Genomic DNA, 113,986 nt, shown 5'->3' with positions numbered 1-113,986 from the left:
CATGAGGTCTTTGAGATAAGATGGGGCCTGATTATTCAAGACCTTGTATGTGTGGAGAAGGATTTTAAATTCTATTCTAGATTTAACAGGGAGCCAATGAAGAGAAGCCAATATGGGAGAAATATGCTCTCTCTTTCTAGTCCCTGTCAGTACTCTAGCTACATCAAGCAGTGTCTCACTCAACAACTCAGCCTGCACTACAGCCAGCGTCTGGTCCACCTGGCAGCACTGGGGCCACAGCTGGTGTTAACCTTTCAAGGGCCGGACAGCAGCTCCTATACCTTAAAGTGCTTCAACCTGCTCACTCAGAGCCAAACAGATTACCAGCCTAAGGAAGGACATTCAGACCACTTAACAGGTCACAGGTTTTATTGCTAATAAATGTCTGTATGTGTATGTTTGCTTGTTTCTTGCAGGACTGTGTGTGCTTCCCCATCTGAGGGTGTTTGTTTCCAGCAGTCTGGATAAGACAGTGCCTATGTGGAATGAAGAGAATCACCTCCTCAGGTTGGTGATTATTACACATGTGAGGAGCAGCTTTTCAGTTTGAACCTTTGGGTGTATTTCAGACAGTTACGGCTACATGTTGCAACCTTTCTGTGGCTGTGACTGCTCCAGGAAGCTCCAGTTGAATGTGGTGCCTGAGTGCCTGGCATGCAGCGGGATTGGAGGAGAAGTGTTCCTAGGGAACCTGTACAAGATGAGCTGTACTAAGTTCCTGCCACCCAACTACCAGCAAACAGTAAGACATTCACTTGGACAGCTCCCCATGTGGCTGTGGCTATAATGGGGTATAATTTGGACTTTTTCATACCTAAACCTAAAAATAAAAACAATAACTATTTTTTATTTTCTTTAAATTTTACAGCTCCTTTATACTTGTGCTGACCATCTTCCTGACTTGCTTATCCCTAAGTGTCAGGAAATATTTAGCCAAATAAAGTAAGACTTGGGGCAGCACGGTGGCGCAGTGGTTAGCACTGCTGCCTCACAGGTAGAATACCATCTGGAAGGCCTGGGTTCGATTCCACCTTGGCCCAGGCCTCTCCCTCTCTCTGTGTGGAGTTTGCATGTTCTCCCTGTGCTTGCGTGGGTTTCCTCCGGGTACTCCGGTTTCCTCCCACATTCCAAAGACATGCACTTACTGGGGTTAGGTTAACTGGCTACACTAAATTGCCCATAGGTGTGAATGAGAGCATGAATGTGAGTGTGAAAGGTTGTTCGTCTTTCTGTGTTGGCCCTGTGACAGGCTGGCGACCTGTTCAGGGTGTACCCTGCCTCTCGCCCTATGACAGCTGGGATAGGCTCCAGCCCCCCCGCGACCCTTAACAGGATAAGCGGAAGCGAATGGATGGATGGCTGGATGGAAAGTAAGACTTAACAAACTGTATATTAACAAACTTCATATTAAAGATAATGCAAAACAGTGACCTTGTTAGCTATGAGCAGTGTTGGTACAAACAGGACTCCTAGCAGATCCAGAGATAAGGATGAGGAAGCAGTGAGCATCTGTGGTTTACTGACTGGAGACATGCAGCAACAGGTGTGGGTAAATGGTAGAATTTGAATAGATGTTGTGTCTAACAGTTTCATTCCGGTACCTCAACTGTTTTCTTTTCACCAGTTTTAGCGCAGCTTAGTGACTTCAGAGAATGACCCGGAAGCACTTCTGCAAGGTGCAGTAAAAAGCAAAAAAGGGAAGCCTCCAAGCACAGAGCAAACCAGGATAGAGGCATTTCAGCGCTACATGAACCTAATATATGGCCTGCCACTAAATATTTAGGTTTTTTCCTTGCTTATCTAGTACTTGAAAACAAATGCAAACCTTTACATTTAAATCAACTTCAAGCTTTCCTGTTACATGCTTTATGTCCAGGAGTTAAAGGATAATGTAGGACACTCATTTCTAGATATGCAAATAAAAAAACTAAATATTTGTCTAAAACCTTCATTTAATATTATGCATATTGTTGGTCTAATACTCTGTTTGCAGGTGAAATTAGAAGACACCTTAGATTAAGATGATTTTTCATTTCATCCTGAGCTAAAATACTTCTGGCCCCAACACTTTCATAGGATAAAAATAGACCGCAGCCCTGAACCTCAGCAGAACATTCCCAAGATTGTGATGCATTAGTTTTTGAAATGTTGGACAATTTGTTTGATGGTATATGCAGTCTGTTAAGTATGCTCCACCTGCTGGAGAAAAAGGCTCCAGCAACATTCATGAAAGTGTGGCCAGTAGAGAAAGTCATACCCCAGAAACCCGTCATAGTTGAGGACAAAGAGGTAAGAGAACAAATTGTCTTAATTCCATTACTACTCTGTCTTATGCCTCGTAAGACAGAGTATTAACTGTTATTTGTTCCTACAGCCAGAGGTAATTGCTCCAGTTGAGCAACCTAAATCAAGATCAACTCCATTTCGTGATCGATTCAGAACCCCAAAACCACTTCCACCGCGGGAACCCTCGCCTGAACTGCCAATGTTCCTCAAGCAGTTTGTAAAGATGTAATGGTTAAGTGATTTGTACCGTGATAAAATGTAGTGTAATGCAAAGGCATCCAAAATGCACTGCCGTGTAGTGATAAAGTTTTCACATTGAGAGAATGCAGAGAATCCCAAGCACACTGTCTCCAGAGGACTTCTCCTTAGACCTGCTCAACTATCTGCAAATCTGCAACATCCCATTCAAGACTTCGATCCTTGTGTCAATGAAGGCCCTGCACAGCCAGGAACTCTTGAAGAACACAGACAAGCTTTACAAAGGCCTCAGTGATAGGGTGCAAACATTTGTGAGGCCTCATATGGTACAGTAAGATCCAGATTGTACAGTTTATAAGTAGAGGATTATGAGGTTGTGATTAACTGTTTTTCAGTCAGCTGTAGAGCAGACTGTGCTTACAGAAATATTTCTATGTATATTTTTGTATTTGATAACACTTTTTGAAAGGACTGACGATTGGATTTATACTCTGCTTTTAATATAGGCAGCCAGTAATGCACATAATGATAGAATTAGGTGTGGAGGAGGCTGAGCAGTGGCTGTGGCCTGAGTTGGTAACTTGGGATTCAGAGTTGGAGGATCAGTGTGACATCTGGAAGAGTCTCCACAGCAGTGTTGGCTGGATGTATGGATCTCGAAATACAAAGTAAGACTTATTGATTTGAAATCTTTATGTCCTTGCGTTAGATCTGACGTATTGGCCGTTCACTCTCACCATCCATTAAAGTATTTTTCAGTGTGACAAAAGATCAGAACAGTTCTGAGGTCCGTTACTGTGACCTCAAGTCCTTTACTGTTGCTGACTGCTACTGTAAGTACTCCCTTCCTCCTTTAATTTCTATGCCACCAGGAGCATAACAGGTATCTGTATCTGTGCAGTACTGCCAAGTGGACACCCCCAGCATTCAACGTGGTCTGTGCAAAAAGAAGGGGATGTTAAGCGCACAAACGCTGCACCTGCTGGTCGCAAATATGCAGTGCTTTTGCCTCTTTTTAACAGGTATGTGAAAGTCATGCACATATTAGTTTCATTTCTTCACTATAGGCTAAAATGTTGTATCCACTGTTTTTAGTAGTAGTTTCCAACCAGTTCTTTGTCTAGGAGAGACATACAGCATGGCCAGGAAACGGAGGCCTCCAGGTGAGATGTTACGTAACTTTAACAATGACTTCTGATTAAATGGAGTGGTTCACATTCAGAAAATAGCTCTCATGTTGCTCTTGTTATTCAGGTGTAATTCTGCCTCCTGTGTGACACCGTCCCTTCCTCATGCATTTCCCCAATTTCATCACTTTGCCATTACCTCGAGTGACTCTCGGCCCATTTCACGTCTATTCAGAAGAAGACTGGCTGAAGGCCTCAACTTGGCACTACTTCATTCAACTGCAGTCTTGGGTAGAGTACTACAGATGATGCCCTTCAGTCTGTAATGGCCTGTAACAATCCCATAAGGCTCAGTAACCCACCCTGTTTTGAAACAATTTCCAAAAATTAAATAAAACCTTGGTGATTTATTCTGTGACTTTCAGCGTATACGTCCATTTCTGTAATACACATAAGGCTGATTCGGCACAGTTATTTCTTAATGCTGGTGACTGTAAAAACTAACATTCAAAAAACACAGTACAGCAGATATGTGACTTAGAATTGCAGAGACACAAGAGAGCATTACTTAGTGACTTAAAAAAAAGGTACAAACATGATCATATAACCATATAATAAGCAGTTACATTCATTCTCAGAGGAAATCACTAACTTGTGGTTTTGGTTGTTGGCATGCAATCATGCACATGTATCAGCTGATCACTGTATGCGAATGAACTGTCCGTTTACACAAAGTATTCTAATGTATCCCAACTGTGACCTGATTATCCATCCATTTTCTTCCACTTATACAATTCAGGCTCACAGGGAGGCTGGAGCCTATTCCATCCGTCATAGGGCGAGAGGCAGGGTGCCCTGTGGACAGGTCGCCAGTCTGTTGAAGGGCCGATTATTAAAAGGCTAATCATCATCAGTACAAATCTTGTACTGACTTATGTCGTACTTATAGTTATAAAGTCAACAAGCAAATTTATTAAAGTAATGCAGCATGTTCTGATTGAATGACAGCATCTACCACCTTTCAGCAGAGGTTATCGCCTCAGAAACAGAAATCTCATCTGCAGCAGTGTCAGACCAACCTTTCCACTGATGCATGTCACCTTTTGCTGTAGGGTTGCAATCACTTGTTGATTTGGTGGCCCAGGAATCTGGAAAACCATTGGCTAACCTGCTGACTTAGGGGGCCACATCTCATTTTCTGGTGTAACCAGCAAATACCTGAGCCAAGATTAACATTTCAGTCAGATGGTCATTGATTATGAGTGAAGCTAAGTGTTTTAAAAACTTTAACAAAAAGCTAAGTTGTCAGACAAACAGCACACTGTCTTTGGATGCATTTAAAAAAAATAGTCCCTTTTTTGCTCTCCACATGGACTCTTTACCTGGACACAACCAAACACTGCTCAAATGTGTTTGGTCAACAGCATTCAGTCTACAAATGGAAAGAAGAAATCTACTGATACCAAAAATGTTGACCCTTGCCTAGACATTTAACATTTTCATATCCAGAATCTATTAGAAAAATTAGTGGCCAAGATTATTGGGCCTTTGTGGATATCTGTGTATTACTGAGTAATGTCTTGCTACCTTTATTTGCCTGTTTTTGACTGAAAAAGCTTAAATGCATTAAAATTTTCACAAGACAAATAGTGACAGAGAAAAGGCTAAACATTTTTTTTTTTTTTGGAAAAAGAATAAATGATTTCTCAGGTGACAATTTGATTGTTAGGCTTCTGTACATTGCTATGGTATGTTGGTGAACGTGCTTAAAAAGCACCTCTGCTCTAGTCTATCAAGTCTTTATCATAGTTGAGCAGGTCACAGGTCAGGAAGAGGTCAGAACGCCCGCTGTCTATCAGAACCCTGTTGAGCTGGCTGCTGGTCAGGTTGATGTCTGTGGTTTCATCTAGAGGCCAGTCTAGGAGCTGAGCACTGGAGGGCAGTTCAGGAAGGCCTGGCTGGTAGTCCTCGAGGGGGTTGGGGTACAGCAGCTGTCGTAGGGAGGGCATTCTTACAGCCATCCTCACCAAGTCCATGAGGCCAGCCACGGACAGTGGGTTTAAGGCCAGAGCTAAGCTCTTGAGGGCCGAGCAACCCTCGAGTGAGGGCAGCAAGAGCCCCAACAGGCCATCAGTCAGCCCACAACCACTTAAAGAGAGGTGCTGCAGGCTGCTTGAAGCCTGGGAGAGGAGGCGGCGAATGGAAGGCAGTGTGTTTTCATCCAGACGGTTTTCACTTAAATCCAGCTGCTGCAGCACAGAAGCGTGATGGCTGCAGGACAGATAGGCAAGGTCAGCTGGACTCAGGCACAAATAGGGCAGCTCCAGTATCTCTAGAGGTTGAGGAAGCGAGCTGTAACAATAGGATGAAGAACAAAACATTTAAATAATGTTTATTATTTTAGGTTTCACTGTTTATGTTCTATAAACTGATCAAATGAGCACAGCGGCAGATCGTCTTTCAGTTTTGAGAAGGAAGCACTAACATCTCAAGTCATTATTACAGTGAGTGCAGAAGAACTCTAAGAGCAGTGCTCAATTTTCCTGGAGTGTGAGGAGAATATCTGTCACTGTTGGCCCTGCGACAGGCTGGCGACCTGTACAGGGTGTACCCTGCCTCTCGCCCTATGATAGCTGGGATAGGCTCCAGCCCCTCCATGACCTTGAACAGGATAAGTGGAAAAGAATGGATGGATGGACGGATGTTTATGTTCTAGCTTTAATGCCATCATTTTAAAGATGGTGGCTAATTTGCTTTAAAATAATGACCTATTACCTGGGCAGATGATAAATATTGGTTAAAATGCTGATCTTGAATAACTTAAGTTTTTAAAAAGTCATGAAATCTTGAAAAATGCCAATAGCATATTGAAAAAATGTGCTTGTCAAGGGGTAAAGTTAAAAATAATCTAAGGAGGTAAACAGACCATACCTGAGCAGCACACGAAGCTGACCAGGCAGGCGCAGTGCAGTGAGGCTAAGGCGTCGCAGTTCCTGTAGGCGCGCCAGACCCTGTGACAGCTCCCTCAATGCCTCTGACTGGCCGGGATGGTCTCTGCGAAAATCCAGATTACAGTAGTGCAGGCGAAGAGATTTCAGTGCAGGAAACGTGGAGAGCAGAGGCAGCAGTTCAGCCAAACCAGCCACCCCAAGGCTGCTGTAGCGAATGTCGATACCCAGAAGACCCCTGCGAGGCAGCAGGTCTAGCAGGGTCCTGATACTTGACACTGAAATCTCTTCCACGCGCAGGTATCTGCACTGAAGCTTTAGGGGTCCTGATGTACTCAGAGCTGTACGAACACGCTCCCAAGAGCGTCCATTAACAAAAAGGTCAGCTCTCACATGCACCAACACATCACTATCCACCGCTTTTTCTTCAGCCTCCCTCTCACTGCCCCCTAAACCTGATACTGTCCTCTCTCTTTTCCTCTCCATCTCCATCTTTCTCCTTACTCCTTTACTCACCTCCTCTTCACCCATGTGCCCTGAAGACTCAATCCTCTCACTGACATTGCTTGAATGATCACTCTTTAGTCCCTCCTCCCTCTTCCTCTGCCCCCTCTCTCTTTTTAAGTCACTCTCTCTTTCCAGAGCTGAGATCCGTTTTCTCTCCCGGTCTCCTTCTTTCCTGTGCGCCCTTTGTGCCCCAGCTCTGGCCTGAACGACCATGGTGCAGAGAGCTACTGTCAGAGACCAGCCTCCCATCGGGTCCCCCATCCCTCCTTCATCTCCTTGCAGTCCACAGAGGTCCAAGACTCGCAGCGAACACCTAGATGACAAGTTTTATATGTCATTCCCTGAAACAAGGCTGATATTAGAGATAATACTCCAAACTACTACTCACCTTTGGTCTGACAGTCCTCTAACGACAGCAAGCAACATAGACTGAATACAGAGTCGATTTGGCGCAGTTTGCCCCGGTTTCCTCCGTCCTCCGACCCGCAAAGTGCGCTCAGGCCACCGCTGTACCAGCTCACCCACAGCCAGCGGTCTACAGCTGGAGAAGGCGGCCTCCAGCAGTGCTCTGTAAAGCTCTCTGGGCACCCACTTTAGCCAGCAGGGCGACGAGCTATGGTCACTAACCACCTCCCTGGCACAAAGGCTCACCAAGGAAAGCACCATTTCAGCACAGAGCAGCTTTAAGCTTCAGAGACGTAAGAGGTAAGCGGTGCGAAGCAGAGTTGCATCTCAGACTCAGCTAGCTTATTTAGCTCCAACGCTAGGATTAGTTTTATGACAGCAATTTGACGCCGTCTAATAAAGCCTCAAAAAAGATTTTATAACATCACCTGATAGCCACCGGTATCATTACTGACGGTAAAAACTTGCAGCGACGACTGAAAGGTCTCCGCAGCTGACACGTTAAACACTTGGATGTAACGCTAGCTAAAAGTGCTGCTGGAGGGGGAGTGTTTACAAACACGGTTCCGACTGACGTCCCGCCTGTGACGTAGCACGCACAACCGCGACGTCAGCACAGAGTCATACGACGGCGTACGAGGGGAAATTGTTAGTAATAAATAAATGATAATTGAGGTAAAAACAAACAAACAAACAAATAAAAATAAATAAAACCCAGATTAAAGTTGTGATTTTACTGGAGAAAAATTTAAACCAAAAAAAAAAAAATCCTGAACTAAAAGTGATGATCTAAGAATAAACTGAATATGAATAAAGGAAATGAAAGAGCTAGTATGTGTGGTTTGCTTGTTTGCGATTTGTCATAGAACACTATTGCACATAATGTAGCGCAGATGTGTTACAAGACTGTAATAAGACTGTGTTTGATGTAGAAAAATGACAGCAAATCCAGCATTTATCAGTTTGCTTTCTTCTGAACAGGCCCATTTCATGGCATTTTTTTTTCTTTAAAGTCCGGATGCTTGTGATAATATGGTAATTTAGGTTTTATCACAAGTATTTACTTATTGCTAAATTTAAGTGCAGAATAATAATCCACTGCAGGCATAATACACTGTAAGTCGCAGCACGTACTGTATGGTATTATATGTGGTATAATGCGGTTAAATTTACCTTGCATATTGAAGAACTAGTTTTGTTTTACTAGGAATGAATTCATTTAACCTAACTCAAAGTTCTAGTATCTGTCCATAAGCGATCATAGTAGGAAACTCTTTTGACTCAAGCATAGGGCTGAGTTTTAGTTAGGCTCCTTATGAGATACTAACAAAACACCATCATTGCTGCTAAATTTAGTCCTTCAGCTCTAACTTTCAGCTCAGCAGGAATACACTGTGCTTTGAAAACAGTTGGTGTCAGCAGGGACTTGTAAATTTTAGCCTACTAAACACAGGAGGAAAAATATTTGTATCACAAATACAATTTATGATCATTTTAGTTGCAGACCCTCAAAGTGCAAAAGGGTTGGTTTGGTATTTTTTTAAGTCAAATTTTCAAGCATTTTTCATCCCTCATAACATTGTCAGTACAGGAGACAGAGCGAGTCTTTTAGCTGCTCCTTGTTTTTTTTTTTTTTTTTTACAAGGGGTCACCACAGCAGATGGGCCCACATATTTTGTTTTGGCACAGAATTTTACAGCAGATACCTTCCTGACACAACCCTCCCAGGGATTTGTGTCTCCTTCTGGTCTCAAACTAGGGAGCTTTCACATGTTAGGATTCATGACTAGAAACCACTACACTATGGAGCCACCAAGTACAGGAGATAGAAAGGTCAATTTTCAGGCTGAAAGGCAAATTTAAGCTCTCTTAAAAAAAAAAACTGCAATCAAATCAGTTGTAGTCTTCCTGGGTTTTTTTTCCAGGTTTCTCCTGCAGTCCAAAGACATGCATGTTTTGTTATTGTTTTTGGGTTAGACAATCTTTTGTGTCTAAGTTTGGCTCTTTTGGTAATATTAAAGTTGTCATTTATTATATCCACCTTTTATAGTTTCTGTTTATATTCGAGTTCATCTTCTTGGTTAGGTAATGTTTAGTTATCATCTTTTATGATTCCTTTCTTTTTCCACTGTAATGTCCCCATGTCTGTCTTGTCTCTTTGTGTCCTGTTCCTGTGGTTGTCTGGCTTCCCAGTTTTGTTGTGTCAAGTTTATCTTTTCTCCCCATTCAGCCATGTCTCTCTTTCTGTTTCTGTCTGTTTCTGTTTGAGCTGATAGGTTGTTAATTCCCTTTTGTATTTCCATTCTGTCCTAGTCCCATCTCTGTGTTTTGTCCTTAGTATTTCCTGTGTTAAGTCTCCATATTGTTTTACTTCTGTCTCTGCGTAAAGTTTGTATGTCTTAGTCCTGGTCTCAGTCTTAGTTATATCTTAGTTATATCTTATTTTGATAGTCTCTCATGTTTTGCATTTTGTTCTACTTCCTTTGTCTCGGCTTCGGTGATTAGTCCCAGCTGTGCTTCCACCTGTTTCCTCTCCACTCATTACCTCATGTGTATATATTGTCTGAGGCTTCCTCTGTTCTTTGTTGTGTCCTCCCTTGATGCTGTGCGTGCCAGGTCTCCTCCTTGTTTACTAGATCATGTATTTCTGTAGTCCAGCCCTGTTTGTATTTAGCATGTTTTTCCATGTGAGCTCCAGCAAATAAAGCTGAATTTAAGTTTGCTCCCTGTCCTCTGAGTCCTGCATTTGGGTCGTACTCTGCCTGCCACACAGCTGTTTCCTGACAATCAGTGCCATAAGATATGTCATAGTGTCAATAGCAAAACAATATAACAAAAATGAGAACTGGTACCTTGGATGTTTAATCAGCTTTCTGATAATTCACTGGAGAAGTGATTTTGGGTCACATCCAAGGGTCACATCACCATGTGAGACAGGCATCTGGTCAAATCAAGCAAAAGAATGGGCTTATTTTCTAGTCTTGAATCCTTTTGTATCAAAATATTTTTTTTGCTTTGTTTACATTTTAACACTTGTGAATGTAGCACATGTCTGTGAAATAAAACAAACAAACTGCTGTTTAGACAATTTTAAATCTGGAAGACGCATACAACGCCTTCAATCACAATCCATTATACTGATGAAAAAAGGATGTAAATAAATGATAGGATGCATTATTCCATTCTGAAATCTAGGGAAGGTGAAGTACAAAGTAGTATAACACAGAAAAAAATACTGATGTATTGACCATTTCTTTATCTTTTAATCTGGCATTTCTGTCACTTAAACATGACAAATCCCAGATTGTTTTGTCTTTCACTGGATATGAGCTACAAACCACGTTCCTTTGATTTACTGTCCAGAGTTGCAGATGTTATTTATCTTGTTTTGAGTGCTTTTTGCCTTCCAGCAGAGATGTCCAAAAATGTCTACAAACATGAAAAACAGTTTTCAGGCCAGTGATGAAAGAGGCCTGGATTGAATCACTGTATGGCGCTGCTGCAGCTGCTGCTGTTCGGGCCACTGGTGATGCATCACAGGGTCTGTGCTTCAGTAACTTCCAGTACACTACAGTCCACACTCTACTCAAACAGATTCAGTGAAATAAGGCAACAGGAGACAAGCCAGTAAAAACTAGTGCAAACAAAAGCTAAATGGATCTTGATTGTAAATTTTTATGGGCCAGAGTTACCAAATAAATACATTTTTTTTGGTGCACTGTAAAGGTTCCAATAAAACTTAAAAGCAGCTCTTATGGATTTAAATGCATAATGCACTTTTGGGCATCATGCTCTACTTTCTCAGTGTATAATCCCATCTTACTTTAAAGCAGCCTGCTTTGTATCCAATACAGAGCAACACAGAGTGCATTCAGGATCTATATAGTTTGAATAATCACAGGTTTATCATGCATCACGGATCTTTGCCAAGCGACACCTGCCTGTGCTTTTTCTTCTAGAGTCATTGCATCACCTTTCACTGATTAAAACCAAAACACAGGATGAGAAAGAAAATAAAACTCATTTAAACATTTCAATTAAAAAAAAATTAATTTAGCGCAGAGTGAGGACAGACACTGTACAGTTGTCCATGAAGGTGGAAGATTACAAGTATTCACATTAAAACAATTCACATCCACTCTAAATCTGCACAAGGGATTGTGTAAAATATGTGCAGCACCTTGAAAAGTGAGATAAAGCACACATAAACCAAAATACACAACTCCCATTTAATTTGTGCTCAAAAAGAAAAGAGGACAAACCAGTAGATGGCGCTAAATGACCGTGGAAGATGAGTGCTCTTGATTTCAACAGGAAATAGGCGTCCGTAGACAGTATAGTCCTCATGCCCAGTAATATAAAACAAGACACATCTTTAGTACGAATGTTGAGGAATTCATTAAATTTAACAGCAATCGAGTGCGTCTAATTTGTCTTTCACACATGCTCATTTATCCTAATGTTCTCACTAAGTTTGGCTTGTTGCAAATCTTTACTGAATCGTTGTCACGTTACTGTGACCACACAGCTCTGTGGAGCTGATGCCACCACTGCAGAGATGCTTCTGCTGTTGATTAAATGCACTTTAAGCTGCTGCTGGTCCAGGTGAATCTATAAACCTCAGCAGTGCTTGTGTTTGGTACTGTTAATCCTGATTAGGATGATGAGGAAGATGAATATTGTGCCAGTGGTTTTATGGAGCATGCGAGGAGCTCAGATTTTGTTCTGCTCACTCAGGCTTTAAATGCATGTCTCTGCAGTAATTGATGCTTTGTTTGTCAAAGTAATCATTCTGCTTTGTTTAGAAAGGGCATGAGTATGCACAGCTATTAATACACCTGCATATCACACACACAAACACAAAGAAAGCTTAAATCTTTTCAGACGACAGCAGGGATCTTTGTCCGTCTCATTACTCCTGCCTTTGATATAAAACAGCTCCTTCATCAAATTTTTAAAACTTTGTGAAATAAAATGGATGGTGGCTGGATGGATGTTGCCTCTTCACATGTAAGAATACCACAATTTCCAAAATTTAAACCTCCTCAGCTAATGTTACGACTTGAACTAAATACAGTTGTTGTGTTCAAAAAGTATTGGACAACACGTTTTAATGGCACACAAAAATAGAGGCCATTTCACAAATGAGCATTAGATTAAAAGCATTGTTAAAGTGTCAACACCTATAAGAGAGGATTCAAAAAACAGTGAATTACACACAAAGTCCTCACATACATCACAGGATTCAGCTTTAATTGCCATTATTATTTATACTTTGTCAAAATGTCTTCAGTGAAAAATGTCTGCTGTTACTCACATTTACTTTGACACCATTATACACCTCCACTGGCTCTTTGGTGTAATTTGTTCTCATTTATTTGAAATATGTTGTGTTCAATACATGCGTGGCCTCTTATTTTCACATGAGTAGACCGTTAAGTGTTACACAAGAGGAGTTTTTTTTGGATTGTTTTCTCCTCTCCATAAACAGTGGATCAGTCAACAGAAAGTATTAAAAATGGTGAAATAAACACAATATGGTCAACAGACTGCCAGCAGGGAAGCCAGAATGAAACAAACACATTCCTTTGTTCTTCTTTTGCATTAAAAAAAAAAAACACTTTGCTTGTTAATCTAACAGCGCCTCAGAGAAATCTGCCCACAAGACTGAAAGCTTGTAAAAAAAAAAAATAGAAAAAAATCTCCCTAAAAAACCTGTCTTATGCAGCATGATCTGAGTGCTGTGCAACCTTGATTTATCAGTGAGTACACAGCCGTAGATTCTGTGGTAGGTCAGAGACCTTCTGCTTGGCCTCTCCTCTCAGCATTTTCATTCACTCCTGGACTTTTCTGGTGCTGACTGAAGACATTTTGATCCTTGCTGTTTTCGTTGTTAATCTCATGTAATTTAATTTGTCTTGAAATTCCTCCTGCAGTTTTTAAACCCTCAAATATCCACACATATCTCCCTGACACCTCACGCCACTCAGTCAGAATGCATTTCTCTTAATACTATTGGCCTTTGCTCCGAGATAATTACACTTCCTGGGCTGCTTATTAATTTACGAAAAATATAATTTCCTAGATCAGTCGTGCAGGCACTGCTCTCTTCACATTTCCCTTGTCACTTGAGTGTCAGTTTAAGCCTGTCGGCTTATACATTTGGCAGTTTAATTTGCATTTTGCAAAGAGGCTTCATTGATTACATACAGTTTATAACCAGCAGAAGATGCTTCAGACATATTGAATAATACAATTATTTAACAATATAAGATGATAAACTCTTTACCGCCTCCCAGAATGGTAAAATTCACGTATTTAAAACTAAAAATAAAGCTTTTGCAGATGTGTATATAGCTGTGGTCAGAAATTTACATGCACTCATTATGGGCATGAATATCGTGGCCATTTGGGGCTTTTAATGATTTCCTTGAACTGTTCTTTTTCCAGGTTGGAATGATTGTACAGCATACATATTTAATGACTTTAAAAAACAAGATTTGGGTGCACAAGTTTGAACTTATTTTGGATTTTCGCTGATCCACACGAGGTCAGAAGACCATTATTGCTTGGATTTACTTCTTGCTGTTACAGCCAAAGTCCTCATCCATTTGTATTTTGTTTTCAGGTTGTACTTGTGTGCAACATTTCTCATGCAGCCAATAAAAAATAAATTACTGATGGCTGTGAAGAGCGAGTGCTTCTGCTCTGTTATTCACTGATAAAGACATTCCTGCAAATAACAACTGATAACGGTCCATAGATTTCATGTTACACTTCCCTGCGTAGCTGTTACGAAAATGTCAAATTACATACTGAACAGAAAATGTCACTAAATGTCATTTTTTTTTTGTTTGTTTGCTTGTTTGAAGGAATGAAAATGAAAAATCTATTTTCTCTGTCTTTAAAAAAAGATTTTTTTTAAACCCTTGTAAAGTAAAAGTAAAGCTTTTTTTTTTTACTTCTCCAAAACTTTATGCAGACACCTAAACTATTAGAAGTATGTTTCCCTGCTTTACATTCAGAAATTTATTCTGTATATGAGTGCAAAGTTATAAACTGACAGTCAGATATCACAGTAAATCTTGTGCTGTTATATCATCACTAAAGGTATCCAATAAAGGAGCGAAAAGGGTAGCTGGAAAACAGGAGATTTTTCAGAACAAATTTAACAGGATTTGTTTTTTGTTTTTGTATTTGCCTCACCGGTGGCAGGAAATTTGAAACATAGGGCAGTCTGACAGCACTGATGACTAGATAAGCTGAAAGGAGAGCATGTTCCTGCACATGACTCAAGAGTCTGTAGAAGCATGACTGGATTAACTCATTAGGTGTGGTTAACCCCCACAGCTGGCATGACATGGCATGTGAGACCCCCAAAAATGTGCAGTTAAATTTCTTGTTTCAAGAGTAATTCTAAGATTAAACTATAGTGAAAGAAATTATTCCCATAGATATGATGGTTTTTAGTTTTTCTCCAGCCAGGCTGACTTAACCTTGATGAACTCAAATATTCTACCCCACACTGAAACTCTATACAACTGCAGAGTTTTTAAAACTATGACAGTTAATAACCCAAATTGTACAATGTTAAATTAATAATCCTTCAACCTTTCTACCTCATGTCAAATATGTCCATTAGTTTTATATTTGTGAACAGTGCCCTTGGAATGAGCCATTAACAAAAGTGATATATTGACTCTGACAAGTTAAAAGCAGCTTCCTCCTGTCAAGTACAGCAAGAATGTCCTGGAGAAGAAGTATGCACCAGAACCTGCGTGAAACTCCTTGAACTTATCCCGTGAACTTCATACATAAGAGACAGCTTCCTGCCAAATGTTCTGAACCATTTAAACTCTTTATCCACATCAGACTTTCCAGTGCATCCTCCTGTGATTCATCAAAGCAGTGGAGCAAAAACACATCTAATGATGCAGAGACATTTTGATGTAGTTTGTCCAAACTGTGCTCTGCATGATGAGCAATGTGTTTCCACATTTTCTCTGAGACTTGAGTGGGGAAACAATTTATTATACATCTAAAATACTCTGAGCAGATTTCATGCATATAAATCATTAATGCTAGTGCATCAAGAAATAACTAGTGTGCTATGACCTGGCTGAATGGCCGCAATACAAAGTGGGAACTGACACCAGAGTTTGCAAAGACATTACTTTCTGAGCTCAGCTAAAAATGACAACCAAGAGAGCATAATGAGATCTGGCAAGAAGTGGTGTCTCCCCTCCAAGCTGACCTCAGGCATGCCTTTATCCACACCTCATGAGGTGTGGACAATCAGCCAAAGATTCTTACACTGCCACTGCAATGAGAATAGGGACTGCAGAGGAGCAGAGTTAGTAAGTAGTGTTTAAAGTCTCTTTGTTACGTGTTTTATGGTGTAAGCGAGAAGGAGCAAAATAAAATAGGTTCTGATTAGTACAGCTAATAAAAAAATGTACTTCATTAATACCATAAAGATGGCGGTTTTCACTTCTTCAGGTATCAAAAGAAGCTTCAGGTATGAAAAAAAAATTATGAATGGTTCCTATTAGTGGTATTATATTATAGTACTGGATCATATGTTAATATATAATATATTATTAGTAGTAATGGTAAGCCTAATAAAGTTAATCTGTAACAATGAACATCATATGAAAACTGCATATATGTTAATCTGTAAATTAACTACTAACTACAAGTAACAGATACTTGTAGTCTAACAGGGTAGACCCTTGAGTTTCACATGAGCTGTGAGCCAGTGGCTGTGCTTGGGTGTTAATTAAAAGCAGGTGTGAGGATTGTACCACTCTGGTTTATAGATGACACACACTGCATACACTCATTTTCCCGTTTCGGTATGCAGGCCAACATCTGCTACAAGCGTTACAGCCTGCAGGCAGAGTTGGGCTTGCTAAAGCTAAAGTGGTTGCGCATCCACCTCATGCAAGGTGATGAGTCAAAGAGGTTGTTCATCAAGTGAGCTGCAGCACAGCGATCCCTGCCTCTGAACTGTACTGTAGGCACCACTTCATTTGGGAGTAGACCACTTGACCACATCAGCTAAGGAATCCCTCTTCTGACAACAAGCTCGCTGTGGAAATTTGAAATAAACTGAGGTGCACACAGTTTATTTCAGATCAGCCAGAGTACAGCAGCAGTCTGCATAGCGTTTAACCAAAAAGAAACACAAGCATAGAATTATTTATAGAGACAGGTCCTCTATTTGCCATGGTCACAGAACACAGAATATTGTATAATAAAAGATAACTTGTACATTAATATGTGGTTACATGAAGACAGAATAAGACAATATGGAGCATTTCATTCAATAAGGTCAGCTTCACACAGTTAAGTATCAAAATCTAAAAATTTTCCATTACATTGTTTCCCCCTTATTTTTTTTAAATTGATGAATAAATGACACTGTACATGATTTTCCGTTAATTTTCCTGTTTATATGTAATGATCTAGACTCTATAAAAGCAGCCTGTGGTGACTTTTACAGGAAGGCAAACAGAGACTAAAATAATAAGAATAAAATAAAATAAATCTTCTTTCAGTCTTGGACCACATTAAAACAAACCACTCTAACCTCTTTTCACACTGCATTCCTTTAATCAGCTCAGAAACACAGGCCTACATCTTGATTTTAAAAACTATATCAACCAAGTGATTTATTTGAGATATTAATTTGAAGATGTTGGTGGAGCCTGCATCAGTTTGCCATTTCCCTGTTTTATTAAACCAGATATTGCAGGGGTTCCCCTCTCTATCATTTAAGCTTTCATTGCTAACATGCTAAAAAGTTATTAAAAGTTTGTCACATGTGTTGGTCAAGTTTGTCAGAAAGAGAAAACTCTGTTATGATGATAAGAGTGCTTGTTTACTTGCTAATTCTAACTCTGTTTCTATACAACTGATCTCAGAGCAGTGAAAGCAGAGCCAGTGCACTGTGTCTAGCATGCTAATCTCCCAAAAGTCTCCCATCGGACCAGAGATTTAATTTGCATTAGTTTGCATTTGCAAACAACCAACTGAAAGCTGCTGGCCTCTCCGCTTGAAAAGCTCCAGGCACTGTTAACAGGACATGGACAGGCCAATGAAAACACCTAAACCTTGAAGATTTCAGCAGCTTTGTGATCGAGCAGCGTTAATTCTGCTTCCAGAGACCATAGCCTATTGTGGCCAGGACGGCAGTGATGTAAATGATTGAGATAAATGGACATGAAAAAGCTTTATGACCAAATGCTGTTTGAGATGAAAGGAGAGAGATCCCTTTACTTATGGTATATTTTAGCTGATGTCTGTTGTTAGATTTCACTAGACAAGCACTGCTTGCCTTGCTTGCCCTGATTGAACACCATTGCTTTGTACAATAATCAAGTACAAAATTAGCCTATAAAATGTTGTAAAGCATGAAGAATCATAATTTAGAAATACCAAAATTGCACTCATTTAGTCACATTTAGTCAGTTTTCACCATCTGTCATGTGACATTTCCAGGGTGGTATTCCTCAATTCACTTTCAAATGTGTTCACAGTTGTAGAATTACTGGCCTGACCCTCTGAAGTCTAACCCATCATAGTTGTTAACCCTAATCCTACCCTGTTTTCTTTGTTTCCCGATTGCCAAAACTTGAGAGAACAATTTGCCTAGGGTTAGAGTTAGGGTTGGGATTGTGACTGATGATGATCATCTCAGACAGCTGGCTAAAGTAAGGCCCATTCTCCTTGAGCAACATTTTGAAACTTTAATTCATGCTTTTATTATTTCTCGTTTAGATTATTGTAATGCTCTTTATTTTGGAATTAGCCAGTTGTCCATAAAGCATCTCCAGCTGATTCAGAATGCCACTGCTCGGTTACTAACCAGAGTGAAAAAGAGAGAACATATTACCCCCGTACTGGCTTCCCTGCACTGGCTGCCAGTACATTTTTAATTCAATATAAGATCCTTTTACTTGTTTTTAAATGTCTACATGGCTCTGCTCCTTTTTATCTCTCTGAGCTACTTGACCCATATACTCCGACTCGTTCACTCAGGTCAGCTGACCAACTACTCCTGAGAGTACCTAGGTCAAAGCTTAAACTCAGAGGAGAGAGAGAGCCTTCAGTATTGCTGCTCCTAAACTGTGGAATGACCTTCCATCATTTATTAGGAATCCTCCTTTATTATCTACTTTTAAGACTCTTCTTAAGACCCATTTTTACCATTTGGCTTTTCACCCAGAGTTAAGCCTGTTGCTTTTAGCTTGTTCTTATTGCTATGTGTTTTGTGTTTTATGTGAAAGTGTAAGTGTATTGACTGTACAGCACTTTGTTACAGTTCCTGTGTTTAAAGTGCTCTAAAAATGTAATAAAGTAAAGTTAAAGGTGATTAATGCAGTACTGTACATGTAGTCATCAACAGTGAAGTAACAAAATAAATAATGGCTTTTAGATTATTACATAATGCAAATCCTAATTAATCATACTCTTTCACACCATAGCTCATCCCATAGATCTTCAGAAATGTAAAAGTAGGACTCAGACTTGAAGTGTTTTTATGATGGTAGTGACTATTGTACCGTCCTAACGTAGACAAATTCAATGTAACATCTTATACAGATCTTTTCATACCTTTCACAGACTAAATTAGCTTAATGGAGAAGTCTCTGCCATTTGCCAGACAAGTAGAATATATACTATAGTTCTTTTCTTGTACTCTGTGTGAGATCCCACTCAGATTCATAAATGAGGTTTTTCTAACATTTGCAACTCCTTTCATTTATCCTGTGTTATTTTGTTAGTCACCCTTGTTCACCTCCTCCCTGCACTCCTGCATGATTGCCTCCTCTGCCCTAATACTTTGCACCTGTGTCTAATTGTCTCCCCTGTGTATTTAAGCAGCATGTTTTCCCTCACCGCTCTGCCAGATTGCCTAATATGTACTTAGTGATCCAGCAATCTCCTATCTTTCTTGCTTTTTTTTTTTTTCCTGGTTCAGTCTTTTCCTCCTGACTTTGTCTGCATGGTTAGATTTCCTTATGCCAAACCTATCTTTACCTCAGTAAAGTGTTTAACCCTTAGGTACTGTTTGTGTTTCATGCCTTCACAGTAAGGCCTGTTTTGACATGGGTCATAATACGTTTATGCATGTGAGACTTGCACATGTGTTTCCCACCATTATAATTTTACAAACCCTCCAACCCCTATTTTGATTTCTGTTTTATTCTCAATTTAATCAGAGTTATCTCATAATAAATGGATTCTAATTAGCTTTTTTTCAGATTATTTACTTATATTGCAGGTGCTTGTGCTTGCAAGTGCAGATCTCATGTCTGTGTCAAAGCACCCTTTGACCTCTGTATGACCTGTGTTCCTTATGTACACCATACATGATCAGTCCCATGCTGTTTTACTATTTCAGTGTTCCAAAGACTAGCAGATGCCTGTCTCTGAGGAAACCTGGGCAAATGTTTCCTCAGAGTTCATGACAATGTCAGATTTGCACTTGAACTCTGTCACCACTTTCAAAACGCACACAGACATGGCATGTACAGTTTTATAGGTTCAAGATTCTGTAAAACCACTATCGTCTTTGATGTAACCAACTTTGTGAAATACATCTGAATACTAACAGGTCAAATTTGGCCTAAAACAACTTCAGTGCACAAAAATTTGTAGCATCTGTATAATGTTATAAAATTATTTAAATTTTTTGTGTATTTTGGGTCACTTTAGGAAAATCCATCAAATGTTAGGCTAAAATAACTGATGCTGGACGAGAAGGCCTGGCTCACAGTCTCCACTCTAATTCATCCCAAAGGTGTTCTATCAGGTTGGGGTCAGGACTCTGTGCAGGCCAGTCAAGCTCTTCCACACCAAACTTGCTCATCCATGTCTTTATGGACCTGCTTTGTGCACTGGTGCTCAGTCATGTTGGACCAGGAATGGTCCATCCCGAAACTGTTCCCACAAAGTTGGAAGCATGAAATTGTCCAAAATGTCTTCGTATGCTGAAGCATTAAGAGTTCTTTTCACTGGAACTAGGGGGCCGAGCCCAACTCCTGCAAAATCACCCCACATCATAATCCCCCCTCCACCAAACTTTACACTTGGCACAGTGCAGTCAGATAAGTACTGTTCTCCTGGCAAGCACAAAAACCCAGACTCATCCATCAGATTGCCAGACAGATAAATGTGATTTGTCAATCCAGAGAACACGTCTCCACTGCTCTAGAGTCCAGTGGCTGCGTGCTTTACACCACTGCATCTGACGCTTTGATTTGCACTTGGTGATGTAAGGCTTGGATGCGGCTGCTCGGCCATGGAAACCAATTGTGTGAAGCTCTCTATGCACTGCTCTTGAGCTAATCTGAAGGCCACGTGAAGTTTAGAGGTCTGTAGTGATTACAGAAAGTTGGTGACCTCTGTGCACTATGCACCTCAGCATTCCCTGCCCCCGGTCTGGGATTTTACGTGGCCTACCACTGAGTTGCTGTCGCTCCCAATCGCTTCCACTTTGTTATAATACCACTAACAGCTGACGGTGGAATATTTAGTAGTGAGGGAATTTCACAACTGGACTTGTTGCACAGGTGGCATCTTATTGCTGGAACTCACTGAGCTCCTGGGAGCAACTCATTCTTTCACAAATGTTTGTATAAGTAGTCTCCTAGGTGCTTGGTTTATACACCTGCGGGCATGGAAGTGATTGAAATACCCGAATTCAATGATTTGGATGGGTGAATGAATACTTTTAGCATTATAGTGTATCTGTACCAAGTTTTACTGTGTATACCACACATAGCAATTGTCATTGAAACAAATGATACATTTTTGGACAAGATTCAGCCTCCTGTGTCTTGACCAGCAAATATTTACAATCACAGAGACTCACAGCTTCTCTGCTCTCATGAATGCATGTAAATGCTTCAATTATAGCAACTGCCCCATGAATGTGAGGCCTAGTGTCAGCTCATTATTCATATACATATACATGGCTGTGGAGGTCAAGGAGTCTGCCAATTTCCGCTTATAATTTCTACTCTGCAGCACTTGAATATTAAGAAGGTTCAAGCTTTCATATTCCTTTAAGTTCTGATCTTTAGAATTAAATGTTCCAACCAAAAAGACTGGCTGTAAATCCATTTAATCTTCTGTTTAAAGGTTGAATTTGCAGTGGAAGAAAGCTCTGTTAATTCAGGTTAGATTTTAATCTTTTTGTTATAAAACATCCCCTGCTGCCAAAGAAAAGTGTCTCTATTATTCATTAATCAAGCTGAAATTATTCAGGTGATTTACTTTGAGAGTTTATCACCACAGGGAGAAAAGCACAATCTTAGCGACATGCATTATTTACAGACGCTGCCATCTGAAGATGTCAACTTGCAACAAGTTAATGAGCATGCTGAAAGGGCAGATATATTACTTTTATTGCAATGTTAGGATGTAACTAAGAATTACATCTCAATGCTGATTTTTAAATGAAAACATCTAAGATCATCTAAGTTTACCAAATAATGAGCAATGGAATAAGACTATATATTATATAAATGAAGCTTAAGCATAAATAAAGAAACTCTGTGTTTACTCCTCTGTCGGCTTTCCTGGGTGTTTGGCTGCTAGTTACAGTACTACTTTTCCAGCTACTTTTCCATGCTGTGAAACTCAAAGCTGACATCATTGCTCTAGTCCAATCATCTTTCTGCTGGGCTTCTTCAATCTAATCAGCCTCCACTCTGCATACTTTAAATCTCACTACTTACCTGTCATTCTCCCTTGCAGACTCATTCGTGCAACCCACTTCCTCCCCATCTCCACCTCACTGAAGTCACTCAGTGCTCCATCCAAACCTCCAACTTAATCTTCACCACCACCAGCTTCTAGACTCCAGGGGGTCCTTCCATAATTCTTATTACTGCTGGGATTCTGTTCTGCTTCGATGGACCATCAGAGTCTCATCCCCAAATAGCTTAATTGAATTCTGTATATCAATATATCATGTTCAATTGCTCCTAATGATCTCTCCTTATTGAAGTATTTATTATACATTGTATGGTTTAGGCAGAATGCATAGCAACTTTATTAAAGTGGTGTGACTGCATAGTAAAGTCAGTAGAAAGATCCAAACAAAGAGATATTTCAAAATACGTCCAAATGACTGGCTGCTTGGGATGAATAGAGAGTAAGTCATGAGATCTGTGCCACTGGATCCTTAAACATCTGACTTGGTGGAAAAGACATATCATAGTGTTGAGGTTTCATTCTCAGACATGCAAAGTCAGTAAGTCAATAGAGGTTTTCTTCTTCTTTTTAAAAATTTGTTTATTTGTTTATCAATTTTAAATACTTGTAACTGGAACCCATGTGGATTTGTCTAGTTTGTCAATTAATGTTCACGGGCCAATGAATAATAATAATAATAAATAATAATAATAATAATAATAATAATATTTAACAATTCAAGTGATAACAATGCTAGATTTCTTTGTAAAGAACTACCGCCCTTTCATAAACATATGAAGTGAGTTCTGTGTCTATGTCACTGCTTTAATGTCAGTGTTTAGAAGTAATGTTTGGCTTTTGTTTACAGTAGTTTTTAACGTTTGTTTAATACAGTATGTTTTGTGGTTATGTGGTTATCGTTTAATACTTAAATGCTAAATATATATAAAAAAAATGTATATATGTATTTTTTTTCAAGTGTTTGTATTGCCATAATTTACTAAATCTTACCCCTGACAAATATTCCCATATTATACATGAAGTACATGTTAGAAAAAAAAAATAGAAAAACTAGTGCTGAATCTAATAAAGCTGAAAGAAAAATTAAATAAAAACTCATTTAAAATCCAAAGCTATAAAAAGGTTCCTGGAAGTTGTGGTTTGACGTCAGCACTCTGTGAAACACCAAAGCTCCTGCTGCAGAAGTGTTCAAATGTATGTATCTGTTTGGATGTGTGTATATGAGAAGTCACAGGGCTATTTTTTGTGTTTATTTTTGGTTTTGTGCTTCAGATAAATAGCATGACTAATGGCAACCATAGCAGAGCTAACAGGTTTCCTTCAACTTCCCTTGAGTAGTCTGGCAGGGTGCCTCTTATATACTGACAGGTGGCAGCATTATTGCAGGACAAGGATCTGCCAGTTAGGATGCATAAGACTCAGGTGCTGAATGCTGTCTGGTTCTCTGGCTCACTTTGCCCTTATTGAGCTCATTTGTCAATACTTTGCTGGCTGCTTTGTGCACAACAGCACGTCACAGAGCTCTGCAGGATGTTCGTCCTCACGCTGTGTTGATTGGAAGTGCTGAGTGATCCATCTCCTACAGGTACACTGTTAAGATTAAACCCCAGCTGTTATGATCACTTCACTCTGCAGTGAATCACTCGATTCAGGTCTGAGGAAAATTAGCAGGTGCTTCACATCGCCGCAGCTTGAGTGAGATTGTGAAAGCAGATTGGCTGCATTCAAAATGCAAATGCAAATGTTCTCTGCTGTCAATATGTCCTAATTAACAAAGTGTCGAAAGGCGGCAGGATGGGAGAAAAACGATTATGAAGACGAATGATGAGACACCACGACTTAATTTTGCTTTCTTTTCTCTTAGAGAGGAAGACTTCCTTCTAAAAATGCAGAATATAGTTGCTGAATAGGAATACTGAGTGTCTGCAAATGTAAAAGTTTGCACCTCATTGAAATTCTAGGAGATTTTACTTATTGTATTCCCTTTTTTCCTGTCTGTGTCTTCGTTATTGTATCAGCTCTGCTTAAAAAAATTATACAACAGATCTGCATATCAACTTTCTCTTCAGTGCAATCACCAGTTTTCATGTAAATGCTGTGAAATAATGGGTTTTGCAACTTAATTTTCCAATTGGAGTTCAGTGCTGGTGTGTGAAAGTAACCTCCCACCCGCCATTACCCAAATGAAAAATAAAAAAATATGATGCCAAGGATAATCATTCTGCTTACAAATAGGAGCAGCATTTAATCACAGCTTTGTATTAATATGTAAAAGACTATGTGGAACAGATTATTTAATCTTTGACAAATGGCTGCACCAATCCCACCAGGACAAGCAGCCTCAACGATAAATTTGTCTCATTTAAGTCACGTACAGGGAGCCTTTGCTTTGACCTCTGTTTTGCCAGGGAAGGTGAACTGAATCCCAGGAGTTTAAGAATTCATTAGTTCCAAGAGACAGAGCTGGACAGGTTTGTGTGGAGGTAAATTTTTGTGAAAATATGCCACATCTCTATTTCCAGTAAAGCTGTTGATGTGACTCTGTGGACGACAGTAATCAGTGTTGTCTTCAGCTCTCAATTATTTTGACATCCTGCTTACGCCTGGCTGTTTGTGTTCTTGGTTCTTTGTTGTTGTTTTTTTTAATATTTTTAGACTTTATTTTGGACTGGTCATTTTAGTCATTTGCTCCCGTATATAGGTCCACGCCTCTGAGCTACTTCTGGAAATTCTAACTCATTTCGAGATTTTAGAATTAATTCCAGAAATTCATTCCTGCAGCATGAAAGGAAGTGATGTGAAATTAACAGAAATTAAAAGAATAAATTGTAGCCAGGTGCTGCTAATCAAATACATTTAATTAACTGATCATCAGCAAATTGTGACCACCTCTATAAATGCAAAATTTTTGGCAGTTGGCTGATCTGGAGCATGTGTGTGAATATAATGCCACAATCTTCCCAGGAGTGAATGTCCCAGCAGGTTTCCCTCCCAGGTAAGGCTGTGCAATGCTCAGAGAAACTACAAAAGCCCAAACATCTACATCTCAGACTCTACAGGCCTCAGTTAGCATGTTGAATATCAAAGTTAATGACAGTATAATTATAAAAAGACTGAACAAGTATGACTTATTTGGAGAGGTTGCCTCTTTCTCACAGCTTATGTTTGCAAAGTTGTATCTGAACAAACCGTAAGCCTCTGGAACAATGTCCTTTGGACAGGTGAGACCAAAGTGGAAATTTATCTCAAGGAAATGTTGTGAAAACAAAACTCAGCACAAACACCTCATACCAACTGTCAAGCATGGTGGTGCTGCCAAGGGGCGATGATTTGGACTTCTTTTGCAGACACAGGACCTGGGCAGCTTGCAGTCATTGAGTGGGCCATGAACTCCTTTGTATACCAAAGTATTCTTGAGTCAAATGTGAGACCATCCGTCCAACAGTTAAAGCTTGAACCAAATTGGGTCATGACACAGGACGGCAGGAAAAGGTGTTGCAATGGCCCAGTCAAAGTCCAGACCTCAATGTGACTGAAATGCTGTGGCAGGACCATAAGAGAGATATGCATAAACGAATTCCCGTAAATCTCAATGAACTGAAGCGACACTGGAAAGAGTAATGGGGCAAAATTCATTTGCAATGATGTGAGAGACTGATAAAGTCAAAGAAAACAATCACTTCAAGTTCTTGCTGCTTAAGGTGTTTCTACAAGGTCTTGAATCATGGGGTATTCTTAGTTTACATCTGATTTGGACTCATGAAATTTGTATCAAATTACAAGTGAGGACAGGTAAAACTTGTAAATGGACTGGTATTTATGGAGGACTTTTCAACTGTTACTGAACACTCGAAGGGATTATACATCCTCCCACACATTCATACAGGGCTTTATTCGATGCATTAATCTATCACACAGTTACATTCCAGTGGGAGTATCACGGGCAATTTGGAGTTCAGTATTTTTTGCAAGGATACTTTGACGTGCAGACTGGAGGAGTCAGGGATCAAAACACTTACATTCTGCTAACTAGGCTACTCTTTCTTATTAAATGTTAGCATGTTAACATTGTGAAGAACAATTTCCCCTTGTAGCCCACGCCTGCGACGCGGAGACTGGACCAGTGACTAAGTTCGGGAAGGGAGAACCAGAAAATGCGGGACTCTCAAGGAAACAGCTGGAGATTTGAGAGGGTTTGATAACTTTGTTGGAAAACACACAATTAACAGGCAACTACAAATAGAATAAAATAAAATACTTAACGGATTTACCACAGTGGTAATTTCAATACACTCTACCCCGGGGTCTCAAAACAGTGTTCATAAAAAACATCATAATCCAAGGATAAGAAAAGAAAACAAAGAAGTCACAACCATGTAGGCATGTCTTCACAATCAGTGTGAGAAATGAAACGATATCAATAACAACAAGTCTTTCCTTATAGCTCACTGTGGACCTGAGTCTCATCAAATTCAGTCACGATTCCCCAGTCACGTGATCAGGCACCCACGCAGTGAGCGATAACAGTCACGTGATCACTTCCGTCTCCAATCCGAAGAATAGTGAGTTAAGTCTGGAATCTCCTCTTGCACTCACCCAGCACAGTTGGTGTGCAATAGTCAATGACTGTGTGTGTTTATATCAATCCTACCACAGGCGACAGGTTCACTTGTACCAGGGGAGGAATGAGTGAAGTTCTCTATCGACATCCAAAACCAACGGGTCCTTGGGTAGCTCGCCACCTCCGCGTCACGGAGGAAATCCTGAGTCCAGGTTCAGCTGTCAAAAGGGATCCACGGAAAAAAACCCAGCCTGCGTAACAATAAATCCTTATTGCACACAGTTCTGGCATTACAATTGTGGGTAGCCATATTTTGATGCAAACCACAACTACATCTTCCTACTATGCAACTTTTCTCACAATGGGTTATGCATAAAGGGTTCTCACAAAACACTGAATAACTTATCATTGAACTACTTTACAAACAACAATTACGCACACTACAGTACTTAATTGCATAAAACAAAACATTCGCAGACTCAATTCACTGGGCAACATGAAATACACTCACTTTTAAGTACACAGCACTAAAACACGATTAACTTTAATACCGCCAATTAGCATCAATCAAGAATACCCGTCCCCTGTTAGCACCACTCTCGGCGACACACCCCACTGACCGACGTGCTAATGCTAGGTTTGCTATCTTAGCTTAGCTACAGCTCCTGTTGCGTCTACTCACCAAGACGACTAGCGAACGGTCAAGCTGTATTAACTTGTCGCTCGCCGTTTCAATCGGCCTTACTTTCTCCCACAACCACTTCAGAGAAATGGGAAAAGCACATCTCTTCACTTCGTTCCTTTCTGAAACTTCGCTCTCGTCTCGCTCACGTCACTTGGGGTGTCCGCTCTAGCTGCACCGTGCCTGCTCGGTGAGGGGAGGGCAGGGCACATTTTCTCCCTCCAATAGGATTTTAGAAATCTCATGTAACTAGGGAAGTTAGAACTTTTCAAAATAAAATCGGAAATGTGTATTAAAGCGAATAACCTCTCTTTTTTTTCTTTTTACCCTTCCCCACACAAATATAATACTGAACATTGAATAAACAGTTTGGGAAAATGTAGCTTTCTTTTCACCGGGCTACACTCTCCCCTTTTAAATACAATGCACGTCCCGTTGCATGTAAACACTATCCTCAAGGGAAGTTATCACTTCACTTACTCACTTGTGTAGCTAATAACGTTTTCTTTAGTCAGAGAGTCTGCCAAAGCTGTGGTCAAGCCTTGGAATAACGCCTTAACCACTGTGACTAAGGGATTCCCTAACTCAGGGTAATCAAGCCTTCGGGGTGGTTGTCGGCTTCTCTCTGATCTCCTCAGTGGTTGAGTGGTAACCACATCATTAGTCTCGAGCTTATCCAGTTGCTCATTCAGCAAGGTGCCAGTCTCTGCTTCAGAGCAACCAGGTACCGCGCTTAAGGAAGACTCATCATGAGTATTATTCTCTGGTTGTGTGGGAATAACATCGCCGTCTGAATCACCGAAAACTGAGTGATCGCAGTCTGGTTCCCTCCCATCAGTGCTAATCTCTATGTCATTAAGATCGACATCTTGCTTCGTAGGGTCTGAAGCTTGAAGTGAGTGAGATTCCGGCACTGTTCGATCAAGTGAAACCTCTCCCAACGGAAAGTCAGAATTGGTAAGAACTGGATCAGAATGAGGTTGAACATCAATATCACACCTTGCTTCAGGTAAAGGAAAGTCATGAACAGTAGTAAACCTCAAAGTGCTCTGGCAAGGGGGCTCTTCAGGTACTGAGATCAAAAACTCTTCCTCAAATTCATCTGAGTCAACAACATCAGTATCATCAGCTCCCGCTGTCTGACGGGTGCATGGTCGACTGACCGGTTTTGGTGAGGGAGGCACCGCCTCTAATGGTGCAGGTAAAAACCCACAGGGAAGCAGGAGATCGCGATGTAAGGTGCGGGCGGGACCCTCACGACTTTCTGGTTTGACAGTGTAAACAGGGAGATCCCCAGCACGCTTAACTACAACATGGATCTCGTTTTCCCACTTGTCAGCCAATTTGTGTTTGCCACGTAATCGTACATTTCGCACTAAGACTCTGTCTCCAGGTTCAAGACCTGAAACAGTCACCCTCCTGTCAAATTGGGCCTTGTTTTTGTCTGCCAGTTTTTGAGCATTTTGAGAAGCTAGTTTGTAGCTCTCCTCTAAGGTGGATCTAAGGTTTTGTATGTACTGAGAGTGTGATTTCTGTTGGTCACCTGTAAGTGGCAATCCAAAAGCTAAGTCTACAGGTAATCTGGGCTTGCGTCCGAACATCAGCTCGTACGGAGAGAATCCTGTGACCTCACTGCGTGTGCAGTTGTAGGCGTGCACTAGAGGCTTCACAAAGTCTCGCCAGTGAGACTTCTGTTTGTCCTCCAGTGTCCCCAGCATGCTCAATAGCGTCCTGTTGAACCTCTCCACAGGGTTACCCCTTGGGTGGTATGGAGTGGTTCGAATTTTTTGAATGCCTGAGACCTCACATAGGTCTTTAATCAACCTTGACTCAAAATCAGGCCCTTGATCACTGTGTAGACGTTCTGGTATGCCATAATGGACAATAAAATTGTCCCACAAGCACTTAGCAACGGTTTTAGCTTTCTGGTTGGGTGTGGGCATAGCGATCGCAAATTTAGTAAAATGGTCCGTCATTACCAGGATGTCCTTTGTGTTACTATGATCTGGTTCTAGACTAAGAAAGTCCATGCAGACCAATTCCAATGGTCGAGAAGTCTTAATATTTACCAGGGCAGCTGCTCTCTCAGGAGGGCTCTTCCTGCGTATGCAGCGCCCACAAGTTTTTACTTTACGCTCTACCTCTGCAGCCATCCTTGGCCAGTAGAACCTAGTTCTGATGAGATCTAGGGTCCGGTCAATACCAGGATGACCCATATCATTATGCAAGCTGTGTAGCACCGAAGCTCTTAGTTCTTCAGGGAGGACCAACTGATAGGTCACCTGGTCTGACTCTTGTCTCCTTCTATATAGCACCTCGTTGTGGAGCTCTAAGCGATTCAACTCCCGTAGCAAAAAGGGAAGATCGGGGAGCTCTTTGCGGGATGTGGGGGAAGGCGTTTCCCCCAACTCAATTTGTGCTATGACTTCTCTGATAGCTAGATCGTATCTTTGCTTGTCCCTGATCTCTGCTCGAGATAACGAAGGAATCGGGGGTAAGCCATATCTGTCCTCTGAAATGTAGCTTTCAGGAATGGCTTCAGCAGAGATTGCCAGAGACTCAACGAGAGTGATATCACAGCCACTGGAACAGGCACCATCCGCCACCTTAGCAAGTTGGTTCTGACAGATTGCTTGGACGGCGTCCTGGTCAACCACCTCAGTGGCTCCAGTTTCGGCCAAGTGGTGTTGCATGAATCGACTGATGCGTTCTTGCTCCTTCTTTGAATGAGCATCCATGAACAGTTCCCCATGAGGCCTTCTGGAAAGCCCATCAGCATCCAGATTCTGCTTGCCAGCTCTGTACTGGAGCTTGAAGGAGTAGTTCGACAGGGCGGCAAGCCACCTATAGCTCGTGGCATCCAACTTTGCTGAGGTGAGTATATAGGTCAGAGGGTTACTATCTGTAACCACAGTAAATTGGCCTCCATACAGATAATCATGGAACTTCTCTGTAACTGACCATTTCAAAGCAAGGAACTCCAGCTTATGGGCTGGATACCGGGATTCACTTCTGGAAAGTCCCCGACTAGCAAAAGCAATAGCCCTGAGCTGGCCCTCCTGCTCTTGGTATAATGCCGCACCAAGGCCAGTGGTACTGGCATCCGTATGCAGAATGTAGGGCTGCTTTGGGTCTGCAAAACCAAGAACAGGGGCTGAGGTAAGTTTACCTATGATGGTTTCAAATGCTTTTTGGCAACGGGGGGTCCACCGACCCTCAAAGGGTTGTCTGGGGTCAAGATATTCAGAACTCACCTTGACTTTGGAACCCTTGCGGAGAGGTGGGTACCCGCGAGTCAACTCATTTAGAGGCTGGACAATGGCTGAATAGTCCTTAACAAAACGGCGATAGTAGCCTGCAAATCCTAAGAAGGACTTTAGCTCTCTCAGGTTCTTGGGTCTTGGCCAGGTTTTTAAAGCCTCAATCTTTTCTGAGTCTGTTTCAACTCCCCTTTCAGACACAACATGTCCCAGATAACGGACGGTGGTCTGAAAGAACTTACACTTTTCCGGTGACAGCTTGAGCCCATACTCCCTGAGCCTGCTGAGTACACGCATAAGCCGGCTTTCATGTTCATCCAGAGTCTTTGAAAAGATGATCAAGTCATCCAAGAAGACTAAAACTTCTTTTAAGTTCATGTCTCCTACACACTTTTCCATGAGCCTCTGGAAGGTGCTAGGGGCATTAGTTATGCCTTGTGGCATGCGATTAAACTCCCAGAAACCTAATGGAGTGACAAATGCTGTCTTAGGTTTATCAGCCTCATCGACCTCAATCTGGTAGTACCCAGATTTGAGATCGAGCACGGTAAACCATTTGGATCCTGTTAAGGCTGAAAACGTCTCTTCCAGGTTTGGCAGTGCGTAAGCATCTTTTATCGTATGAAGGTTGAGCTTCCGATAATCTATGCATAGACGCACGTCATTGTTCTTCTTCCTCACAACAACGATAGGTGATGAATAGGGCGATTGAGACTCCCTGATCACACCTGCAGCGAGCAACTCCTGCAGATGTTTCCTGACTGCCTCAAGGTCCTGTGGATGTATTGGACGAGCTCGGTGTTTAAAGGGAGTCTCATCGTGAAGCTTGATGTGATGCTTCACTTTATCCGTACACCCAAAATCTAGGTCGTGCTGAGCAAAAACCTCAGGAATCTCATTCAACTTTTTGGAGATTCGCTCTTCCCATTCAGGTGGGATGGGAGAGTCACTGAAGTTAAAGCTCAACTCTGTTCCTGGGGATTTGTCTGAGTTATTGGTGCTGCTTACACTGTGCTGGGAGATGACACAGTGGAAAGCGCCAAGTTCTGCAATTACACAGGTAGGTGGGATGGTAACATCCTGATCTGATTCATTTGTGACAATGACAGGAACTTTGTAGGGGGCACATGCAGGAAGAGTGATCAAACAGCTCTTAACACAAATGCCGCCAGGTAAAGAGGACTGTGCAGGGTGCTCAACTATGGCACATTTGTCTGTTAGAGAACAGTGGACAGTTGCAGACCCTTCAAGAACAACAGTGTGCCCTGCGGGAATAACAACGGCCATCTTATCCTGCAAGGTGACTAAGCCTACTTTACCATCTTTATTTTGTCTGTGTCTCAGTTTAAGTGTGTTTAAGACTGCCCTGTACCCGTAGGTATCAGGTTGGTAATCAACACTGTTGCTGCCCAAGTACCTCTCATAGAGGACATCCAATGTATTGGTCCCTATTAATACTGGTGTTTGGTTTTCAGGGTGGATGGTTGGGACAACAAGAGCAAGAGTTTGTATTTCAATGTCAGTTTGGAGAAAGTCTTTTGGAAATGTGACGCACATTTCTATGTAGCCTAGGTAAGGGACAGACTGTCCAGCTGCACCTTCCACCTCCAAAAGGTCATGGAGGGGTTTAAGGCTTTTGTCTGGAAAGTGGCGTTTGTAAAATGTTTCCGAGACGGTGGTCACTTGGGAACCGGTGTCCAGGAGACAGTTGAAGTCTGCACCAGCTATGCTTACAGAAGCAGTACATTTGGACCCCACTAATCCTTTGGGCAACTTGTGGGCTAGTCCCCTAGGGAAGAACTGCTTAAGATTAGCATATTTCTTGTGCTTAGGTTTAGCGGGACATTGTTCGCCAGCTAGAGTCCCCATTCGCCCCGTAATAGAGACTGGTTCTAGTTTAAATGTTCAACTGCAGAGGTGGGGTTTTCTGTCTCCCATTTTCTTTGTCTCTCCTTTAGCAATTTCCTTTTTTCAGTGACCAAGCCTGGGTTTGCGTGGTTTCCGCAATTGGATTTAATGTGTCCGTCTTCCCCACAATGAAAACAATACCATGGTTTCGGTTTGGGGCTCTGACTTTTAGCAACTTGGTTTGCCAGCTGTTTGACTGGCTGCCCCGACTTCTGTTTCCACTGCGGCCTCTCACCGCAAACTCTTTTAGCATGGGAAGGTTTCCCTTTGGGCTGCGCAGTAGTCAGGGTCGCTAATTGACTTTGGATCTCAGCCACCTGCTTAGTCAATTCTTGGGTGAGTGTGCTTAAAGCAGTATACCCATCCTGTTTCCCTTCACAGCTGTGTACAGATTGCACCTGTGTTACCACTTTCTGTTTGGTAGTGCCAAGGTGTTGTCGCATTCGGTCAGCTTTAGCTGCATGTTGATTTTCTTCTGTGCGTAGTAGCAGAAGCAACTCTGGGAATGTTGGTGGACTTGCCCTCTTTTGCTTTAACTGCAGATCAGAAATGAGGGAATTATCCCAACATCCTCTGCAGAACTGTGTGAGGAGGTGTCTGTCTGCTTCTTCGCTAGAGGCACCACCTCTTCTGACAGCTAAATTCAAGGTCACTTGAAGTCGCTGCAAATATGTAGACGGCTTCTCACCTACATCCTGTAGTGTGTTAAGAAACTTGGCATACAATTCACTGCCATCTTGGACAGACCCGTAAGCAGAATCGAGTAAGTGAAGATACTCGGCAGGTAAGCAGTTGGAGTTTAGATGTCTGACCACATCAGCTGCTGGAGGTAAGAGACTTTCAAGGATTCTCCTAGATCTTTGCAGCTCTGACATGGAGGGGTCGCTCATAAGCAGTTCAACACTGGAGCGCCAGGTGTCATAGTCGGGTTCATGACTGGGTCTGGGAATTTTACCAGAGAATGCACGAAGTCTCAGTGAAGACTGCATCTGCAGCATACTGTCATCTCTTTTAACGATGTGCTCTACTACTACACGCTGCACTTCTGGGGGATTGAGGTCATGTGTAGTCAGGGCTGGAGCAATCTGTGTCCCACCACCTTCAACTGGAAGTGGTGCTGTACTTACTTTCATGGCGGTACTCCTAACAGGAGGTGCAACTGTAGCATGCTCTGTCTCAGTTAACTGAGGGGGGCTGTCTAGTTCCTCAGTTGTGGGGGTCTCCGTTATTTGGGGTATTCTATCTAGTCTCTCAGTTGTAGAACGCACAAGATCTGTGATAGATTCGCTGATTTGGGACATCATGTCCTTGAGAACATCAGCATAGTCTCTCCCACTTACCTTAGCTAAGTTTTTAAGCTCAGTGAGGTAGGACTGGGTGGTACTATTCCCAACTGCTTGTGTATAAACACTAGCAAGGGATTGGACATGATAGCTAATGCCACTATCATGAGCTCTGTGAATGAAAGGCAGTAATGGTGCTAATGCCTCCACAGCAGTCCCTGTGTTGTACTCTACGATTAGGCTTGGGTAGAGATCAGAGGTTTGCTCATCTACATGTATGATCCTATTAATGGAACCATATTGTTTTAGATAATCTGTAATTTCTTCAACCTTCTCGTCTCCAGCTATTCCACTGATGATCACAGCATTAGGGACCTTTATAGAGTGTTTCTGAACAATATCCATTTTTTTTTTTTTTTATCAAAGTCAGTACTCATTTGCAGGGAAAAATTATTTAACCCTCTGGTTCTCCTGGCTGTGCTCGCCAAGAATTCTGTAGCCCACGCCTGCGACGCGGAGACTGGACCAGTGACTAAGTTCGGGAAGGGAGAACCAGAAAATGCGGGACTCTCAAGGAAACAGCTGGAGATTTGAGAGGGTTTGATAACTTTGTTGGAAAACACACAATTAACAGGCAACTACAAATAGAATAAAATAAAATACTTAACGGATTTACCACAGTGGTAATTTCAATACACTCTACCCCGGGGTCTCAAAACAGTGTTCATAAAAAACATCATAATCCAAGGATAAGAAAAGAAAACAAAGAAGTCACAACCATGTAGGCATGTCTTCACAATCAGTGTGAGAAATGAAACGATATCAATAACAACAAGTCTTTCCTTATAGCTCACTGTGGACCTGAGTCTCATCAAATTCAGTCACGATTCCCCAGTCACGTGATCAGGCACCCACGCAGTGAGCGATAACAGTCACGTGATCACTTCCGTCTCCAATCCGAAGAATAGTGAGTTAAGTCTGGAATCTCCTCTTGCACTCACCCAGCACAGTTGGTGTGCAATAGTCAATGACTGTGTGTGTTTATATCAATCCTACCACAGGCGACAGGTTCACTTGTACCAGGGGAGGAATGAGTGAAGTTCTCTATCGACATCCAAAACCAACGGGTCCTTGGGTAGCTCGCCACCTCCGCGTCACGGAGGAAATCCTGAGTCCAGGTTCAGCTGTCAAAAGGGATCCACGGAAAAAAACCCAGCCTGCGTAACAATAAATCCTTATTGCACACAGTTCTGGCATTACAATTGTGGGTAGCCATATTTTGATGCAAACCACAACTACATCTTCCTACTATGCAACTTTTCTCACAATGGGTTATGCATAAAGGGTTCTCACAAAACACTGAATAACTTATCATTGAACTACTTTACAAACAACAATTACGCACACTACAGTACTTAATTGCATAAAACAAAACATTCGCAGACTCAATTCACTGGGCAACATGAAATACACTCACTTTTAAGTACACAGCACTAAAACACGATTAACTTTAATACCGCCAATTAGCATCAATCAAGAATACCCGTCCCCTGTTAGCACCACTCTCGGCGACACACCCCACTGACCGACGTGCTAATGCTAGGTTTGCTATCTTAGCTTAGCTACAGCTCCTGTTGCGTCTACTCACCAAGACGACTAGCGAACGGTCAAGCTGTATTAACTTGTCGCTCGCCGTTTCAATCGGCCTTACTTTCTCCCACAACCACTTCAGAGAAATGGGAAAAGCACATCTCTTCACTTCGTTCCTTTCTGAAACTTCGCTCTCGTCTCGCTCACGTCACTTGGGGTGTCCGCTCTAGCTGCACCGTGCCTGCTCGGTGAGGGGAGGGCAGGGCACATTTTCTCCCTCCAATAGGATTTTAGAAATCTCATGTAACTAGGGAAGTTAGAACTTTTCAAAATAAAATCGGAAATGTGTATTAAAGCGAATAACCTCTCTTTTTTTTCTTTTTACCCTTCCCCACACAAATATAATACTGAACATTGAATAAACAGTTTGGGAAAATGTAGCTTTCTTTTCACCGGGCTACACCCTTCTATTCATTTTGTGAGGTTAAATTTAATTGAGCAGTATCACCATTTCGGTAACAGACTACTTTTATGTCCAGCTGCTCTGAATATTATGCTCCTTGTGAAATTTTTAAAATTTTTTTAATGACTTCCTACTTTGAGTTACAGAGCAGTGAAGTTTTGTGCGTGGTTCTTTGCTGGCAGATATTAATCACAGATTCTTGTTGAAATCAGCTAATTGTGGTTGTGAATCACCATGATTGACCACATTGTTGCTCTTGTTCCTTCCTACCACATGTAAAAACTGGAATAAAATGACAATCATCCTCACCGCAAAATGCTTTCCACTTCTACATCCTGAAACTGTTAAAATGATTGACTGCTGTTTGCTATTAGAAACAACATCCTGCGGGTCTCGGTATTGCATGTGGCACGCTCGCTGCCAATAGGGGTCAATCCAGACGTGATATTTTCCTTGTTCTGCTGGTTCCTCATCCCCCACTGGGGCCGTCAAGCTTGCCTTTTCTCTCAAGGTTAATTTCATTTGAACCACACCAACTCTTGTCCTGGCTTGCTGCTTGTCTGTGTTAAGGCGCTGTCTTTATTGATTGCTCTGAAATAAAATTATGCCTCACTGTAAAGAAGAGTTGAGCCCTGTTTGACACAGTTAATGATCCTCTTAAAGCAGCTCATATATTCCCCATCTCACCTAACTGATTAGAACTAATGTATTATATCTTGAGTAAATATATTTCTTTGCAGGTTTTTCTATAAGTCTTGTTAGCATTTGTTTATTAAAGCTACCTGCTCAACATAACTGGATACTTGTATGCATACAGTAACTGTATCCCGTAGACTCAATATTCTGCTTACCCAAAGCACTGGAATTGCCTACTTGCTTAGGTAAGCTTGATAAGGCAGGGTTTTTACCTGCAAAGAAGAATTTTTGGCACCCCCTCACAATGATGTTTGGCCAGAGTGCCATCATAGCTTTATATTTACCATACAGACAGGACAGTGAGTTAAGTTTTTAACAGCCTCAAAAGTGGAGCTTGTATTGTTTTCACCTTGTGAGTCAGTCTGCTATGATTTTTTTTTTTTTTAGCTCTGAGGATTTGGCATAATCAGCATTGAATAGTCAAACCTTGTGTGTGTGTGTGCATGTCTGTGTGTGTGTGTGTGTGTGATTGTGTGCGTGTGTGTGTGTGTGTGTGTGTGTGTGTGTGTGTGTGGTGGGATACCCCCCATGCAGAGTCTGCATGCTCTCCCTGTTCCTGGGGTTTTCGTGGAGTACACCAGCTTCCTTCCCACAGCCCAAAAACATGCATGTTAGGTTAACTGGTGATTATAAATTGGCCGTAGGTGTGAATGTGAGCATGAAAGTTTGTCTGTTGCTGTGTTAGCCCTGGGTGCATATCCTGGCTGTATCCTCCATCTCGCAGCCCTTCAGCTGGGATAGGCTGCAGCCCCCAGATGACTCAGTATTGGATAAGCCCTTCCAAAAATGGATGAATTGATTTCTTTTTTGAAAGAAAGTCTCTAAAGGGCTATGAGTAGCTTAACCTTGTGACAAAACTGCTGAACTTGTAAAAATGAAATGAACTGGAGTGTGACTATCACTGTTGAGAGTAAGAGAGCTGTCATACACCCAAGCTGAGATGGTAGATATTTTTCTCATTAAAAGTCAAGGAAAGTCAGTAGAAGCAAGACAGAAATATCCAAATTAAACTAATGCCATCAGTGACAGCTGAATATTCATTTACAGCCCAAAGGTCTTCGTGACAAAATTTGGTCCTGGAGGCAACTGCTTTCATCAGAAACAACACAAAGTTGGTATTGAGTACCTAGTCTGTTCCTTTGAACACATTTTGTTAACACAGAAAGTATGGAAATGTCTAGGAGAGAGGGAAGTAGACTTTTTAACTAGATTCAAGGATTCTTTATTGTCATTCGCATCACATTTGCATGCAATGGAATGAAATCCTGTCCTCAGTGTTGCCCATGTAATATTTATGACAGTTTCAGTGATGAAAGAAGAATAAATATAAATACAAAAAAACTAACAATAATTTAAAGGAAATATATACATATAAACACATATACATGTATGCATACATAAAAAATAAATATGAACTACAGTATAAAATTGACAGCAGCAGTAATTGTGGGTGTAAATGTCCATGTTGGTGGAGAAGCTGACTCCGACAGTCCTCTGTGCAGCCTTCACCACCCTCTGCAGAGCAGCGTCTGTGCCACACAGTGATGTAGGAGCACAGTCCTGGTGGTGGCAACATCCCCAGCACTCAGATTGTTTAACACTGTCTTGGAGAGTAGGAGGGGTGATGGGCAGAGCTGTGGTAACTACAGAAGGATAAAGCTGATCAGCCATACCATGAAGATATAGGAAAGAGCAGTATGGCCTCATGCCAAGAAAGCACAGCACAGAGGTGATTTTTGCTTTGAGAGTGTTGATGGAGACGTATGGAGAAGGTCAGAATGAGCTTCACTGTGTCTTTGTGGATCTGGAGAGAGCATATGATATGGTGGCAAGAGAGGAACTGTGGTACTGCATGAGGAAGTCAGGAGTGTCCCAGTGCAGTAGAAGTGACAGATGGGTCCAAGGTGGTGGTGGGATTAGATCAGGGTGCTCTGAGCCCCTTCTAGTTTGCAATGGTGATGGACAAGTTGACAGATGAGATCAGGCAGAAGTCTGTGATAAGTAATGATAGTAGGGAGCAGGTGGAAGAGAGCCCGGAGAGGTGGAGGTATGCTGTGGAGAGAAGATGAATGAAAAGTTAGTTGAAGCAAGACAGAATACATGTGTGAATGAGAGGGTGACAGGGTTAAGAGTGAAGATGCAAGGAGCAGTGGCAGTGAAGGTGAATGAGTTTAAATACCTGGGGCCAATCATCCAAAGCAGGCAGGGTGGAGTGGGTGGAGATGAGTGCCAGGGATGATTTATAACAAAAGGATAGCAGCAAGGGTAAAGGGAAGGTTTGCAAGATGGTAGTGAGACCTGCTACGATGCAAGTTTTAGAGACGGTGGCACTGACAAAAAGACAGGAGGCATAGGTGGAGGTGGCAGAATTGAAGATGGTAAAATTTTCATTGGGAGTGACCAGAATGGACAGGATTAGAAATGAGTATATCAGAGGGACAGCTCAGACTGAGAGACAAATTTGGAGAGATAAAGCTGAGATGGTTTAGACATGTGCAGAGGAGGGATAGTGGATATATTGGACAAAGGATATTGAAAATAGAGCTGTCAGGCAGGAGGAAAAGAGAAGATTTAAGGATGTAGTGAAGGAAGACATGCTGAGGATTGGTGTGACAGAAGAAAAAACAGTTTCACAATTATGCAAGATAGTGACAAAACACTGCAGGTGGGTGTGTGCACAGGTACTGAGTAAAGGATGCCAGAAGTAGCATTCATTGCCCCTTTAAATAATCATTAAATTAATAAAGCCTAAGCTAAAAATAGGTGTCATTTCACCCATAGTTACTAAGTAAAAGGTGCCAGATGTATGGTGTTCAAGGGGCCCATAGCCATGTCCCGAGTTACACCCCTGATATGTATTATTTTCATTTTATGTATTTGTGACTCATCACAGGATCTGTCTTCATATAGTGTATAAAACATATATTATTTTCCACTTGCTATAGCCTAACTGGTATTGTTTCCATCTTTCTATCTTCCAAAAGTGATTCTGTATAGTAATACCCCAAATGTTAAACTTTAACCTTTAACCCTCTCCAAAATTCATCTCTGTATCTAAGGTCAAGTCAAAAGCCATTTCAAAAAGATAAAGGCACCAAAATGTGGACTTGGAAACACATGAGCTGTGATATTGGGTTGAGTAACAGCAATAAAAGACATTTATTGCTCTTTACAACACGCAGCTTGAACACACGTACAGTATTAATCTGTGATCCAAGTAAACTGTACACAGTGAGGAAAAGCTGCTCCACACCTGGAATTCTTCCTCATGTCCTGACAGCAACATGCTTCGTTTGGACGTTAAAATAAGGTATTTTAGTTGACGGGCAAACAATAACCTGCTGATGGCGTCACCGTTGCGCCTGGTGTGGCTGGCGTTGGCCTTCACTTTGGTGTTCAACCCAGTGGCTGTCAGCACCTGTTCGACCCAGGAGTTTTCCTGCTCTCAGGGACTGTGTGTGGCTGAGGACTGTGTGTGTGACTTCACAGACGACTGTGGAGATGGCAGCGATGAAAACAACTGTGAGTAAAATGTGAACCATAATTCTGAAGGAATTGCATGAAGGAGAATCTATAAGGAGCAGACGGTATTAAAAATCTGCTTTGGATGAGAGTAAAATCAAATTTTATCCATAAGCAGGTTGCAGTTCACAGAGTTTGTAAGTGTACAAGTGAATTAAACATTTTCTTGGTATTGTAAATGCAGTGGAGAATAGCTTCCATCCCTTTGAGAAAACTCGGATGAACATGTGCATAATGTGCCATAAGATATAGAAAACGTACTGTACACACATTTATCACCTAAGTAGAAGTATTGTGTTAAAAAATAGTCTGGTAAAAGTAAAATACAGATTCAACTTACTCAAGTAAAACTGAAAAAGTACAGGCTCCGACATGTACTCCAAGTATAAATGTAGCTCTTTGGAGGATGTTTCTACCAGCTATTTTTTGCAAAGTTAATTGATGTCATGTTAATATAATAATATTACTATATTAATATTAATATTATTAATATTAATCATGGGCAGCACAGTGGCATGGTGGTTAGCACTGCTGCCTCATGGCAGGCTTCCATCATCTGGGTACTCATTTATCAATGTAAACTCCATTAGAGGCCCAAAAACAAGAGAAGCAGTGCGTTTTAGGTGTTTCTGTTTTCTGCTGCAGGTTCCTCATACAAGAGGTGTGACTTTGAGAAGGGATTCTGTGACCTGATCCAAAGCTCAGGAATAAGGCCTCATTGGACCAGGACAACTGAGGTCGCTGGACTCAAACATGACCACACAAACAGCATGTCAGGTTGGAGCAGCTGGCATTTCCACCTGGGAACAAACACCTATTATGAAAGTTTTCTTTAAATTTTCTTCATCTCTCCCTCAGCACATTTTCTGTCCCTGTCACCTGTCAGAGGAAATAGAACCATAGCAGACCTGAGAAGTCCAGTCTTCCTACCCAGCCACACCTGCCAGGTAACAGAATCTGCAATAAACCAGCGCCATCACAACAATCAATTGATGACCTTCTTTACATTTCTGCTCATCAGATGAGTTTTTATTATTATGTTGGAGCAACACATGGAGATCTTCAGGTCACAGTTCAGACTCATCCAACGAGTCAGAGCGCTGTGGTGTGGAAACCCTTGAGTCAACTACAGAAGGATACATGGGTGCGGGAAGTCATATGGTTTTCCAGGAATCACAGTTTTCAGGTCTGTAACAATCTAATTACGTCGAACATTGTAACACTAACGGCGTGTGGCATATCAGCTCAAGATACCACAAATGGTCTCAGTTATATTAGTATTTAATTGTCTAATTCATACAAATTAAATCAGTCATTAAATACCCCAGACTCCACTTTTTTAGCGCTTAATCAAATGTATTATTACCTTAGGCCCCAGCAGTGCTACTACTCTCTCCTTTCCCATTCCTTGTACAGTATTCTTTGTGCAGTATTTTAAGAGGCTTTTTTAATTCTAGTTTTAATATTTTAAAATATGAGTTTTTAGCAAATGCACCAAATCATACTGATCCTTTCATAGTGTAGCTCAGTATCACTGTAGCTGTGTCTCGTACTCTGCACTGCTTCTGAGCAGAACTGCAAAAGGAAAGAGTCAGTACTCAGTTAATTTGCAGCTCATTCGTGCCCACAATGAAAACAAATGATCAGCAAAACCTGAGAACAGATGATGGAGGCACAAGAAAAGAAAAATATACGCATTAAATCCTTTGATCGATGCTCACTAGTGCGTTTACTGAATGAAAACAAGTACTACAAGCAGTTATTTAAGTAGTGTTTTCAACTTGACACTATACACTATCTTTAATTTAATTTAAATGATCTTAAAGCTGCTATTAATATTTTTTTTTCTTAAATAAAACTGCAGAGAATCATCACCTGATAGCATTTAGCCTCAACTTTGTGGATCCCATTGCTTTGGATTTGCAGCCAAACATCTTTGCTTTCTCGACTTACTCTCTTATCTGAGTCATTTTTCAACCACAGCACGCAGGTGTTTTTGGTGAAAAAAAAAGAAAAAAATGAGCCAGGTAGCACACACATACAAAGTTAGCAACAAAAAGGATGGTGCATTTAGCAGCTAAGAAGCTGAGCATTTACATAGGAGCTCAGGATCATCTTGTGGAGGGCATCCTTGGGTAAAAACAAACACATCCACCTACAGTACCATCGTTGATTATGAACTCTGATGCCATCAAGTTCCCATTAAGCCTTGCAACCAATGTGATAAACAAACCAACTTTATCTGTGAAACATTGTGCATAGGAACATATAAACTAAAATAATTTATGTCCTGAAGCCATATTGTGGCCTGAGGTCCCTCCTACGGATGACGCCAGATAATTAGCTAATGACTCAGGACCCACTTTAGTGATGCCTTTGGTATATAGCATTACAAATACAGTATAGAGTTTCTCGAAACTAGCAAAGTCATCACAGAAGAAGTAAGCTGCACTACGGAAGCTTTTTATGTCCACTGAGAGCGTATTGACCTAATCTTAAGAGGCCATCTGGAAGCCTGCTGTTGTGTCCTTTCAGTGTCCTGAGACAATGTCAGTGTGTCACCTTCCCCTCTTCTCTGCCTTCACCATCTGTCACTGATGAGTGCCAGCTCAGTTCTGTGATGTAGGGGGTTAAAGGGAGGTCACCTCGCTGCTAACATTCACTTTCCCCTCCATTAATCTACTTCCTGTTTCAAAGGCAGTTTAGTTAATTGGGTTTTTATTTGCCATGATTTCTGTTTCAGTCTGTTTGCTTTATGGGCTGCACTTTGAGATTTGGTTTGCAATTTTACTGTGTCACTGAAGAACTTTTCCTTTGGTCAGCTTGAAGCTTGTTAGATGAACGACAAATATAACACCCATATAACTGTTATGGCAGAAGCTGGAGCCTGAAAAATCTAATCTGTGATATGATTAAGGAGTATTTTGTTGAGCTGCTTCTATTGAATCTGTGGATAAAAACACTCGAGATTTTGAGAAAGCGAGAGCACGTTGTCTGGATCAGATAAACACTCTGGTTCAGCTGTGAAATCCTAAATAAACAGTTATGCAAACTCATCGCTCCAGATTGTATTACTTTCATGACCTCAATTTTCACTTGTGGGAGGTAAAAAAAACATCTGAGATGTGTGACTGATAGAAATTCTATTTTTCTGAGCAGCCATTATGACACAGTCTACTGCTTGTTTAGATCAGTCGTAAATGACAGGCTGTAAAGCTGCACTGATGTAGATAACACTGTTCTGTGGACTTTGATCAGTGTATCTATGATATTATTCTGATAGCACTCTGACTAAAGCTTCATTTACACTGCACATCTTTGTGCTCAATTCTGTTCATTTACGTAGCCTGATTTTTGTTATTTTTTATATTTGTATTTTTATACCTTTTTTTTTTAAATATCAGAGTTAATGTACTAAGCTGACTAAAACAACGGCACATTTACAGTGCTGTGCAAAAGTCTTGAGCCACCCCTCATTATATGTATCTAAGAAAATGGGAAATATATGCAAACATACATGGAAATACAGTATATAAGGGAAAAAAAAGAGTTTGTACCATTCTAACCACCTTTTTTATTCAACACAGCCTGAACTCTCTAAGGGAAGCTTTCTAATAATTTCATTAAGTACTCTTCAGGAATATTTCTCCAGGCTTCTTGAAGGACATCCCAGCTGTAATAGGGCAAGAGGCAGGGTGCACCCTGTACAGGTTACCAGCCTGTCGCAGGGCTAACACAGAGCTACAGACAACCATACACACTCACATTCACACCTATGGGCAATTTAGAATCACCAGTTAACCTAACCCCAGTAACTGCATGTCTTTGGTCTGTGGGAGGAGACTGGAGTACCCGGAGGAAACCCACGCAGACACGGGGAGACAATGCAGACACCACACAGAAATCCAGACCTTCTAGCTGTGAGGTGCAGTCCTAACCACCACGCCACTGTGCTGCTGCTGACAGGAACAGTGTCACTGGAAAATAATTTATCCAAAATATTAGAATGCAACGGACCATTTTGGAGTTTATCTGTCAGCTCCTCTCAACAAAACCCTCACTGTAAGAGACTCAGGTCAGATAAGTGACTTTAAAGCTTCCTTCACACTGAATAAATAAATAAGACCTTTATCTGGTAAAGGACCATATATTAAACTGGCACAAATCAAAAGTAGAAAAGATCAGTTTCTGTCATTCTTTTCTACTTTTGATTTGTGACAGTTTCATATATGGTCCTTCACCAGGTAAAGGTCTTATTTATTTATTCAGTGTGAAGGAAGCTTGAAAGTCACATATCTGACCTGAGTCTCTTACAGTGAGTCAAATTGTGAACAGTGAGTCAAATTGAACTACAGAGATAATGACATTCACATCAGCCTTAAGCTGTGTGTTTATGCTTAGTGCAAGTAAGTAAATGTGAGCATTCTAACACACTGAACTGGGGTGACTACACGTTAACCATATCTTTATCATCTTTTCTTTTTCATCTTTTAGATGACTTTCTAAAACTGTTATGAATAACTTCTGTCAGTCTTATTTTTGTCATATTTCTGTCTTGGTGATTTTATTCTTTGACTTTATTCTTGGTAATTTTATTCTTTGTTTTAATTGTCTTTTCTTCCTACTAATTGCCCACTAACATGTCCATAGGCTCACAGACTCTTAGTTTACAAGGAGAGTTGTCAGCTTCAGACATGTACACAGTAAACATTACATGTGGAGATGCACTACACATACTGCATGTACACATGATAACCAAAGCAAACTGATGGTGTAAATTAAAAGTGGTGGCTGAGTATTATCTTATCTCTTTTTTCCTACTTTATCTACCAGGTGGTGATTCGAGGGGAATTTTCAGCTGACAGCGAGGCCTCTGAGGTCCTGGCCATCGATGACTTATCCTTCAGCCCTGGCTGCGGGACTGTGTCTGGTACGGCTACCATTAATAACATCACACTGCACAGAAGGCACAAGTTCACACCCTGACATTTTGAAATATCGCCGCACATAAACAGACCCCCACAAACTTGTTTTGAATACCGATGCCAGGGAGGGAGGGTGCTAAAACACCCAGGACGGCATTCATAACAGAATAACTGGATCGTTAAAAAAGTGCTTGGCGCACCTTTTCTTGCACTGAATATGGAGCGGTTGGTGCTACAATGTACAGGGTTATTTGTGTCAGCTGTAGCGTACTGCCTGCAGCTTCGTGATGAATATGATGTGGTTCAATATCTTGGCTGGGAGCGTTCAATAAAGCACTGTCCAGTTGGCATTTCGGACAGAATCTGAACATGTCGCTTCACAATATATTATTTTATTTAGCTGCAGGCACAAAGCATAGCATCTCCACAACCCCATTATTCATCCAGTATAGTATGTTGTTCATGCTCTCTGACCATAAAATAAACAGCAGTTAAACCTTTTTATTGATTGTCTTGTTTAGAGTACAGCCTTGGACTTGCATTAGGCCTCTTTAGCTTCCTCTGGAGACTAAACTGATGTCCTTAGTTACAGTTTTCCAAGAGTGTCTGAGGGACCTTTACTTTGTGTGCACTTATCTAAACCAGATCATTTATCCTGGAGGATAGAGCTCGATGTTTGTTGTGTTGTGTGAACCCTGATGCTAAAAATTGTGGTTCTGAGTGAACTCTCTCTATAAATGTTTTTTGGATTTTCTTAAAGTTTAACCACATCCCCCTTCAGGAATTTGTAAATAATATTTGAAAAAACAACAACATTCCTGTGAGCCTCTGATTTACTTTGTACATTCCACTTCTTCTTTCATTGAACTTCTTACTGTAAATACTTAATCCAGTTTCTCCCCCCATGGTGCTTAAGGACAGGACGAATTGCCTATGTTTGATCATCCTTGGCAACTTTGTATGTTGAGTAACTTTCCTGTAGACAAATATTTCAGTCAGTAGAGACTCAAAAGAAAGAAGGCTTACTGAGCGATTACATGTTTGACATGTTGTGCATAAGAAGGAAAAGTTAAAGAAGTATGTGAGGTGTTGGTGGTGATTAGACTTCGTTGTGACGTTGTGTCTTTAAGAGGTTACTAATGCCACAAGCTGTAAAATAATAACCCCTGATGATGGGACTTTGGTGTGGGAGGATGCAATGTGGGGCAGAGCAGCTCAGTGGAAGGACTCATGGACATTGAATGCGAATAGGTTAACAGGAAAAAAAACGAACTCCCAGTCAGAGGTTTTGTATGTTAAAAGCAGGAAGAAAATACACAATGTAAAGCACCAGAGAGCCTTACTAAGTAAGCTTCATTTCTGTGACTAAAAAAATCCTCAAATATTTATTTATTTTTTTTAATATAAACAGTGGATAAAGTGGCAATCTGTATGCGAAGAGTTGCTCTCAGCATTTTCAGCTCATTGTTTTTGGTCAATCCCAGTAGGCCTATATATTACCTGCACCAGGGCAGCAGCTAATGGGACATTATTTTTTTCAGGAGACAGTGAAGATTTAAACAGTGCTCAGGGGAGGAGTGAATGCTGGAGTGCTGTATAAACAGGGAACTGTGTGCAATATGCTTTCTGTATAATATCAAGGTTGTTAGTTTTGTGTTTACAGCCTTTTTTTTTTTTTTTGCTGCTCCCAAATGGGGAAGAAGTGGCAAAAAGTATTTAATAAATGCAAAACATCTTGTCACTACTGTTGCAAACTTGAGTGTGATGAAGCGTCACCAAGCCTAGTTTGGCATGTCTAAGTAGATGAGACAGTTCAGTGTCACCTTGGCTCATGGTCCCTTTGCTTCCATCTGTCTTCTGCACTCACGGTGGATTTATTAAACGCTTCCAAAAAGAGTGGTTGTTGTCCCTCTAATTACATAAAATGCATTACACCAAATGCTGAATAGTGCACAATGGACAGAGCCCATTAGAGTCAAATTGTAAACTAAAGTTAATGTGATTTTTTTTTTATTTTTTACAGTCAAAACTCCAGTTCTGGAGAGAAAAAAGGTAATGGGTTTCACATTAAAATACGGACCTGAGCTGTGCACTTTATGGAAGGCATTGTTTTAATAAGTGGCTCACATCTAAACTTGCTAACCTCAAACCTATAGACAATTTTTTAAATATCATTTATTATTCATCCCAGGTGTCCAAACCTTTGATTGGTACTGTACTTTTGACTGGTACTCAGTGATGGCTTCATAACATCAGCAATTTCACATTAAGTGCACTGTCAAAATTAATCAAAACACAGCCACTGCATTTGACCTGTAATCGTGTGGATGCAGCTTTGGAAATAAGTTGCTGTAACTTAAGCTGGTGTAACTATTTGTTGTGTTATGTTGCAGTTGTTATTACCCCACCCCCAGAGGAGGGAACGGTGTATTATTTTTGGTATGTTTGTCTGTCTGTTTGTTAACAATATTGCAGCAAAACTAGCAGTCTGATTCATTCCAAATTTGCACAAAAGATGGCCAGTGACTCCCGGAACACCTGATTAAATTCTTGTCATAACTGGGTCAAGGTCAGAGGTGAAGTTTTCTAAAAACAATGTCACCTAGGATGTTCAAATTCACACCACCAGTTTGAATCTCGGTGATCTTGACCTCAAGGTAAAGGTCAAAGGAAAATTATGAGCATGTTATCTCAGAGAGTGACACATTTGTGAGACTGATGGTCATATCAGCTAAAACATCTGCCAAGGGCAGTGTTTGTGGTGCGTGGCACTGCTTGTTTTTCATTTATGTGCTGCACAGGAGTTCATATTCACAGTTCTCAAACTGAATGTGCAAGCTTGCAGACAGAACCCTTTTTTCAAGCATGCTATTTCTGATGATATAATATTCCACTGTGTTCGGAGTGAATGATTGTGAAGAGTTTGCATCATGACTCATACCTCTGGTTAAGTTTAGGCTTCAGAAGTGCTTGGTTAAAATTTGCACAAGATTGTAGTTTTAGTTAAATGTTAGTAGGCCAATCATTTTTTTGGGTGGGGTGGTATGGGGGCTTTCTGTATTTCTTGGATAGTGCGACAGTGAAGAGAAGACAGGAAAGTAGAGAAAAACATGCAGCAAAAGGCCACAGGTTGGACTCAAACCCCAGCTGCTGAATTTCAGTCTTAAGGTATATGACGGCCTGCTGACACCATGAGCTAATCTGACATCCACTGAGTGTTTCATTTAACCAAGTGCTTAAATATCCTGATATGTTCAGGATGCTTAGTGCAAGTAAGTAAATGTCTGCCTAAGCAGAGAAACCCAGACCTCCTTCTCCGCCTCTTCTGGGTGAACAGTGAGACATTCCCAGACCAGCCGAGAGATGCAATCTCTCCAGCATGTTCTGGGTCTACCCTGGGGGCCTCGCCCCAGTAAGACATGCCTGGAACACTTAACCCAGGAGGCATCCCAGTCAGATGCCCGGACCACTTCAGCTGGCTCTACTCTGAGTCCCTCCTGAATGACCGAACTCCTCATCCTATCTCTAAGAGAGAGGCCAGGAACCAGTTCTGCTGCTTGTACCTGCGATGCCATTCTTCACATTGCAAATAGTTGTATGTAACAATAATTTGTAAGCAGCTGTAATGTGCAGTTTAGAATGTGGACACACAGTGGACTGGGAGACATAATAAAAAAAGGAAACTGCTGCTGAGTGAAGGCAAGATTAGCCAAATTGAATTCAACAAAAAAGACAATCCAACAGAAAAAAAAATGCACCAGCAGGAATCCAAAGCTCTGGAAACAGCAGGGACTAATAAACAGGCATAGAACAGACATGCTGACCAACCCCCTTTCTCATTTCCCAAATTGCCTTTCCTTGCTTCCTCTCCTCGTGTCTTATTCCATCTCACAAAAGATGAGAGCAGATGAGGCGAGGAAGAAACAAGAGGAGAGAGGAGTCGAGATAGCAGGCATTTAACAAAATCAAATCCTCACCTCTGACCCTCATTTTAAAGAGGTTTCAGTTAAACACGATATTCGTCACAACTGCATAAATTACTGCTGCATTTCATGATTTCTGATGCAACAGTGCTTGGGACATGATTTATATTTAGGACCACAAAGGGGCTTAATGTGACAGGACATCATATACAGAAACAATTCAGCACGCCTGTGCATCCTCATTTATATCTCCTCTGGCAAGCCTTGTCTCTTCTCTGTCCTGTGTTAGGACTTAAGACTTCCTTCAACCTGGCCTGTTGAGACTGATTTCTGGGACATGGTTCAGGAAGACAGAGGAGCGGAAGAGCCCCAAAGCTCTGGAAAGGGGGGGTGAATGATAAACAGGAAGAGAAATGACAAACTGACACAGACAGTGGGAGAAATAAGACTGACAGGGCTGATTGGACACAGGTGAAAACAATCAGGGTGGGGCCACACATTAAAAAACCCCAACAAAAACAAGGGAGATGCACAAAGTATTTATTGTATATTTTCAAAGTATGAAATACTTTAAAAATATAAACGGGAAGCAAAGATGAACTAAACTCAAATTCTTAACAAAACCTGACGGACTAGTTTCACCATTTAATGCTACATTAATCCAAATCCTTCTCAGTTTTAATCCTTTTCAGTGTATATTTATTGCTTATCTCTTTTCAAAGGCAAACATTAAAACTTGGCTACAACAGGAAAACAGCCTTTGAAAGACTTCATTTTAGTAGCCAGCCAGAAGCCATTTATAAATTAGGTAATTCTGCAAATGTTTCCAATACTCTTAATAAGAGGAATGAAACTGAGTTCATTTCAGTGATAAGGTCTTAGATGATATTGATCAAACTTCAGACACTACTTAACAGTTGAATCTAATCTTCCATAACACAGCTAATGTACTCTTCTCTTGGCACAGTAAAGCTCATCTTTATTAATAACCTGGATCTCTCAAGAGACTTTTTTAATGCTTAAACTGGGAGTCAGTGCTAGCAACTGTAACTCTTTATATGTGCATGTACTAAAGGTACTAATGTCTTGTTTGTTGCTCCCCGCTATAGGTGGAAGTGTGTCCCCTCTTCCTGCTTGCCCTCCCTCGTGGTTTGTCTGTGGTGATGGGGAGTGCATCGAGGAGAGCAAAGTGTGTGACTTCACCACACATTGTCCCTCTGGAGAGGATGAAGCCGGCTGCCGTAAGAATCTTATTACAAAATTAACAAATAAAAATTAACCAAATCACACTGAAAGACATTTGATGATTTTTATTCATCTGGCATTATGATTCCTGGTTTATTTATTATGAACTGTATTTTATGCTTCCTCTTATTTTTAAATATGGTTGGACTGGATGGGCAGCATCCATGGGAGGAGACCCCGTGGTAGACCCAGGACACGCTGGAGGGATTATATCTCTCGGCTGGCGTGGGTTTCCTCCGGGTACTCCGGTTTCCTCCCACATTCCAAAGACGTGCACTTACTGGGGTTAGGTTAACTGGCTACTCTAAATTGCCCATAGGTGTGAATGTGAGTGTGAAAGGTTGTTTGTCTCTCTGTGTTAGCCCTGTGACAGGCTGGCAACCTGTTCAGGGTGTACCCTGCCTCTCGCCCTATGACAGCTGGGATAGGCTCAAGCCCCCCCGCGACCCTTAACAGGATAAGCGGAAGCGGATGGATGGACTGGATGTAAATATTTTATTTAATCATCTTATACCACATTCACACTTTAAGATTTATAGTTCTGCACTATGAGTTAGTCTATTTGTCTTTACACGATAATTTCCTTGTTATTCAATGAAAAAAAAAAAAAAGAAGAAAAACACAAGAATCACCTAAAATTGCATCTTTAGACACTTTTTTGTTTTTTGTGTTTGTTGCAAAAACACAATTTGTTCCCATTACTCCCATTACAAAAAATTCCACAAAACACAGTTTGACAGGAATACATTAGGATGTTTGTACCAACAAGGTGATTCCGAATGAGCTATTAGCAAAGACATGACGCAGGAGCTGAGAGATGCATCTGGCTAGCTGATTAGTTGATCCATCTATTATTCACTGAAGCCTCATAAGAAATGGTCAATTTAAGGGTCGCTGTCAAGCAGCCATTCTTAAGGAAGGGAAACATGGAGAAAAAGGCTGAGCTATGCCAAATTACACATAAACTGGACTGAAAATCAATGGTAACAACTTGAAACTTTTGGTTCAAATTATCACAGTGAATACAACAGTCAGTGTCTACAGCCATCTGTAAAACACAGTGGAGGCTCCTTCATGGTTTATGGCTTTATTTCAGCCAGTGGTGTTGTGGATCTTGTCAAAACTGATGGAATTGTGAAAAGTATCATGTGAAAAGTATAATGATCCAGCATGCAATACCAAAGGAAAGGGTCTGATTGGCAACGACTTTATCTTCCAGTATGATAATGATCCCAAACACACTGCCAATGCTGTAAAAGCATACCTGGATAGAAAAAGACAATGGAATAATGTCTGTCATGAATTAGCTTCTCCAGAGCCCAGACATCAATATTATTGAAGTTGTGTGGGATCATCTTGACAGAGAACAGAACAAAACAGGCCAACCTTCACAACAGAGCTTTCAAGAAGCCTGGAGAACTCTTCCTGAAAACTACAAAGTAATTACAAGGAAGTTCAGGTTGTGTTGAAAAATAAAGAAGGTTATATATATATACTTGGACACACCCATTCATATGAATAGTTAAGTGTATAAAAGTATTAAAAAAAATATATAAAAAATACAACAACCTTGTGTAATGGTACCAACAGGAGACCCTGGAAACTGGATGCTAGAAGCAAAACAAGAAAACAGAGGGAGAGAACAGCTTTGCAATGGCTTACAACATGGCTCACAAGACATACAATTGAATGATTGAATGGGGAACAGCAGGGATTATATGGGAAGACATATTAGTGACAGGTGGTTCACAAAATGTGGGGAAAAAAATTAAAAATGAGGAGAACTAAAATGCATCAGAACTTCAGGTTTTATATTGTGGCCTCTAGTTTTGATACTTTAAGCCTTATCTTTGAGAAATCATGCTTTTTAATCAAGGAACCAGATTTTTAAAAAAGTTGTAAATTATTTGGATTGGTCATTGATTTGGGCATTGCAAAATCTTCCTCAGCAGTAAAACCTGGGATTAAAATTTTATTACTGACCTATTCATAATTTGACAAAACATGCTTTTTACGAGGCTCATTAGGGTCACTAGAAGACTAAACTCTAAACTCTAAACTGAACTCTTCCAAGCTTCACTTTTATTTAATTATTTCCATTGTCTCAACATATTTAGCCTCTGAGTGTGACTTTGAGAATGGTTCTTGTGGCTGGTATGAGCTCACCTTCGGCGATGGTTTTGACTGGGTCAGGGGCTCATCACTGGAGGTACCTCCAGACTACTATGGTCGCCCACCACCACTGGACCACTCTAGAAACAGCACTGAAGGTAAGGAAAACAAACACATGGCTAATCTGCTACAATAATGCCACCATGTGAGACATGCAGCCAGTGAAACAGAGAATGGAAATGTGGTAAGCTGATAAAGTGATTTCATTGGATTCTGACCAGAAAGAAAATGGGAAAAGATAATATTATCTACTGATTAAATTGAGGTTTTGTGGAAGAAGATTCCCTGTCTGTGTCTTTTGTGAGATAAGCGCTTCATGGCAAAATGCTTTCTCAGCCATCTGAATAATAGAAAGGACATATGCCATACCCATTATGCATATTAACATTATTCACGGAAATAAAGAAGAGTCTGCAGTAGTCTCTTCTAGGTTTATGTACCACAACATGCAACTGTATTTTATGCTTCATCACATCTTTTTCTCTGAAGAGAATTAACTCTTCTGGGGATGGATTTAACAAGTAGTCTGCTTGCAGTTTGACTCCATGCAGGCACCATCTGTTGTTGTTGTTATGTCGATTGTGTGAAGATGCTGTGAAAAAATGGTCTGTAAGGTGGCTATGCAGACTCTAAATTGAAGCTTTGTGAAATAATGACACACAGCCTGGTGGGAGCATCTGTTTGAAGATGTAGGTGTCTGTGACCGCTCAAAGACTTATCTCATTCGTGACAATGCGCAGGTATGTGGTGTGTTCAAAGAGTGATTATTTGGCAGTGAGACACTTTATATCAGCCAAGAAAACATTTCAACTTCATCACGCCACCACTTCATACTGTACAGCATTAGACAGAATGATTTCACCAGCCTATTCAAGCTGTTTGTGCCTTTTCATACATTTTAAACATGAGAACCGCCAACGCACTGCTCAACAAAGTCGAACAGCATCTCTTATTCCACTCTTCCTTCCTTCAATGCATCCATCCAGTACAAAAAATGGACTTAGCCACCATGACATCACCGAGGGACATCATCATGGCCATTGTGGTGTTTTTCATGTTTATGCTGAGTTCTCTCATAATTTTAAGACCATCTCCCAGCACCTTCACATTTTGCTATTCCTCCTGGGAAACTTCCGTAATTTGCATGACCTTAAAAGTTCAATATGAATGACTGTAATTCATGATTCCATCCATGCCATGAACACACCAATTACAATTTCAACCCATCTGTCCCCGCAACCTGGCAAGCCATAACCTGGCAACCACAACCTGGCAAAACATAAAACCATAAGGTTTTCATATTTGAATGTACAAAGAAAAACATAGTAAGCACAGAAACCGAACTAGTGTTCCATTTAATCTCTGCAAAAACTGCCTACAATGTTAGTTACAGCCAGTATTGAAGGAATTTCTTAGAGTTTGGTGTTTAAGGTTATAAAGTCACTTGGCCATAATGTATAAGAATTACTCAAATTTTTGCAACATTTCACACAAATGTTTAAGAGAATAAAATGACAAAGTGAGGAAATTTTCTATTCAAATGGTCAAAGGTCAACTTCACCGTTCTGCAATTTTTTTTTTACCTCCATGGAGAGATTGTGATGCTTTCACAGTTGGTCTGTTGCAGACCAACTAAATGACAATAATCTTTGGTGCCCACCTATTAAATACCTGTTGTATTATAATCACTGTAATGTGGCATTTTTTGTTGCATCATTGGTAAGAAAGAAAAACAGCTGAAAACATGGACCTCCTTTTTTTTCTCAGCTTTGTTACTTGAACAGTTTTATACTGCTGGCAGAACAGCATAATTTGATGATATGTGTGAAATGAAATAGCTTTCTGCACAACTGCTCCACTGAGCTGTTATTTCTATATTTGCCTCCTGGCTGTTGGCCAGCAAACAGTGTGTTGACCTGTGTGATCAATAACATCTTGCTCCATGCTGCAACTTCAGTAGAGAGGATATGTATATGTATGTCCTAGATTCTTATACACTAGGCATTGTATTTCACAAAGATCCCAGAGGAAGCACAGATAAAACAGACCCGAAAGGCAGCAACAACAATGTGGGAAGATGTTAAGTTAAAGAGCCTCTTAATTGTGTGCTTCCATAAGGGTTTCTGGTCAGTGACTCACCGACTGTCTGTGAAGCAAGTTGTTTACAGAACTTTAAAAAAGTAGATTTTGAATATGATTTGAATATTAATTGTCGTCTCTCATTGCAGGTCACTTCATGTTTATATTCAAAAACAGCAGCAGTCTGTTTCCAAAAGCTGTTCTTCGAGGACCGTGGTTCCAGCAGTCGGCATCTGCATGCACAATGACCTTCTGGTTAGAGTCACACTGCTGTAAAGCCTGCCCTCCACTACCAGCCTTCATTTCTTTTGAAAGTCCACAAAGTTATTCAACATGATTAATTATCATCATCAAAATATTTATATCAGTTGATTCATTGACAGTTTTCCACTTGATGTCATGCTGTCTCTCTACTTTCAACTGCTTTCTTAATCTTTCTCTCTTACATCCACTCATCATTTGGCCTGTTGCTCTATAAGCATATCTTTCATTTTAAAATCACACACAAAAAGAAGCATTTGAATCTGTCATGTTTTGACAGTTTTGTAACAATAATAATAACAAATTGCATTTTTTCCCATGAGTGATTGGAGAGGTTCTCCAGGCAGAGAGAGCTTTATAAATGTTCATTTTTTTCTTCAGAGTGGCCTTGAATATAATGTCCAATGAATATTTACTTTATTACAAGAGGAATCTGGGTTTTACAGTATCTGGATGGAGGAAATAGTTTCAATTATAGCACAAGGGAATGCATACATTCAAAATTCAAATTTTGGCTTCCATCTCTCTCTTATTCCTTTCAGGCATTATAATTCAGGCATATCTGTGGGAGCTGCTGAGATATCGCTTCGAATCAAAGGACTTCAAAACAGCAGTGTCATATGGAGAATACTGTATGACCAGGGACCCTGCTGGAAACCTGTCACCATACAGCTGGGACGCATCACTCAGCCGTTCCAGATCGCCGTGGCTAAAATCAGCCTTGGCGTATTCGATGGAGTCACTGCTTTGGACGATATCAATTTCAAGAACTGCTCTATGCCTCCAGCGGTGGCTGAGTGCCCTCCGCACACACATTTCCACTGCATGCACACAAAGGCATGTGTGGAGCACCTGCGGCTCTGTGACCTTGTGGATGACTGTGGGGACGGATCGGATGAGGAAGGATGCTGTGAGTGTCTTTGATGTCCGTTCTGGATCAAAAGTAAAAGCATTCATTATAGTGTTGCCTCAGTGTCTACAGGGCATTCCCCCTGTTGTAGCTTGTTGAGATGTAGCTCCTTTATTTAATTTCATACAGTTTAGTTAGACTTGCAACAGTCCTCATTTATAAATACATAAATAATGAACAAGTGAAATCTGAGGCTTCTAGGTCATAAAAATATCTACTCATCCTTTCCAGATGACCATATTGGTTGGTGGAGGAAATGTTCAGATCAAAAAAAGTTGTATCAAGCATTCTGAAGTGCCTCTGCTTAATGCTACATTAGCTACTGCTTTTAAGGCAATAGATCTGAGATGGCAGTATCTGTGGTGAATTGTGGCTAACATAGGCATGCATGAAATGGTTTTCATAAAAAGAGCCCTTCTCCGATTCTGCTCATAGGCTGTATATCAAAATATTTATTATTTTTATGTGTGACCGGTAGGTTATGCTGCACTGATTTTGGTATGTTTGTGTGTGTTGATAGTGTCAATCTGGCTAATTATAGTTGCCTTTAGGATTGCCAAATACAGTCAGGTCCATAATTTGTTGGAAATTATAAAATGTTTGTTGTTTTGCCTCTGTACACCACCAAAGTGGATTTTAAATTAAACAGTCATTATGTGATTGAAATACAGACTTTCAGCTTTAATTCAGCACATTTTTTCAAAATTTTGCATTAACTTTTTAGGAATTACAGCCATATTTATACACAGCTGCCCATTTTTAGAGGCTCAAAATTAATTGGACAACTGACTGACAAGCAGTTTCATGGCCAGATGAAGCCTGTTCCCTTGTCAGTTTATAAGAAATGAAGCAGACATGATATCTGAAGATGATTTAAAGTGCTGGAGCCTATCCCAGCTGACAAGGCAGTAAGATGCAGGGTACACCCCATACAGGTCACCAGCCTGTTGTAGGGCTAACACAGAGAAAGGGAGACAACCATTCACACCTGTGAGCAATTAACCTAACCCCAGTATCCGCATGTCTTCAGATTGTGAGAGGAAACCCACGCAGACACAGGGAGAACTCGCAAACTCCACACAGCAAGAGGCCTTGGCCAAGGTGGAATCGAACCCAGATTATTTGCAGTACTAACCACCACACGAGCATGCTGCTCAGTAACAAAAATATTTCTTACAATGTTGAATTGTGTCTGTTTAAATTTGGTAAATAAACAAACATGATAAAACTCAGCCCTGCTGAACACTGGTACATTAACATTTACAAGTAGCATTTGTCCATGGAACAATAAAAAAAACTGTACAAGTAGAGAACCAGAGGGTGAACAAAAACAAACAAAAATACCAAATATCTATTCTTTCAAACTCCACACAGCAAGAGGCTTGGGCCAAGGTGGAAAAAAACCCAGACCTTCTAGATGGCATTCTAGCTGTGAGGCAGCAGTGCTAACCACTACGCCACCGTGCTGCTGCGTTTTAGTCCAGTCTGTTAAAACCGATATGAACTAGATTTTTAAGCAGGTGCAAAACCTGCTGATATTAAGTTGTTTGAACTAAAACACTTAATTACAATAAGATAGACCATCAAAAAGTACAGTCTACTCAGCATTAACAAGTAATGTTCACATTCTAGGCAATTTTAAGTCAACATGTTTAAGTCGAATCAAAATCTGGGTTTACAGTGCAGATGTAACGGGACTTAAACCATCCAAAAAATTCTGCTTTTGTCTTTTCAGTCCAGAGAATATTTTCTCAGAAGTCTTGGGGATCATCAAGATGTCTTTTTGGCAAATGTGAGACTAAGATAAGATAAAACTTTAATGATCCCACGACGGGGAAATTTGGGCATTACAGCAGCTCAGTATAGAGAAAAATGAAAAGGATGAGTAAAAAACAAATGAACTAAAATAGAGTAGAATAAAATAAAAATAAAATAGAATAGAAAAAACTATACACATATACATAAGCACTATATACGTAAAATATATATATCAATGTCAATACACATATGTACATATACACACATATACACACACATCAAAACACTATATACAGATATCAAAACTAGCCTTTATGTGCTTTTTGGTCAGCAGTGGTTTTCACCTTTGAACTTTCCTGTGGATGCCATTTTTTTCCGAGTCTCTTTCTTAATCTTGAATCTTAAACTCTGACCTTAACTGAGGCAAGTGAGGCCTGCAGGGTGGAGTTTTTGTTGCCTTCTGTGTCGATATGTTCTTGGAACAATTTTGGTAGGCCAGCCACTCCTGGGAAGGTTCACCACTATTCCAAGATTTTTCCATTTGTGCATAATGGCTCTCACCGTGGTTCACTGGACTCCTTAGAAACCACTTTGCAAACCTTTCCAGAATAACAGATTTTGTTTCTCAGCTGTTCTTTAGCTTCTTTAGATTGTGGCATGATGTGTTCCTTTTTGAGATCTTTTAGCCTACTTCACTTTCAGGTTTTCTTTATTCAGCAGGTCTGGCAAAAATCAGGCCTGGGTGTGGCTCCATGAAATTGAACTTAGCTTTCTAAAAAATGTGGTTAATCTCAGCTATTTCATGAGTAAACAAACAGGACAATTAGTTTTTCATACATGGTCCGGTAGGTTTGGATAGCTTTATTCCCTTAATAAATGAAATCATCATTTAAAAACTGCATTTTATATTTACTCTTGTTATCTCATATTCAAATTTGTTTGATGATGTAAGTGTGACAAACATGCAAAAAACTAAGAAATCAGGAGGGGGCAAATACTTTTTCACGGCACTGTAACAGTAGTTGTAGATTACAAGAATAAAGTTTTAGAAAATGGAAATACTCAGAAGAATTTTTATACTTTATTTTGGTTGACTATATTGGTTTCTGTTTCTGATTGAGAAGCATGAATGTGTAACTCAATCAGCTGTAGCTGTCAATGTCATTTTATGTTGTTGTTTTGTCGCTAGTTAATTTTGCTCTGTCATGTGTCACAGCCCCAGAGCTGCAGTGCAACTTTGAGCACGGGCTGTGTAACTGGAAACAGGAACAGAGTGGAGATGTTTTTGACTGGACCCTCATCCAAGGCCCAACTCCATCCTTTAACACAGGCCCACTGAAGGATCACACACTGGGCACCAACTATGGCCACTACCTCTACATCGAGTCCTCTGCCCCTCAGGAATTCAAAGACACGGCGGTGTTACTGAGCCAAGTCTTCAGTCCCACCTACAAGCGCAGCAAGGCCCACCACTGTGTTTTCCGCTTCCATTACCACATGTTTGGATCACACGTGTTCTGTCTGGCAGTGTACTTGAGGACCACTGCTACAGGCCGTGGCCATATGCTGTGGGTGCGATATGGAAATCAAGGAGACCTCTGGCACAGGAAGACTCTTTACCTCAGCAGTGCTCAGCCTTTCCAGGTAGCTAATCACATGTAATCTGTGACAGTTGTTTAAACAAAAAACTGACTATTGACTTTCAGACAGTAGTATAGTACACTCGAAATATCATAAAAATGAAAATACACAAATAAGGAGCAAAAATCTCAAAGTTCTGCTTGCACAGTATATAGCTACTTTGCCCACTGACTAAGATAAAACTCTTAGGTAAATCCCACAATATCACTCCCAATCTCTTGACATCCCACTGTGAATCATTTGCATTTGGCCCCTTTGTGTAATCAAAGCAGATATGCACACATGAGCTCTAGGTAAACACAGTTCCCTTTACAGACAACACTGAAACACTAGTGAAGCAAAGACTGTATTTAAGAGTGCACTCCACCATTGCGTGATGAAGATCTATTTAATAGCTTCACTGCTCAACATCGATCCCTCAAGATGGATGTTCTGTTGTCATTACTCATGAGTGAGTATAACTTGACAGGCAGTTAAAGACATTTGCTCTGCTATGACATTGAAAACAGGAGCTCTTTGTGTCAAGTTAATTGACTGCAGAAAGGATAAAAGTGGGGAAAAAACAGACACTGATGAATTAAATTCAAACTCAGAACGATCCCTTTGCTCCCAATGCAGGCAAAGTGCCATTAAATGACAAAGTCTAATATCTGGACATCTGATTAATGAGTTGCACATTTTCATTAAGATTTAATGTGGCCAATGTAACAACAATGAAGACATGTATTCCTACATTTGATGTGTGAATCGTGCTAATGTGATAATCTGAAAACCTGAAAACTGAAAACACTTGTAGATAAATACACCTTATTTTGCACATACTGTATGTACTACCTTATGTACAATGGCAAAATTATCTGCAAAAACATTTCCTCATTTTCAGGATAAAACTCTCTTCTTTTTAAAACTTAATAAGACTTTCTGTTCCGTATTTTTTAATCCCTTTCTTGGCGCTCACAAGCACATTGGCTGTGCGACTGCTGACATGACATATTTGAGGGAATATTAAAAACAAAAAGGGGATACTCACATAGAACTTGGTTAACTGAATTCTTTCTATAAGTGAATAATTAAACTATAGCAATCAAATGAAGAGGATTACATCTAATACATCAAATTTATTGACATTTCAAGTTTTAGGTAAAGGAGGCTTTTGCTAAGTATTGATAACTTTAATTAGTATTACTGAGCCACTAATACATCAAATCAAGTTGTCAGTTCTAAGTGCCAACTGTTAGCAGAGGGTGCACTAACCACCCCCCGTGACAAACTAGTTGAGAGCATGTAGTTGTTTGCTTTGAAAATGATTAACTTCTTCATCACAGCTGCCCCTGGGGTGTGGGTGCCCGTGGGTCCCGGGGTGTGTGGCCGGATGTCTCGGCGTGGTTTTTGACCTGCTCCCTTGGCCTGTGGCCTGGGGGTGGCTTGAGCCTGTTTGGCGTGGGGGGGGGGCTCTGCTGGGTGTCGGGCTGCTCTCGGGCGCTTGGGTTCGTGCTGGGGGTGCTGGCCTGCCGGGGGGGGGGCTGCTCGTCGACTGACTGGCGCCATCCTGTCTCTAAGGAAAAACGTATGTTTCCTGACCAGTTGGTGAAGGGTTGCTGGAGGTTGTGGCCTGTTGCTAGGTGTAATCGGTGGTGAAGAGGCCGCTGTGTCAAAGACCTCCTTGTAATTGCTGTGGTTGCTAGCAGATTGCAGTGGTCATCTGTAGTTTGCATGAAAGATGGCAACCTTGCTGCAAATACTCGCCAACTACTTGCCGAGCTGTAATGAAACTTGAGAATTAGTATCTTACCACTACAACCAACACATTTCAAAAGGTCCAGCTTTTACTTTGAAGGCGGATGGCCCCCATTTCCAGTTTGTGTCACACTTTTCACAGATTCACTGTCAATTGGTGAATGGTTGGTGAGTGTTTGCAGACAAGCTGGCACCATCTATGCAAACTGCAGGTGACTGCAACAGTCTGCTCGTGACCAACGCAATCACAATGAGTTTCTGGTCCACCACCATATTTCTATTTACATTTCACCTATCTTCTGCCAATAACAACTTGCCAACCAATTCCCAGAAGCTTGCCAACAAGTCTCTAGGCTTGTGTGACTGAGGCCTAGTCAGTGTACTAAATACTAAAATCCTGAGATCACTTTTAAATGGTTCCTGAATTGATGCTTACACAGTTAACAGTTATTACTATTAAAAACTTTAGGTGGACACACAAACTTGTCAACTGAATTTGTTGTGTGTTTCCTTGTTTCCCAGATTTTGATTGAAGGTACAGTTGGAGATGATTTAAATGGAGACATTGCCATTGACGACCTTTCCTTCCTCAACTGTGAGCCTTATGAAGGTAAATGATTACAGCATAAAACTGTATAGTGAAATGATGCTTCCACTGTTAGTTATTTTCTTCTGTTTCTTGCTCTAGGAGAGCTCCCCACACCAAATACCACAACCCCAGTAGTGACCACTCCAGCCCCCACAGTTCAGCCCCACAGCTGCCCTGAAGGGCAGTTTGCTTGTGATACATATAGGGAGTGTGTTCCCTTCAGTCAAGTGTGTAACTTTAGACATGACTGCTCTGATGGATCAGATGAAATAAACTGCGGTAAAACAGCGATAACATTCGCTATTGCATTATCAGTCTTGTCACATTTTTTGTAGTGTTTTACATTTTTCTTTAAAAAATTTCTCACATTTTTCTGTGTTCATTTACTCTCTACTTTCTCCAGTGAAGGAAAGCTGTGATTTTGAAGGTGGTAACACTTGTGGCTGGAAGATTGTCAAACCCTCTTTGATCCAAATTCATGCATTTCAGTGGACATCTGACCAAGGAGAGAGCATTCATCATGGAGAGGAGTACCACCGTCCTACTAATGACCACACCCTGTAAGCCCCAACCAGTTTATGTTATGTCAGATCTTTTTTTTATTTAAAAAAATTGAAAATGTTCTCTCATTCAGCTTCTATAATTATGAATGTTTGATACAAGTAAATAAAATAAACACTATCCACAAATTTGTTAGAGGCTATGGCAATATTCTAATGTATTGTGATGGTAGTCTGGTATGGTATAATATAGCAAATGGTATAATGTTATAAATGACAACCAAGAAATATATGAGAGAGGGGGAAAAAACAGATTTTTGTCATTTATTTTAACATTTCTTTTTAAATGCACTCTTGTGAAAACCATTTTACAACAAAAATTACTTTGTGTATTGCCCGTATTTAGGAACTAAACAGTTGCTGGTCCTTTAATGAGTGATCAGTGACAGCAGAAAAAAAAACCAACCTGCACACTTTGAGTGTCATTTCATCCCTCAGCCCAAACTGCAGACCTTATCTTTTTTCACAACCTCTCCATCTGCCAGAAACTCTCTGCCTCAATCCTACAGCTCTCAGTCGATAAGGAATGAGTGAAATGGAGAAGCAAAACTGTGTTATTATTTAACACAAATGGTGTCAGTCCTCTTCCGGGAATTTAGTAAAGTAAAGCAGTAAGGGTTTGAGGAGATATAAGTATGGTCCTGATGATACAGAGATGATCAGTGAAGTAATTTATAGCACTGCTCATTGTACTGTTCCAACAGTTTTTAAATTAAAATCAAATCCATTTTTTCTATAGACGGCAAATTTTAAAAACAGTCTGATTTGACAAGAGTGTTGTAATACAAGAGGCTGGCAACATCAAAAGCAAGACAGAAAAGAGAATAAAACCCCAAAATATATCCTGAGAGGTGTGAGGATCAGTTGGTAGTTAAATGTGCATTTATTTTCCATTATTGTGAAACGTAATTAAATACCATTCAGAAATTGTCACCATTTGTCTTTTGCAATGTGAAGTTTGTTTTTTTTTTTATTAATGTGGGCTCATATATTAATCTTTACAGGATGGCTTGAACTTGTTTATATTTTAATTAGCCAGTATTCTACTTTTTTTGAGATATCTGTCCCAAATTATAGATCGTGATTTATTTTAAATGGTAAGAAAGACCAGTGAAAATTTCAAGTTTTCATCTTTAAATGTCTTTTGAGCTATTCATGTTCAAACACTGAAACTGAAAATGCATATTTCCCAACCTGCAAAACTTGCTTGGAAATCACAAATGGGCTGTTTCCTTAAAAAACAATTATTTCTGTTGAAAAAACACAGGTCTATATTTTTGCATGGTACAACATTACAATACAACAATCAGTTCCAGTGCAGAGCCCCTTCTCAGTATATGCATGACACTCAAGTTCAAGTCATTATTAACCACGACTTAACTCCTATTTCCATCTCAAATCTGCAGCTAAATTTGAGATCTTATTCTGTATTCCCGATGTTCCTCTGATAGCAACAGCCCCGAGGGGTGGTATATGTATGCAGACAGTTCAAATGGTGGATACGGTCAGACCACTGACCTCCAGACTCCTGTCATCTCCTCCACTGGGCCACAGTGCACCCTGGTCTTCTGGTACCACATGAGTGGATTCACTGTGGGAACACTGCAGGTAAAAAGAAACACTCAGCTGGAGAAGACAGATCATTTCAGTGTATGGGGTCTCATCAGAGTTGAATCATAGAAATATTGTTGGTTTTATGATATCTGCAGGTGCTGCTGAAGCAAAGAAACATCACTCATGAGGTTTGGTCTCAGACGGGTAACCAAGGCAACAAATGGAGACGAGGACAAGTGTTTTTGGGGTTGCTGAATAATGTCCAGGTCTGTAAATTAATTTATCCCTAAGAAATACTTTCAAATGAGTTATCTGACTAGATTCAATACAATGAAATGGTTCATATCATTTTTTAAATCTCTGTTATCCCTGTTGCATTATATTATTGTCTCACACAGCCACACTTTTTTTTTTTCAACAGTAGGGATACTTTATACAGTGACATTTTTATTATGATCTGAAATGTGTCATGGTCATAAAGATATGCAGTAATTGCATAAAATGACAGAAGGATAGCAGCAAAAGTGAAAGGGAAGGTTTACAAGATGGCAGTGAGACCTGCTATGATGTATAGCTTGAAGACGGTGGCACTGACAAAAAGACAGAAGCTGTTAAGATTTTCACTGGGCGTGATCTGGATTAGAAATGAGAGCATCAGAGGGACAGCTCAGGTTAAGTGGTTTGAAGACAAAGTTAAATAAGGCTGAGATGGTTTGGACATGGGCAAAAGAGGAATAGCAGATATGTTGGACAAAGAATGTTGAACATGGAGCTGCCAGGCAGGAAGAAAGCAAGAAGACCACAGAGAAGATTCATGGATGCAGTGAAGGAGGATATGAAGAAGGTTGGTGTGACAGATGAAGATACTAGGGATAGGGTAAGAAGGAGGCAGATGATCCGCTGTGGCGACCCTTAAAAGAAGTAGCCAAAAGAAGTATATACATAAAACTTGTGTGTATGTCCACTACTTAAGCTCTTTTTGTTATTATGTCTTTATGCACTGACACATTGTCCAATAGTGTTTTGTTTAATTTTGTTGCTAATAAATCCATATATAATATGACAAACATCCCAGGTTTAGGTTGAGGTTACTGTTGTGTGTCCCTGAGAGTAGACTTGGCTTGCATTAGAAGGTTCATCCAGCGTGACACACATTTTACAAATATCACAGATACCAAATACCAATAAATAAACAAATCTTGCTTCTAAATGATCTGTACTTTCTTGCTATGACACGTTCATCTGAAGGAGCACCTGAGTGTATGACATTCTTAAAAATTGTGACCCTACTCTTTAATCCATCTAAATCTGACAGACAACAAATATGGACTTTAAGTTAAGACCCTTAAAGATCATGGCTGGCTGATAAATGTTTGCATATACCTTAAAAAATAACAAAAAAAAAACAAGAAAGTGTACAGGGCACATCTTTGTTTATCATCTCCCTCAGATAAACAGGTAAAACCAGAGACCTATGATGTGTGGCCTGTTGACTCTTTTGTCATTGGTTTGTTTGTGGACCAGCATCTGTGACCATTTTGGTGTGGATGTACTTTTTTTTGTCATTTTTATAATTAGAAATGTGGAATTAGATCATTTACTTGAGCTATGAAATTGTCAGTGTTACTGTACAAATGTCAGTTACTACAGGCTAAACTGTTTGTGCTTTCATGAGGATCGGTGAAGAGCTACAGTAAGTATAATTTGAGGGCAACAGCCAGTTTTGGGCGGTCTTGGGAGTCACACAGGGGCAAGAATCCTGATCCACTGGTCACTGATTCTGAATCCAGATAGATTTTAGAAATCTAATTGAAAAGTTAAATTGTTGTTCAACAATAGCCAACTGTTATTTGGTGCATTACAGCAAATGCCATCCCCTCTTGCTCTTTATTCATATTATTACCATGCACTTCAGTTTAGCAGTGGATGAAAACATGAAACAAGAAAACTTTATTACCAAAAATTTCCCTTCACTGCAACTTCTGCATATGCAAATACAGAATCTAGATAGGCACTAAAGATTTCCATGTAATTTTCCTCTGTGTGATCAAACATTAGGGTGACCAGACAATAATGAACTAAAGAGTATGTTTGGGTTTTTGTTGCCAATGCTGAGAGGAGGTCTGACATGTTGATATATGTAGCTTAAAAAAACACACAAACTATTCACTGATATAATGCAACTTTTACCAAATCCCCTGATGATTAAATAGAATAAGCACAGAAGCATTTTTTTTTCTTTGTGGGTTTTTTTCCCCATTGTATTCCACAGACACCCCATAGTTTGCGACTCTGAGGTCACCAGTAATTTTCCCCATTTGTTATAGCGTAGGCAGGTTAACCTGCACTTGACCTATAATGTGACAGCCTTCCATGCTTTCTTTCCAGCCACTGGACAAAAGACAAACTGTGGAAATGTGCGTGTCCTTAAAAAAACAAACAAACAAAAAAAAATGTCTTCATTTGTGGGAGAAGTCAACCACACCCAAATAAAAATATAGTGCCAGCTCTGGTGGCTTGCACCAGAGAAGTCATCCCACTGATACGCATTAACCTTTGTCAGAACAGAGAGTCGGATCAGAGCTGATGGTACAATCAGCAGCTGAAAGGCCTTTTCACACTAAACCGTCAGAATCTTTTTTGAGACTGCAAGTGCCCTTTTTCTTTCCCTCCAAGCTCTTCATCAACTGATTGCTGTTAGGCGGAGAATAACAAAACTCATTAGAACAGTGACTATCGGCTCTTTTGTTTCTGTGGTTTGCCTGATGATATTAAGCATCAACCTTACTCTCTAAAAACGGTGAAGACTGAGAGTTGATCCCAGGTCTGCTATCCTTTTTCAGGTGGTATTCTCTGCTAAACGAGGGATCAGCTACATGGGTGATGTGGTAATAGATGATGTCAGCTTCCTGGATTGCTCCCCTCCTCTTCCTTCAGACCAGCCGTGCACACCTGAGCAGTACGCCTGTGCAAACGGCCACTGCATCCCTCATGACAACTTGTGTGACTTCATCAACCACTGTGGGGACAACTCAGACGAGGACCCTTACATCTGCCGTGAGGCTTCTTTCTAATATCTGACTGAGGACTTTTAGTGGAAGATTAATTTCCAGATAAATGAACAGCCATGATTGATTTATTTTTTATTGCTATCTTTCAGAGGGTTTTATTGGACGCTGCAGTTTTGAGTTTGACCTCTGTTTCTGGAGCCAGTGCCAAGAGGATGACTTTGATTGGATGATCAAAGCTAGCAGCAGTCCAACGATTAGAACTGGGCCATCAACTGACCACACCCTGAGAAACTCCTCAGGACACTACCTCTACTTGGAAAGTTCATTTCCTCAGGCAGTTGACAACACCGCCCGTATATTAGGACCGCTACTGAGCAGCAGGAGTTCACAGTGCAAGGTCAGGTCAAGGTTGAGGTCAAAGAGCCTTGAGCTCCCACTCATTTCTTTTGCTTTCAAGAAGCCAGACTTTCTTGTAGTTTAAGTGATCTTAAGCAATCGTTCTCCAAACTTTCTGAAGGTCTTTGAAAGTTTTTCTTTGGACATTGGCTGCTCTTTCACTTTATGAACTTTGTTACTAGCACCCTATAAATTAAAAATTGCCATATTGCAGCGTAGTGTGGAGTGTGTCCTTAAAAAACTTGAGGAAACTGGAGAAGATGAAGACTGAAGAAGAAGTGGCAGCCCTAAAAAAACACTATCTACAGCAGTTTTAGTTGATCCATCTACTATTCACTGAAGCCTCATCAGAAATGGTTTCAGTGAAAGGGAAACAGGGAGAAAAGACTGAGATATGCCAAGTTACACAAGAACTGGACTGAAAACTAGTGGTACCACGTCTTATGGAGTGGGGAATCCAAATTTTGAAATTTGGATCAAATTCCCATCAATATGCATGGAGAGGTGTTTACAGCCATCTGTAAAATACAGTGGAGGGTCTGTGATGGTTTGAGACTGCATTTCAGTCCGTTGTGTTGGAGATCTTGTCAAAATTGATGTAATTATGAAGGGAGAAAAGTACTGTCAGATTTTGATCCACCCTGGAATACCAAGCAACTGATTGACAACAGCTTTATTTTTCAGCATGAAAATGATCCAAACACACTTCTAGTGCAGTAAAAGCATACCTGGATACAAAAAACATATAATGTAACTAGGGCTGCATAAAACGATTATTTTAGTAATCGAGTATTCTATCGATTATTCCAGCGATTAATCGAGTAATCGGATAAGAAATACTTTTTTTTAACAGTTTATCTGCATATTTTAACTTCCGTACTGCAGTTTTTCGCCTGTGAACAAACAGCGGTGAATGGAGCAGCTACAAAGTTCTCTTTTCTTCACCTTAACACTTGCTGATCAGGTGCTTGATGAAGGACCTCCAGCTGTTTCACAGATTTAATGGTGGTTACTAAAAGAAAAAGCTGCTGTTTTGGACGCTGGAAAAACGTTTCCTTTTTCACTACTTGAGCTCACAGTCACAGCTTCGCCTCTTTGCGCTTGCGCAGTTAAAACCGCTGCCTGCTATGAGTGTTTTGAAAAACTAGTGGCTGCGGGAGCCATGGCGCATGTGTGAGTAATGGTGTAATGCTTTGTATTCACAAGCATTCTCGAAAATACGTTTCTACTGCAGGTCTATATTTAGTCACTAATAAGGGATTAAAGTATAAAAAATATTTTGAAGGAGCCCCTCGGTCCTGGGGGGCGGGCCTTCCGGTACCGAACCATCGCTAGTGCTAATGGCCCGCGCTCGCTAGCAAACCAGTTCTGGTAGCTACAGCTGAAGTAAAGACAAAAATAGCAGCTGAAATTCTCAGCGAGCACAACACACACAGACACACAGAGAGCAGTGGAGGCGTGGAAATGCATGTCAGCGACAGTTGCCACCCGTCCCGTAAAGTACGGAACACGGCATGTTACGGAGCCGTATTCCACGGAGTCCCGTAACATACGGGGTTCTGTATTTTACGAGACAGGTGGCAACTCTAGTGATGATCCACTCTGTGTTAAATGAAATCCATCGCAGCGACGGAGAGCTTTTTAGAATGTGTGCTTGTGTATACGTGAGTGATTCACACTCCAGTCCAGTAGGTGGCGGTAAGGCAGTTCTATGTTGGTTTGCCAGCCCCCAATAAACCCACAAAAAAACGTCAGCACTAATGCTGCTAATGCTAGTGAGGAGCGCCGCTTACACCGAGACAGCTGAGCGCTGCAGAGTTTAAACGAAGCATCGACACAGTAAATTTGTGTCGATAAATTTTTAGAATCGATTTAATCGAGTTAATCGATGAATCGTTGCAGCCCTAAATGTAACATCATCAGTCATGGCTTGGCCTCCCCAGAACCCAGACCTCAGCATTATTGAAGCAGTGTGGGATCATCTTGACAGAGAACAGAAAAAAAGCAGCCAACATCCAAAGAAGAGCTTTGAATGTCCTTCAAGAAGCCTGGAGAACTATTCCTGAAGACTACTTAAAGAAATAACAAGAAAGCTGCCTAAGAGAGTTCAGGCTATGTGGAAAAATAAAGGTGGTCATACCAAATATTGACTTCCAAGCTTGCTAGAGTTGTGCAAACTCTTTTTTTGTCTTGTATTCTGTATTCACGTGTGTGTTTGCATGTGTCAATGAATTGCTGCACCTATTTTCCCTTTTTCTTTCAAAATCTAAAGAAATGAAGGGTGGCTCAAGACTTTTTCACAGCATTGTATAATGACTGAAGCTGTAAACCTCATAGATGCAATATGTATGTTTGACTTTCAACACTGACTAGCTTAAAACTCTCTCCTTTGTAAAAAAACAAAACAAAACAAAAACAAAATATGCAGAACTGAATTCAGTTCATTTGGTATATTCACAACAAGATTTAGAATAAAAGTTCAAGTTTTAGGGAAAAACACTCATTTGCTTCTGAAAGATAGCTGATAAACTCAGTAACTAGTAAATCTAAAGCAAACGGTTAGCTTAGCTTAGCATAAAGAGGGGGTAGAGGTGGAAACAACAAGCATAGCTTAGTTTGAAGGTGACAAAATCAGCTTGTCAGCACCTCTGAATACCACTAATTAATACGCTATCTTTTTCTGGTCCACAATCAAGTGTAAAGATAAAATGTACTCTTTATGCAAAGCTAACCAGCTGCTGATTTTAGCTTCATATTTATAGATATGCATGGTAAAAGTGCAGAGAAACCATACATGCATAAAGTGCATGAAAGTACTTATTAAAATTAAGAAATTCCTGTTAGCGTGTAAGTCTTAGACTTAAGAAATACATTTTAAATATATGACCTTCTTGTTCTTACAATTACAAGTAAAAATGTGATGTAGCTAAAAAGGCAATTAGAATCTGAGTGTGCATGCTTGGTAGTGTGTGTGTCCGTGTGTGTGTCCGTGTGTGTGTGTGTGTGTGTGTGTGTGTCCTCCCAGCTGTCAGCCTGATGCTCTATTGGGAAATGATTTCTTGATTGACTGCCTGGTTTGCTCTGTGTGTCGTGTCTGTCTTATCCCACTCCTGACCTGTCAATCAATCATGCAGTTAGCAAAAAGGCTCCAATTAAAGTGAAGGGAGGGCTGTGCCATGGGGAAATGAGAAATGCTTTCTCCGTCTCTCTGAAAGCGAGAGGGAATTGTGCTGCTGCAGCTCCCGAACATGCCTCCATTTGGAGAGAAAGCCTATAAAACATATGGCTACCTCAGTGATATGTGATGGAGAAACACAATTTCTCTCTGTGCCTTAATAATGGCAAGGACTGAAGGGGAAAGTGCATCGATCCTGTGACAGACTGAGTGGATTAAAACTTAATCACCTTAGCATGCCCATACTTTTTGTTTCTTTCCACAGTAGGCCAAGAAAAAGGAAAGCAGAGAAGAACGTGGTATCAGTGTGCCAAGCAAGGAGTTTCAAAAGAGCCAAACCTGTGATTTAGAAATAGTACTGCTGTAGATATAGTAGTAATTGAATTAACTGCCTTTTTTTTTTTTTTACAGTAGGGATACTAGTTATTAGTGACATTTTTCAATATTTCCCAACAGAACCTTAATAGCTACAAAATTAGAGTTAATAGTTACTAAACTGTTGATGTGCTGATTTTTAACACATTTCTCATTTTCTTCCTGTGCCTAGATGCGTTTCTACTTCCACATGTCTGGAGATGGTATTGGGACCCTTAGTGTGTTCATCAAAAGTGAAGGTCATCTTCATCTCCTTCTGACCCTGATGGGAGATCAGGGCAACTACTGGCAGATGAAGGAGATCCCGCTGAGCAGCTCCAGAGACTTCCAGGTCATGTTTGAGGGCAAGGTAGGCCGAAATCCGAAGGTTGATATCTGCCTGGATGATATTACCTTCTCTCCAGGCTGCCTTCTCGCTTCCTCAGCTACATCACCAGATAACACTTCTCCACCTCCTTCAGGTACACAATTTACTTTTATTTGATGTATATTTCATTTCATTCAATTCAATTCAATTTATATAATTATATATAATTGGGAGTTATAAATTATATGTAATATCATTTATATATAATTTATATAATGCCAAATCACAACAGTCACCTCGAGGCGCTTTATATTGTAAGGTAAAGACCATACAGCAGAACCAGGCTCAGGGAGGGGCAGTCATCTGCCACGACTGGTTGGGGACAAGGGGAGGGGTCCAGGTCAAAAGACAAACTGTGGAGGAGAGCCAGAGTTTAATAATAACTAATGTTTAAATACAGAGTGGAGAATAAACAGTGTGAAAAATTGGTGAATGAAAAAAAACAAAAAAACACCCGCAACAGCCTAGGCCTATTGCAACATAACTGAGAGACAGCTTATATTATACAAACTGGAGTTTCCTATAAATTTGCCCCCTCTTGCACATGTTTTTTGAAAGTATAGAGGTTTCTCATGTGACATCATGCACACATTGCTTGAGCGTTGTCCGCCTTATTGTACGTGCTACACCCAACAGTCACGAGGGAAAAATGTATATTCCCCGAATGGTTTGCGAGTGGTTCCTGGAGGTTGCAAAGAGCAATAGTAAAATTTGAAAATGTGCATCGCAAATGGAAAATGTTCAAAACTTCCTTGCAAGTGCTTTGGTCAGTAGCAAACTGCATGGAACACCGACTTGTGTATGAGTGACACAACCTGGAAACAGAGGTCGTTTACCTTCAAAGTAAAAGTTGCACCTTTTTATATGTGTTGGCTGCAGTGGTAAGGTACAACTTTTACTGAATCTTAGTTAGTTTGCTGATTCCCTGAATTTTCCTACAGGAATAAAGTTTCATCTATCCAGTGAAAGGTCTAAAAATCTGCAAAATACAACCAAACTGGACATCTTCATGTGCTCCTCAGGGTGAAGTGTAGTATCTGTGGAAATCCTCTCACTTTTTATCACTCACCATCATTGGAGTAAAAATGCTGACCACTTATAAAAATCTATTGACAGAGCATCATCTGTTCTTTGTTCTTAGTATTCATCAGCAAATATTAATACAGCATACTATACTGCAAATTTGGTTAACATACTACCTGCTTACAATGAGAACTACTGTGTCCGATTCAGGATTACTGTAGTTTAGACTGTTTCATAATTGAAGGAGGAGAGGAGAATCTCTTTTTGAATTGTTTCATCCAATTTTTTTTCCCTTGTCTTTGGAAGGATGTTAGACTGGGCCAGAACACATAAATCTCTTTCAAAGCAGGCATTTTGGCATGCCATCGAAGGTGATTCCACATTTTGGTGCCAGCTGGTTCACTGTTATAAGTCACGCCAAAGTCCTTCTAGCGAAAAGTGTCAGCATTTTGTAACCATCTTGGTAACATCTTCATGCAGGTCTTTGGACAGTTATTTTGAAGCCCCAGCCTAAATGAAATGGGCAAGAGCCAGATGTTTAATTTTTATGGTCACTGGACATAAAAGCTGCATGTGTACAGTAATAGTATAAAGTATGATCAATGAAACCTGATTAAAAAAACACTTTGGTTTAATAGTTTGGTGAAAAAAGCGTTTGATTCCCCCCCAAGTTATACTTCTGCAGCTTAGTCCTGGGTCTCAACATGGTCATTTCAGCATGTCTGTGGCCCACCGGGCAAACATCATACAGATGCATGTTATGGATAAGCTAAGAAAACCAATTAATAAGCTTATCTACATATTTGCTACAATATTTGCTACGATAGATATTCCTGCCATCACACAGTTAAAACCACTCTTCTAAAAATCCTCTGCCGTGCATGTACCAGTACAACACAACTGGCTCCTGTTTTGCTCTTGATTGGCTCTTTGGGGATAGAAGTGGGATGTCCACCATCTTTGAGGTCATGGAATTCTCTCATAGACAAGTCATATGCCTGCTGTGAACAAGGCATTAATATAGGCCTTAAAAATCCAGTGAGGCACTGCATGTGTGTCTTCTTACTAGATAAAAGTGATGACCTTTGGGAGCTTCAATACAATATTAACTCAGGGGCCAGATCTCACAGTTGCAAACACTTAAATTCAACAAGGCTTATTTTTTCTGCAGCTGAAATGAAATGACAGTGTGTTTCTGCAAAAGGCTGGATGACCAGATGAAGGCCAGAGTGTAGCAGTAACATATTGGTTTTTATTATTGCTTCTAAAAGACCCGGCCATTATAATTATGACTTTTTAATTCCACTGTGGCAGGGCAAATTCTAGGACTGTAGTCATTTTCTGTAAAAAGCTGTTCAAATGTTTCCCTCTAGGGCTGTTTTATATGAGAATTTTATCATAAAAGCTTAAAGATCGCTGTCATTGAGGGAGAACGGAACAGCAGAGCCTCAAGTTCCCAATTAAATTATTTGGCGGATTTTCAGAAAGATATTACTAAGATGTAGATAACTATAGTTTTGATTACTTTCACCTTGATAGTTTGCTCATACAGGCAATCAGAGAATTAATAATGGCTGCTGGGATATTACGACACCGCCTACACTTGGGAGGTGAAAACTGGAATTGATGAGAAATTGATTAAAATGAGTCTAAAGCTCAACCAATCCAGATTGCAAGGTCAAAGAGGTTAGAGCACAGCCATAGTTATGGCTTTCAGTTTTACATTAGAGACTAGTCTTAATTAAAAATACATTCATAAAACACTGAATTAAATTATTTTCTCTTTTTTTTGTTGAGCAATTGAGCAATAATATCCAGTTTAAACTGAAGCTTTGTTGATATCTTAAAAAAAAATGTTTTGAAGTAAAACACAAAATCAGAAAATATGCTCTGAAACACGGTGTTGAAGCTCTGACCAAAGAAAACTCATCATAGTTTGTATTTTAGACTAGGGAGATGTTCAGCTAGTAGAAGTTCCTCTGCATCCCTTACATTTTTTATGAGGCAACTCTTTAAAAGGCAAGAGACAATGACAAGAGCTGATTTATTGGCATTGTCACTGTGGCTATAATTGGCCTACTAAACGTATTGCCTTTCCATTGTAGCTGATATCGGGAGAGAAGAAGAAATCTGATTGCCTGTGCACCGAAAGGAATAAAAACTGTGAAGCTCCTTGTCATTTTGAGCTGGAGACGGCTTGTATTCAGCTGCAGTGTGATATGTAGGATTGTCCTTACAGCTGTCTCTTTCTCTTACCTCTCTCCCCGATTCACTGTCAGTTTGCATTTGTCTGTTTTGGCACCTATAGTGAATAGCTATGCTCTAATATTAATCAGCAGTTATTAGAGAAGTCGTGTGGTGCTGGTAAGATCCACTGCAGGTTTGCATGCTAATGATGCTTCCATTATTCTTACTCCCCTGCTCTGTTTGGTGACTTTGCTGATACTGTTGAGATTCAGAGGGATCTTCAAGTGTTGTATCCATCTTGAGGCTGGTCACAGCCAAGTTGGTTTGTGAAACAAATGCAGCTTGTGATTTCCTCTAACTATAATGGTTAAAAAAATGTGCATGCATTTAGGTTTTATACATTTAGGTTGTCTAAAATTATTTCCTTTGAATGACCTTGAGAAGGTCACTCATACTTTCACACTGGATGTCTTTATATCTGTATGTGCTGGAATGAGGACCTATTATGCTTTTTATTATTTTCTGTCAGAGATATGCAGTTACACTGGTAGATGATGATATTTAATGCTTGGCATCAGACAGTGTTTTTTTTTTTCCTACTTTTTCTACTCTTGGTTCCCAGCACATAGTCTGGCTGTTCAAACCTCCTGTTTGTGAGGGGCAGCCAATCAGAAGGAAGTTGACTTAAAAGAAAGGGTGGTCTTAAAGGGGAAAGGAGAGAGAGAGGATGAACTGAGCAGCACAAAGGCCCAATATAAGATAATATCTATATGGAGCTGAAAATGAGCAGAATAGGTTCAATTTATTCCAATTTAATGGATGGATTTACTTTGCACTATACATTATGTGCTAAGGACTCAAATGTAAGATATGAAGAGCTTGCTATAGCAGGCAGAAATCCACTGTATAGAACTACCAGTTTGAGAAATACCCGACAGAAGAAATAAAGTCAGGGTAAAAAAGGGCAGAAGGTGTTTTTCTTCTTTAAACACGACAGGATCATTTTCTGAAAGAGTAAAGAAGGAGCAAATAAAGCAGGGTGAAAACAGGAAAGAGAGAGAGTCTAAAGAATATAGTGATATGAAGTGTTTCTTGAAGGTGAAGTCAGGGAGTAACACCGCTGCCCTGACAGCAAGGCGAAGAGTCCACGTGGCCATTAAAGAGACAAGAGGGAGAAGAACTGTGATGAAACAGAAATCTTTCCTCTTTGTGTCTCAGAAGCTGGAGGCTGTGAAGATGTGCGGTAATACTGATGAGAGCAGAGACAGAAGAAAGTGTAATTATATACTGCGGCCCCTCAGGGACTTTTTCTTCCCACAGCTTCGATCTATATAATACCGTCACATGACAGAGCAGAAAGACCGACTGCATTTACCCTCAACATGCACTTGTTTTGTGGCTGTGCCTGAAAAAATATCTGAACTTGCAGAACAATACACGCAAATAGTGATAATGTAGAGTTATGTTATGCGTCTGTACAGTAGACTGCATATGAATGTGTGTGTAAAGGAGAAAAAACAAATTCTCTCAGATTTAAGCAGATCGGCTAAATTAATGTTTTCTCGTTCTTTGTTTGAGTCACTGTTGAGCTTTTTAAAATAGGCAGCAAAAATTTGCCGGCAGCTCAAAACATTTATTACTTTTGACTTTTATTAGACCTGGGAAACATACAAATTCTAATGAAATAGGTTTTCCATTAAAAACTTTAATAATGCAGTGAAAGAAAATATTTTTTTTTATCCTTTTTTGTGGCTCTTTCTAGAAATGAAAAAAGCTATAAGCTGGAAAATTTAGGGTCATATTTTAAAACTTAGCAATCCATTCACGCCCAGTCAATGGCTTTGACATAACAGCTTCAAGATAATAGTTTTCAATTTTGGGGGATATTGTCAGCTGTATGTAAATTCAGTGATAAAGATCCAAGTTTTACTGTAAGGTGTTTCTAATTAATTCTGAATAATGTGCAAATTAATGAAAACAGTAAAATGTGTTAGATAAAAATAGGACCATGTTCCAGTGGATTATCTAACACGTGTTAATGGCATGACTGGGTGACCTGCTATATTTTACCCATTAAACTTCATATCCTGAAATAAATCACTGTGATTGAAACTTTAATATTCATCTTGAGCAACATTCCTGCACCAGGGGGCAGTATGCCACCCAGGGTGCCTGCCACAGACTGTATGCGAGGACATCAGGCCCCTGGTGAGAAGGTGACATTGCCAGCAGCCTTCAAGCTCTATAGTTATCCATGTAACAAGATATAAGCTGGAATTAATGAGGACAAATGAATGAATGTGCATTCAAAGGAGCAGAGAGATAGCCACTCTTGTGGGTTTAGCGGTATGCCTTTAGCTGTTCTTTGAAATGAATCCACCTCCAGCCCCACTATGTACCAAAGCAGCCAGGAGCTGTGGCTTCCTGGCTTCCTATGTGCCTTTGTGGGGCACATTGCTTCTGGTCCTGTGCATCTGAAGAGGAACAAAGGATTAGGAAGGACTTATACCCCTTTCTCTCCTTTAATTACAAGGACCACCCCTCTTCATCACGCCTCATCTCCCTTTCTAACACTCCCTAAAGCCAAGCACTGACCCCACTGGAATGTTTGGCGCCAAGAGCAGCAGATTCCAGCCTTCTCCAGCACAGCCATCCAATGATACAGTGTTTCGGGCTTATAGCCCCATGCCCTTTTGTCTTCCTAAGCCTCTTAAAGACCCCCTGATACTGCATGCAAATGGTCCCCCACCTTTGAGTTGACTACTTAGGCCCTGAAGTTAATGCTCAACTCATGTGGTGCTGTTTAATCTGGTGAAGCACACAGTAGTTATTTTGCTGAAAAAAAAGTCCTTTATGCACAGAATTGTTATTGCACTTTGTAGTTCTTAAAAGAATAGCTTGGTGTTTTAGGAAGTGTACAAACTGGTTCACTTTAAATATTAACTTACAGTACAGCATCAGCCTGTTAGCTTTGCACAAAATCTCCCTACCATTTCCTGTAAAACTCATAATTAACATATAGTTTCTGGAAAACAGTTTGTAGTTTTGCATGCTATACTATTTCTTGGCCTGAAGCAATGACTTCCTGAAATCTGGTTCTTATATCTCTTTTGTATGGGTAAAACAACAAGCATATTCACTTCATATATTTGTGAAAGCAATACAGGCAAGTGGAGAGATATGGAGATAAAGCTGAACCCTTGACCTCCACAGTGAATGGAGCCAAAGACTGTGTTATGTTGTGGGAGCCTTAATAATAATAGCAATAGCAATACATTGTATTTGTTGTCTCTTTTCAAAACACTCAAGGTAGTCTTGCATCACAAAATTAACAAGGACCCCCCCCCCCCCCCCCCCCCCCCCCAAAAAAAAACAAAACAAAAAAAAAAAAAAACTCAAAACAAAACACAACAAAGCACATAATGTTATAGTTGATATACTGATGGTAACAAGTGGCTGGGTCTAAAAAAAGAGCAGTCAGGAGAGCAGCTGAGGCTGAGCAAAGAGCATGAGAAGGGATGTGAGGATGAAGGAAATGCATTGGAGAACGGAGAGCCAGAGAAGATGGATGAGGAGAGGTGTAATGCAATTGGTGCAGGCGATAATCCCCGCTGCACAGTTCCATACAATTTGGAGCTGATTAATACATTTTTTGGGAAGACTAGCAAGAATAGGATTACAGTAATCCAAACGAGAGGTGACCAGGGCATGAAGCACAGTTTGTGAGCTTTGCTGAGAAAGAAAATGACTGGCATCATTTGAATCCATCTGTCCTTTTTGGGGGAAGTGTCACTGCATATACAAAGTAATTCTGAGATGTCACTCTTATCCTGCAATAGTTCAATACTGATAACAATGAGACCAACCATAGGGGTCACTGAATAGTTAAAGTAGATGACAGTGATGTGAACAATGTGCTATGACCATCACAGTAAAGAGATCTCAGCCCAGCTTTGCATCACTCCACTCCTGACACAGGAAGATTGGCAACCTGTCACATGCTTTACAAAAAAAAAAAATAAATGTTTCTGTACATTTAAGAACATATACGTCCACCGAGTTAGATTTCATATGTGTGTTTTATTTCCAGGGTCCTGTCCTTCAGGCCTCCTCCCTTGTGAAAATGGCAGGTGTTTCACTCCAGGGCAGAGCTGTGATTTCAAAGATGATTGTGGTGATGGAACCGATGAAAAGGATTGTGGGACTTCCTGCAACTTTGAGAACGGACACTGTGGCTGGAAGAGCTCCCTAGCTGATCATTTTGATTGGGTGCTGGGTACTGGATCTGTCCAAAGCATACGGCCTCCATATGATCATACACTGATGGATGAGAATGGTATGTGTTTGCATTTTCTCAGTACACTAAAAGAATCTAAACTCTGTGCAAATTTAAAGTTGTAGAATATTTTTTAACCGCTGTTTATCGCTAAAAGGAAAGATTCTCTAGCCCCCTCCTTGAATTACCATTGCATAATTGAGCAGGTGCATCTGTGCTTGTGAGTGGCTTTGTGTAATCAGACTGAATGATTTTTCAAATTTTACCTGTTAAGGCCAAATGGGTCTCTACAATGTTTAATTCATGCTTTTGTAACTTCAGAGACAAAATCAATGAGCTACTTCTCAGTATGTGAAAGTGCACCAGGTGATTTATTCAAGGCTAAAATTCCCCTTTCCTTTTTGCATGATAAAAAAAAAAGCAATGTACATGAATTAATTATCACATGCTTATAATGCAGCCTCTTACATGTATTACCTACCTTAATATTGTTGCAAACATAGCAGCCTATCTACCAACACCTCATATAGCAACAGAGCAAACTTGGTTGATATTATTTCCCCAGTAAAAACTGGATGGATTCTGATTTGTTTTTCCAAATACGATAGTGGTCCAGTCAGAGCTTCTTTTAAAGAGCAAGGACTACTGTTCATGTGGTTAAAACAGAATAACAAATGCATGTGTCTTTGCTTTATAATGTGACATTCCATTGTCATCTTATATGTTTGGTAGCCTGTTTTCTAAACAATGCAATTATGCCATTTAAGTTCAAATTAGCTGTCATTTGCTGCATGGTGAACTGTACTGTCATGGCCATCACTTCTCTGCTTCCAGTGTTCCCATTATAACCCTGAGGTGAAGCTAACTTGGTGTCAGTTGGTTTGTTTAGTTGTTTAAGAAACAGCCTTCAAAGCAGAAGATTCTTTTATTTTGTTCTAATCATTAGTTAATACTTTCGCTTTGCAAGCAAAAGATCGCTGGTTCACTTCCAGACAGAGACACAAATCCCCTTTGGGGTTGCATCAGAAGGGCATCCAGCATAAAACTCTGCCAAATCTAAACATTCAGAGCTACCCACTGTGGCAACCCCTTGTGACAAGGGAGCAGCTGAAAGTAGCTTTTTATTAAAAGGATAATTTAAAGCAGTTCTTGCACACAAACTTCCCTTTGCTAAAAAGTCCAAGAAGCCCGCTAGATGTGAACTTGCATTTCAGATCTATTTTTCAAAAACAAAATGTTTGCTGGGAATGCATACCCTGGATGATTGCAGCCTTTCCAGCCACCACAATAACTGGAACAGCTCAAGGAATGCAACAAAAAGGCAGATGTGTTGACCCAGCCTCCATGCTTCCCAGATCCTTATCTTATCAAGCATATGTGTAACCTGATTAATCCACGGAGGCTGCATCCAAACAAACTTAGCCCAAAAGATGTACTGCAAACATTTTATTTGCAGCGCTGCCAAAATTGCAGTCGCAGACACCACAGGACACTCCCCAGAGGTCCCGTGTCCACACCCCTCGCTCTTAAGGAGGTGCAAAAGATTTCAGTTGTGGTTGATTTAGTGGTACTTCTGGTTGATGGAGCAAAGCCTGCGAACTAGTTCAGGGAGACTGCTGTGTGTACTGTGTCATGCACACGCAACACGCTCCTCACGTTATATACCAAACACACACTCCATAACTGCCAATTTCCCATCTCACCACCCCAGCATCCTCCTGGGGGAGGGGGTTGGGGGTGGGGTTACCCATCACTCCCCAATTTTTGGCTTTACACATATACATTTTATATTTAAGATATGTGCAGGGGGTGATAAGCTCAGAGCCTATTCGGCTGCTTTAATAAATCATTCCAAACATTGCCTGGTGGAGCATCTGTAACACACTAAAGGACACACTCACTAAACAGCATCTTTGTGATAAAACAACCAAGAAGCTTTTGCTGAGCCTGTTTACTGTGCCGTCAGACAACTATTGTTCTACTAAAGAAGTCAGTCAGCAATAACAGCTGTAACTAGACAACAACAGGGCAGAGAAAAGGAAGTTTGTTACAGAGGAGGAGGAGGAGGAGGAGGAGGAGGAGGAGGAGAAGAATAGCCTGCTGTGGCTTCTTCTTCCATTACTTTATCTGCAAAAAAACACCAAGATTGAGGATGTCTTGCAGAGGCATTCGTGTTTATTGCAAATTGTAGTGAGAAATATATTATGTTGCCACTAAGTGTTTCACAGTAAAAGTCTTAATGCAGTTCTGATATAGCTGTGGGGATGCTGGATTACATGCTGCATCATTTCTTGAAAAGGCAACTTAAATCCAGGGTGGTTGAGTGAATGTTAATATTCTGCTGAAAGATGTAGACCATAAAAACCGAGTTTGATTTCATGAAAAAACTAAAATTCAGTCATAACAATAAAAAAGCTGAATATTTCTCTAAGATTATTATTATTAATATTGGTGATGCTGGGTGTAATTTGCTATATCTGCAGAAGCAAAGACATATACTTTATTTTTCTGTTAATTCCTTTTCCTGCTTTCTCCCTTCTCGACTTTACTGAGAAATGTTGAGTGTTCCCCTGTGCCAAAAGGCAGTGAGACATTGGAAGATGTGTCAGAGATTACTGCATGACTCTTGGCCCTCATTCCCCCAACACATTTTGTGACCTTCCTGTGATTTGTCAGAGCTGCCCGTGCAGAGATAGTTATCAACCTCTCTGTTCGCTTGCTGGCTCAGTGCCCTTCTCCTTCACCACTTTTCCTCTATTCTCTCCCTTTAGGGCATTTTGTCTATATGGAAGCAACACCAGTGGGACTGAAAGGCGATAAAGCCCATATTAGAACCTCTGTGTGGAAAGAGTCAAGTGCCTTCTGCAAGCTCTCCTTCTGGTACTACATTTCCCACAAGGCATCAGGAACCATCCGGCTTCTGATCAAGGTAAAGCATGTGCAGGAGTGCATGTAGATTCAGATATGGGCTAACTCAGCACACAGTCAGGATAAGTCAAGCTATGATTATGCTCACTCAGAGTTAGGCATGATTATATTAAATATACAGAAAGAAATGACATCATATTAGCACTGACTACTTGACTTGACTATTTTGACGGAGTTCTTCTTCCTGGTTAGGCATTCAGTTGTATATGCATGGCTGATTCTGAGGGGATTAAATTTTCTTCTTGAACCTTTTTGCTTTATAAACTCTGCTGGGATTGGCCTCCATCCTGCAGTTTGTGTACCCTCAACTTCATTTAACCTTATCAGGCATGACTCAAGCATAAGGTGCTGGTGTTGCACTTGAGAAGACTCATTCCGCTGTAGGAATGTGTAGTTGAACATTTTCCTTCATGTGCAGCATTTGTAAGATTTTCAGTACATGCTTGTGTGTGCTTCAAAAACTTTTTATGCAATTTACAAAAATGTTCAGTTTTTTTTTTTCTTTTTGTCCTTACAGCAGGAAGTACCATAGTACTCCTTTAAATATTTACATATCATTACTCGTGCAAAATAAATGACTGTTCAAGTTCAGTTGATAGAGGCTCCAAATTCAAACACACATGGCAGACAGATTTTGGCAACAAAAGAAAGCTGACTAGTGACAGAATAAGTTGGGGGTGGGGGGTGGAACTAAAAATGAAGGAAGCTGAAAGATTTAGGAGGTCAAACATCCAAAATACTAATAAAAAAAACCCAACTACAAACAAAACATCCAAAGAGAAAAGGCATCTAGTGGGTGCAATAACTGAAACACAGCTACTAAGATGACCTGAGAAACTACACACACCAGAAGCTGGCAATCACAAAAGCACAAAATAAAGGGAAATAAAACACCCAACTACGCACAAGGGACATGATTACCAAATAAAACGGGAAATGACTGCCAAAAAATGGCACAATACTGGAATGCACACTTAGAGGAAACAATTAGAGACTCAGACGGGGGTAAACAACATAGCAATGGGAAAAACAAGAAACATGAAGCAAGAAACAGAAGAAAAGCAAGCTGTAGCTTGTTCCTCTTTGCCACAGAGTTACACAATTTCAATATCTAAGTAAAAACTGCATGGTCCTGCTACTGTAACCTTTTAACAATGAAAATATGAACATATAAATATGTTTGAGATCTCCAATAAAGCCATTGGTTGGATCCTTTGGGCTTGTGGTGAAATTAAATGTACTGCAAACAGGACTGATTTGGGGATTTGTGAACAAAACTAAACTGAATGATTGCAACTGCATATTAAATTAAAACGTGTTCACTGCTCATATGCTTATCTTGGAAGCCCTGGATGGAAAAATTATACTTATTAATGCCATTTTCCTTTCAATCATTTGACAAATAGCCTGTGCTATTGATTCTCCATTAAAGCCAGCTGTAGATTGGATACTGCTATTGTGATGGGATTTGCCCAGTCTTCCAGTCATCCAGCTGGCCCTTGGATTGATTATGTGGCTCTCTGAGAGGCAGGAGATGATAAATGCATGTGGTCTATTTTTACATGTCCACCTGCTTTCACATATGGATTGAAAATGTAAAATTTGCCCTTTTAAAGAAGGTCATCTCTCTACTTTAAAATGAGGCGCTGGACTCATTTACACTTAGAGACACAGACATAGTGGGTGGAGAGTTCAGAGGCCACCCTGTATGATTTTAGGCAGTCAGTGAAGAGAGAGAGAGAGAGAGAGTGTGTGTGTGTGTGTGTGTGTGTGTGTGTGTGTGTGTGTGTGTGTGTGTGTGTGTGTGTGTGTGTGTGTGTGTGTGTACATGCGCCTGACAGAGAGAGACAGGGAGATAAAACCAATAGGCTCCCAGCATTACGTGGCTATAGCTTCCCATGACACATAAATGATGATAAGTGCATGTATGACCTAGAAGGTTCAAAGACAGAAGCACTCTCAGATGATTTCTTTGTGTTATAATTTACATCATTAGAGCACGTTTATAGCCTGGATGTTGCAGCTACATAAATACAAACATACACACATTTGCACAGTCAAGGATACAAATACGCACACACTCTGTAAGCCTCATAGTGTAAATACAGTGCAAGCCATGCATCCTTAAAGGGTGGCTGAAGAACGAAGAGAGTTATGATAATGAGAGTGAGAGGGAGGGGATTATATTTACCTGGCAAGTTCACAAGGGGCTCAATAGGCTGGTCTATTTATATCAGCAGTCCTGTGAACAGCTTCTTTAGTCATTAGTCATCACACTAATGAAGTGTCTGTCCTCAGCAGCAGAGCAAACTGAATAAAGATGGGGGTCTTGGAGTGAATTAAGTAGTATTAATGTACCTGCCAATCTTTAAACTTCCAGCAACGCTGCTTGTAATGTGTCTACATGCACGTCCTGTGGTTGAAGGTATACATGTATTAAGAGGTAATTAGAAGAATGCCTTGTGAAATGGGCATGACATCTAAAACTACCAGGAAAAAAATTAAACAAATAAACATTAATGGGACAAGAGCACAAAGTGGATGCTTGTTCATATGAGAGTGGCTACTGGGAACTGGGAAATGCTGGTTTAATTAGCCCCAATATAAAATATCTAGTATTTTCAGAATAATAATTCATTTTCCACAGAAATAATAACAGGTTCAACATAACTGGGATATGTTTCCATTATCTGGCTTCTCTTAACCTAACACTGGCAATCAGGTTAAGCAGTCACACAGGGGTGGTGATCAACTCAGTAAGTCAACCCAGTGTTTATCAATCTGGCTACAAGCATATCCATGTTGAAGAGATGATGCAGGCAGCATCAGACCAATCACTAACATGGATAAATTTAATATTAGAGTAAAGAATGAATTAAAAACAGAATTCAAACACAGGTTTAGTCTACTTGAAAAATGTTGTAAAAAGTTTTATATAAGGTCCACAAGTGCCTTATTTCAGGATCACATATTAAAGCATACAAAACAATAAATTTGTTGTAAAAAATGATAAAGGAATAAAGTTGCACCTAAGAATCTATATTCCTTACTGATACTCATCAAGGAAAGACAAAGACTTTAGATGCTATTAAAAACTTTAGACCACCGTACAGAAGTCTGAGGGATCCTCCTGGAATTGTTCTAGAGAACTAATTGAGTAGCAGGCAATGATTTTGAACCTATTCATCTCTAATCTAGAACATAACCTGCTCTGGAGCAGGAAGGTCTGGTGGTGATGGTGGTGATACATACCAGTAAGAAACAAACTGCCTTCGTAATGCTGAAAATCTAAGCTTAACCCTGTTTTTACCTGGAGAAGCCCAAATCTTACTTTATAGTATGGTCTTCTGGTCTTCTGGGAGAAGCTGAAGTGAGTAAAAATGCATTAAAGTGATTAAAAAATAATGTCTGGAAAAAAAAAATTGGTCAAAACAGAAAGTGCTTATGGTAACAAAGCACCATGCAAACATAAATATAATAACTCTGCCAAAATGTTGGCTTATTTAGTTATGGAGCAGAAATCCTGTTTTTTTCTTCTTTTTTTTTTTTTTTTAGGAACACACTTTCAGCATCTACATGAAAATACTGTATTGTACTGAACTGTATTTTTATATCAAACTGCTTCCCCATTTTCTTGGCTGTTTCAACAGTAAACAAATTTCATCTCGGAAAGATCCATTCTTTCCCCTTTTCGTGCAAGAAATATTTTACTTTCCTTGTCATATATTTTTCATAATAGGCTGTTTGTTTGCCTTACTGACTGATGCATTTTGAATCAGCCTACCATAACGATGACAGCAAAATTACTACATAGCTAGCTATTTGCTCATTAATATAGTTATATATGGTGTTGTGGGTTCAAATGTAGCCTGCCATTATGGTGAGCCAAACATCTCACAGTCAGCCACAGAGAGGATGATCTCCCTGAGTAAAATATACCATGAAGAGGCTAATCATTTGTGCATGTTTCTAGACATGAAAATAAAACGCAGATTTGTCCCCAGTGAAACATTAAAATGTTTTTTAAGTAAGCAAAGAGTGAGTAGAAAACGTGAATGTGCTTTGAATAAAAGGTAAGTTGACAGAAAACAGCAGCCAGCAGTTTTATAAAATGAAAAAGCCATGAATACAAATTGGATTTCAGCTTTGTGGAACATTCAGTATATGGTTAAGACATCGAGGATTTCACAGTTTCAATAAAATAAGCATTTTGTTGTGAGCACAACTTTGTTTCTTTGTTCTTTTTCTCACCCTCCTGACTTTTACTGAGGGATAATAAAAAGAAATTATGCAAATATATATCATCTCCTCACTTTGAGCAAACCAAATTGGTGGCCACACTGCCTTGACTGCAAGCTCAGGAAATGAAGCTTCAAATTGATCGAATAAATGCCTCGACTGATATGCCACCCAGGCATCAAATGTGAGCTACGCATGCCTGTGTCGTGCACTTGTCGCTCTCTCTCTGGCTGCCTTCATGGATTGAGCCTTTATTCTGTGGCATAAATCTGGATAAGTCCTGCTGTAACGCTGCCTATTAATGTATGCTCTACTCTCACAGTAACAAGATTATTTCAAGCCAGGGGTCCACTGGCATAAAGAGAGAAGACAGTCTGTGCAAGCCTCACCCAAGGGTGCATTTTAATAGGCTTTCAAACTGCAGAGTAGAAAGTGACATTGCTTGTCCTCTGCTTTTGAGTATATTACACCAGGTTCCTTTTCACTGCAGCCAACCCTCTGGTCACATATTGCAACCTCAAGTGCAGCATGTTTGTTGCCTTATTTTGTTAGAGCTAATGTTTACTTGTTCACCTGACATGTCCAGGATGTTTCACTCACCTGCGATTGATTCCCTGCAGCACTGCCCTTAAAACTGAATTAATTATGTGAAGCTATAGACCTGCAGTCTTTTCTGTCACCTTTACAAAGACCAGGGGATGGAGAAGGTGTCATAAATTATTAGAATTACAGCAGTATTAATATCAGACTCATGAGCTTCAGCAGGATAGGTAGTTAAATCTATATGTTCCACCATTAAAAACCCTGTGCAAACATACAGAGAGGTACAGTATATAGGCCAAAAACAGTCTGTACAATTCGAACCAGCTTGAAAATGAAATATTTGGTATGACAACCTTTATTTTTCAGTACAGCCTAAACTGTCTTAGGCAGCTTTTACTGCAATTTCTTTAAGTAGTCTTCAGGAATAGTTCTCCAGGCTTCTTGAAGGACATTCAAAGCTCTTCTTTGGATGTCTGTTGCCTTTTGTTCTATTCTCTGCCAAGATGATCCCACTCCGTTTTAATAATGATGAGGTCCGGGCTCTGAGAAGACCAATCCATGAATCATAGTGTTCCACTGTGTGTTTTTCCTGTACAGCCATGCTTTTACTGCATTGGCAGATTTTTATTATTTTTTTTGTGTGATCAAATTTTTATTGCCTTTACACAAACATAACATGTAAGCATTACCATCAAAAAGTACAATTAAAGGTAGCCCAAAGAGAAGGAACCCACAAAACAAAATGCCAAAATAAAAAAACAACAACAACAAAACTGGTCCAGAAGGAGGCAAGAGAGGAGAAACAAGAAAAGAAAGGCGGAGATGAACAGCCAGATACCAAAGGATAAGGATTCTCCACTACTTGGGCCCAAAGTTTAACTGCCTCTTCTTTAGCTCCATGGATTCAGGCTGTGGACAGTTCGAGATAAACAGCATCCATGTGCGTGAGCAGCCACTGCCGCCAAGTGAACAAGTGAAGTTTTCACCTTGTGGCAATCAGCTTTTTAGCAGCTGTCAAATGGAAAGTGTGTTCCTCTCAAAATATAGCAATATAATTTGGAAACGGTCCTCGAGTCCCACACAAAACCTCAAGTAACCGGAGATTGCTAAGTGGAGCCTGCCATGGGACACCATAGGTCTTCAGTCTGCAGCTGAAGATAAAAGAAGAAGGTAGAGCTCTGCAAATTAAACTGCACAGAGAGTTCCTCAAACACATCGCCACGAGAATGAATGCAGATTGCTTGAAAAACCTTCAGAAAGCCTAGAGAACTACTGTTCAAGTTAAAAAATAAAAAACCTGAGGGTTGGCTCAAGACTTTTATTCAGTACCTGTTTGGGTGTTTTTGGGAAAGTTGTAAAAAGGCAGTTTTGATCCACATTGGCTCTGCTGGCCAACAATTAGCTGACATTTTTTACACTTCATTCTTATTCTTGGCATAATGCTTTTGCAGATCTAACCCCATCAGGTTCTGTCTCTTCAACTGCACTAACCACAAATGGTTCCACATGCTTTCAAAAGAAAAGTTAAGAAAAGCGGCTGCTTTTCATTGTTTGTGGGTGAGTTATTCAGACGTACTGTTGCCAAGCTAAACACCATATCCCAGGTGACTTTTCACAGTTTGGAAACTTTTCTGATAAACCAGGGATGTCACTTTTGTCTCACTTGTCCACAGAAGGGTTCTGTTAAGCTCTGTTTTGCTTCATTCTGGTCCCGTTACTATAATGGCAGAAAATGCTTCAACTACAATCAAGTGAGGCTGGTTAGACATGCAGTCAGGGATTAGTTTGCCATCCCCCTCGGCCAAAGAATAATGTAACCATTCATTCATGTACTCAAAAAAAAAAAAAAAAAAATCCTCTACAGGTGACAAATAGATGCAGATGTCTTATGGAAAGCAGTTTCAGGTTTGAGAAAAGACGAGGATCGCACCGGGAGGTTGTTCAACCTGAAAACAATCTGCAGTATTTTACTGATGTGCGTATAATATGGACCAACTGCCATAAGTACAACATGTCATAATATAACAAGATGTCCCATGCACCGCCGCTTCTATTTAAGTAAACATTTTGTCGTGGTTGAACAGCCGTGAATAAGTTCCACACATTCTCTTCCTTAAACCACACAGGACTGTCGCCCACACAGTAAATGAGACCAAAGTTTCAGGTTTCATTTGTGAGATTTGAACTTCTGAACTACAGTACTGTTAAAATCTAATATTAGGACATTTTCTACTATCTTCACCATCAGCTCTCTAGTTTTTGTTACCCTTACGCCAAAAGTATTTGATTTTAATATCAAGTGATACAACTTTATAAAAGTCCTATTGATGCTTTTGACATGACAATAAAAACCAGCGATGAGATGCCGGCTCATAAAGACGCACATCCACTAAACCCTTTTCAAAGTCACATTTGCTGTTTCAAAGCTGTATTAGTCATGATTTAGTGCCTGGCAAGTACCATGGGAAAAGGCATAGTGGGCTTACGGAGGAATACACATCAGTTTGTCTTTTAATAGGTTCCATATGTGACATGAGAGAAACCCATTGCCATAACTCAGAAAGCGGGGTTTCCATCTGAGCAGCAGGTCTCAAGGCAGGGAACTAATTACTCCTATGTTATGCTAACGCTAATAAGACTTTATGATTTCTTTTAGGAGTCTCTGTCTGTGGCTCAAAGTTTGAAAAATTATTTTCTGACAACAATCACTGGTGTAACTCTTTGAAATGATATTCCAGCTCCAGAGTAGTACGTGAAATGCTACCACATGATCCTCTTTTTTTCATCGCTGCTCTTCTCCACAGATGGAGAACAGTTTAATGGAGGTGTGGAATAAAACAGGACATCAGGGCAATAAGTGGAACCGAGCAGAAATCCCCCTGAGGAAGCTCAGGAACTTTGAGGTCATATTCGAGGGAGTACGCTTAAGGGACGTGAGCGGTGGAGCAGCCTTGGATGACCTGCAGTTCATAGACTGTTCCCCAAGTAGGTAACATGCACAAACAGTAAACGCTTTTCTTTAAGAGTGTTTTGTTCCAGAACATCGTTTGGTTAATTGTTTTATGATTAAATGTAATTTTTTAAGTGTCTTTTTATTTATGTTTGTATTGGTACATTGTGACAGGGGAGTGGAACTCCCGGCAGTACCACAGACTTTTTCTAATTTCTTAATCATTTGAGTTCTGGGGATGGCATTATAACTCTGTCCTTCTTCCATTGTGGGGCATGAAATATGACAATAGCTGAATGGACTACCATGAAAACTTGTGCAGACATTCATGATCCTTAGAAAATAAATTGTGACTTTTTAAGTAAACTGTCTCAGTAAGTATTGAACTAATTGCCATGATATTTTATAAATATATTTACTGCATCAATTTTTGTGGCCCTATACATTTTTATCTAGCAACATCAGGCATCATCGATTTTTAAATCACCTGATAATGTATAATACACTGCTTGAAAAAAATTTAAGAAACACTTAATCAGAGAATGGCATCAAGTCAATTAAACTGGGATACTGATCTGGCCAGTTAAGCAGCAGTCATCTTTTCTGAGTGTTTTTTCACTAGTTTTGCATTTGGTTAGGGTCAGTGTTAGTACTGGTAGCACGAAGCGATACCTGGATCCTACAGAAGTTGTACAGGTAGTCCAACTCCTCCAGGATGGCACATTAATACCATCAATATATGTCATTGCCAGAAGGTTTGCTGTGTCTCCCAGCAGAGTTTCCAGAGCACAGAGGAGATTCCAGGAGACAGTTACTCTGTAAAAGCTGGACAGGGCCATAGAAGGTCCGTAACCCATCAGCAGGACTGGTATCTGCTCCTTTGTGCATAGAGGAACAGGATGAGCACTACACTCCCACAAAATGACCTCCAGCAGCTACTGGTGTGAATGTTTCTGACCAAACAATCAGAAACAGACATCATGAGGGTGGCCTGACGTCCTCTAGTGGGCCTTGTGCTCACTGCCCAGCACCATGGACTGGCATTTGCCATAGAATACCAGAATTGGCAGGTCCACCACTGGCACCCTGTACTTTTCACAGATAAGAGCAGGTTCACCCTGAGCACATCAGACAGACATTAAAGAGTCTGGAGAAGCCATGGAAAATGTTATGCTGCCTGTAACATTGTTCAGCATGACCGGTTTAGTGGTGGGTCAGTGATGGTCTGGATAGGGTTATCCACAGAGGGTCGCACAGACCTCTACAGGTAGGGCAACGGCACCCTCACTGCCATTATGTATCAGGATGATTTCCTTGGACCCATTAAGACCCTATGCTGGTGCAGTGGGTCCTGAGTTCCTCCTGGTGCACAAGTATGGGCAAGAGTATGCAGGCAGTTCCTGGAGGATGAAGGAATTGATACCACTGACTGGCCCCCACGCTCGCCTGAGCAATCCAATAGAACACCTCTGGGACATAATGTTTCAGCCCTGGTCCACATCTGGGAGGAGATCCCCCAGGACACCATCCGTCATCTCATTAGGTGCCTGCTCCAACATTGTCAGCCATGCATACAAGTTCATGAGGCCATACAAATTACTGAGTACCATTTTGTGTTGCTGCAATGAGATTTCAGCAAATTGGACCAGCCTGCTGCATCATTTTTTCACTTTGATTTTCAGGGTGTCTTTGAAATCAGCCCTCTGTAGGCTGATCATTTTCATTTCTATCAAACAACGATGCATCCTTTTCTTACTAACACATAACCCAGTTCATATCAGTATAGATATCCAGCATGATTTTAACCAGCATTAAAACATTTCAGGACTTCAGTGAGGTAAATAAAATCAGACAATAAAATCTGAGTGAAGAGGTAAAAATGTAATGACAAGAGACATGTTTAGAAATAATTTATAAAAACATCTTTAAAAAAAAAAGAGAAATGTATTTGGATATTTCAAAGATGTCATTGATTTGCCAGATATATAGAAATCGAATGATAAGCAGCAAATTCAGGCATGCTAACATAATAAATTATGGCAAATATGGCAGACATCAGTCATCACAGACCATCTGTATGTTTATACTGTATTGTGATTGCAAGCATGCTGGTATTTAGCTTAAAATGAGGGTGCTGAGTAATTAATTTGGGTATTTCATTTTTGTTATTGCAGTCACAATTTTAAAAACTGAAGTTAAACACAAGAAACATAACAGATTAAATATATAATGACATATAGGTAAATAAAAGAAATTCACTATAGCAAAACAAATACCTTAATAAGGAAAAATTGAAATAAACACAATTAAATAAAATGTAATTTGAATACAAGTAATAATATAATAAACAACAAGTAAACTATTTCAAAATCAGCAAAGCAAAAACAGAATTTAAAATGACTTACCAAACACAAACACATGGAGAGATTAGCAGCAATGAAATTGAACAACTTGTACCAATGACAAAAAAGAAAAGAAAATACAATTTTTTTTACTTATAACAGGGAGAGGAATAAAGAGCCAGACCCTCGAACAAAGCAACAGGCAGAGACAGAATTAATTTATACACTGTGCAGCTCAAAAAAAGTAACACACTAATACTTTTTTGGGTGGCTCTTAGCTTTGATGATGACACACATTCGATAAGCGTATGTGATGCCACATTTATTCCTATCCAGAGTTGCATTCATTTTTCACCAAGATCTTGTATTTATAATGAAAGAGTAATGCATAAAGCCTTCTCCAGCATATTCCAAAGATTCTCAGTGGGGTTCAGGTCTGAACCGTGCGGTGGCCAATCCATGTGTGAAAATGACGTCTCACGCTCCCTGAACCACTCTCTCACAGTTTGAGCCCAATGAATCCTGGCATTGACATCTTGGAATATGCTCCTGTCATCAAGGAAGAAAAAAAATCATGGCTGGAAAAACCTGGTCATTCAATATATTCATGTATTCGGCTGACCTCTTTTTTTTTTTTGAGGGGGTGGGGGCACAAAACATTCCTGAATCTAAATCTCAAATCTCATGGAATGCTCTTACCTATTTGCTTAGTTAGATCCAGATGGTGACTTTTTAAAAGTTGTATTGCATTATAAATACATATATTGTACTGGATGGTAGAGTGTACGAGTAATTCACTAAATAAGTATGAATTGCAGAATCTGTGTTGAAAGTCATCCTTTTTATCTCTGCAACAAAGACTGTCAGGTAGATGAAAGCCAACCAACAAAAGTAAATGATAAATAATGCAAAAAAGCACCTTCACACACTATCTGAAGTTTTTTTTTCTTTAAACTGAATGAAACTGCAGGCAGTATTGTAGGTGAGCAGAGCAGATAGGAAAGGTTGTTAAATTTCATTGTCCAAAAAAGGAGCAGTAGAGTGGAAAGGTTTTAAACGCCAGAAATCTCACCACCTGGCAAAGTAATCACAGACTCGCTGGCTCTCGGCGAACCTCTGCACGTATATTACTGTCGCTTTGTGCACAGTGGCAGTACAAATCTTTCTTATTGCTTCTTAAATTTAAAAAGCAGCTTTAATTCAACTAAACTTTTAAAAGTAGGGGGGGAAGTATCTATTATTAACTTTGCATTCATACCAGCTCATGTCTGATGAAGTTTGGAGAATATCCTTAATCTTGTCTTTGAAAGTAGCCGAACCCCTGAACCAATCTCTTTGTAAATGTAAGATTAAAGTATAGCAGTGCACAATGTAAACGCTTACCAGTTTACTGCAACTAAATAATTACAGCAGCTGCAGTGACCCATAAAATAAAAACTCAAAAAAGAGTTCAGCCCGCACTTTATAATGTCAATTAAATGACTTGAAACATCTCCCTTGCTTTCCTCTGTGCTTTCTTTATCAAAGTATTCTTCCAATAAGCTTCATAAGCGAGATATAACTATACTGTGAAATTATTTTATGATCTTTCCAGCTGATAGTTTGTGGTATGAAATTGATTCTGTTGCTGGCACACACTGAGAGAGAGAGAGAGAGAGAGAGAGAGAGAGAGAGAGAGAGAGAGAGAGAGAGAGAGAGAGAGAGAGAGAGAGAGAGAGAGAGAGGCAGAACTGGTAGGTTTGATTTTCTGTGGGATGACAGTCGCTGACAGACGCCGTTTGATATTTATGTCCGAGACAGATGTTCCACATTAAAGAGGACCTGGCACAAGGCTGGACACCATGTGGGATGTGCCCTGCTCTGCCAAGGCCCTCTCCATCTCCAGTGTACACATGTTAACAGACATATCCAGGAGAACACAAATACTGACCTACAGACAAGTGGAGCCATAGATCAAAACAAACTACAGACACACACAGGCAGCAGGCAGTTTGTCTGTCCAAAACCAAATGATGCAGAAAGACAACTTTCATCAACTTTTAATGCATGCTAAAATGGATTTTCAGTTTATTATACGATGGGTTTTAACCCCACTGACCTCCCAAAATGAAATTCAACTCTTTCCTCATTTCAGTAATCATTTAATGTTGCTGCTTTTGAAGTTTAACCATACACACACATCCACACAGACGTGCATAATGTTGTATGTGTGCTGTCTGTGATCCACCTGATCTGTTTTCCTTCCTCTCTGTTCCATCTCAAACAAGGCAGAGCAGGAGGAAGGAGGCTTTGATTTCCCTGACAGGCCTTTGTCTGCTTTTGTTTACCATCATCTCCTCTGCTGTTCTTTGGTGCTGAGCACAGGAAGTCTGTGTTTTAATAATAAATTACTCAGCATAGGATTTCATCTAATGCCAGATTTAATTCCTCTGGATTAGAAAATGGGAGTGAGGTTCTTCTCAAACGGGGTCATCCTAAAAAAGATTAAATTGCTGAGGAATGATAGAAATGATAATTATTTACCGTTTTGATGAATGTCAATAATTATCTGTATGCTTTAGGTGCTGTGGAGGTTGTTGGTTGTCCTGCACCAACAGACTTTGTGTGTCGCAGCGGCCACTGCATTGAGTCCCACCTGGTGTGCGACAGCAAGGCCGACTGTGCTGATGAATCGGATGAAACAGACTGCGGTGAGTAGAAATGAGAAACAGCTCTCTTTTTGCAGAGTAGAAAGACTTTGATTCAGTACTGCAAACATTTTCTCTTAATCGCTCTTTCTTGCAGACAAAATAATTAGCTTGCCAGGTGCTTGTAGCTTCAACATGGAGGAAGACCAGTGGAAAGAGAGATGCCAGCTTTCTCAAGACCCTGACGATGACTTTGATTGGAGGATCGGTCACAAGACTGAGACACCAGGGGCTGGCCCTATCACTGACCACAGTCAAGGTCTGCAGCTGCTCTCCTCCCAAACCTGTCTCCTCAAAAAATATGATCATATCCAACAAGGTTCAGCCATAGAGGGCTGCAGGAAGGAGTCCTAAAGCTAGGAAATGTTAGCATTTTGTTCTTCTGGTTCTCTTGTCTCAAAGTAAGTGGGTTAAATAAAGTCTTAAGTTAAGATGATGTTTTGTTCTACAACTCAAAATACATAAGTAACTACTCCACTTGTGTATTTTGAAGCTTTTTTACTTGTCTCAGAGAAGCTGCTTGCTACATAACAAATGACACAAAACTTGTTGGGGACATTCAAGTGAGGCGAGTGTGTTGTAGTTTGTTTATAGTTTAACATTGCTTTTTACTTTTGGTGGTTCCACTTACACTTCAACATTCATGAAGTAGATTTAATTTTTGAGCATTACCTTATTGAACAAATCATGTTTCATAAACTTATTTCCCACTGAGCATATTTCCTTTTGATCATCTGAAAAGCCTGTGGAAAAGCACATTGTATTATTATTATTTTTTTTTCCTCGCTTGTCTGTTTTTTTTTATTTCCAAGGGAATCACAGCAATACTCAGTTCTGGGTTTGCTGCCATTCTTGTGACAATCTCTTGAAATCCAGTATTACAATATTAGCATCTTCTCTGATCCTTCTGCCAGCAGGACAGCATCATTTGTCAACACCTTTCAGAAATGTTAAATATATTTCATTAGCTGTTTTCACGTGCAGCCCTGAATATTTTCTGACTGTATGTGAGAATATTTTATTTTTTACCTTGCCAGATTCCTGTATAATCACAGATTTTTTTTTTTAGTCTAACCAGACTTTACCAAGTTTCTTGGATAAGGAAACATCATATATATGTATCCACCCTTCATGGTTTCTTATTGGGATGATTGTGTTTATGGATGAAATGAGCATAAATGCAGCTTTAAATGTCCACCCAAGGGTCTAGTTAATAACACTGTCAAAAAACAAACAAACACACAAGTTCTCAAAATTAAGAGCAGACAACATCTGTATTCTCCTGACAGCCTCCATGTTTTCAGCTCTCTGCCGGCGCCTTTGTAATTACAACTTGACAGCTGGAAAACAGGACCATGTGTCACAGACAGGAAGGCAGGGTTAAAAATACTTCCTGATCAATATCAATCCTAGTCAAACTGAGCTTAACAGCATTCTTGTTTATCTTGTGAAGCAATGCTGCTTCAAATATTGTTTAAAATGGATTAATTGAAAGTTAATGCCACTTAAACTACAATTACCCCCATCACTAATGCCTCAAATAACCACCTGTTACAACCAAGCTATGCAGAAGAGCATCTCTAAATGCACAACACATCATACCCTTAAGTAGATGGACCACAAAAGCAGAAGACCACACTGGATGTCACTGCTGTCAGCTAAGAACAGGGCACTGAGGCTACTATTCACACAAGCTCCCCAAAATTGGACATTAACTGATGGGACAATGTCGCCCATCATGAGTCTCAATGTCTGCTGCAACATTCAGATGGTAGGGTCAGAATTCGGCATAAATAATATGAAAGCATGGATTCATATTGCCTTGTATCAATGGTTCAGACTGGTAGTGTTGTAATGGTGTGGGGGACAGACTTTAGGTCCCTTAGTATCAACTGAGCCACAATCTACCTGAGTATTGTTGCTGGCCGCATCCAACTATTTATGACAACAGTGCACCCATCTTTTGATGGCTGCTTCCAGCTGCGTAACACACCATGTCACAAAGCTCAGAGCATGTTAAACTGGTTTCTTGAACATGACAATGAGTTCACTGTACTCAAATGGCCTCCACAGACACCAGATCTCAATCCAATAGAGCACTTTGGGATGTTGTGGAATGGGAGATTCACGTAATGGATGTAAAACCAGTAAATCTGCAGCAACTGTGTGATGCTATCATGTCAATATGGACTAAAATCTCTGACAAATATTTCCAACACCAAGTTTCATGGATATGGTTTCATGCTGCCCTACTGTTAATATTAACAGATGTAGAAATACTTAATGTGACTTTATAGTGTTTTACCTGCTCCACTGATGTCCAGGCAAAGGCTTCTCACTGTATGTGAACAAGGTAAATATGAGTGCTTTCCCACCGGTATGTACTGTAAGCATACACATTGGTGTCTCATCCAGATAAAAGTGGAACCCTCCCCTCTACATCTCCCTCCTCTCTCCTCCTGTATGCAAATGCGCACAAATACAGGTCCACTGGTCTGTCTGCCACAGCACAGTTAACATCTATTGTTTTTGAGGGTGGATAATGCAACATGAATCATGTGCAACATAAAATTGTACCAACTGCTCTGTGACATCACAGGCACTCTAAGGATAGAGAAAATGAGTGTGTGACTTCTTCAGGCATGTTCCTTTTATTTAAGGCCTTCAGTGATGATAGGCCAGTTTTAAAGTCTGAGGAGGACACTGAGCAGCATGGGTGGACTGCACAGGTGAAAACTGTTAAATAAAGCTGATAACACCTGCTAAAGAAACCAAGGAGGAAACATACACAACAGGCACTTTGTCCCTGCCTGCCACATTACAACCATAAAGCTGAGGACAGAGCAGCCTTTTTCATGGGAGACAGTGCACTCAATGAGCCAGCTGTTCCCTTCTGAGTTGCAGCTCTAACTTCAACGTGTACTGGCTGTCACTTGGTTGCTCAATCTGTAGCTACTCCTGATTGGTCATTTGAGGTTATTGATTAGAAAGATGTATGATGGGTAGCATGGACTTGTAATCTCACTACAGAGCAACTTCATTAATATGACCACGTGGACAAAGGCATGACTCCATAAACATCCCTTAGTTATATTTTAGGATAATGGAGCACGTGTGTGTACACGTTCTTGGAATACAAGCTTTGTCTGGATAGATGCACAGACTTTGTTTTGACTTTTATGCTTTGATTTACAGCAGCAGAATCAGAGCTGTGGGTGTGAGCTGGGTTTTCTGTGCTCTGTGGATTGTGATGGCCTTAAATCCCTCTTAACTCATGTGGAAAACTCCCACTTTGTTCTGGCACCGCACACATGCTGTCTCATCTCCAAACCTAGCCGAGCTGAAGAAGCTCTTTGCAGCTTTTGGCTGCAGGATACAGCATTTAACAACAGCCTTCCTCTGTCTAAATATCATATATATTGGAACCAGCAGAAGAAAGTTATTGGATTTCTTTCCTGCAGTAAAGCTGAAATTTGATGGTTGAGCAAGCTTTAGCTGTGGCTTTTCTTTCAACATTTCAGCTTCATCATTTATTGTACTGAGATATTACTCATACCTTACGTAAATGTGCTACAGTTGTGAAATACTGCATTTATCTCCAAAGGTGGTGGAGGGAATTTCCTGTACATACACTCAGCTTCTCAGCGGGAGGGCGATGTTGCCAAGGTGACAACCAGGAGTCCATTTCCTGCCAGTATCGGCCTGTGCCACCTGCGCTTCTGGTTCTTCATGCATGGTTCTGACAGGATGGGAACACTGAAGGTGACCTCATTGCTGTTATTTCTCATTTTTATTTCTTCAGGCACCAGGCCTCCAAAGATGTTTTTTTTTTTTTTTTTAATTGTCATTTGCCATGAAATGATTCATCACAGTCAAACTGAAGGCTTAATTTGGATTTGTCAGAAATTTCTTTCCTCTTTTACTCAGCTGATCACCACATTATGCTCTGCCTACTGTCAATCACCTGATACCCATGGGGGGGAATAAAAGTCTTTCTTCCTGCAAATAATCCATCAAAGCATGTCACCTTACAAACCTCATTATCATATCCATCTTTTCATGTGTTTTTTAGGTATCTTTGTTTGCTGGGTTAATTTCAAAAAAAGAACAATAAGCAAATGCTAAAAACTCTAATTAGACAGGAAGTGTACTCCACATGCAGCCACAGAGGCGCTCAGGAATATGTTGTAAATAAATTGTAACAAATCCAAATTATGTCTGAGCACAAAGGTAAATTTCAGAAGTGTAGATTGTGAATACTTTCTGAAATTAGACTTTATTTTAGATTTTTCACTTAGATACTTTAAAGGCAATCTGTATGAATTGTAAGCAGGCATGAAAAAGTGCTGTGAAAAAGTAAAATTAAGGGTTCTTGGACTTTCCTTGAGTTTTTCCATTTTACACTACTTCACACTACAGCTGAGATATTCCCCCAAACATTTTGGTGAATAGATTTTGAATCAAAACTTGAGAAACACAGGAACCTCAGGAATAAAAGTCTGTATTAGGAGGAGACTCAAAGGAGGTCACTGATTCAGCTGACCTGATTTCCTCAAGCAGCCTGCTGGAGAACCTTGGGGCCTCGACTGAACGTGCTTTGTGTGCTTTAGTTTTCAGCCAGGATCCTGAAGCACAAAAAAAGACCACTGCCCGAGGACCTTAAAGTGCAGTGTGTGTAAGAGATCAGAGATGTCGATGAAAGAGAGGCCATTAAGGCTAATCAATAAAATCTTAAAATATATTTTAAAATGTGTTAGTTTTGAATAAAAACCTGGCAGGTGAATTATGCACATGTGCAAAGGCTGTTGCAGTAACCCAGGAGTGATGGTCTTGCTGTTTTTACACATTAAGATGGTTTACTGAAATATATTTAAGATTATAAAAATATGAACTTGACACACGCTCCAGCTTTACGAAGCTGCTTACCACTGACTGTATATAAAAGATGGACTTAGATTCCAGGCCTCTTAAATAAAGCTAACACTGAAGTGCCTTGAACCTGCATTCTTTCTAATAGTCAGCAGGGGGTGACTAGTTTTATATATATATATATATAAATATTTAAAAATATATTTAAAAACAGTATGTAATTCTATAGGGAAATTACCATATTTTTTCTTATTTCGTATAAAAAATTAACTGATGAGTTTATGATCAAAGTTGGTAGTTTATGCTCCTATTTAGAGTAAAAAGAAACAATTAAGCAGCATATGACTTTGTAATTTGCAAGTCACTCCTGTATGAGGATATAGTGGTCTCAGTCTCTCAGTCAGATCCACCTGTCACTCATTACATTCATTTAAAAAAAACATTTCACATTAAGTTTTCAAATCAGGACCTCACAAATAAGTTAGGCCCCAGTCACACAGGCCTAAAGACTGGTTGGTGACTGATTGGTGACTCCCTGGCAAATGCTAGTGAAAAATGTGAAAAATGTGTATTCCCTGAAACTGGTCACAAAAAAATTTCAGTTTCACCAAAAACCTTCTTGCAGTTACTTTGGTTGTTAGAGGATTGCAACCGTTGCCTGTAGTATGTCCTGATGGCTACAGTATGCAGTCTACACGCCTGAGATATAAATGCATAAAGTATAAAAATTCTGAAACAGGCCTCTACTTTGTAGTACTTCTATTACTGATATCTACATTTTTAATATAGGGCTTGTACCCACTGGTGTTTTTCTATACCGCAGGACTGCTGGTTTTATTGAAGTAGAGGACGCAAATTGTCATGGCGAGCTGTGGCAGGCGGGTAAAGGTGGACCCCAAAATGCAGACTGAAAGGCAAAGTAAACTTAAACGTGATTTTATTTAGCAAATGAAACAGGAAACAATAAACACACTAAACTGGGGCTGGACAGGTGCCAGAACTAAAACTAATGGAAACATGAAACTGGGAGACACACGCAGCAGGGGGATCACTGACGACAACGCGAAAAGGAACAGACACAGTACGATGTGGCCATAGAAGGAAACTGTTTAAAAAGTAACTGAAAAATGTGTAATCAGAATTGTTTTTAATACTTTGTTTTATTATAGTACAAAATAAATGTCTTTTTACCAGGAATTTAGATGGTGAAGCTCCACTGTCTCACTAAAACCTATTGTAACACATCCAATGGAAATGTCATTTAATGCCACCTGACTTCACCAGGTCTTTACTGTTGGACCAAGTGGTACCCGTCTGTTGATGTGGGCAGCCACTGGAAACCACAGGAGACAGTGGGCATATGCTAATGTCATCCTGTCCAACCCAACGCCCTTCAGAGTGACCTTTGAGGCCAAGGTGGGTGGAGATATGTGGACAGACATTGCCCTGGATGACATTTCCTACACCACGGAGTGTATGGTTGGAGGTAAAGACCTGAAGGTTTTTTGCCTTCTTTGCCCTTTCGTTTAGTTTTTCTTTATTTCCTATCCTTCCAGCACGATCCTCATTTTTCATTTCATTTCCTCCAGTTTTTTACCTTCTCCCATTTCCCCATTTTTCCCCATTTTCTGTCTTCCAACATCAATGCTCCTCTCCTCAGTTTCCATATTAATGGTGTGAACCCTCGGGGAGAGTGTAGTGAGTTAATGGAGCCTGTTGCCCTGTAGGTCCATATGAATTCAATGCAGAGACTGGGTCAATGCCGAGGGACAGCACGGATGGCAATGCAGAGGAAAAGCAATTACATTTATATTGTGTTGTTTTCTCACCCTCACCGTTCTGTCCTCCCTTCACCCCTGAAATGCTTCTTTGACTGGCTTTCTGAACAAGCCTCTCTGGTCTCAAAAAGATCATTAACATACTTCTTAAAGCAATCCTCTGTGATTTCTCGGTGATGGATTTGTACTGTATTTGTCCTAAAGTCAATAAAAGGTTATTTAACCTTTCTGTGTACTGTGATTTTCCACCTCAGAACCTGTAACTCCACAGCCACTGACCTGTGGTGTGGACCAGTTTCAGTGTGCATACTCCTTCCAGTGCATCCCAGAGAGCTGGCTGTGTGACAAAGAGCCTGACTGTGTTGATGAGTCTGATGAAGAGCATTGTCCGACTGTGGTACCTGGAACTCTTCCTCCTCAGGATCTTTGTCTTCCTGGGTATTTTCAGTGTTCAGATGATCAATGCCTCCCGTCCATAATGCGCTGCGATGGAGTCCTTGACTGCCCCCATGGAGAGGATGAGTACAGCTGCCGTAAGTTAGCACCTGTTCATTTGTCACTGAAAATATTTGGCTGGAAAACTGGGGTGCAGTTCTGGGAAAAGAGTAAATCATTTGTAGTTTTGCCCATATTTAGACAGGATCACTTGAATTAATGTTTAAGGAGCAACAGATGAGAGGAAGCCTTCTTATAAATTCCCCCAAACATGTTGGTGATAGAGCTAAATAATTCTAAGATTTAACACCATCACATGTTTCCAAAAACATCTTTTCCTGGATAATTCCACAAACCTCACTGTGAACTACTTTCATTGGAACTACTTTCCCCCTGAATACATAATCCTTTTAAAAAGCTGTTGACAGCTTGTGGTGTTGATTAACTAAAGCAGTAAAAACAGCTTTACTGGAGTGAGACACTGCTGTTGATTTTTCTTAAAGTCTCATCTTCCAATATTACATTTTTGAGACTTTTAAAAACAAGTACAATATAAAAAGTGTTGGGATGAAATATTAATGACTAAAGCAAAGGGCAAAAAATCAAAGGGCAGCACCTTGATGCAGTGGTTAGTCGGCTCATGGCTACTGTAGGTTCTGGGTTTGAACCTTCTTGGGCTGTTTGCATGTTTAGTTTGCCTGTGTGGGTTTTCTCTGGGTGTTCTGGTTTCCTCCGAGAACCTAAAGCAATAGTTCTCATATTTTTTTCTGCATGCTCCACTTCAGAACCTGAAAAAGTTTACTCGAATCTATTTTTATCTGTGCAAATTTCTTCAGCCACCCCTCATTTCTCTATATTTTACTATAGGAAAATGGGAAGCAGGTGCAGTGATTTACTGAAATATGCAAACATACATGGAAATACAGTATATAAGGCCAAAACAGCACAATTCTAAAGAGCTTGAAAGTCAGTATTTGATATGACCACCTTTATTCTTCAGCACAGCCTGAACGCTCTCAGGCAAACTTTCTTGTAATTTCTTTAAGTAGTCTTCAGGAACACTTCTCTACAGTAGATAGATAGGAAGGGGCAACTCAAGACTTTTGCATATTTTTTGCAGTATTTTTATACTTTGTTCACATCCCACCTGCACTAGTGCTTGAGAAACACTGGTCTGAAGACATGCATGTTCATGTAACTCACATAGGTCATATTTGTGGATGTGAGCTAGATCAAGTGCATACTGTACAACCAAGTATAAATGAATGGATAAATGTGGCTTGTTTAGAACACTTTGAGCCATAAGTAAGATCAGAAAAGCTCTACATAAATCTAATTAGCTTATATTATTAACTGATTAACTTGTTTGTTTATTATTAGTCTACTTCTCCATTTGCAAAGCTTCACTTCAACAAATGAAATGGTTCCATGTCCTGTATATGATATTATGCTAAATGTTTGCAGTTCAAGATTTCAGTAACTTCTGCCAAAGGGGTCCCATACTGGTGTAATGTCCACTGGAGGTTTAAAAACCTTAACAGTCACATCACGAACCACCTTGAAGAAGTGTTTTAAATTTCTGCATTCCCAGGAGATGTGATGGGATTGACCCAATAAATGTTTCACAACGATGGCTTCTAGAAGATGAGTCCATCTAACTTAAACAGAGCAGGGTATAGTAGGTGCATAATGCACAAAGATTTAAAGCTGTGTTCAATTATTTTTTTATTGTTTTAAGCTCCTCAAATTGAATTTCAGTCACCTCCCCTGTACTGGGCTAGAGGCTGTAATCTCAGACATTTAACAGCGTGTGCACGAGTGAGCATCATTGTGGGTAAATGACTTTGAAGCTCTGTTAGAAGCTGGGCTCTTTTAAATCTTGTGCAACAGCTTCCAAAATGTCTGCTTAAAATGCTTTTTTTTTAAAAAAGCAGTGATCAGCGCAGTGCTCCTACCCTGTTTATGATACGCTCATTAAAGTCTGTGAATTTAATGCTCACCCCTGTTCATATTTCCTCATTTTCCACCAGCTCTGCTACACTGTGAACTGGGAGAACTGGTATGTGAAAATTCTCCCAGCTGTATCCCATTTCAGAGGCGCTGCGACGACTTTCCCGACTGTCTGCCGTTCCGCTCAGATGAGTCCAGCTGCCATGGTAACATGGTTTTATTACCTTACCCTTTTTTTTGCCATTAACTGTAGCCCTGTTGTTTTATTTCCTGACATGTCACAGGTTGCACTGACTCAAAAGTGTAATCTCTTTGCCTCCACCACCTCTGTGTCAAATCTCTGTGCATTTACCTTCATTAGTCATTTCATGTTTTAATTTAGCTTCGTTTAAAGCTTTGATGTCAATTACTGTGACATCTGCTTCTAATATGCCATTACATCCATGTTTGCTTTGATCCAAGTGACACATCTTTCTTTTATCTATTTACAAAAAAGTAATCCTTTAAAGTATTTTTATATTTAATTTAACACATACCTTTGCTTTCCCCCTCTATATTATCCTCTCATGAAGTCAATCTTGCCTCAAGCGCTGCCAATACTTCCCTTATATTTGCCCATTTCGAGCCTAAGCAGCAACTCTTAGGACATTTTCAGGTCCAGCTGTTTAGTTTTCAAAGCACACCTCACGATGTTACTGCAAGCTGCCAAAATGTGATCCATTAAAACCTCTGCTTTTCTGCATTTTTCAGAAATAAGCCCAAACCTCCCATTTAGCCTGCATTCGCTGCCAAGCCAAAGTCACTTTACCAAGGCCTGAGCAGCACTTCAGGGTTTCATAATGGTGTTTCCAGCATGATGATTATTTAACAGGCAACCCTAATAACCCTCATCCCGCCTATGGCGGCAGAAGCAGTCATCATCAGATAGATTATACAGAAGAAAAAAAAAAGCATGCCAAAATGGGTTTAATCTTCACTACTGTGCAAAATATTTTACATAGCAAATAATTGATAAATAATAGATTCTCCATCAGGTGACTGATCCCAAAATGATTAGGCAGTGTGACAGTGGGGCCAATGCTCCAACCCAGTCATTTAAGGTGCGACCATAAAGCTACAACCATAAAGCTTTGATTTCAGCTACTAAAAATCATAAAGCACACCTGATTTAAATCAGGCGGATCTCCCCTTCCTTGTGCACCTCTGGGCCACCTCCAACCCAGCTGCTATTTTTAGCTCACTCCAATTCTGACCACTTGCACTTGTGCAACTGCTTTCTCACCATAGACATCACACCGACACAAGAAACAAACATCAGCACTGTTACCAGCGCAGTCTTAGCTCAGCACCAGCCTTCACCAGATTTGGCTCCCTGTGACAGTGGCTCTTCCGTCACATGAACTTCAAAATGACAGCTTTATTTATTACAACAGTTTACAGCCACAATAAGAACAAGATAGGTGAGATCTCTAAAGATCTCAAATATCTCTGATGCACTTTGGAACAACCTAAATATGCATAAGAACTCCAAGATGTTTGGCACAATCTACCTTGAATAATTGATGTGAACCCGAGAGACCTAAAAGCAAATGGTTGTCTGACACTTACTAGTAAATAAAAACCATTGGTATTTTTTTAAAGGCCCCCAACAATATAATTCAATGATTTCATCTTCTGAACAGCAACATGCCTGTTTCCTGTCAGATGAAGAGGAAAAATTGTGGCTAGTGACAGAGTACAGTGAGTATACTGCCTTCTTTCTATGATATTTGGTGATGCTAAATTTCTTTTGCTTCCTTTGCAGAATGTCCTCCAATATATTGCATGGATCACGGCTCATGCCATGTGAGGAAAGAGGGGCCTGCTTGCGAGTAAGCTGAACTTCACCCAGACACTCACAAACATGCATCTATAAGCAGACTAATGCACACACTCTGTCACATTCATTAAGATGCACAAAGAGAGATAAGTATCATGTCTGTTCTTCCCATTCCCCCTCTCATCCATTATCTCTCTGTGAGAGATTTAAGACATGGAAATCCCATCAGTCTTGTTTCTTTCCTTGGAAAAGATGCGCTCCGTGAAGCATGTAGGAATCTGCTTACCCCCTGCAGATTAAGCAGGGTGGTTCTTCCTTCATTTATCCACCAGCATAGAATTTCCTGGGAATCTCTGATGGATTCTCCTGGTCAATATTTAATTGTGGTCTCCACTACCAATAGCTATAGCGGACAGTCCCCTAAAAAGTCATGCATCAGATTAATCCGGTAGTATAATAAGGCCGTCTACTTTTCAAAATACATTCAAGACAGACGCTCTGTTGGAGGTTTTTATTAAGCCTGTGAATCTAACTGTCTGCATCAGCAGACAGCTAGATTCACAGACTTCTCGTAATGTCTGCAATGAGATATTTCATTATAAAAGAAAGAATGCAATTATGAGACTTGCTGCTGGATCTGCTAACATCATTATGCACCAGTGAATCCTCTCTGGGAGATTCACATTTCCCCATTCTTGCCACTGAAGGTTCAATTCTCCAAAAAAATGAATGTGAATCATGCAGCAGGTTAGATCGATCTTCCCTAAAGTCACATAACTGACTGCACACCATGTCAACAAGCCAATCAGTGTCACATTATTGGGAATGCAACAGCTTCATCTGAAATTACATTCCTGCATGATATGAATTTGTGATGGAAATCACTTGTTCCGACTTCTCCTTAGGAGAAAATTAGAAACTGTATTATTCCAAATTTTGATTTTGCAACCGTTTCTCTTCATTTTAGACCATTTGTGCAGGAAGGTGTAACTGCTACACAACACAAAAGCTGCAGACTTTGAATGCTAAATAGCCCATATTGGCTTGTCTGCTTCTTATCTAACTTGCAAAGATGAACACACGACTTGTCGTGCACATTCTGAGAAAAAGTGAGCTGCTAATGTCAGTTTGTAGGCTCGATAACAGGTACGGAATATAAATGTACCTGAATATAGCAGTTCAGACAGGTTATATGCTTGTGTGGTCTTTGCTTTTTAGTACCACTAACAAGCTGTCTGCCTGTGACATGTGGGCAACACCACAAATTTGTTTACTTTGTGTCCAATTTCACTGCCAGAGCTCAGCTGCTGTCAATCAAGTGCAGCAGCATGCCTGCCCAGCCCAGGGAGAAGGGAGCATTTCGTATATTTCTTCAGACACCTCTTCTTCCTTTTCCTTCCCTGCTTTTCGTCAAAAGACTCTTTTAACTGATTTTTGTCTCAGAAATTCTGCCTCGTTCCCTCATTTAGTCCTCCTGTGTTTGATTCCCTTTCCCATTCATTTCCCCGTCCAACATTCCCCAATGCAGCGCCACCACTGCCGCCTCCTCTCATTATGTAAGAAGACCACACCACCGTCATTCACACTGCAGTGTGGTATGGACCTCCTGCTCCAGCATTGATAACAGCCCTGCTGTAGCAGAACTCATGGCCAGCAGTGGGAGGGCACCACTGGCTCAGTATTTGCTTCACGTTCCTCCACTCTGCTGAGCAGGATCCACCAGGGAACTGGGCCAGGAGCAGCCCACTGCCATGGCTAGACAGTCTCACAATATGTACGCTGACCCCCTCTGAATGATAATGACTCAGTCTGGCTTTGGTGAGAGCTGTGTGTTTCGAATTAGAAGGTCAGTGTTCCTCAGAAATCAAGCTGATACTGAACAGATGTTGACTTGGAGCAGAGTCTTAGTTTGGGAAAAGAGGAACTTACTTTCTTTCCAGATGCAGCTCTGCAGACTGGCCAAACTATTTGCAATTAGCCTGTCTTTCCATGCTGGATGTCCAGCAGATAAATCTTGCACTTTTTGTGAAAATAAAACATTTATGGCAATAAGCATAATACAGACTGTGAAGATTAGTTTCTTATTTTATTTTATTTTATTTTATTTTATTTTATTTATCGTCTGGGTATTAGGTGTTCAAAGTGTTTTGTTTTTGTTTTTCTTGTTTTTGTTTTTGTTTTCTTACCAAAGTTTTGGTCTGTCTTTTTTTTTTTTTTTTTCACTTGTTTATAAATTAGCCATTATATATGTGTGCAGGTGTGGTTCATTAGTGGGTTATTAATTGATAGATCAGAATGCCACTAGTTACATTTACTGTTTGGGCTTTTGTGAGCTTTGTTAAAAACTAGAAAAATACAGAATAGACAGATGTATACAGCAGTACGGTGGTTCTTAAAGTGTGGTCCAGGGCCTACAACCCAAAATAATCATAAAACACATTATTGTCCTGCATTATACAAAAAAAAGTGCATATACACAGATTAGGAGAGCATAACAAGCATATTGTTTTCATTTATTCCGCTTATCTTTGGGCCAGTAGAGACTCATCGTCATGTGATGCTAAACCTAAGAGAGCTAAATCTGTGTTAGGATTGTGGAGGCCAGTCAGGTGTCCCTGACCCCCAAAAGTTTGAGAGCTCTTCCACTAATAAATCATTTTGCACTTGAAAGCTGTTACACAATGTCTGTTTTTCCTTGTGTGTGATCACAGGTGTCATTTGGGATGGACAGGAAACCGTTGCCATATCAAAGAGAAACCCTCCTTCTCCACATCTTCACCCAAACCAGAGGACACACAGATGGGTAATAAAGAAGCACACCTGTTCTCTCACTTCTATTAAAGTGACTTGCCTGAGTGTAATTACTGTATCCTCACATACCCTGTTAATATCGCTGCAGTTTCTCTGTTCGTTGGCACCGGGCTGCTGCTGCTTGTACTTGGAGTCGCTGTGTGTGTTCTGGCTCTATACAAGAAAAAATGCCCCCTAATGTGAGTTTGAGCTGCATTCAATCAGCTGTTTTGCTGCTTGTCCTTTGTTACAACATAATGAGTATGTTCATGAGTGTGTCTGCTGGCTCTACAGAAAACCCAATCCGATGGACTACGGGGTGATGGATAACCCAAATTTTGACTGGAAAGCAGAGGTCAGCGCACAGAAATGTCCAATCAGTTATGTTTTCAGTAACACTGAGTTCCTCAGCAATACAAATCAAATTTTTCTACCATTGTGTTCACATTTATTTAATAAGTGGATTTAATGTTAGAAGAAGTCAGAAGGTGCTCGCCAGAAACCTTTCTGCTAAATTAGATTTTTTAATTAAGGATTATTGATTTTGCAGTTTATTTGTGCCGCTGTGAGTTTGTATTTCTCCGAGTGTTGTATATACACACTATAGTGCCTATATAGCAGGTAGACACAATAACTGAGCTATATAATCTGATCAAATGCAACAGCACAAGCTACAATGCCAAAAATATCCAATTTAATCAAGGTCACATGATGAAAGGCTTTAGAAACTGCTTCTTCACTGGAATGCATTACGTTACACAGGCGTTCCTATTATTGTCCACCCACTGTGTGTTTTGTCTTTTGCAATTCTGATCTCTGCTGTTATTCCTGCTATCAGTGAGAAAGATCCAAGCATATGAGATGATACAATCACAGCTCTTCCATTTGGATAATGGCTCTTGAGTGTGTGTGAGAGACAAAAAATGACAGTGAGATGAGTGAGAGACACACACAAACACACTTTGTTCTTAGCTGCATGGGCGTGACACCAAGGAGTAAAAGTCAGAGTGATCTTCAGAACCACAACTTTCATGGCTCTGATTATCATAGATTAAAACTGTGCTCTGTGCATGCGTCAGTGTGTGTGTCTGTGTGTTCTGACGATGTGCAAGCTTATAATAATATATCAGAAATATGTAGTAATGACAACTTGAAAATGATTATGTTCCATGTTAAAATATAAAAAATATAAGTCAAGGCAAACTGTGTAATAATTCAGCCTTGATAAACTTGATAAACATCATTGATTAACTATTTGTGATAGCTGCATTCTTCTAATGGGACTTATCATCCTAATAAGCAACTTATAAGCAAGGGAATTAATATGATGGTCCACTTACAGTGTGTGCATATTATAAATATATAAACTTAGCAAAAAAGTAAGGACATTTGTATTTGGCCGATCATTTATTATTATTATTGTAAAAATGCTTCTTGGCAATAAATCTTATACTGCTGGAAAGCCTGTTTATTTTCCCTTAAATGATGCAACATTTATGAGGAAAATGCATTTGTGGGTTGAGCAGCAGAGTTGAATATGTGGTTACACCCATGAAAAACTTGCCAAATCTTCTCTGCCAATGTCAAACAGGTTATTCTGCTATTGACTCTTGTTTTGAGGGTCTTGTACCCCAGGTGCTGACAATCAGGCACCTGATTGGCACCTGGTTAGCAGCACCTGCGAGTAATGACCCTTCTGCAGTGGTCAGTTGGTGTCTCCTCCAAGCATGCCATGCTTGACTGATCGGGATAGGGCTCCCGCCATAGGGCAACTCCAAGCTGGTGTTCCGATTTGCAGCATTACCTGGAGTGAGCCTCCAAATTGAAAGCCAGGTTCTATATAATGGGGAATGTCAGAGACAGGCTATGAAGTGGGCATCACACCACAAGAAGACATTTCCTCACAATGTCACCACTTAGGAACAATAGACAGTCTTCTACAGATTTACAGTCAAGGTTTGCAGGATAACATGGCCAATGGCTCTCTAATCAGACAATCCATAACAGACTGCACACAGCCAATCTCCAGTCTGCTGGGGCTGCCGGGAGGCCTGCCATGACTGCCCTTTACTATCAGGCCCATTTTCATTGGTGTTGGAAACATGTGCACTGGAACCTGAACATGTTTAGCGGGGGAAAAAAACATATTTGTTTAGATTCCAAAGCTCCTTTTTGTTCCTGGATGATAACTTCAGGTCAAAAGCTGAGGCTTCAGAGTGCTTGTTGAGCATCAGTCACACAGGCTTTCAGTGTAGCACCATATACCTCACTGGAGCCAGCAACCTCCAGCAACCACTTGCCAGAAAATGCACATTTTTCCTAAGCAACTTGTGGTTGCCAGAGGGTCACTGACTGGTCTGTAAACTTCCATCACTGGAGCTTTAGCAATCGATTTCTGCCAGCAGCCTTCAGGAACCACTCGCTCACTCAAAATGAAAGTTGAACTGACATCACAGACATTACTTTGACGTCAGTTCCACATGCTTATTAAACATTGCCTGGATGTCCTTGTTAGACTTTCTAGCAAGAGAAAATTTGTGTTTAAGAATTGTTTTTTATTGTCTATTTATCAAGCAGAATATGTCTTTAAAAATTTTTTTAAAAAGTTTAATTTTTTACCAGAAAAGAATAAGAAAAGAAACATCCCTCACTGCTGACCTGATGCATTTCATCATGCAGAGCCGCTCTTTCCTACAGAGCTACAGAGCTTTACATGTAAATGATAGCATTCCCAAGTTTTTAATGCTGACATCACAGACAGAGAAAGGATAATCATAAGAATCTGATGTATTAAGTTCACCATCCAACAAATGAAATGGAACTTAGATGTCCAAAACATAAAAAAATGGTTAAAAATTGTTACTAGACTGTGCATGTAGAGAAACTATTTTTTGCCACTTTCTTCTACCTCTTAATGTGGACTTTGCTGTTTCATCAAATTGTAAGCATTTTAATTCATATCCATAAACACAAATGAATGCGTAACTATTTCACCAACCTTTCATGCCTAGATATAATTTCACAACTATTTTATGAACTTCCCTCAGATTGTGTGGCAGCTGTTGTTCATGTTCATGTACAAAAAAAAAAAAGAAAAGAAAAATTCATGGTGATGAACACTAATCAATACATTCCATTTCATGGCTGTCTTGAGACTGTTGAATATACACGGGCATAGGACATATAAATTTAAGTATATTCAGTTTTATTATTGGCAACCATAAATAGAGAATTGTAGTTACAAACTAATATATCCATGACAGATCCGCTTCAACACTTACAGAGCAGTGGAAACAGTCGGTGATTATTCCACCTCTGCAAGATGATGAAATGTTTTATGGAGGTTAAAGTTGTAATTATGGACGCATAACAGGGCAATTTGATTTTAATTGCGCCTGCATTTCATGCACGCTCACACATTAAGCCTCATCTAATTTTAAACCCATGTACATGATTTTTTTTTTCCTCAGGATGAAAGAGCAGGTGGCTGTCCCGGTGTGAACCCCAGGAGGAGAGATGGTCATGGGCTTTCTATCAGTGTCTACCCCTGGAGGAGGGAGGTGGAGGTATGGTGTCTGCGCACAGCCTTTTGGCCTTCACTCTAATTCTCTGTACAGAATTCAGTGATGTGATATATGTCTTTTTATGTGTATTCATCCACACAGGGTCTGAATTGGAAAGATGCCAAGCTGTCCTTCTTCAACCCATTGTACCATTACCCTTCTAATCATAATGACCGTGACACTAAAAGCTCTGACGCATAAAAACAATGGACATCAAATTTCTTTTGTCCCCAAGATTTTGTTTTTTGACAAAATGCCAAAGCATTTAGAACAATACAACAGAACCACTGAGACATAGAAAACATGGAGACAAAGAGGACGGGATACTCATCAGAGGACTTTTTATATTCACTGCTGTCAATCTACATCGAACTGTGTGTGCACACATGCGATGAGTTTGTCTTTACCTGCTGAGGTCCAAAGTGGGGGGAAATGAAAATAGTGAAGTGGATATATTTCACAATGTCAACTCTTATTGACTTCATGTAGTCCCAACCAATGTGGTACTTACATGTTAAAATAAAGGTTAAAAGCCCACAGAACAGTTCATGATTGTTAAATCTAAGACATACACACAAATATCAGTAAACTTAGATATACTTAAAGAGGTGAACAGTAATTTTAATTTATCCACTGGAGTTCTGCTCTATCCAACAAATGCTTTCTTGCTGAGACTTCAATGAGAAGATCAATTAGTCTTGCATCTTTGCCCAATTAAAATACTGGATGATGCTAGAGCCTCGAGCTGACTTAAATGGTTACAAAATCTGCTTAGTATAAACTATAAAACTCACAGGTTATTTCAGTCGTGACCACCCATCTTCCTCAGCTTAACCAATTCAGGGTTGCAGGATGGCTGGAGCCTATACCAGCTGTTGTAGGGCCAAAGGCTTGCCACCCTGGCCAGTCTATTGTAACTGAGCTAACACAGAGAGACAGACAACCGTTCACACAGCCAATTTAGAATTGCCAATCAACCCCCCTTTAGATTGTGAGAGGAAGCTGGAATACCTGGAGAGAGCCCATGCAAACTTGTGGAGAACAGAAGGGCCGAGGACTTTCTACCTATGAGCCAACAGCGCCAACCCACTGCACCCTTGTGCTACCCCTCCAATTGTGATAATTTTATTCAAAAGCTTATTTCCATCTTAAATAATTGATATTTAAGGGCATGGCCCTGTTCTTGGATCTCCCTGCATCGAGAAAGCACCAACTAACCTTTCAGGTGCTCCCTTATTTACAAGGGGTTGCTACAGCAGGTACCGCCACATATTTGATTTGGCAGGTTTTCAAAGAGACTTCTGTTTCCTCTCAGCTGGGGATCTTTTGCTTGTTAGGCAAATGTGTAAACCACTACACTGTGGAGCCACTAGAAAACATCAGCTATAGACAGGCTAAAAGAGCTTAAATAGTGTACCCAAATGACACCAAATTGCATATGCAGAAGGTAATCATCAGTTGATGTGGCACTGAGTTGCGCTGTTATCAGCTGATTGCAGGTGTTGTAGGATGAGCTTGACCTAACATTATGTTAGCTATATTATTTGATTATTCTGTACAAAAGCACAAAATACAAAAGGACCTCCTAAATTAGTAAGGGAACCTACTGCTGGCCATATCTTTATCTTTCCTGCACAGATATTAGAGTAGAAGCAATTCGCTGCCCAAATTCTTGGCAAGAAAGCAAATAAGTTTAGTGACCTTAGTGTTAATCTATTCCATTAAAAAGTCTCAAGACTGCAGAGACATTTAAGAAATTCTTTAATTGCTGCAGTTCTCAGTCTTAGAAAGGATTGTGTATGGTGGTTAAAGGTTTTCTTTTATGCTGGCAAAAGCAGAAAACATCCAGTTCACTGAATTAAAATGCTCTGCTGAACACACAGAGCCTCAATACAGAGTCCCGAATTCATTACTGATCCATTTTAATCCTCAAAAGTGCAAAAAAAATAGTTTTCCTCTGTTTTATTTGCAAATTAAAATCCATTACAAGGTGTCGTCCTGCAGTTGCTGTGCATGTATGGTGTGAAGAGAATCCCTAACTCTCTGCAACAACCAGCACAGAACAGATGGATCATAAACAGCCAGTTAAACTGGTCCATTATAAATTTCATGAGAGCTCAGTTTTGGCTCTTTTAATGTGTGACGTCATAAATAAATTGTCGTATTTGACAGTCACCACTGTGATTTACAAGATCAGGACATGTACTTTACAGTGAGGATGCTGAAGAGAGCATCATTTCATGTAGGCAGCTTTCCACGGCGTAAGGCTGTTGTTTACTTCTTGCCAAGAGTCATGTGATATGACTGATCCCACTCTTCTTGCTGTTAAACATGCAGCCACCCTAGCTTAGCTCACTTTTAGTAAACATATTACTGTTTGTTTAATCTGAGCAAAGCTCTAGCTTTTTATCTAGCGTATGGGCATGAGTGAAATCCATTTTCTCATCTGACTGTCAGTAGAAAGCATGTGAACCTTTGATGATGTATACACCTCTAAAGCCACCGCAGTCTCTATCTCATTTATAATAAATGTCAGGTAAATGTGTTGGTTCCTGCTATAGCAGCTGGAGAGTACGCTGAGCTCTTGCACTTAGTCAAAACCTATCAAAACAAACTCCCGCCCCTTCATAGTGGTTCATATTATTAGTCTTTAATTTTTAGACTTTATATTACCACAGCCTCTATTGTCACTACTGTTTAGTCTTGTTCTCCATCAGCGCGGAGTCTTTGCTGAGTCTGTAGGTGGCTTCTGGGTCAGAGATT

The 113,986-nt window shown here is 40.3% G+C and overlaps 2 protein-coding genes across 2 annotated transcripts; one reads left to right on the top strand and one right to left on the bottom strand.

The window, feature by feature from the left end:
* Window positions 1-3,767: 3,767 nt before the first annotated feature.
* LOC115799079 (leucine-rich repeat-containing protein 14) lies at window positions 3,768-8,012 on the bottom strand. Its single transcript, XM_030756034.1, has 3 exons — window positions 7,455-8,012; window positions 6,543-7,379; window positions 3,768-5,963 (listed from the first exon to the last, which is right to left on the bottom strand). The coding sequence occupies exons 1-3, from the start codon at window positions 7,730-7,732 to the stop codon at window positions 5,396-5,398; spliced, it is 1,683 nt and encodes a 560-aa protein (XP_030611894.1). The 5' UTR covers window positions 7,733-8,012; the 3' UTR covers window positions 3,768-5,395.
* Window positions 8,013-39,988: 31,976 nt separating this feature from the next.
* On the top strand, window positions 39,989-111,645 carry malrd1 (MAM and LDL receptor class A domain containing 1). Its single transcript, XM_030757047.1, has 33 exons — window positions 39,989-40,166; window positions 40,812-40,943; window positions 41,025-41,113; window positions 41,188-41,352; window positions 45,000-45,096; window positions 50,124-50,255; window positions 52,377-52,529; window positions 54,660-54,765; window positions 55,314-55,681; window positions 58,656-59,083; window positions 61,340-61,427; window positions 61,506-61,685; window positions 61,810-61,966; window positions 63,418-63,574; window positions 63,676-63,786; window positions 66,364-66,577; window positions 66,681-66,928; window positions 70,650-70,938; window positions 78,145-78,390; window positions 81,102-81,259; window positions 88,845-89,025; window positions 93,894-94,022; window positions 94,117-94,278; window positions 97,624-97,781; window positions 100,173-100,374; window positions 100,921-101,199; window positions 103,132-103,257; window positions 104,856-104,922; window positions 107,582-107,673; window positions 107,770-107,860; window positions 107,955-108,015; window positions 111,131-111,226; window positions 111,326-111,645. Exons 1-33 carry the CDS (start codon window positions 39,989-39,991, stop codon window positions 111,422-111,424), a joined length of 5,439 nt encoding a protein of 1,812 aa, XP_030612907.1. The 3' UTR covers window positions 111,425-111,645.
* The last annotated feature ends 2,341 nt before the right edge of the window (window positions 111,646-113,986 follow it).

This window comes from Archocentrus centrarchus, chromosome 20 (assembly GCF_007364275.1).
Source record: "Archocentrus centrarchus isolate MPI-CPG fArcCen1 chromosome 20, fArcCen1, whole genome shotgun sequence".
Lineage (NCBI taxonomy): Eukaryota > Metazoa > Chordata > Actinopteri > Cichliformes > Cichlidae > Archocentrus > Archocentrus centrarchus.
This window is presented reverse-complemented; position numbering and strand designations above follow the sequence as displayed.

Bases quoted from the DNA above. Each gene is read 5' to 3' on its own strand.
- malrd1 (XM_030757047.1), top strand. From the start codon at position 39,989: ATGGCGTCACCGTTGCGCCTGGTGTGGCTGGCGTTGGCCTTCACTTTG. The intron at 63,575-63,675 runs GTAAAAAGAAAC...TGATATCTGCAG, and splicing joins TCACTGTGGGAACACTGCAG to GTGCTGCTGAAGCAAAGAAA. The intron at 89,026-93,893 runs GTAGGTAACATG...TGTATGCTTTAG, and splicing joins GTTCATAGACTGTTCCCCAA to GTGCTGTGGAGGTTGTTGGT.
- LOC115799079 (XM_030756034.1), bottom strand. From the start codon at position 7,732: ATGGTGCTTTCCTTGGTGAGCCTTTGTGCCAGGGAGGTGGTTAGTGAC. The intron at 7,380-7,454 runs GTGAGTAGTAGT...CTTGTCATCTAG, and splicing joins AGAGGACTGTCAGACCAAAG to GTGTTCGCTGCGAGTCTTGG. The intron at 5,964-6,542 runs GTATGGTCTGTT...CTATTGTTACAG, and splicing joins CAGCTTCGTGTGCTGCTCAG to CTCGCTTCCTCAACCTCTAG.